The 140038-nt window shown below is 45.5% G+C and overlaps 25 protein-coding genes across 25 annotated transcripts; 11 read left to right on the forward strand and 14 right to left on the reverse strand.

The window, feature by feature from the left end:
* Positions 1 to 10841: 10841 nt before the first annotated feature.
* MYCFIDRAFT_178642 (uncharacterized protein) lies at positions 10842 to 19538 on the forward strand (the record flags this gene model as incomplete). Its single annotated transcript, XM_007932679.1, has 4 exons — positions 10842 to 10856; positions 18795 to 18893; positions 18927 to 19147; positions 19175 to 19538. 4 exons carry the CDS (start codon positions 10842 to 10844, stop codon positions 19536 to 19538), a joined length of 699 nt encoding a protein of 232 aa, XP_007930870.1.
* Positions 19539 to 19573: 35 nt separating this feature from the next.
* MYCFIDRAFT_178643 (uncharacterized protein) lies at positions 19574 to 21440 on the reverse strand (the record flags this gene model as incomplete). The annotated part of the gene is made up of 16 exons (XM_007932680.1): positions 19574 to 19622; positions 19651 to 19665; positions 19706 to 19877; positions 19909 to 19929; positions 19968 to 20029; positions 20073 to 20120; positions 20164 to 20225; positions 20252 to 20459; positions 20494 to 20647; positions 20687 to 20920; positions 20965 to 21070; positions 21100 to 21195; positions 21224 to 21275; positions 21302 to 21325; positions 21371 to 21386; positions 21416 to 21440. 16 exons carry the CDS (start codon positions 21438 to 21440, stop codon positions 19574 to 19576), a joined length of 1344 nt encoding a protein of 447 aa, XP_007930871.1.
* Positions 21441 to 21547: 107 nt separating this feature from the next.
* MYCFIDRAFT_178644 (uncharacterized protein) lies at positions 21548 to 23099 on the reverse strand (the record flags this gene model as incomplete). The annotated part of the gene is made up of 10 exons (XM_007932681.1): positions 21548 to 21562; positions 21590 to 21616; positions 21671 to 21696; positions 21768 to 21898; positions 21935 to 21982; positions 22457 to 22553; positions 22583 to 22631; positions 22660 to 22882; positions 22914 to 23064; positions 23093 to 23099. The coding sequence occupies 10 exons, from the start codon at positions 23097 to 23099 to the stop codon at positions 21548 to 21550; spliced, it is 774 nt and encodes a 257-aa protein (XP_007930872.1).
* A 9234-nt stretch (positions 23100 to 32333) lies between these two features.
* On the reverse strand, positions 32334 to 41377 carry MYCFIDRAFT_190768 (glycoside hydrolase family 43 protein; the record flags this gene model as incomplete). Its single annotated transcript, XM_007932682.1, has 3 exons — positions 32334 to 33937; positions 33991 to 34281; positions 41347 to 41377. The coding sequence occupies 3 exons, from the start codon at positions 41375 to 41377 to the stop codon at positions 32334 to 32336; spliced, it is 1926 nt and encodes a 641-aa protein (XP_007930873.1).
* Positions 41378 to 54208: 12831 nt separating this feature from the next.
* MYCFIDRAFT_190769 (uncharacterized protein) lies at positions 54209 to 57506 on the forward strand (the record flags this gene model as incomplete). Its single annotated transcript, XM_007932683.1, has 5 exons — positions 54209 to 54504; positions 54557 to 54667; positions 54717 to 55480; positions 55682 to 56307; positions 57486 to 57506. The coding sequence occupies 5 exons, from the start codon at positions 54209 to 54211 to the stop codon at positions 57504 to 57506; spliced, it is 1818 nt and encodes a 605-aa protein (XP_007930874.1).
* Positions 57507 to 58289: 783 nt separating this feature from the next.
* Positions 58290 to 59869, reverse strand: MYCFIDRAFT_37377 (uncharacterized protein; the record flags this gene model as incomplete). Its single annotated transcript, XM_007932341.1, has 3 exons — positions 58290 to 59555; positions 59625 to 59691; positions 59757 to 59869. The coding sequence occupies 3 exons, from the start codon at positions 59867 to 59869 to the stop codon at positions 58290 to 58292; spliced, it is 1446 nt and encodes a 481-aa protein (XP_007930532.1).
* A 756-nt stretch (positions 59870 to 60625) lies between these two features.
* Positions 60626 to 62248, reverse strand: MYCFIDRAFT_36937 (uncharacterized protein; the record flags this gene model as incomplete). The annotated part of the gene is made up of 3 exons (XM_007932322.1): positions 60626 to 61718; positions 61768 to 61935; positions 61989 to 62248. The coding sequence occupies 3 exons, from the start codon at positions 62246 to 62248 to the stop codon at positions 60626 to 60628; spliced, it is 1521 nt and encodes a 506-aa protein (XP_007930513.1).
* An 820-nt stretch (positions 62249 to 63068) lies between these two features.
* Positions 63069 to 64087, forward strand: MYCFIDRAFT_99902 (uncharacterized protein; the record flags this gene model as incomplete). The annotated part of the gene is made up of 2 exons (XM_007932684.1): positions 63069 to 63396; positions 63444 to 64087. Coding segments are annotated over 2 exons (972 nt in total), but the record flags the coding sequence as incomplete, so codon positions are not given.
* Positions 64088 to 64413: 326 nt separating this feature from the next.
* Positions 64414 to 65336, forward strand: MYCFIDRAFT_80924 (uncharacterized protein; the record flags this gene model as incomplete). Its single annotated transcript, XM_007932685.1, has 2 exons — positions 64414 to 64838; positions 64895 to 65336. The coding sequence occupies 2 exons, from the start codon at positions 64414 to 64416 to the stop codon at positions 65334 to 65336; spliced, it is 867 nt and encodes a 288-aa protein (XP_007930876.1).
* A 215-nt stretch (positions 65337 to 65551) lies between these two features.
* On the forward strand, positions 65552 to 66910 carry MYCFIDRAFT_212405 (uncharacterized protein). Its single transcript, XM_007932686.1, has one exon. It carries the CDS (start codon positions 65598 to 65600, stop codon positions 66315 to 66317), a length of 720 nt encoding a protein of 239 aa, XP_007930877.1. The 5' UTR covers positions 65552 to 65597; the 3' UTR covers positions 66318 to 66910.
* MYCFIDRAFT_37274 (uncharacterized protein) lies at positions 66909 to 69362 on the reverse strand (the record flags this gene model as incomplete). Its single annotated transcript, XM_007932338.1, has 1 exon — positions 66909 to 69362. One exon carries the CDS (start codon positions 69360 to 69362, stop codon positions 66909 to 66911), a length of 2454 nt encoding a protein of 817 aa, XP_007930529.1.
* A 284-nt stretch (positions 69363 to 69646) lies between these two features.
* Positions 69647 to 70327, forward strand: MYCFIDRAFT_144804 (uncharacterized protein; the record flags this gene model as incomplete). Its single annotated transcript, XM_007932687.1, has 1 exon — positions 69647 to 70327. One exon carries the CDS (start codon positions 69647 to 69649, stop codon positions 70325 to 70327), a length of 681 nt encoding a protein of 226 aa, XP_007930878.1.
* A 302-nt stretch (positions 70328 to 70629) lies between these two features.
* MYCFIDRAFT_80927 (uncharacterized protein) lies at positions 70630 to 71790 on the forward strand (the record flags this gene model as incomplete). Its single annotated transcript, XM_007932688.1, has 2 exons — positions 70630 to 70681; positions 70736 to 71790. The coding sequence occupies 2 exons, from the start codon at positions 70630 to 70632 to the stop codon at positions 71788 to 71790; spliced, it is 1107 nt and encodes a 368-aa protein (XP_007930879.1).
* A 428-nt stretch (positions 71791 to 72218) lies between these two features.
* Positions 72219 to 73050, reverse strand: MYCFIDRAFT_178653 (uncharacterized protein; the record flags this gene model as incomplete). Its single annotated transcript, XM_007932689.1, has 8 exons — positions 72219 to 72237; positions 72282 to 72367; positions 72401 to 72513; positions 72548 to 72592; positions 72619 to 72652; positions 72679 to 72778; positions 72847 to 72917; positions 72979 to 73050. The coding sequence occupies 8 exons, from the start codon at positions 73048 to 73050 to the stop codon at positions 72219 to 72221; spliced, it is 540 nt and encodes a 179-aa protein (XP_007930880.1).
* Positions 73051 to 73542: 492 nt separating this feature from the next.
* MYCFIDRAFT_199707 (uncharacterized protein) lies at positions 73543 to 74673 on the reverse strand (the record flags this gene model as incomplete). Its single annotated transcript, XM_007932690.1, has 4 exons — positions 73543 to 73559; positions 73610 to 73698; positions 73812 to 74277; positions 74352 to 74673. 4 exons carry the CDS (start codon positions 74671 to 74673, stop codon positions 73543 to 73545), a joined length of 894 nt encoding a protein of 297 aa, XP_007930881.1.
* A 911-nt stretch (positions 74674 to 75584) lies between these two features.
* MYCFIDRAFT_216677 (uncharacterized protein) lies at positions 75585 to 77231 on the forward strand (the record flags this gene model as incomplete). Its single annotated transcript, XM_007932691.1, has 1 exon — positions 75585 to 77231. The coding sequence occupies one exon, from the start codon at positions 75585 to 75587 to the stop codon at positions 76905 to 76907; it is 1323 nt and encodes a 440-aa protein (XP_007930882.1). The 3' UTR covers positions 76908 to 77231.
* A 37-nt stretch (positions 77232 to 77268) lies between these two features.
* MYCFIDRAFT_178656 (uncharacterized protein) lies at positions 77269 to 87258 on the reverse strand (the record flags this gene model as incomplete). The annotated part of the gene is made up of 3 exons (XM_007932692.1): positions 77269 to 77292; positions 77327 to 78401; positions 87245 to 87258. The coding sequence occupies 3 exons, from the start codon at positions 87256 to 87258 to the stop codon at positions 77269 to 77271; spliced, it is 1113 nt and encodes a 370-aa protein (XP_007930883.1).
* A 12363-nt stretch (positions 87259 to 99621) lies between these two features.
* On the reverse strand, positions 99622 to 100379 carry MYCFIDRAFT_183911 (uncharacterized protein; the record flags this gene model as incomplete). Its single annotated transcript, XM_007932693.1, has 2 exons — positions 99789 to 100379; positions 99622 to 99730 (listed from the first exon to the last, which is right to left on the reverse strand). Coding segments are annotated over exons 1-2 (388 nt in total), but the record flags the coding sequence as incomplete, so codon positions are not given.
* Positions 100380 to 100508: 129 nt separating this feature from the next.
* Positions 100509 to 102243, forward strand: MYCFIDRAFT_36762 (uncharacterized protein; the record flags this gene model as incomplete). Its single annotated transcript, XM_007932306.1, has 5 exons — positions 100509 to 100587; positions 100635 to 100912; positions 100960 to 101734; positions 101787 to 101857; positions 101914 to 102243. The coding sequence occupies 5 exons, from the start codon at positions 100509 to 100511 to the stop codon at positions 102241 to 102243; spliced, it is 1533 nt and encodes a 510-aa protein (XP_007930497.1).
* Positions 102244 to 104040: 1797 nt separating this feature from the next.
* Positions 104041 to 109837, reverse strand: MYCFIDRAFT_87840 (uncharacterized protein; the record flags this gene model as incomplete). The annotated part of the gene is made up of 6 exons (XM_007932694.1): positions 104041 to 105188; positions 105237 to 105958; positions 106055 to 106229; positions 106290 to 107465; positions 107535 to 109675; positions 109744 to 109837. 6 exons carry the CDS (start codon positions 109835 to 109837, stop codon positions 104505 to 104507), a joined length of 4992 nt encoding a protein of 1663 aa, XP_007930885.1. The 3' UTR covers positions 104041 to 104504.
* Positions 109838 to 110403: 566 nt separating this feature from the next.
* On the forward strand, positions 110404 to 113685 carry MYCFIDRAFT_178659 (uncharacterized protein; the record flags this gene model as incomplete). Its single annotated transcript, XM_007932695.1, is given in 24 exon segments — positions 110404 to 110419; positions 110461 to 110520; positions 110549 to 110876; positions 110902 to 110985; positions 111014 to 111182; positions 111211 to 111374; positions 111394 to 111636; positions 111672 to 111759; positions 111797 to 111805; positions 111849 to 111944; positions 111981 to 112167; positions 112202 to 112235; positions 112289 to 112316; positions 112349 to 112372; positions 112419 to 112456; positions 112491 to 112518; positions 112571 to 112587; positions 112621 to 112796; positions 112831 to 112890; positions 112947 to 112981; positions 113016 to 113187; positions 113225 to 113338; positions 113374 to 113643; positions 113675 to 113685. 24 exon segments carry the CDS (start codon positions 110404 to 110406, stop codon positions 113683 to 113685), a joined length of 2451 nt encoding a protein of 816 aa, XP_007930886.1.
* Positions 113686 to 113732: 47 nt separating this feature from the next.
* On the reverse strand, positions 113733 to 114224 carry MYCFIDRAFT_178660 (uncharacterized protein; the record flags this gene model as incomplete). The annotated part of the gene is made up of 2 exons (XM_007932696.1): positions 113733 to 114019; positions 114209 to 114224. The coding sequence occupies 2 exons, from the start codon at positions 114222 to 114224 to the stop codon at positions 113733 to 113735; spliced, it is 303 nt and encodes a 100-aa protein (XP_007930887.1).
* A 2486-nt stretch (positions 114225 to 116710) lies between these two features.
* Positions 116711 to 117385, reverse strand: MYCFIDRAFT_36749 (uncharacterized protein; the record flags this gene model as incomplete). Its single annotated transcript, XM_007932305.1, has 2 exons — positions 116711 to 116765; positions 116847 to 117385. Coding segments are annotated over 2 exons (594 nt in total), but the record flags the coding sequence as incomplete, so codon positions are not given.
* A 747-nt stretch (positions 117386 to 118132) lies between these two features.
* On the reverse strand, positions 118133 to 119482 carry MYCFIDRAFT_36864 (uncharacterized protein; the record flags this gene model as incomplete). The annotated part of the gene is made up of 1 exon (XM_007932315.1): positions 118133 to 119482. The coding sequence occupies one exon, from the start codon at positions 119480 to 119482 to the stop codon at positions 118133 to 118135; it is 1350 nt and encodes a 449-aa protein (XP_007930506.1).
* A 245-nt stretch (positions 119483 to 119727) lies between these two features.
* Positions 119728 to 121311, forward strand: MYCFIDRAFT_212406 (uncharacterized protein). The gene has a single exon (XM_007932697.1). The coding sequence runs from the start codon at positions 119916 to 119918 to the stop codon at positions 121146 to 121148; it is 1233 nt and encodes a 410-aa protein (XP_007930888.1). The 5' UTR covers positions 119728 to 119915; the 3' UTR covers positions 121149 to 121311.
* Positions 121312 to 140038: the final 18727 nt, after the last annotated feature.

Raw genomic sequence — 140038 nt, forward strand, 5'->3', positions numbered from 1 at the left:
CGGCTAAAAGGTGTTTCCTATACTTAGCGGAAGCACGGTTAATTCGGGCCTAGTCCTTAGGTTTGTCGCATTGGCCTAGTAGATAGCTAGTACTATTACAATTGAAGCACTTCAACCCGGTTAGTAGACTGCCGTAGCTGTTGTTGTTAGTTAAGCGGTTAGTACTATAGGGATACGAGCCCCTTCTACGACCCCTATCGCGGCCTCCTCTATATAGCCGCCGGCTACGGCCTCTCCTACGGTCGTTGTTACTGTTCCTACTGTTAGCATTGTTATCCTAGTAGGAACCTTAGTTTCCTCCGCGGCTACGGTTGCTACGGTTAGTGCTAGTTAGTTAGATCCTTAATTCTAGTCGTTATTAGAGCTAAACAGCTCGTTCGGCTGTCTCTACTTCGACTATGAATTGAATGCGTATTAGATTGGCTTGTTCGAATATATAGCGACGGTCCAATTCGAGGATAAGCTCCTATCTAAGTTTTAGGCGTATCTCGGAGATCTATATAGAATTAGTCTTAGGCGGAAGGTCGTCTTTAAGGGTTTTTAAATAGGCCTCGAATAAGCGAGCCGATTAATTAGTCTTCTATTTAGCTCGAAGATATAGGTCCTAAGTATGTTGTTGCCTTAGTATAGGGTTTCTAAGGGTATCTAGTATAATAGTTTTGTAGGTCTGCTACTAAATAGCGGTCTAATCGTTAAGGGAGTCAAAATAGTTATCCTATATACGCTTTAGGTCGCTATTAATGTACTGTATAGCGTGTACGACTAAGGAATAGTCGTCTAGTAGCGCTCTTAGTGCGTTGCGCTAGTTAAGTTTACAGTTACGAATGTAGTCGTTATACTGCTTTCGACTGGAGCTATTAAACACGGTGCAGTCCTTAAGTTTAGCATCCTTCTTTTAGATAGGTAGTGAAGAAGGTCCTACTGTTGGCTTAGCAGTAGTTGTTAGAGATTCCTAGAGGCGGCGAATCTCGAGAAGATTATCCTTTAGCTGTTGTTCTTAACGTAAGGCAGTAAGCCTGTTTTAGGTAGCTTCTTAAAGCCTCGCTACTAGCTAGGGACTAAAGGCTAGCTAGCTATATCGTCGATTGACAATGTTGTTAAGAATGTCGTTAACGGGCAACGATAGGTCATCCCCTTCGATTATAGGTTCTTTAGTAGGCCTAGCAGCAGGCTCTTTAGTAGGTGGCACTTTAGCAGGTGCTCTAGTAGGCACTTCAGTAGGCACTTTAGTAGGCACTATGCTACTAGCATTGTCGTTGCTAGCGCTACTAGCGGTAGCACGGTTGTTGTTTCGTAATGAACCGGCTATTATTATAATAGGGGGTAATACTAATAATGTATTATTAGCCCCTAAGATGCGGATGTAGCGGAATTAGTGGATATTAGTCTAGTACGATTGACTTAGTATAATAGGCCGTATAGAAGGCCTTACTTGATGATTAGTACGGTTGTTTCGATAGAATAGTACGTATAGGTCCCGTTCTTCGGGCGTAATATAGTTAGATTAGTCTTGTTCGTAGCTATACCGCTAAAAGCTTAAAATAGGGACTATCTAGCTGCTGCCCTTAAAGGGTAGATCGAATACTGTATAAGAAGGGTTATATTAGTAGGTAGATAGGATGGTAGTAGGTAAGAGTAGTATTCGATAGAGATCTAAGAGGAGAGGGAGGAAGGCAGGCAAGTTAGCCTATTGCTAAGCGCTAAGCCCTACCTAAGGCACTAAGACCCTAGCTTTACTTAGCCTAGTTACATGCCAATTACGTATAGCCTCTTTGGCCCTAACATTATTTTAGCGCCGGTTGTAGAGTAATAGATATTATATTAAAGATAGATACGAGCCGGTCGACTATATTTCGATAAAAGTACTATTACGGCCTCTTCGGAGAGGTATTCTTAACGTCGGAGAGGTTTAAATCGAATCGTAAGAAGAAGATTACGAAGGAGATAGAAATCTACCTCCTTAAGTACTTATCGATATAGCCGGAGGTATATCTCGAGGAAATATATACTACGCTATACGATTGCTTCGAAATTAAGGTAGATCCGGCTACGGTACAGAAGTGCCTATATAGGCTCGGTTAGACTCGCAAAGTAGCGTATAAGGTCGCGAAGGAACGTAGTACGTTAGTAAGAGCCGCCTAGTATACGAAGAGCTAGAAATAGCGTATAGACAAGTTAGTATTTATCGACGAGATAGCCTCTAATAAGAAGTCTAGATACCGTAAGTTTAGATAGTCGCCGAAGGGTACAGATTGCTACAACTATTAGTATACGCAACGGCAAGAGCGAATGTTAGTACTTCTAGCACTTACAATTGTTACGGATCTGATTGGTTAGAGTCCTTATATAATCTTAGAGCGACGCTAAGACTAGTAGGCTAAGCTATCGCTCTATCTTACTAGGAGCGATAGGAGCGGTCGAGAGCGATAGCGTCGCTTACGTCGCTTACGACTATAGACAAGATATCTCCTTTGTATTTAGGAACGCCGGAATGCCCTTATAGCTTAAGGCGTTTAACTTATGTTACCTACTTACTAATTAGAATTACCTTTATACTAATTATTCTATCTCTGCCTCCCGCTTGTATTAGCCTCTCTAAAGAAGCCTCGGCTTGTTACTTATACGTAATAAGAAGTTACTTAACGACCTATCGCGAGTAACCGTAATACTTTAAACGCCCTTAGGATAAGTGCCTTATTACAAGTCGGAAGGGGAACTCCCGCCCCTAGCGAGATAGGTAGTACTCGACGTACTACCTCTAGTACTAGCAATATACTCGGAACCTATACCGGAAACGATTCTCTTAAGATCGGAAAGCTAGACTTTTATTACGGCGACCGAGACAAGTTCGATACCTAGGTTAGCTAGATAGATATATATTTCATATTTAACTAGGTTTAAGATAACTTAAAGCTAGTCTTCGCAACGACGTTTATACGAGGTAGGGCTTAGTATTAGGTTAAACTATTTCTTAGGACCTATCTAGATAGTAACGGGACCGATAATTCGGATAGAATCTTCGCAAGCTACGAAAATCTTAAGCGTGCGATAAAGAAGGTCTTTAGATCTTCTAACGAAGTTACTACCGTAGTTAGGGTTATCTAACATTTAACTTAGAAGGGGTTATATACCGATTACGCCGCTAAATTTTAGGAATACGCCTAACTTACGGATTAGGACGACGAAGCTCTTATAATAATATATCGGCGAGATCTTAAGGATAACGTTAAAGACGAGCTTATACGCGACGGTAGAAAAATAGATAATATAGGAACATTAGTTAAGGTTACGATCGATCTCGACGATAGGCTCTACAAACGAGCTTTAGAACGACGTTACGATTCTAAGACTTCTAGAAAAGCTAGTTATACTCCTAGATACGATAATAGACGAAACTATAGTACCTACGATAAACTAAAGGGGAATAACTACTACGGTACGTAACTAATAGAGCTAGACGCTACCTAGAAGGGTCGAGTAATTAAAGGAAGAAAAGGTAAGAGTTCGCCTAAGAAAGTAGGAAGATTGACTTGCTATACGTATAGTAAGGAAGGCTATATAGCACGGAACTACCGCGGCAAGAATATAGTACGACGCGAATAGTTTAATATAATACAACGAAAGGACTCGGGTAGAGAAGGCTACCGAATAGTAGTAGAGCTATACTCTATTAATAACGCGCCGAGGACCTACGTAGAGGTCGTAAAGAAAGAGCTACGACAAATCTATATAATAGTACGACGACAAGAACCCGTATATAGAACCCTTTACTAGAGATTCTATTACGACGACTAATACTAAATTCATTATTCTACTAAAGTAGAAGTAGGATTCTTCCCTTAGATTAGGCGACTCGTATAAGAAGATACGAAATCCTAGTTAGAAGAAGAAACGATTAATGAATCTTACTTAGATACCGACGATAAAGAAAACCGAGATCCGGAAGCTTTATTCCCTCCTAGGGAGGAGTTAGGAGCTATCCTAGAAGTACCGGAGTCCCTTTAGTAAGAGGAGGAATAGTAAGAAGATTTAGAAGGAAGTCTAGATACCGAGGAAGAAACTACGAATAAAGAAAGTAAAGACGAATTCGGGATTAACGACGATACGATCCTTACGTTTATAATAGATATACCTATAGTAGCGCGAATAATCGCCTTATATCTAGTACGCAAATACGAGGAAATGTTTCTAAAGGTTAACGGACAACGGAAGGTCGATCCTATCTAATTTAATTATTTCTAGATAAGCTTACGGGCAAAATTCTAGAATTACCCTTGGATACCTATAGACTATACGTACTATAACTTTATTACGGAGCGAGTACCGATAGGAAGTATAATTACGCCCTACGGATACGTCCTACCCGACGAAAGGACGATTATTACTTAAGATATACGTTAGACGGTCTAGCGATTAAATTAGCAATACCGAAAGGCTATAGCAGCGTAGGGACGGGATATATACAACGATACCCTTAAGGAAAAATTATATACCGAAGAAGCACGAACGGTAGGACTACGGATCCGTAACTAGTTAGAACAACGTTAGGCTACTAATTAGTCGGGAAACGGACTAACTCTCTAGATTAGAGCGTTCTAAGAGAGTTCCTTAATACCGAAAGCGCTTAAGCATTAATAGTAGTCTTCTGTACGAAAGTTATCGTTAACGGGTACCCGACGAGTGTATTAATAGATTCCGGAGCGAGCGGGAACTTTGCCTCCGAATTATTCGTTAAAAGCCGAGGGATCGCAACCCGAAGTAGAAGAGAAGGAGCGTATAAACTTATAGTAGTAGATAGGTTACCGCTACCTAGTATAGAACGAGAAACGATACCGTTACTACTAGCTATCTAACAGTACTACGAAGAGATTGTCTTAGATATTACTAATATAGCTAGTTATAACATTGTATTAGGTATACCTTAGTTAAGAAAGTATAACCTAGTCGTAGACTAGAGAAAAGGAGTACTTATATTTAAGGAATGCGACTATATAATCGGTATTTAACCTATATAGCGGTAGCGTTCGCAGGTAGATAAGATTAACAAACGTAGGGCGACTCGTAAGACGTTTACGTCGATAGGAATTACGGAGAACCGTATTCAACCCGGATCGATACTACCGTTAGGTTAGGAGGGTTATAATAATAATTACGGGAAGGATAGAAGTTATACGCTATCGAAGAATAAAACTAGAATCTCGGACCTAGATATTCCTAAAGAGTATAGTAAGTAGAAGCGACTCTTTAAAGAGGAGAGAGGCAAAGTAGCCTTACCTAAATACTAACTATAGGATTATAAGATACACTTATAGCCTAGGAAAGAGCCTCTATAGGGACCCTTATACGCAATATCTAAGAAAGAGCTTAAAACCCTAGACAAGTAGCTAAAAGAGAAATTAGAAAAAGGCTAGATACGGAAGTCGATATCCTCGGTAGCCTTACTAGTAATATTCGTTCCGAAAGCCGGATTAGACGAAGGACGGCTAGTAGTCGATTTTAGACGACTTAACGATATTACAATTAAGAATCGGTACCTACTACCGAATATCGAAGAAATGCAAGACCGATTAACTAGATTAGACTAGTATACGAAGATTGACCTACGCGATACGTTTTACGTAATACGTATAGCAGCTAGATACGAATAGATAATAGCATTCCGAACAAGATATAGGCTTTACGAATTCTTAGTTATACCTATAGGACTTACAAATGCCCTAGCGTTATATTAAGACCTTATAAACGAAGTCCTCCGAGACCTTCTAGACGTATACGTTATCGTATATATAGACGATATCTTAGTCTATACTAAGGGAGCTCTCGCGGACTATATACGAATAGTGTAGGACGTCTTTGAACGATTTACTTAAGTAGGATTTAAGACTATACCTAAGAAATGCGAATTCTATAAGAAGGAAGTTAAATTCCTAGGATTTATTATTAGTACTATAGGAATTAGGATCGATCTAGAAAAAACTAAGTTAATATAGGAATAGCTAACGCCTATATACGTTAAAGACGTACAATTATTCCTAGGATTAGCTAACTATAATAGAAAATTCATCGAGGGCTACTCTAAGATAGCGGCACCCCTTACGGAGCTTATAAAGAAAGATAAGAAATAGAACTAGAGTACGAAGGAAGACGAAGCGTTTAGGTAGCTAAAGAAGTAATACGTTTCTACGCTAACGCTACGATTATTCGATAGGAGTAAGGCGGTCTAGATAGAAATAGACGCGTCGGATAGGGCTATAGGAGTATACCTTATATAGGAGTATAACGGGAAGCGATACCCGATAGCCTATTACTCGAGAAAGATGTTACCTACGGAATAGAACTACGATATCTATAATAAGGAGCTACTTACAATAGTTATATTACTATAATACTAGCGAGTATACGCGGAAGGAGTACTAAGTCTTACGATTCTTTCTAATTATAAGAATCTAACTTACTTTACTACGACTAAAGTACTAACCCGAAGATAGGCCCGCTAGTCGGAGCTACTAGGATAGTATAAGTTCGAAATCCGCTATACCCTAGGACGCGAGAACGGACGAGCCGACGCACTAAGCCGCCGTAGCGACTATATAGAGGGTTACGAACTAGTATAGTAGCAGATATTAAAAGCAAACTAAGACGGAAGCCTTAGTACTAATACAAAAGAATTTAACTATATTATACGAGTCCTTTAGAATATAGAAGAACAATTTCCAATCGAATATAGGAAATACTAAGTACCTAAGGAACGAGTTATAGAGTATATACGACAATACTACGACGGACTAGAAAATAGATACCCTAGAGTTTCAAAAACAATAGAACTAGTTAAGCGAAGCTTCGGATTCCTATATATACGACAACGAGTTCTAGAATATATTAAGAAATGCCTATAATATTAGCGTAATAAGGCTAATAGACACGCTAGATATAGACATATCTAATTTAGGACGCTACTAGATAAGCTATAGGACGAAGTTATAATAAACTTTATTACGAAACTACCGAAGTCTAAGGATCCGGTTATAGGATATAGCTACGACATAATACTTATTATAGTCGATAGGCTTACGAAATATATACACTTCATTCCTACTAACGAAGCAAGTACGGTAGAGTAACTCGGATACCTCGTACTAGATAGACTTGTACGATACTACGGATTTCTAAAGACCTATATTACGGATAGAGACAAGCTCTTTATATTAAACTACTAGAAGACGCTTATAGCGATACTTAGAATTAAGTACAAGCTATTAACGGTATACTATCTATAGATAGACGGCTAAACGGAAGTTAAGAATTAGGCCTTAGAGGTATACTTACGGTACTACGTTAATTACGTATAAAACAATTAGGCATCGCTATTGCCTATAGTATAACTTGCACTAAACAACTAATAATCTAAGACTACGAAAGAGACACTATTCTTCGCTAATTTTAGGAAATATCCGTAGCTGTTCGGGGAACAGTATTTATAGTATCTATATACGGATAAAGCGATAGTCGCTTTAGAAGACTTAAAGTAGGTATATAAAGAATTGCAAAGGGTAATTACCGAGTCTTAAGAAAAGATTACGGGACTATATAATACTAAACGAAAAATAGTACTTTAGCTAAAAAAGGGGGATAAGGTCTACCTCCTAATAAAGAATCTAAAAACCCGGAGATCGACTAAAAAACTAGACTACGTTAAAGTCGGGCTATTTTTAATTAATAAGCCTAAAGGACTAGTTAATTACCGACTCAAACTACCGGACGACGCGAAAATCTACCTAGTATTCTATATCTCTATACTAGAACCTATAGACGCCGAAACACCGTATTAAGAAACATTTTACTTCTAACCTAAGGAAGAAAATAAGTTTAAAGTCGAGGAAATCCTAGATTAGCAAGGTTAGAAATACCTTATTAAATAGAAAGGATACCTATATTTAGAAAACACCTAAGAACTAAAAGAAAACCTATAGAACTATTAGTAGATAATTAAAAAATATTAAAACCGGACAAAAAAGAAATAATTAGTATAGGAATTAAACCTACGACCTCTTAGACCCTATCGATTATAGCGCCTTAGAGTTCTTAACGACCTAAGGCAGTATAGCTCGAGGAGCGGGGATTCTAATAGCGTACCTAGCAACTATGTCTTTTATAGCTAAGAATTATACTACTAAACTAACTAGCTAGAAGATAAAATAGATAGGAAACATTAAAAATATATACTTTTAGGATACTAGACTCTCGGTACTCCTACTAGGGATTTTAGAGATAGGCTAGGATATCCTATCTAGACGACTCTAGTTATAAGGCGATATCTATAATCGGCTATCTAGGGGAAACGGCTCGTTAGTAAGTAACGAGAATATTATCGGCTCTATAGGCGAAGAGCCTAGCTCTCTTTTAAGCTCCTCCGCCTATTAAATAGAGGCTTCTTCTACCTTAAAAGCTTATATCTCCCGATCCTCCTTTATACGTAGCGACTTATATAAGCGACGGACCTTTACGCGATACTTAAAAAGCTTCCGCGTAAAGAGGTCCTCCTCCTCTTTAGCCGCTTCGAGATCTTTAGCTATCTTTAGGCGCGCCTTCCGGATTTTTTTATACTCTATATAAGTAACTTATATATTATAGGACTAGCCGTATAGGGCGTACTTAGAGTAGCGACCGGAACGAAGATCGACTTTATAGGGTTTACCGGCCTATTCGTAATAAAAGTAGCGGATCGGTATTTCGAGGTAGTCGGCGAGGATATTATTTACGATATTTTCCTTACGCTAGCGAGAAGACAAATCCTTAAATAACTTTAGTATAATAAAGAAGTTAGAATTAGAAAGTCTCGGAATAAGGGACTATTCCGCTTAAGGAGGGGGATAGTATTACGGATCTAATTAGTTAGAGTCCTTATATAATCTTAGAGCGACGCTAAGACTAGTAGGCTAAGCTATCGCTCTATCTTACTAGGAGCGATAGGAGCGGTCGAGAGCGATAGCGTCGCTTACGTCGCTTACGACTATAGATAAGATATCTCCTTTATATTTAGGAACGCCGGAATACCCTTATAGCTTAAGGCGTTCAACTTATATTACCTACTTACTAATTAGAATTACCTTTATACTAATTATTCTATCTCTACCTCCCGCTTATATTAGCCTCTCTAAAGAAGCCTCGGCTTATACGTAATAAGAAGTCACTTAACGATCTATCGCGAGTAACCGTAACAATAATCTATAGATATCTACCCTATACGCTCTATATCTAAGGCGCGGTTAATTAAGTTACATTTAACGACTAGCTAGAGAATAAAGTGCTACCTCTTCTTAGTAAGAATATAATTATTGTAATAGACAACGCTTCTATCTACTATAGTAAGAAGGTTAAGTCTATAATCTTGTTAGCTAGATATACCCTCGAGTATTTACCGCTATACTCTCCTAACTTAAATCCTATAGAATAGACCTGTTACGGTTACTCGCGACAGATCGTTAAGTAACTTCTTATTACGTATAAGCCGAGGCTTCTTTAGAGAGGCTAATATAAGCGGGAGGCAGAGATAGAATAATTAGTATAAAGGTAATTCCAATTAGTAAGTAGGTAATATAAGTTAAACGCCTCGAGCTATAAGGGTATTCCGGCGTTCCTAAATATAAAGGAGATATCTTATCTATAGTCGTAAGCGACGTAAGCGACGCTATCGCTCTCGACCGCTCCTATCGCTTCTAGTAAGATAGAGCGATAGTTTAGTCTACTAGTCTTAGCGTCGCTCTAAGATTATATAAGGACTCTAACTAATTAGATCCGTAATACTATCCCCCTCCTTAAGCGGAATAGTCCCTTATTCCGAGACTTTTTAATTCTAACTTCTTTATTATACTAAAGTTATCTAAGGATTTATCTTCTCGCTAGCGTAAGGAAAATATCGTAAATAATATCCTCGCCGACTACCTCGAAATACCGATCCGCTACTTTTATTATAAATAGGCCGGTAAACCCTATAAAGTCGATCTTCGTTCCGGTCGCTACTCCGAGTACGCCCTATACGGCTAGTCCTATAATATATAAGTTACTCGTATAAAGTATAAAAAAATCTAGAAAGCGCGCCTAAAGATAGCTAAAGATCTCGAAGCGGCTAAAGAGGAGAAGGACCTCTTTACGCGGAAGCTTTTTAAGTATTACGTAAAGGTCCGTCGCTTATATAAGTCGCTATATATAAAGGAGGATCGGGAGATATAAGCTCTTAAGGTAGAAGAAGCCTCTATTTAATAGGCGGAGGAGCTCGAAAGAGAGCTAGGCTCTTCGCCTATAGAGCCGATAATATTCTCGTTACCTACTAACGAGCCGTTTCCCCTAGATAGCCGATTATAGATATCGCCTTATAACTAGAGTCGTCTAGATAGGATATCCTAGCCTATCTCTAAAATCCCTAGTAGGAGTACCGAGAGTCTAGTATCCTAAAGGTATATATTTTTAATATTTCCTATCTATTTTATCTTCTAGCTAGTTAGTCTAGTAGTATAATTCTTAGCTATAAAAGATATAGTTACTAAGTACGCTATTAGAGTCCCCGCTCCTCGAGCTATACTACCCTAGGTCGTTAAGAACTCTAAGGCGCTATAATCGATAGGGTCTAAGAGGTCGTAGGTTTAATTCCTATACTAGTTATTTCTTTTTTATCCGGTTTTGATATTTTTTAATTATCTACTAACAGTTCTATAGGTTTTCTTTTAGTTCCTAGGTATTTTCTAAATATAGGTATCCTTTCTATTTAATAAGGTATTTCTAACCTTACTAATCTAGGATTTCCTCGACTTTAAACTTATTTTCTTCCTTAGGTTAGAAGCAAAATGTTTCTTAATACGGTGTTTCGGCGTCTATAGGTTCTAGTATAGAGATATAGAATACTAGGTAGATTTTCGCGTCGTCCGGTAGTTTAAGTCGGTAATTAACTAGTCCTTTAGGCTTATTAATCAAAAATGGCCCGACTTTAACGTAGTCTAGTTTCTTAGTCGATCTCCGGGTTTTTAGATTCTTTATTAAGAGGTAGACCTTATCCCCCTTTTTTAGCTAAGGTACTATTTTTCGTTTAGCATTATATAGTCCCGTAATCTTTTCTTAAGACTCGGTAATTGCCCTTTATAATTCTTTATATACCTGCTTTAAGTCTTCTAAAGCGACTATCGCTTTATCCGCGTATAGATACTATAAATACTATTCCCCGAATAGCTACGGATATTTCCTAAAATTAGCGAAGAATAGTGTCTCTTTCGTAGTCTTAGATTGTTAGTTGTTTAGTATAAGTTGTACTATAGGCAATAGCGATGCCTAATTGTTTTATACGTAATTGACGTAGTACCGTAAGTATACCTCTAAGGCCTAATTCTTAACTTCCGTTTAGCCGTCTATCTATAGATAGTATACCGTTAATAGCTTATACTTAATTCTAAGTATCGCTGTAAGCGTCTTCTAGTAGTTTAATATAAAGAGCTTATCTCTATCCGTAATATAGGTCTTTAGAAATCCGTAGTATCGTATAAGTCTATCTAGTACGAGGTATCCGAGTTGCTCTACCGTACTTACTTCGTTAGTAGGAATAAAGTGTATATATTTCGTAAGCCTATCGACTATAATAAGTATTATATCGTAGCTATGTCCTATAACCGGATCCTTAGACTTCGGTAGTTTCGTAATAAAGTCTATTATAACTTCGTCCTATAGCTTATCTAGTAGCGTCCTAAATTGGATATATCTATATCTAGCGTATCTATTAGCCTTGTTAAGCTAATATTATAGGCATTTCTTAATATATTCTAGAACTCGTTATCGTATATATAGGAATCCGAAGCTTCGCTTAACTAGTTCTATTATTTTTAAAACTCTAGGGTGTCTATTTTCTAGTCCGTCGTAGTATTGTCGTATATATTCCGTAACTCGTTCCTTAGGTACTTAGTATTTCCTATATTCGATTAGAAATTGTTCTTCTATATCCTAAAGGACTCGTATAATATAGTTGAATTCTTTTGTATTAGTACTAAGGCTTCCGTCTTAGTTTGCTTTTAATATCTGCTACTATACTAGTTCGTAACCCTCTATATAGTCGCTACGGCGGCTTAGTGCGTCGGCTCGTCCGTTCTCGCGTCCTAAGGTATAGCGGATTTCGAACTTATACTGTCCTAGTAGCTCCGACTAGCGGGCCTATCTTTAGGTTAGTACTTTAGTCGTAGTAAAGTAAGTTAGATTCTTATAATTAGAAAGAATCGTAAGACTTAGTACTCCTTCCGCGTATACTCGCTAGTATTATAGTAATACAACTATTATAAGTAGCTCCTTATTATAGATATCGTAGTTCTGTTCCGCGGGTAATATCTTTCTCGAGTAATAGGCTACCGGGTATCGCTTCCCGTTATACTCCTATATAAGGCATACTCCTATAGCCCTATCCGACGCGTCTGTTTCTATCTAGACCGCCTTACTCCTATCGAATAATCGTAGCGTTAGCGTAGAAACGCATTGCTTCTTTAGCTGCCTAAACGCTTCGTCTTCCTTCGTACTCTAGTTCTATTTCTTATCTTTCTTTATAAGCTCCGTAAGGGGTACCGCTATCTTAGAGTAGCCCTCGATGAATTGTCTATTATAGTTAGCTAATCCTAGGAATAATTGCACGTCTTTAACGCATATAGGCGTTAGCTATTCCTATATTAACTTGGTTTTTTCTAGATCGATCCTAATTCCTATAGTACTAATAATAAATCCTAGGAATTTAACTTCCTTCTTATAGAATTCGCATTTCTTAGGTGCAGTCTTAAATCCTACTTAAGTAAATCGTTTAAAGACGTCCTGCACTATTCGTATATAGTCCGCGAGAGCTCCCTTAGTATAGACTAAGATATCGTCTATATATACGATAACGTATACGTCTAGAAGGTCTCGGAGGACTTCGTTTATAAGGTCTTAATATAACGCTAGGGCATTTGTAAGTCCTATAGGTATAACTAAGAATTCGTAAAGCCTATATCTTATTCGGAATGCTATTATCTATTCGTATCTAGCTACTATACGTATTGCGTAAAACGCATCGCGTAGGTCAATCTTCGTATACTAGTCTAATCTAGTTAATCGGTCTTATATTTCTTCGATGTTCGGTAGTAGGTACCGATTCTTAATTATAATATCGTTAAGTCGTCTAAAATCGACTACTAGCCGTCCTTCGTCTAATCCGGCTTTCGGAACGAACATTACTAGTAAGGCTACCGAGGATATCGACTTCCGTATCTAGCCTTTTTCTAATTTCTCTTTTAGCTACTTGTCTAGGGTTTTAAGCTCTTTCTTAGATATTGCGTATAAGGGTCCCTATAGAGGCTCTTTCCTAGGCTATAAGTGTATCTTATAATCCTATAGTTAGTATTTAGGTAAGGCTGCCTTGCCTCTCTCCTCTTTAAAGAGTCGCTTCTACTTACTATACTCTTTAGGAATATCTAGGTCCGAGATTCTAGTTTTATTCTTCGATAGCGTATAACTTCTATCCTTCCCGTAATTATTATTATAACCCTCCTAACCTAACGGTAGTATCGATCTAGGTTGAATACGGTTCTCCGTAATTCCTATCGACGTAAACGTCTTACGAGTCGCCCTACGTTTATTAATCTTATCTACCTACGAACGCTACCGCTATATAGGTTAAATACCGATTATATAGTCGTATTCCTTAAATATAAGTACTCCTTTTCTCTAGTCTACGACTAGGTTATACTTTCTTAACTAAGGTATACCTAATACAATATTATAACTAGCTATATTAGTAACATCTAAGACAATCTCCTCGTAGTACTATTAGATAGCTAGTAGTAACGGTATCGTTTCTCGTTCTATACTAGGTAGCGGTAACCTATCTACTACTATAAGTTTATACGCTCCTTCTCTTCTGCTTCGGGTTACGATCCCTCGGCTTTTAACGAATAATTCGGAGGTAAAGTTCCCGCTCGCTCCGGAATCTATTAATATACTCGTCGGGTACCCGTTAACGATAACTTTCGTACGGAAGACTACTATTAATGCTTAAGCGCTTTCGGTATTAAGGAACTCTCTTAGAACGCTCTAATCTAGAGAGTTAGTCCGTTTCCCGACTAATTAGTAGCCTAACGTTATTCTAACTAGTTACGGATCCGTAGTCCTACCGTTCGTGCTTCTTCGGTATATAATTTTTCCTCGAGGGTATCGTTATATATATCCCGTCCCTACGCTACTATAGCCTTTCGGTATTGCTAATTTAATCGCTAGACCGTCTAACGTATATCTTAAGTAATAATCGTCCTTTCGTCGGGTAGGACGTATCCGTAGGGCGTAATTATACTTCCTATCGGTACTCGCTCCGTAATAAAGTTATAGTACGTATAGTCTATAGGTATCCGGGGGTAATTCTAGAATTTTGCCCGTAAGCTTATCTAGAAATAATTAAATTGGATAGGATCGACCTTCCGTTGTCCGTTAACCTTTAGAAACATTTCCTCGTATTTGCGTACTAGATATAAGGCGATTATTCGCGCTACTATAGGTATATCTATTGTAAACGTAAGGATCGTATCGTCGTTAATCCCGAATTCGTCTTTACTTTCTTTATTCGTAGTTTCTTCCTCGGTATCTAGACTTCCTTCTAAATCTTCTTACTATTCCTCCTCTTACTAAGGGGACTCCGGTACTTCTAGGATAGCTCCTAACTCCTCTTCGGGAGGGAATAAAGCTTCCGGATCTCGGTTTTCTTTATCGTCGGTATCTAAGCAAGATTTATTAATCGTTTCTTCTTCTAACTAGGATTTCGTATCTTCTCGTACGAGTCGCCTAATTTAAGGGAAGAATCCTACTTCTACTTTAGTAGAATAATAAATTTAGCATTAGTCGTCGTAACAGAATCTCTAGTAAAGGGTTCTATATATAGGTTCTTATCGTCGTACTATTATACAGATTTGTCGTAGCTCTTTCTTTACGACCTCTACGTAGGTCCTCGGCGCGTTATTAATAGAGTATAGCTCTACTACTATTCGGTAGCCTTCTCTACCTAAGTCCTTTCGTTGTATTATATTAAACTGTTCGCGTCGTACTATATTCTTACCGCGGTAGTTCCGTACTATATAGCCTTCCTTGCTATACGTATAGTAAGTTAATCTTCCTACTTTCTTAGGCGAACTCTTGCCTTTTCTTCCTTTAATTGCTCGACCCTTCTAGGTAGCGTCTAGCTCTATTAGTTACGTACTATAGTAGTTGTTCCCCTTTAGTTTATCGTAGGTACTATAGTTTCGTCTATTATCGTATCTAGGAGTATAACTAGCTTTTCTAGAAGTCTTAGAATCGTAACGTCGTTCTAAAGCTCGTTCGTAGAGCTTATCGTCGAGATCGATCGTAATCTTAACTAATATTCCTATATTATCCATTTTTCTACCGTCGCGTATAAGCTCGTCTTTAACGTTATCCTTAAGACCTCGCCGATATATTATTATAAGAGCTTCGTCGTCCTAATCCGTAAGTTAGGCGTATTCCTAAAATTTAGCGGCGTAATCGGTATATAACCCCTTCTAAGTTAAATGTTAGATAACCTTAACTGCGGTAGCAACTTCGTTAGAAGATCTAAAGACCTTCTTTTTCGCACGCTTAAGATTTTCGTAGCTTGCGAAGATTCTATCCGAATTGTCGGTCCCGTTGCTATCTAGATAGGTCCTAAGAAATAGTTTAACCTAATACTAAGTCCTACCTCGTATAAACGTCGTTGCGAAGACTAGCTTTAAGTTATCTTAAACCTAGTTAAATATGAAATATATATCTATCTAGCTAACCTAGGTATCGAACTTGTCTCGGTCGCCGTAATAAAAGTCTAGCTTTCCGATCTTAAGAGAATCGTTTCCGGTATAGGTTCCGAGTATATTGCTAGTACTAGAGGTAGTACGTCGAGTACTACCTATCTCGCTAGAGGCGGGAGTTCCCCTTCCGACTTGTAATAAGGCACTTATCCTAAGGGCGTTTAAAGTGTTACGGTTACTCGCGATAGATCGTTAAGTGACTTCTTATTACGTGCAAGCCGAGGCTTCTTTAGAGAGGCTAATACAAGCGGGAGGCAGAGACAGAATAATTAGTACAAAGGTAATTCTAATTAGTAAGTAGGTAACATAAGTTGAACGCCTCGAGCTATAAGGGCATTCCGGCGTTCCTAAATACAAAGGAGATATCTTGTCTATAGTCGTAAGCGACGTAAGCGACGCTGTCGCTCTCGACCGCTCCTATCGCTCCTAGTAAGATAGAGCGACAGCTTAGCCTACTAGTCTTAGCGTCGCTCTAAGATTATGTAAGGACTCTAACTAATCAGATCCGTAACAAGACCTTCGTACTACTTAAGAAATAGCTTGGGAAGAATAAAGATCTTATAGCAGACTTCGAATGCTTTAAAGACTTCCTTATATAGGCTCTTAATTATATTAGAAAGATAGATATAATAGGGTTGTTCAAATATACCAGATATAATATACAAGGCTTTAAATCTAAAGCTAAAGCCGAGATTAAGTCGGAGGAAAGCTAGCTTACTAGCAATTTCTAGTCGCTTTAGATCTAACTAATATAACATTAATAATATACTCTAGTATTTGTAGGTTAGCAAGATAATATATATCCGAAGCTCCGCTACGAATTTTACATACACAACTAGCGTAGTATTAGCACAACAAAATTAATAAGGTACTAGCACGCACCACCAAGCTTTATATATCTCCTCCGCTTTTACCTCCGAGAGACTCCGAGAATACCCCCGGAAAGCACTCTCGAAGCAACGACGATAATAGAGACACACGTAACGGAGCGAATAGTAAGCTCTTAAATTCTCAATCTATATATAAACGCCTAACTAATCTAAACTAACGAGATCGGCCGTTGCTCCGTTATAAATATCGTTATTATATTAATCTCTCTAAGCTAGCTTTTCCTTCTAAAAGCGCTTTAAACAGTTACGCAACGCACCTAAGTTACCCTTATAGAAGCTAAGCTCCTTCTACTCTCGTATAGGAAGTTAATATAACTAATTATAGTTATAGCGTTTAGTTATAAAGTACGCTTCTATCTTTAAGAGCTATTCCTTATCCTTAGTATCCTTCTATTCGTACTATATCGCTGCCTATTAAAAGAACTGTCTTAGTAGACTTCTCGGTAGTATATTAAGTGCCTTAGTAATATACCTTAGAATAGGAGACTCTTGTTATATAGGCTAAGCTTCTTAGACCTAAGCTACAGTTACAACGCCTAGCTTCTAATTAACTAGATTAAATATAGTCTAGATTAGATTAGTATAGTCTATAGCTAGCGGCGGCGGTAGATAAACTGCTAGCGTAGAGCGTACCCTTACTAGAGTCTATAACTAGAAGGGCTCCTTTATAGCGGCAAGTAGACTGTTTAGTTTACGAGATTATATCTTCTCTTTATACTACTATATCTTAGCGAAGATACTATACGGCGGTTGCTTAAGAGTAGCTCCTTCTTGCTTTATAGTAAGTGCGTAAGACTATAGCTTTATTACCTCGCTATAGAACCAGTAATAATTGCGAGGGATGTCTAGAAGGCCTTTAGGTCTACAGCAGTAAGCGCTATAGTTCTCGTAGCTAGGGAGGGTACATATATAGTTAGTAAGTAGCTTAGTCGTATAATTGCCCTCCTTCCGCTCTTTAGCAATAAAGGCAATACTAGCGACATTCTGCTAATCGTTTAGCTTTAGTTTACTAAATTTAAGAATAGCTAAAGATCTAGCGTCCTTAGTAGTAGTCTTAAACTTAATATTAATCTTAATCTTGTCTCTAGTATCGTTTATTAACTCTACGGCGTAGTCGAGAGCCTTATTATAATCTCCCGCTATAGAAGAAATTAGTATACTCGTAACTCGAGCTAAGCGGATATAGCCGCTAGATAGGTGCGAGTAATAGTAAGAATATCGTTACCTTACCTTTCTTCTAACTCTACTTAAACTAGTTACTCTTCGGCACTTTAAACGCGGATACGATTAATATATAGTTACTAATATAGAGCTGCTTCTTCTACGCTTCTTCGTTAGCCTAATAGTACGCATCTTCGGCATACTAAGTACTAGCGCTAGTGCGGTTACAGTTCTCGAAAGCTAACTTATTATTGCTAGTAAGAAGGCGCTAGGTTTGCTTATATTCTAGGTCCTTACGAGGGTTATAAGATAGCGTAGATATATCTTCCTTATTTACCTACTAACTCTTTACTAGGCGCCGCGCCTAGATACCTCTTATAGGCGAGATATTAGCTAAACGCGTTAACTCGCCGACCTTAACTTCGCTAGTAATATTAACTTCTATAGTAGTCGCGGTATCGTTAACCTAATAATCCTTCTACGCCGCGGCCTTAAACGCCGGTATATTATTAAACTTCTACTACTACGCCGTCTTCTTCTACTTTCTACTAACTACCTTCTTTTTATCTTTTATAAGCGACTTCGCCTCGCGCCGCCGCTCGGCTTCCTTATACGCTAGTAGGTCCTTCGAAGTTACCGTACGCGATCGAGACGCGCGTACCTCCGCTATAGCGTAGTATTTAAGATATAGGCGCTATAGATTAGTCGCTATCGATATAGCGACGAGAATAGCGAGCTCTAGCGGTAGTAACGTATAATAAGATATCGTAAGAGGCTAGATTTAATAGCGGTAAGACCTTGTATAGGCATTATCGTACTTAAAGGTATAAAGAAGTCTAATCTCGAAGATCTACGAGGGTTACAAACCCGGGTTCTTGGCAGTCTCAACCTTCCGGCAAAGCACAGTAAGCACGTGACAGACTCGAGCACGGACGTTCCGAAACGCGCGTTCCTAACAGCAACACAACCTCATACTCTGAACATGTGGTCTTACAAGATCGTGAACACTATAGTTGCCACCATGTCTGTCGAGGAAAGGATACAGCGACTCCCACAAGAGCTCGCAGATATCGTCTTCGAGTTCTACGTCGTCACCGTCCCAGCTGAGCAGACCGTCGACATCACTACTGCATATCGGCCTCCCAAGCAACTCCAAACTAACCGCGCAAGCAGACGCGTTGCAGCGGAGCGCTATTACTCGACCAACACCTTTGTTATCGATGGCTTCGACGAGACTTCCGATGTTCCTAGGTAGTGGATAGATATTCCCACCGATCGCAGCTGGAACAATGCCTCCGCCACTATCAGATGGCTAAGGAGTCTTCCTGTCGACCACAGCTTCATGATCGAGACACTCTCTTACCCGGACCCATTCGAGTACATGGAAGGATTCGCCCTCGAGTCTAACCTTCGATGGAGGTACGACCTGCTTATGCAAGGTCTCAAGGATTCAAGCAGCATAGCATTGCGAGATGACTGCTTGAGAATGGGATATTATATCGGGGAAGTGAATGGGAAGGCGGTGACGCTCAATGGAAAGCGTGGAGAGCTTGCTGAAAAGCTTGCTAAATTGCTGATCGCAAGCTCTCCTCGAGACGCATTGAAGGCTTTGGTAAATGGCAGGAGAAATTGGATTGAGTTGTGAAGAGAAATGGAGCTTTTTTAAGCCGGCGAGAGGGCCTAAGGCGTTCGTGGAGGAAGGTGCGAAAGAGACTTGGGTGTGGTGTTACTAGGAACGGATTGGATTCATGTATCACGGCGATACCTTGACACTGAAGGAGACCCAGCTTCTAGCGATTCTAGACTCGAAACTAGCTTTGATGCGTTGGGAAATTGAGGGCAGATTTTCGGAATTTCTGAGCGCGAAGGTAGACTCCAAGATGGGCCATGAGACGATGCTGCGGATGGATTGGAAGAAGCTGCATGAAATTTACTATGACCTTTGAGAGTTGAGGATGTGGTGAAAGAGAGTGGTGATATGGAGCTAGGCAATGGATTGAGAAATAGAGGAACACGCGACGGTAGGGAGACGAAGACTGGACCCCTGTGCGCAAATAAGCAAAGCAATTCAAACGACTCCATTCTCCATTGAACCGCGCCAAAACCGAGCGAATGTATTGCAAGCCCAGCAAGATCCTCCCAAAACCAACCGGCAAATACGCCGACTTAGAACTACCACTGCCGCCATCTACTCCCACCCAACCCAGCACTCAGCAGAAAGCTTCTTCTGGTGACACTTGCCCCATTTAGCGCCTTTGCTAGCAGCGGACAAAAGAAAGTAAGCGCATTTGTCGCCGATGCAGTCCTTGGGGCTCTCCCAATGTCCGTTGCCCTTGAGGTAGAAGCGGTGATTGCCACATTCGTAACCGCCGCCTTCCCATCGTGCTGCGCGAAAAGTCTAGTGAGCGAGTAGGGATCGATCAATCGGGCGAAGTGCTTACGGCTATCGTGCAGCTCGTCAACGCATTGTACTAGTTTCGCGGCATCTGCTTCTGCGGTCAAGGGACCGTTGGATGTCTCGAGGCCGGCGACGAAGGAGGCCAGAATGGCAGTAATGAGGGTGGTGCTGAAATGCATGGCTGTTGGAGTGTTTGATCGACTGTGGTGAGTTTTGTGGTTGCTGAGTGGCTGTGACGGCGTCGTTGGACGATGTTGGTAAGAATGGGATATTGCTGATAGAATCTATGCTCTTATATGTTCGCGCTGGCTCTCCTCGTCCATAATTCGAAGTAGCGCCGAGCAGGATTTCTGCTACTCAAGTCCAGCTCCTCCTCCTTCCTGCAAGGTTTCGACTCAGCTGGCACTCATCGTGTGGAGGTGCGCTGTTATGGCGACGTCCTCTGCATAAAGATGGACTCGATCTGGTCCGGGTCACGTTGAACGTTGATGTCACGATACGAGGAATTGGATGGTTGCTCTGCCTCTCTAGGCGGTTTCGCGATTCCTTGCACGACCGACCTGTAGCTTTGCTGGTAGCAATGTCGAACACAGCCTCCGCAACGGTCATACAGCTATGAGGCTGAACCACTGGCATGTGGAGTTCGGTAGTATAGCTGAAAAGCTTTTGTAACATATCAGAGCACGGTGAGGCTGATCCGACACTGCCAGGATATCAGCCTTGCTGTTCCATGATCGGCCTTTCTCATGAAGTACCGAAGTCGCCTTTGCCATATCGGACTATGGCAGCATTTTCGTGTGCAATGCACTCTCGATATTAGTATAGCAATGCGTCGCGATTTGAGATATCTAGTCAGGAGCTGAGGACCAGCATCTGTCGGTGGTCTCGTTATATAGTGTGCTTTCTACAATCAAGTCGTTGCCAGACTACACTCTTCGTATACGCCGTGAAGTGCGAGTGGTCTTGGTGTCCTGAGAGATAAGGCTTTGTTGAGTGTATGTCGAACGCACTTGCGCTCAGCGTGGCATGTTGCTCTATCGTTGATTGACTACAACGAGCTTTAGCTAGAGATTGTTGACTTCCAACTGTTCTTGACTTGACACATCGACGCGGCAGATCGCGACGCTGGTGAAGACCTAGAAGAGGCATTGTCAGCGTACGAGAGAGCTTAGGAACTCGATTGTCTAACTAAGGATCGTGGTGGAGTTTAAGGCCGTAATAGCGTCAAGCGGGCGAAGTAGGGTATATCAAGTGTTTCAGGAGGAAAGTGTCTGAAGTTGTGTAACAATCTCTGCAACGTGAGTTGTGATATTCAATACGTCGCGCTATACGCTTGGACACCCCAAACCTCTTATTCTAGGTCGGTTATGGCTTGAAACCATACGATCTCGGTATGCGACGAATCCTTAGCGTACGGGCATCTCTATAATACAGGTCCCGAGTCGTTCTCTTCTTAGCAAAACCTAGAATGGAAACGAAGGTTGCTATCGTTCAGCATCTGTTCTACCTCGAGGAGAATCAGATGGAACGCCTGAATCCGCATAGCGCGACTTATTGAATACAGCAATACTCCGTCAGTCGCATATGTTTGAGCAACCCAGATTGTCCTGACCACCACCGATTGATGGTCGGCAATATGCCACTCCATTATGCGTGTGACAGTGTCCAATGAAAGGTCCCTCTTCGTGGTCCTGAGAACAGTTCAATTAGTAGGGGCTCGCAGAGTGACGGAATACAGCTCTATTTAAAGACGAGGTCCTTACATTCCCCGAACAGCAATCGCAAACTTTCGTACATTCCGAGGGATATTCTCCGAGTGTAAGCCCGACGAGGCAGAGTAGTATAGCAAAAATTCTAGACAGCATTGTAGCTAGACGTTGGCAGTAGCAGGCGTTTCAGGCACCAGGCGTTTCAGGTAGTAGGCGTTTTAGGCAGTAGCTAGTAGCCGGCGTACTAATATTGAATAAAGGGAATTAGAAACGCTAGAGAAGGCGAGGGCTAATATTGAATATATATATACCTTCGAAGACGGCTTATCTAAGCAAAGCGAAGTAAGCAGGCATAAGCCGGAGTATTCGAGGAGCTTGCGACGAGGGTACGAAGGTGTAATCTATTTACGAGCTAGGTAGAAGAATAGTCGGAACTTGTATACTTAATGCTATCACGTGGAAAAGAATTTACCGGGGTTTAGTCTTAAGATACGCTTAGTTCCTGCTAGGCCTCTGGTTGGGAAGGGGAAGAAGGATCCAATGGCCTGAATGCCTGTAAGACAAGCAATGCCTGATCAGAACGGCAGGCAGGAGGAACGGCAGACAGGCACTGGATTCTGACTCGGCTACCCTCCAAGGCAGCAGTAGTGCCGCAGCACCTGCCTGAGTGCGACCTGCCGATGGATACCTTGCCTTAGATAGAGTTCCGGCAGAGAGATGGAACGCAGAATTGCAACGTACAAGGGGGCCTCGTTCGACAACAGCTGGCCTATCGATGCCTTGTCGGCTGTCGACTTCAGCAGCATTATGTCCGCTTCAGCTGTCCTCATCGAGCGGGTCAAGAACAAGCTCATCAACCGCAACCGGGACAACCAGCACTCTCTTGTCTAGAGAAAGCCCTCTCGGGACTGACAACTCGACATCAGTGGCATATTCATTCAACGATTCTCCATCAGCGGTAGTCGCCAGTAGTTCCAGATCGATATCGTCTTCCTTGGACATGATTATGGCGACCTCGTCGATGGGCAGTATGGCGAACGTTTGACGGCCTTGCCGTTGGATTCCTGTTGTGAATCGTGCTAAGGATGCAACTAATCATCGGATTGACAACTATATAACTATACAAAGAAGAATTAGGAGCCTGCTATAGAAACTGTAGTTAATATACCTATTGTGTATCCTTCCTCTTAGTATAGGTTAGCTAATAGTATTAGCTAACCAGTATATTACCTGACTGAACTACAATACTCCCCCTTAGGTAGAGATAATATGCTATTCAGATTAGATACTTCAAATCTAGACTTAGAGTTTCACTTTATCTTCTAACTGCCTTCAGATATTAGACTATATCTGCTTTATATACAGCCTTGCTATACCACTTATACGTGCTTATGTTACATTGTTTGCTAATTAGTTTGCTTTAGAGTAATGTCCTTAGTCGTAATTGCAGAGTTAGTAGGCGCCTATAAAAGACACTTAAACTTGACTAGATAACTTAAACTTTTACAATCTACTCTTTAGCAATCCCCTAAGTACTAGCAGCCTCTACTAGATTTCAAATTCTTACTAAGACCTTTTAAGTCTAATAGCTAGTCGAGACTTTATTATAGCGATAATTCTTTACCCTAGCCTAGGGAGTATAGCGAGTAGTATAGGTAGTAGTAGCAGCGGCGGCGGTAGTAATAATCTAAACAAGAATCGGTACCCTTCGCGTTATAATAAGCTCTAGCTTATAGAGACTAGTAAGTGTTGCTATTAGAGTTTCCCCTTTTCTAACAATTTGCTAACTAGGCGCAGTCCTTAAGGAAGTTTAGTTAACTGTCGCGATTCTCTAGAGAATCATCTAGTACTTAACTAATATTAGTCTAGAGTAGACTCCGCCTTAGCTACGTAACGTTGATATTAGGCATTTTATTATAAGCTAGGATAATGCTCGGCTATTTCTAAGTATGCCTCCGCGTCTACGTAAGGCGGCTAAGGCATTCAATTTAGGCTTAAAATCGAATGTTAACTACTTGCCTACCGCGCTTGTATATACGGCTGCTACTAGACGCGTATATACTAGTAATAGCTAGTGCGGTCCTTATAAGCAGTTAAAGGGTCCGTACTTAGAGTATATAACTCTAAGTTATCGAATTAACGGTTAGGATATCGCTTTCCTAAAGGGCGCTTATACTAACTATACTAGCCTAAATTATTATAGTTAATGCGAGTTCTCTAGTAAGTTAAATCTAGTCTTATACATTTTTTTAAAGCAAAAACACTAATTCTTTTGTTAGGTTACGTCTCTCGGCTACGCTCTAATACGAATCGTTAGACGCCTATAGCGCCTCTGCCGCCTCGCAATCCGGGGAGTAGAGCAGGTACTAATTAGCGTCGTCTATACGTGCTAGTCCCGTCTAGTATCGATTAGAGTACTCCTTAGGGCGCTTAGGCAGTAGCAAATTTGCTACTATAGCAGGCAAATGCTTATGCCTAGGCTGCTACTTAGGGACGTAGTCGCGGTCTAGGTTCTAGGTTGTCTACTAGTCCTAGCTCGACTCGTAATTCTAGTAGTCCTTAGAGGGGTTTCTCTAATTACGAAGACAGTAATACTAAGATAGGTAGCTAATTAGGGAGATTCGGTTTTTTTCTAGTAGACAGAGAGCTATAATGTATATTTTCGATTTTGAAATAGGCTAGGCAGTCTATATTAGTAAAAGCCTTATAGCATTCGAGAGTTTCTAACTCTTAAGGGCTAGGGTATTTCTTCCTACTTAGTCTTAATATTGTTATTGCGAGCGAAGCTCGCCTTATAATAACAAGGGTACTATAGTAGCCGAATCCCCTAAGAAATTACTACGTAACTCCCCGGATTTTAGAAGCTAAAGCTCTAATTGGCTATATTCTACACGAACTAGTAGGACGGACAAACTCGGCCTCCGAACCTTTTACGCGATATCCTTTTACGTTACTTCCTTTAAAGCGCGACAATAACAATGCGCCAACACTACTACTAGTAGCACGCGCCTAAGGCTAGTATTCCGTCCGTTAAAAGGCTAGTATTACGCCCGTAAAAAGACTAGTACTAGCACTGCTAGGACGGTACGGTAGAACTGAGCCTCCGGAAAATTACGTGCTAACTATAACAAAACCTGCAACGACTACGACTAGCGACCTGCAACGACTACGACCAGCGACCTGCAACGACCACGACTAGCGACCTGCAACGACTAGCGACCTATAACGACTAGCGACCTGCAACGACTAGCGACCTACGACCTATAGCGACTACGACTAGCGACCTACAACGACTAGCGACCTACAACGACTAGCGACCTACAACGACTAGCGACCTGTAACGACTAGCGACCTGCAAGGGTATATAAGGCGGAAGCTTCGCTCGCACTTTGTAGGTACGCGGAGCCGCCTACAAGCACATATTAAAAGAAATTTTGTAGCTTAGACTGCATAGTATAGCCAGGCTGTTTCCAGAAATTAGAATAAAATTCAATAAGTATATAAAGCTTGTTTTCTAATCCTATAAATAAGATTTTTCTTTCTAAAGGAGTAACTTAGGAGTTTGTCCTAGAGACGCTGTATTATTAGAGAATTTTGTTTAGAGATTTGGGCTTAGTAAAACAGTCCGCTAGCTGTTTGTTAGTAGTAACGAATTCGATACTAATCTTTCTTTAGGTATACTGTTCTCTATAGTAGTAGTTCCTAAGGGAAACGTGCCTTAACCTCTTAGAATTAGTGTAGTCCTTAATAAGGGAAATGGCTAACTAGTTGTCTATCTAGACATAAATCCTGTTAACTTCTTCCCTAGTAAGTAGTTGAAGCTTAGTTATTAAATTTCGGAGCTAGCAGATTTCTCTATATACTTCTGTTAGAGCAATATACTCTGCTTTAGTACTAGAGAGTACGACTTCCTTCTAGAGCTATAATCTCTATATAATTGGAGTATTATTAAGAAGCATAAGGGCGCCTAATATTAATCTTGATAATAAAGGGTTACTAGCAAAGTCTACGTTAGAGTATGCCTAAAATTCTAAAGTTTTCTTCTTTCTAAAGACAAGTCCTTTATCAACTATACTAGCAATATACCTCTAGAGATGTTTAGCAGCTATAACATGCTTAGGTCCGGGATTCTAAAGGAACCTAGCAAGGTAGTTAACGGCGTAGCTAATGTCTAGTCTAGTCTAGTTAGCTAGAAACTATATTTCACCAATTATAGTATTAAATAGCTAGTAGTCCTAACGGTTATAGGGGGTTATAAGAGGCTCGTAAAGCTTCTTAAGTAGATGCTTTATTAGCTTATACTAGTCTAAGCTATACTTCTAAAGCTTCTCTTTAGTATAGTATATCTAGGAGACAGTAAGGTTTCCCTCCTTGTCTTCCTTTAGATAAAGGCCTAGAAACAGGTTAGACGTAACAATCTTAATTGTATACTTCTTGCGAAGACCTTCAATTAGAGCATCGATCTTTACCTTAGAGGTTCTAAAGATTTAGAAGTTATCTATATAAAGGAGGACAAGAATACTATTACCTTGCTATAGGCAATAGTTACTCTTTATCCTACTTAGGCTAAGTTAACGAAGAGTGTCTAAAGCATTATAGTACTAGAGATTAGCAGCCTACTTGAGGCTATACAATCCTTTTCTAATACGGATAATCTACTTTAGAGGGTGCTTCTTAAACAGGTGCGCGCCTTCTAGGGGCCTAATGAAAATCTCTTTATCTAGAGGGGGATTTAAGAAAGCAGTCTCGATATTAACCTATCTTCGCTTCTAGTTTTTGTTTACTAAAAGCCTAAGGACAAGTCTAGTAGTAGCTGCTCTTAGTATAGGAGCATAGGTGTTAACATAGTTAAGACCTTGCTTCTATATAAAGCCTCTAGCTGTCTATCTTGCCTTGTATTTGTTAATAGAGCCGTCTAGCAGGTATTTGATCTTGAAAACCTATTTTCCTATTAGAGGTGTTCTACCTTTTAGTAGGGATTCGGCTAGAATCCACTCGATTGTACTAGACTTTTTAAGAGACCTTATCTCTTTTATAACGGCTTTTCTCTATTTATCCTAGTTAGGCCTTTTTAGGGCTTTAGCTAGGGTTATTAGGTCAGCTAGCTTCTAAGCATCTTTTATAGTAGCAGCTATAGCAATCTTAGTGATCTTGCTATAGTCGTACTTAGCTACAGCCCTACTAGACCTAAGTCGTACTTCGGCTTAAGGAGGGTTTAGTTAAGGTAGGTTAGGAGCCCTCTTTCTCTTGCTAGTAGTCTTAGGGACTTAGAAGGGAGTGATTAGGGTGTCTTCTAGTTTAGCAGTATCTGTTTCTTAAGTGTGCTAATCTTTCTTAGGAGCAGCTTCCTACTAGGCAACTAGTAGTTCTAGTTAGTGATTTTAGAGTGTTAGCTTATCAGCTATAAGTATTAGCTAAGGTAGTATTCCTTGCTTAAGTGTACCTTGCTCCCCCTAAGCTATAAGGGAGTCTTCCTAATCTTCCTAATTATAAGCCTACTAAGGCTAAGGGATGCTACCTCTAAATAGCTCCCCCTAAGGTTCTAAAGAGTACTAAGGTGTTTGGTTATTACTAGGGAATAGTGCTAGGATTCCTAACTTAAATAAGAGGTTAGACTGGGTTTCAAGTACCTAAATAGTCTCCTAAGGGACAGCTAGTCTTAAATACTCCCCCTAAGCTTAAAGGGTACTTAGAAGCTTAGTGAAATTGTCTTTATAGACAAAGTCCTCGTTAAAGGTAACGTATAGAGAGAATCTAATATTATACTGCTATACGCCATTCTTCTAGTACGGGTTCTAAAGTAGATAGTTTATTAATGAATTTTCTTAGAATCTAATAAACTAGTAAACGAAAGCTCTTAGTACAAATTTCTAGGAGTTAAGTCGTTCAACCCCGGATTCGAGGTATTTGAATACCTTATAGCTAAATCGTCTCGTCTTAGACAGGTCAATGTCTGTACTGCCGATATTTAAGTCTGATTCGAAAGCCTTAAGTAGAACTTCCTTAGTTCTTAAGTTTACTAGTCTATTAGTTAGGTAAATCGAATACATTACTATAAAGTACTAGCAGTATATTAGTAGGCTAGAGTTAATTATTATTGCTCTTGCCTTAAGCAGAATCGTCTTGTTTAACGACTCTGTAATGCTATTCTGCTCCGGTATATATAGTGTAGACACATCCTATCTAATGCCAACTTCCTCTATAAAATATACTAGATCGTTGTTAGTAAACTCTCCCCCGCTATTACTAAAGATAATCTTAGGGATTTTGTTGTATTACCTCTTAATTCTAGTTATCTAGTTAGTTAGCTTGTTACTACTTGTTACCTTGTCTTTATTTCGAAGTAATAGACCCTACCTAAGCCTAGTTTTAGCATTAGTTAGGATTATAATATACCTGTTTCCAAACAGATTAAATAGTTGTACGCTAACAAGGTTAATATAGACTTCGTTAAGGGCTTTTTCTAGTCTGGTTCTGTATTCTCTTAATACAACTCTTTAAGCTCTCGAGAGCTTGTAGGTCTTATAGTGCTCGAGTTTAGATATATTAACTTCTTCTAGGCCTAGAATGGCTTCCTTAGTAGCTATTAGGATCTTGTTGCCGACGTAGCCAAGTCTCTAATGCTATCTTAATGTGTCCGCTCGTAGTCTAGCGATAGCTAGGGCTAATAGCTACCCTTTCTAACTCGATTCTAAGTTTAGTTTTGAAGCTAAGCCTAGCATTTTAACTCTAGTATCTTTAAGGGCAAGTACTCCTTATACTTCCTTAACCTTTCTAATTAGCTTGCCTTTAAGCATTAAAGTGCCTAAAGGTCTATTTAAGTGAATGCTACATTTCTTCTAAAGACGCTCTACTAAAATTAGGTTATAATCTAAGTTCGGGGAGTAGAGGACGTCTATTAGAGTAATTAGGGTTTTCTTTCCTTTATAGGTTAGGAAGATATTAACAGTTCCTAATCGTAATACACTTAATTTTCCTACTGCTTAGGAGAACTGAATAGGCTTAGTTAGGTGCTTGAGATCGCTAAACTAGCTCTTATTCCCTATAATGTGTAGTAATGTACCTATATCCCAAACTTTTGTGTTAGCTATTAGGTTCTTAGAGCTTGCTATAGCTAGTCCCGGCTTTGCAATAGCTCCCCTAATTAGGCCCCTACTAAGGCCGTCTAGCTAATAGTCTCCCTTATCTTCCGAGTTAGAGGAGGAGTCTGATTTATCTTTGTTATTGTTAATAGCACTACCAGATTTGCCCTTTCCTTTGCCTTTACCCTTCTTGCCTTTGTCTTTGTCTTTGTCTTTGCTCTTGTCTTTCTTTCCCTAACTAGGTAGTACTATATTAGGGTATTGCTTGTAGCACTTAGCGTTAGTATGCTTATACTTGCACTAAGTGCACTAGTCGTCATTATTGCTAATAGCCCCTCTAACAAGCTTTAAGCCGCTAGATGACTGTCTAGGAGGCTTTTCTCTCCTTAGGGACGTTATTATTGCTTTAAGGGAGGAGTCCTTAGCTTTAGGCTTGTTATTATACTTCTAGGATCTGAGCTATTCGTAACTAGAAAGGCCCTAAATAAACAGCATCCTAACAAGTATATTAGGCATCTTAATGTCTAATAACTTTACAGGCGCTTCTATTGTTATAACTGAGCTAGCAAATTGTTCTGTCGATGTTTAGAATCTATTGAACTACTACTAGAAAGATTCGTAGTACTGCTAGGTATTCGGATTAGTAAGGGGCATCCTAATATGCCTAATGAGTTTAATAGTATTAAATATATCTACGGTTACAATAGGCTTGTATAGAGCCTTAATATGGTCGTATGTATCCTTAGCTAACTTAGGTGTATTACCGAAGTCTAGTCTAAGGGCAGGGTCGAGTCTAGTAATAAGTATGCCTAGGGCTTAGATGTCTTTCTTCTTCTAGTCCCTAAACATATCTCTATACTACTAATCGGCTGAGTCCCCTATAAATATGCTTTTTAGAGGTAGTTTTATTTCATTAGCCTAGTTAAGTCTATAGAATACTATACCAACTAGGTCCTTTTCTAGAAGGGCCGCCTAGAATATAAGCTTCTAGTCTTAGAAGTTGATCCCCTTCCTAAGAACTTGATTCTCCTTTGCTGTCTTTGTCTGATTAGTATCTATCGTTCCTAGCTGCCTTTTAGTATAGTGCTAGGCAGGGCTTATAAGGGACACTTGCTAGGTTTTAGTCCGAACTAGAGCTCTTAACTAGGTACCTAATAGGTCTAGATAGCTAGCTCTATTTAGTAGACTCTAGAAACAGTTCTTTTATAGTTGAACTGGATAGGTGAGCGTATACGCCGGGCTTATAACCTATTGTAAATCGTACTAAGGATGCAACTAATTATCGGATTAACAACTATATAACTATACAAAGAAGAATCAGGAGCCTGCTACAGAAACTGCAGTTAATATACCTATTGTATGTCCTTCCTCTTGGTACAGGTTAGCTAATAGTATCAGCTAACTAGCATATCACCTGACTGAACCACAACAATTCCTCCGCTATAAGTGCTATAATAGAGAACACTGCGAGCGTCCCTAGTGCGTCTCAATCATTGAAGAGCAGTTCGTCCGACCTGTATACGACAGATGTAGATTCACCCTCGACAAGCTCAGAGGTTGAGTCGTCTACTGTATCTATCAGCGCCTCTCTAAGACAATTGGCTCTGAATCCACATCTGGGCTTGCTTCTACCAAATCCGATACAACGATTCTCGGGCCTTCTACATCACTCCATCAGACTCAGGCGCTTAGAATTCCTAGTTGATATCACCACAACTACACCGGTGTCATCTTGTCCGATGGTCTTCGAAACCTCGTGTAGAATATCAGGACAGACCTGTACTTAGTCCGGTGGACAGACTTACGCTATTACCTGTAGAGGTGGCTATTTCGGCAGTACAATTTCAGACGACCAGGTCTCGCCTAGTGATGTTTTGGCAGACCGGGAGGCTGGCAACTTTGCCGCTTGTGGAGCAGCTTGCGATACCACGAGGATCTTTATTGGTGTCACTCGCATTTACCCTCTCCTGGGTGCCGTACGTGCAATCTTGGTCAGCGAGCTGCCTTCCACAGAGCCAAATTCTTCATCAACACAGTCGGTATTCACAGCTCCGACTTCAACGAGCCTAGCAGTACTTCCAAGTTCTAGTGACCTCCGATCTTCCAATTCAGTTTTGCCTACGACACCTCCAAGTATTGGATTATTGCTCTCATCTCGCCCGATGACGCCCGCTCCATGATCCCTCACTACTGAAGGCGATGATTCTCTTTCGGACACAAGCCTGGCGACTCTCACAAAAAGACCCACAAACATCACCTTGTGCGCAGAAAGCACAGCACTCGGATATATAACAGATAATCTTTCGCTCAACCCATCAACCTCAAGCGCAAGCTTGAGCGAGTCCACCAACACTTCTCAGATGAGCAATCCAACGGCCATGGCAGGTCTGGAAACCTCTATCACACCGTCTATTCATAGCAGCGTCGTAAGCTCCACTATGATATCGGCCGCCAATTGTCCTCGCATCATTTCTGGCACAGGATATGTTACAGTTTACGCCACATACACGTATACGAAGACATCTTGAGTAGTTTGTGGCTGGACCGACGATGGAAACAGACTTTGTCACTCTTCCTTGATACAAGGACAACTCTTTTGGTCAAACGAGAGGGCTAAAGGCTGCAAGGCCGAAACGCAGCTCCATATGAGCACTCGTGTTCCCTTGAGGCAAATGAAGCGATCAAGGATTCCTCCTTGCGGGAATCGCCGACTAATGATGATCAGCATAGAGCATCAAAGCAACTCCCATACTTCGCAACTCATAGATCATCAAAGCAACTCCCATACTTCGCAACTCCCATACTTCGCAACGTGTTGTGTTGAAAACCATATCACAACCGAACAAAATTTCCAAACCAGAGCTTGAGTTTACACATACCTCAACTTTCATCGAACCCGAATCGACAGGCTCGGTTACCCAAGCATTGTACCACGACCTGGACACCGAGGACAAGACTATACTCCTCGCACATGCATGCAGCAGGAAGCGGATGGGGCGATCAGTACTGTACTCACGAATGCCGGGAGGAAGTGTACATAATTTCTAGGCGAATGTTTGATAAGACTTCGAAGCAGTGGTTCGGTGAGGTACCATGCTGTTGTAGACCACCTGGGATGATTCATGGTCCGTTTTTGGCAGATGATGTTGCGGGATGCAAGGAGATATGTTGGTTGAGGTTTCCGAGGGAAAGTGAGAAGGTCATGAAAAAGAAGGAATGAAGGGCTACGAATTCGTATTTATTGGCCTCTGTCAGTGATAATCACCGCAAATGTGAATGGTTTCCGGACCTGGACCGTTCAGCGTTGGCTTCACAGTCTTGATCAATCCATCTGCGTCGAAATACAGCCTGTCAATTGTTGTCTCGCGGTGCGTGCCATTCCCATCTGGAATGTGGAAACGATGGTAAGCGATATACCAGTCATCCGTGCCTGGGACCTGAACAATGGAATTGTGACCCGTAGCGAGGATGCCCTGCGATGGGTCCTTCTGCAAGATAACTCCGCGATACGTCCAAGGTCCTGTTGCCGATGGACCAGTAGCGTAGCCTACGCTATAGTTCGCACTGCCGGTATCATCGATTGAGTACGTAAAATGGTAATAAGGCTCGCGGTAGACAACGAAGCTACCCTCTCGAAAGTCCGTCAGACCTGTATTGTTTTGAAGAGTGTCTTTTTTGAGCGAGATCATGTCATCGGCAAGCTCGGCCATGACGGCATTTCCATTGCCCCAATAGAGGTAATACTTTCTGGTCTTTGGATCGAAAAATGTGGCAGAATCGATTGCTTGGCCGGAGGTGACTGCTTCGTTATTCAGAATCATGGCTTCAGGTTGAGCAGTGAATGGACCGTCAGGAGAATCTGCGATCGCAACACCTATCGTCTTACGGTCGTACTTCGGGTTCTGACCGGAAAAGTAAAAGTAGTATTTGCCGTGTCTCTCGATGATTGTAGGCGCCCATGCATTACCAGTAGCCCACGGAACATTGCCAGCGGTGCCGTTGAGCGTGAGGATTGGTTCCTTTGACCTCTGCCAGTCCACAAGGTTGGAAGATTTCCAGACAAAGAATTGTTGACCTCCCCATCCAGCGAAGCCGTCCGTGGTCGGGTAGATATAGTACTCACAGTTGAAGATGGCCATGTTTGGGTCAGCGTAGAGACCCGGAATCAAAGCATCTTCTCGCTTCTTCAGAGTATGGGAAGTCAAGCGCTGGAGCTCGGTGGCGGTGACAGGCAGGACAGTGCCGTGACGTGGGCTTGTAGGCAGCTTATAAGAAGCTGAAACTTTCCAGCTAGGCTTGGCTATGTCTGCAGTCTCGAGAGGGATGTAGCCACGGTCGCCATATTCATCGACGAAAAGATAGAACTTGTCGCCATTCACATCCCCAGCATTAGCTCGGAAAGCCGTAGGTCCCTCAATGGCTTTTGTGCCTGCATTCTTGCCAATGCAGGAAGCTACCATTTGCCAGCCGCTCAGTTGCGCGAGCAAGTCGGTGGACTTCTCTTGGATAATGTCAGTACATCCCGTCGCAGCGCCTTCGTCCTTAGTGAAACGGTAGTATGTGTCGCCAGACTTGAGCACTGTTGCGTCAATTCGAGAAGTACCAGCATCCTGCCAGATCTGTGGTTCGCTGAAAGTCACGAAATCCTGTGTGGTTGCATATAGCATTCGGTGATAAGTGGTCCCTGTATGGTTGGTGTCTGACTCGTTATATAAAGAGCTCGCCCAGTACACCACATATTTAGAAAGGTCGGTGTCGTAGTATGCTTCAGGAGCCCACGTATTGCCAGCAGTCTCGGGAGACACAAGTACATGTCGCTGCTCGGACCAATTTACAAGATCGTGGCTTTCCCATACTTGAGGGTCTTGTCAGTGTCATAATTCTTTTGTGCAAAACGCAAGTCAGTACCTTCGAGATATCGACTACCCGTGCGGACAGACTCTCCCCATGATGTGCCAGAGCCAATCGATAGATCCGTAGCGAGGAGATAGAAGGTTCCTCCATCAGGTGAACGGATGATGAACGGGTCTCTCAGGCCTTTTGTGCCCTTGGTCGATGCAAGGACAGGCTGACCACCGTTCAGCTCGCTCCAGTCTAAAGCATTGTTGCCATTGCTGGCCGCGAAGTATATCTTCTCGCCCTCAAGTGTATTTCCCGTAAAATATGCAAACATGTAGCCTTGATATTGGGTGCTGGCCCCTGTGGCAGAGTGTTCAGAGACACCGCGGAGCGAGCTGCATGCTGTGAGACTTGCCAGGCAAGCTGCCGACAGAAGCTGATACGCACGCATAGCGAACCGTCGTGTGCAATGTCACGCAGCCCCCGTGTTGCACGACCAGGTCCGTTCAACTTATGTGTGTGTGAGAGCACAGGACCGCATGCCGAGATGCATCGGCAATATAGATGTGCCGGCACGGACAATTGGAGATCTGCGACTTCTCCTCTCTCGTATAGAATAGCCGTTGAAGGGGCAACAGTAACAGGGGCTCTTTGGGCTGGGCATGTGGATTGTGGAGCAATTCGTGAGGACGGACATGTTCCTGGGGAAGTGCTTGTTCCTGAGTTGCTTGCTTATGGCTAAATACACATCATTTGCATGCTCAGATTGGTGGAAGCAGCACTTTCGCTGTCTCGGGATCGATCGGACCGAGGCCGCTCACCGAGTGAACAACTTGCATGTGGGCTTCAGACATCAACGTCGACGACGATCAGCAATATCAAGTTATACCGCAATATGGCACGAACCATCATTGTCGCCCAAGCAATCGGATTTTAGAACACCACCCTTCAGTTCTGTCTTGTTGCGCAATCAGGCACGCGACGTTACCAGAGTGTCAAACATGGCTCACACCCTAGACGTGTGCGCTGCGTTTCCACAACCGAGCGTGCAGTTCCACAGCAAGAGGATGACAACGCAATGTCACGTTATCTGGTCTAGTACCTACGGCTGCATCACTCCTGCGATCTAGGTGATGATAGAGCCTCGGGCGTGTCGACTGTTGACAGAGCTGGCGGCCTTGTCTTTACCCTCACCCTGCAAAGGAACTCAGGTCATGATCTCACGGAATATGGCGAATGATTGGGCCATCTGCAGTTCAGTAGGCAATTGTCGATTTTATTGACCGTGGACTCGGCCCCGGCTTCTCTTGAGCTGGGCTTCAATACGCAGCTATCCAGACTCGAAGTCCAGCTCTTGCGATGGACAAGGCTCACTGAGGATCCGGATGCCGTTGGCTTTTGTACTTGGTAGCCACCTCATAATCAGCTCCGCGAAGGCAGATCTACTTCAGAAACAGCACTGTGCGGCCGAGACACTCGTACGAGCGGATATAACACCTCCCTATACACGTTGTACGACAAACAGCGGATAGGGCTGTCTGTTCACGTACAAGGTTGTCTTGCATGTCAGGAAATTTAGCGTACCACTGTTGTAAACAGTGGTTTACTTCCGGAGGGCGTTATCTATTAACTCAGTATAGTTTGCCTAGTATTTGACGGTGCTTTTCCTCTTCTAGTACCGTAATAACCTTCTCGGTTATACTTCTAGTTCTAACCTTATCTCTATAGCTCTTTCTTATATATAGATCTAGCTCTTTCTACAAAGGCGCAAATAGCACCTTCTTATTATTATATTATTGTTACTGTTGTTCTTATCGCTATACTACCTGTCTTATCTAAACTAGTGCCGCCGTTTAGGCCGGATCGTATACTATATAATATAATCGAGATTCGAGAATAGCTATTTAATGTGCTAGAGTATAGATTAACGTACGATCCGGACCGTTTCGAGGTGTTAAAGGCCTACGTAAGTAACGTATATAAGGAGTCGAGGTCGGCGAGAACGAAGGATAGCTTAGAGTAGCGGTCGCACTAGTATTGTCGTTATAGGCGCGATTAGTAGCGAAATATGTGCTTATAGGCGGCTGCGCGTGCCTACTAAGTACGAGCGAAGCTTTCGCCTTATAGTTAGCCAATTAAAAGCTACGGTCGTTATCGCGTTAATTACTTTTGCTAGCGTGCTTTTCGTAGAAATGCGCTCAATCGACTTAATTTAGATAAAGGTAAAGCCTTTATCTCGTATATCTACGTACGCTTTGCTATTTATCTTCTATATCGATATCGGCATCGCTATTACCTCTCTCGAAAAGGAATTGATCTAAAGGCACTATAGCTTCTAAACTCGACGCCCTATAGCCGGCCGCCTCTATAGCCTCCTTTACTAGATACTCCCGTATCTGTCTCTCCGCATCCGCTCTGCGCTCCGCCTAAAGACGCCGCTCTTTAATCTTATCGAGAATCTACTAATAGTAGGCTATACCGAATTCATTTAGCTAAATAGAAGGGACGATAGGGATGCTCGGCTAAAGCACTTGCGGTTAGAAGCTCTAATCTATAGCGTTATATAACGTATCTAAGTGCTGCATTTGAATAGTAAGAGCGTAGGCTCTAAGATACGTCTTATCGCCGAAGACCTATTTAGGAAGTTAACCTTATATAAGAACAATAGCGTTGTTAACCGCAAGAGCACTACAATTATATATATTAGCCTATCGAGTAACCCGATCGATCTCTTAGTATATCTACTAATAACCGGATAGCCAACTAGCAGCTATTGCTACTAGGAAGAGAGATAGCAGTCGGGCGAAGCATAGGACAATGCGTATACCGACAGGGCTAATTAACCTACGTCTATCGGTATACACATCTAGCTACGAGTTCTAGGTCTGTACTATAGCCGTCCGGGGGTCAAAGAGAGCCGTTACTAGGTGCTTATTAGATAAGTAAATAAAGACTATAGGGCGTAGCTTATCATCCGGTAAGAAGTTCAAAGAACTAAGCGCACTAAGCAGGTTATTAGAAGTAAGCCAATACTGATTAATGCCTTCAACAGTAGCTTCTATCTACTACTAATAATCGAAAACAATCGAATTTGCGGCAGAGGGCTATCCGAATTCGTAAATAGCCTTAATAGCGATGTTAAGCATATTAACCACTTTGGTCTCGCCGGCTTCCGAGAGAAATAGGAAAGGATAAGCGTCCTCGGGAGTAATTAGATCCCTGCCTCGAATAAAAGACTCTTTATATAGGCGTAGGAGGTCGCTTATTAGCACCTTATTATACTAAGACTTTAGCATCTCATCTAATATAGACTTAGAAGCAAGATCTCGTAGAAGGTAGGCTACTTTGTTAAAGAAAGTCAGATCGCGTAGCCTAATACTAGTATTAGACTTTATCTAGATGCGTGCCTTCCCTAGATCGACCTATATACGACGTCCCTTTCTAGTAGCGAGGTTCTAGTATTCGAAGGCTAGGTCGATAAGGCCTACTATTTAAGGGCAAGGACATCTACTATTAGGCAGATACTCTTGCTTCTTAGCGTTCTAAAGAAGACGAGAATGTATAGCAGCGGCCTCGGCTAGGGTAAGGAATATACGGCGGAATACCTCCTAGAATACTCTCTCGCCTTCGAAGTTATTAACAAAGCGCTTCTAGTATGCCTTCTAGAGTAGACGTGCGGCGTCTATTAGCTCTTGTTTATAGTACTAGAAAGTTAGAGGGAGTACTAGCTCAACCTTAACCTGCTATCGGAATCTGCGCTCTAAGTCGCTATCGTTAAGGCGGACTAGGGCCGGCGGAGGAGGTAGATAGAAGAGCGCTTTAGTGTTTGCTTTAATAGGTGCTTTAACAGGTGCTTTAGCAGGTGCTTTAGCAGGTGCTTTAGCAGGTGCTTTAGCAGGTACGGCTTGCTTAATAGGGTCTATTAGCGAACTCGCCGAAGTAGACGTTAATGTCGTAGAAGAGATAGTTATAGCGCGAGCAGGTCGAGTACTAGATAGTCTATCGCGTACTTGCTAACGTAGTGCCTCCTAAGCTTTACGCTCTACGTGTTAAACTTCTTTAATAAATAGTAGTCGATCTATATCCGTATCGACCTCGATAATAGGTACGCGGCGACGTAGCGCTATTTTTATAGAATTGTAGACCTAGCTAGAGGCCAATAGAAAGCCTTCGCTCGTAATCTCTATACCCTACGGCTTACTATTATTAGGCTCATCCTCCGAGTCCGGGTCTTCGATATCTATAGGGTCGTCGTTAGATTCCTAACCTAGCAGAGGCAATTCTAAAGGAGTTTCGAATTGGTCGTCGTTATCGTCTTAGTAGTCCGAAGGTAGAAGTTGCCATTAAAGTACTGTCTTAAAGTTATTAGACAAGAGTGCTAAGGCACTAGAAATACTACTAAATGTACGAGAGGAAGGAAGAGGTATTGCTAGTAGATCCGGTAGATACTACAAACGCCTACGCTGCTTATTAAGGATGCGCATTCGCTATACACTTCCTACGAGGTTGCGGATACGCTAAAGATCGAAGGGCTCTTTAAGCATAAGACCCGCAAAACTCTTAACCCGGGAGAGGGCAATATAAGTTAGCCTAGCGGAAAAGTCCTTAGGGCTAAGTTTAATAACAGCCTTCTCTAAGGTTATACCCTATGCCTTGTGTACCGTAAGAGCGTACGAAACAGTTAAAGGAAACTATTCACGCTAGTTATTATCCTATCTATCTACGCTTCGCCGAATGCGGAAGATAGGGACGATTTTTCGAGGGCTAATATCGAAGAGGGCCGGAGCATCGTCTTTAAGGCCCTTAAAGGCAACTAATAGATAGAGAGGGGGTACTTCTCGAAGATCCTTGTCCCGAGCATCTTTAGACTAGATAATATCGTAAAGAATGCCCTGTCTGCCGTTAACTATACTAAACTCTGTCTAAAGGTTAGTAAGAAGCATAACCTTACAGCCAATAGATATCTTAAGAACCGGGTCAAGATTGTGAACGTTCTTAGAGCTAACTGTAGCGGTGTCTAGTCGATTATAAGAGGCCTTTACTAGGAGAACAGCATTGCTAATATTACGTAGCTTCTAATAATTGAGGTCGTTGACATTATCGTTAGTAAAATAGATACGAGTAGCATCTGCGAATTTGCGTAGGTCGGCGGGATCGGTAATGTTAGCACGACGTATAAGTGTCTACTAGTGTAGCATATCCGCCGTGCCTATACGGAGGTTAGAGAGCGCTTCTCGAAAGGCAATCTAGTCTAGATCGTCGCCTTCCTAGCGCATATTAGCTTAAAGCACTAAGGACTTATTAAAAGCATAGTACGCAGCTTAACTAGCGATATCCTTAGCTGTCTTTAGCATCGTATAAAGGAGTAGCTTCTAGAAAACAGGCGTTAACTAATAAAAGTCCCTAAAGATAATTATATTTATCCCGCTATATAGCAGCTGTTAGTCTAGACATTAACGAAGGCGCTAGTCAAGCATCTGTAGAAGAGGCTAGCTAACTATAGATTTCTCGTCGATAATAATGTAGCGGACATAGCGAAGGGAATTCTCTATACGAGTCAGTCGCGCGCCTATTAAGTCTTGTATACTAGCTTTGCCCGGTCGAACGGGAAGCTTAAAGGCTAAATAAAGTGTTAACCTATCGATATTAGTAGCGGCGGTACTAGTAGGTGCAAGCCGTATAACAGGATTGCCGGAGTAGTTACCGATCTTCGCCTAACTCTAAAGGCGTGCGTATATCATCTCGATTAGGAAGGATTTGCTAGTGCCGCCTACACCGTCGACATTTAGTAGAAGCTAAGGCGGATTACTACTAGCGAGGACGTCTTAGAAATAATTAACAACCTCGTCGAACCCTTATCGTTAGTAGCGATTAAGCTTATCGAATTAGGCCGTAGACTAGGACTATACATCTAAGTCTATAGCCCTATAGGCGACCTTCTGCTTCTGCTACTAGTCTTCCTTTGTATCGTAGATGTTAGGGTATTCCCTAATGTACTTCCTAATACGAGTCTCTTAATAGGCGGCTCTATTAATATCTCGGTCTCTAAGGTTGTTCGGGTCCTTATCTCGAATACCGGGATTTAGCGATAGACCGTAGAGGGCGTCGAAATTAGCAGGCTTACTAATATCCTATAGTTAGGGATCGACAAAGTTATTATCGTTCCTACGATCGATGTCCTATAAATAGTCGTCCGGATAAGAATGTCTCTCGCGGCAATGCTATAATGCTGCATCCTATATATAGAATGCGATATTAGGCTTACTAGGAAAGTAGTATAGGTTGTTATTAGAGCAAACTAGCAACTCACGGAATAGGTAGTATACCTAAATCTTTATCCGCTAATACTCGGTATACTTAGGCTTATTAGGGGTTAACGGATAGCGAGGGAAATAGTTAATAAGGCGGGCATCTCTCTTAGGGTTTCTTAACTAGCGTAGAGTTCGGCTAGCCTATAGATTCTACCGAGTTAAGTACTAGAAAAGAGACACATCCTTAGCAGCTTCTAGGCGAGTAAGGTATTTCTGCATTATAGTCTTGCCTAGTACACGGCGCGGCTAACCTTTATCCTAACTATTACTATTACTATTAGCACTAGCACTAGCATCCAAGTCGGTATTAGGATTCGTATCGGGATTGGCGTTAGGGTCTGCGGGTTTAGTCTCCTTATCCGGCGGTAGATTTACTAGTACTGTTTGCTTAGTCTAAGGTCGGCAATCGAGGGTAACTACGGTACGACTACCCTTCTAGAGTAGTATATAGAGGTTCAAATGAGCAACCTCTTATACTAGCTAATCCCGCTCCGTAATTAGGATATTAAGCAACTTAGCGACTATAGATAGGAGCGGCTTATTATAGTTAATTAAAGGCAGTAAGCCCTTTATAATATCGTCGTAGGAGCGGCTCTTAATCTCGGTTTTGCTACAGTACTTAAGGATATACTGCATAACAGCGTATAGTGTAGTGTAAGGTATAATGTCGCAATTCGCTCGCTAGGATATAGACATAAGCCGATTAAAGTAGTTAAGGAATGAATCGTTACAAGTAGTAGTAAAGCTAAGATACCGGTTATTATGCTCGTAATTAACGTCTGCCTCCTCTCGATGCTTCCGTAGAAAGTGGAAACGACAGTAGGGCTTACTATTAGGATCGTCCTTACGCTTAGCCTAATAGTAATTATTATAGACATACCGCTATACCCGATTGATAATGTCTACAAGGTCCTCCTAGTTGTTTCTAAGCTCTTTAGTATCGGCCTAGATCGTAGCACCCTGTCTAAGGTCCCTACCTAGCTCTAGGTTCAATGCAGTAATATAGATTCCCTATTACCGAGCAAACTCTTGTCGTGCCTTAAGCGTATTAACACCGGGCTTTAGAAGGTCGCACTATAGGAAGAAGTAAACGTAGCAACTACTACGATTCTACTATTCGAAGCGATACTAATAATCGACGACATTGAACTTTGGCTTAAGGACCTTTTCTAGAAGATGCTAGAACCGGCGTACAACGTAGGCGTTAGCGATATATAGGAATTTACGGAGGCTTTCTCGTACTATTTTTACACGCTCGTAAGGTCCTAGTCGCTTCTACCGCTCGTATCTAGGTATAAGTCTAGCAAGAGAGTCCTACTATAGATCAGTAGCGCTAACCGTATAGAAAAGGTTAGGCTTACTAAGCGCGCGAACGTAGGTCTCGAGATTAACGCGTCGGCTATTCTAGTATAGTCGCGTACTACGGATTTAGCTACTAACGCGGACGATTAAATTTAGCAATCGCCCGGCCTCCTTGTCTGCTTTCGGGTTAGTAGCTAAGGCCGCCTCGATAGTCTCCGTACTAACTTCTATCCTATCCTTCTAGTACTTATTTGTAAAGAACGCTGCGGCCTTTAGAACGTAATGTCTTATGCCTTTATTAAAGACGAAGTAAGGCTAACGCTCGTAACTAGCAAATCGACTATCCTCGTATCGTATATAGTATTCGATAGCCTACTAAAAAGAGACAGTACGAGGGCGTAGCTAATTAGGGTCACCCTTCCCCTAAGGCAATAGGGCAGGGAAAGCTATAGCTATTAGGGGATAGGAACGGTTAAGTTCGTTAATAGGGATCTTGTTATAATCTAGCTAAGTAATATGCGATAACTGCGGAGGCTACTAAGGGACAATAGGATTATCTAATAGCCCTATAATAGTCCCTCTAGTACGGCGACGACGAAGCCGATCTCGTAACTAATTAAGTGTACGGTACTATAGATAAAGATTCGGAACCGCGGCGTAGTCGTAACTAAGGTCTTTATCTAGGTTAGGTTGACTAGTACCCTAAGTTAGACCGATATCAAAGCTAGGAAGGAATAGAGGGGCGGGAGGTAAGGGAGTTAGCGGAGGTGCGATCGCTACGGTACGCTAGATTAGCTATATAGGCATCTAGATATGCTGAATGCATTCTGCTTTATTCGAAAGACTAGGATTGTACTAATTAATAGGGACGAGAATACTAAGTGTAGTATATAAGAACTGATTACGAGTAGTCTTATAATTTCTAGCAATATACTACTTTAGCTTAGCCTTATACTTCGAGTCGACAATGCTATAAACGCACTATATGCATTCGTGCTAGATACGCTAGTATAGGGGAAGGTTGGCGTCGTAGTAAGAACGCTACTATATACTACGAGGAAAGCTATAACTAGAGCACGAGAACTACGGTGCTAAGGGAGGACCGCTTGCGATATAAATGCCTCGTATCGGTAGACTAGAAAGGTTATCGATAGGCGGATCTTAAGGTAGATAGTCTCGAGCGACTAGATAATACTCGTTATATTTAGCAGATTTAAGCAGGTCCTCGATAGTGTTGTCTTCTAGGAGCTAACTAAGAGCCTTATTATCGATTAGGATGCTGCGATAGTACTAGTTATAATCCTTAAGCTAGCGAAGGGCACTTAAAACACGACTACGACGTACGCGGAAGTTTTCTCGGAATTGAAGGCGCTTCCGCTATCGATTATAAGCCTCTATAGCACTATCTTCTGCTTCGGCGCCCTAACCTAAAGGCTCTAACTCTAGCTAGAGCTTCTAGCGCGGTCGTAGTACTACTAAATCAAGCTCCTATAGAATGCGAGGCAGCTTATAGTAGACCGTAACGACGTTCTTAAGAAAGTTGCAGATATAGCTACGATACTTCTACTACTGTCCTCGTACGCAGAACACTAACATCTGTATATATACTCGCGCGATAAGAAGCTCCTTAGCCGTAGAAAGACTAAGAAGCTCCTCGGGTATAGGTCTAGGATCTATATTATTGCTATTACTAAACAGAAATAGGTCGCCTGCCTGCATCTTACTCGGATAATTACGATTAATATAGCGACTGCAAATGCCGTTGTTCTTTGCTAAGTTTATACTAAACTAGCGCTCGTAATATCGATTGTAGCTCTCGAGGGCATCTTTATCGATCGTATTATAGAAGTTAGCTAATAGACCCTCGTTAAAGACATCGATTGCAGGTATAGTTTGCTATTAATATACGGGTACTAATAGAGGGTCCTAGTAGGCGAGAAAGCGATTACGCCGCTCCCTACGCTTACGTAGTAGGCGCGAGCGGGCAGGTCGAGGTAGCGGCTAAGATGCCTACTAAGATGCCTACTAAGATGCTTGCTAAGATACCTACTACGACTAAGCACCTAGTTAAGAGGAGCTACTTATTAGAGTAGATAGAGGGGCTTTAGATAGCTAATAATAAGAGCTTTCTTATTGCCCTAGAGTTAATAGAAAGGACTAACTAGAGGGAGGTCCGGTGCGATCGGTAGTAGTACCGCTAGAAGTACCTTAAATGCTAGAAGATATATTGAACCGCGGCTAGTAAGCATAGCAGCATTCAGTTAATTCCGGAGCGTTAGGTCGTATAAAGCTTTAACGATTGCTATTGTAGTTCTTAAAGATACACTACTTGTTCTTAGTTTCTAGGTTATTATCGAGTTGCATTATATCGCAGTATATATATTAATCCTTAATCTCGCCTCCTTAATCTTACTAGGGTCGCGGATAGCTACAATCAACGCACTAAAACTATAACTTACTATCCTATTGCTAGGCTTAACTCTACTACTAAGGGGTCGACAATATAGTAGGAGTATAAGGAGTTAGCGGTAGTAGACTTAGAGGACTCTGCCGAGTATCGTATCTAGCTTAGCGAGCAGCTACTATCTAAGCTTGCTATAGAGTATAGGTAGCGGGAGATAGTTAGCTTAAAGGATAGTATAGTCGGACGCTAATGTTAGAGTATATAGTTATAGAAAGGGCAGAAGGTCTAGGGGTAGGAAGGATAGTACGCGGCACTCGCGAAAGTAGCGGGTTAGGCAAACCCGCGGTGCTTGCTATACGCTTCGTAACCTTAGTAATGTCCTAATTGCTAAATCGATTGACTTGTATAGTATAGCCTCGATATACGGCGCAACGGTTAATAGGCGGTCTATTCTTCTTCTTAACACCTATATACTAGATAGTGTCCTTATTAAGAAAGTAGTAGTTATAACGCTAAGTCGGCGGCTATTTACGATCGGGCGGAAAAGGCTATAGAGGCTGCTACGAAGGCTCTAGCGGTAGCGGCGGCGGCAGCGGCGGTATATTAGTTAGAAGGCATACTTAGCTCGACGATAGGTTCGCCTAAGGCTAGTGCGATGTAGGGGTATTGTTGTCTCCTAGCGCTATTGCTACAGATGTGCGCGTAGCGTGTTAGAAGTAGGTAGTGTCTTCTAATTTAAAGGGTAGCAGAAGCGACGTAAAAAGAAGGAGAAGCGACGTAGGTAAAGAAGCGGAAGCGACGTAGGTATAGAAGCAGAAGAGGAAGAGGCGGAAGCGGCAGGGGGCTTATAAGAGGAAGTAGCGACGTAACGTAAGAACGGAGCCTACCGTAGGTTGAAAGTGAATAAGCCTACTTTTATATACAAGGTCCCGTCGGTTACCGGCATCTACGCGTTTATATATAGCACTAAAGGATAATAATTGTATCTGTTCGTTGCAAGCGTTATTTAGATCTATAGGCTTTTGCTAACGTTACATTCCGGACAAGTTAAATACTCGCTAAGGCTCGGTATTAACTTGCCCTCTACTTTAGTACCCTTATTCGTCCGACGCTGCCGTTCCGGACAAGTTAAACACTCGCTAAGGCTCGGTATCAACTTGCCCTCTACTTTAGTACCCTTGTTCGTCCGACGCTACTATTCCGGACAAGTTAAACACTCGCTAAGGCTCGATATCAACTTGCCCTCCACTTTAGTACCCTCCTTACTCGCTAGGCACGCGCAGGTCCTAGTTTAAGCGAGCTAGGTGCTATCGATATCGTATATAGAGATTATACGCGGAGGCTACGATAGGAAGGGAAGAGGAGTATAGGTAAGGAAAGGTATATAGGCGAGCAAAAGGTATATAGACATAGAATTATTAGAGCCTAAGGCCGCCGTCGTTATCGTGTTAATCACTTTTGCTAGCGTAGTTTTGCTATAAATACGCTTAATCGACTTAACTCGGTCGGCGTAGGAGGGGGCGAATTTGGGTGCTAGTTTAGGTACTAGTTTAGTGTATACTATCGACACTAACTTAATGTTAATATTATAGCTTCTAGATAGGGGATTGAACACTCAACTAGTATACTGTTTAAACTTCACTTATGCCTGCCTTCCCCTTCTAACTGAGCTATACCTGTCTAAGTCATTCTAGGCAGCAGTAATGGGGGTATATAATAGCACTACAATTCACGACCTTTAACTAATAATAATCGACTAAAACGAAGCGACGCCTAGCTGCAACTAGGTAAGGAGTTGCAGTAATCCTTTGCGCCTAGTTATTAAGTTACGTAGGGAACCTAAGGGATTTAGGCCATTTAATAGTATTTTCTAAGGCAGCTAGCAGCCTAATAAACTAGTAGAGGTGACTGCCTATTATCTAACCCTAAAGAAATCAGTCCGCCTAGTTTTCTATAGCGGCACTTCTTCGGAAGTATATAAGGTCGAAGTCTAGTAGGCATGTTTACTTAGTTGATTCGTAACGTATCTTAAAGGGTCGTATACTCGAGGTCTATATCGTGTCCGCAAGAGTGACTCCGGATATTGCCCGTCTATAGTTTTTTGCTTCCGGTCCGTCTAGTAGTCTATTGCTTTTTTTTAGCCTTAGTCGGCACTATATTTTATAGATCGAGTAGACTGTCTTTGTCTTTGTCCTTTTACGAGAGGCTTTCTGCTTGATTGTTCTTAAGTTCTTTTACTGCGGAAGGTCGCTATTCTATACTGCGGAAGGTCGCTGTTCTAATAGTTTTACTAAGGGTGCGATTTGCTAAGGTCTACGGAGGTTTGCGGAGGTTTGCGGAGGTCGCTATAGGGTACGCAATATACTAGTGCGGAAGGTCGCTGTTCTATACTACGGAAGGTCGCTGTTCTAATGGTTTTGCTAAGGGTGCGATTTGCTAAGGTCTACGGAGGTTTGCGGAGGTTTGCGGAGGTCGCTATAGGGTACGCAATATACTAGTAACAGGTAGGGGTACTAGCGTATCGTCGTAATATTATCGCATTATATAGATAGTAGGTAGTCGCTCGTAATTGGCGCATTATTAGTATTGTTATTGTCGCGCTTTGTAGGAAGTGACGTAAAAGTATAGCCTAAGGCTTCGAGGTCTCTACCTTGTAGGATTTAGCTAATTAGGTTGCGGGGATTCCAAAATCCGGGGTTGCCTTAGCGTTACGTAGATGCACGAACGACGATTCCTATACTAGAGTACAGTCCTTGCTATATAAGGCGAGCTTCGCTCGCAAATAGGGTGCTTCTAGATAGTATTCGCAAGGCTAAATATAATAAAGAGCCTTGTAATACTACAGTAGTCGTTATATCGCATTATCGGAAGAGGGCGACTAAACTATACGAAATTAGTGTCCGCCGCTATCGAGTCGACCCTTCCGCGGTTAGTAAGGACCTATATTGCTATAACCTAAGATACATAGATATTAGGTCGTTAAACAACGCTCTAAGGGTGTTTCTCGAGGAGCTAATAGAACAGCGCAAATTCAATATAGCCGAGGTACTAGATTTCGTTAGAAATAGTCCTTCGAAGGACGAGTTTAGCAAGATAGGTAGGCAATATATAAAGGCAGGCACTATTGCGTAGTCGAAGGTTAGGCCTAATCTAAGGAAGGTGCGTAGTAACGACCGTAGAAATGCGAGTATCTAGCTAGACGACCTTCCTATCGCCCTCTAAGGCCTCTATAACGACCTAGATAGCAGGCCGCTCTAGTATTAGATAATAGAGAAGAAAATGAAGGGCAAGGTAGAGCGTAGTATTGTCTTCTAGACTAAGTAGCAGCGATAGTTATTAAATACCGAGGTAGGGGATGTGAGTGTAGGTATTGTTATTACTATAGAAGGCGTATAACTAAGCTTCTAAGGCTTGCGTTCTACAGTTCCTATAACTAACTTCAAAAATTCAAAACATTACTAACTTACATGCTATATAGTTGTTCTTACTAGACGCAACTTATAAGACTACCGACCTTAGCTAGAACCTTTTTGCTGTCTATGTTCGTGACTGGTTAGGGTGTTAGTTACTAGCAGGACACTTATTGCTAGAATCTTAGAAAGCTAAGCTAGTAGAAGCCGGTCTTCGAGTTATTAAGAATTGGTTACTATACTAGAATGCTATAGCCGCTATAATCGACGACTCGGCCTCTAAGTAGGCGGCAATTAACCTATTATAGAAGGATGAGAAACAGGTGCTTATTTACCTCTGCTAGCGGCACGTTAAAGAGACCTTCCTTCGGTTATTTCTAGAGGCCTAATTTCTAGAGATTGTTAAGCGCTTTTACTACTCGATCTACTACGCTCGAAGCTCCGCCGACGTCGGTAACGATATAGTATAGATATAGGACTAGTTAAAAGAGAATAAGCCTATAGAATAGCAAAGCAAGGTAGAATACATACGGCACAATTAGGCTAGTTACACGTTACGGAAATAGGCTACTTAGGCAAGGCTTTATAGCCTATTATTAATGCAAATAAGGACTACTTCGCCTCTCGAGGGTTATTACTACGCTATTAAGTTTGAGCGTAAGCGTAGCCTCGTACGCTACAACCTCTATAGCACTATCCTCGAGGTTCTTAAGGTAGACGATAGGTAGGCTTACAAGGCATAACTAGCTAGCTATAGGATCGGCAAACGCACACAATATTAGTATAAAAAGCGACTTCTAGGCTTCGAGAGTCTGTAGCTACTAGCGGCTTAAGATCGCCTTCGAGAATAGGTAGATATTGCTATTAAGATGGAGGCTAAGGCGGCACCTATATATAAGGGCATACTATGCAGTTATAACGGTGTAACACCTTCTCGTTATAACTGCCTCGCCTAGTTTTAAATACGCCTTCCTTGCTACTACATTCTTCGTAACTACCTGTTTAATAGACTAGAAATTAGTAATATACAACAGCGACAATATGTCTAGCTATTTGCAGGCCTTAACGTTGTCTTAGCTTACGAATACTGGCGCGCTCTCGATACTTAACAACTCGTTATCGAAGGCTATTAAGAAGACGCTGTTACCTTAGTACAAACACTACAATTAAGAGACCTTCGAGGCTACTTTAAGGAAGCGGTAGAAACACTAAATTTGAAGTATTAGCGGATAGCAGATAATCCTTCTATTAACCCTTCTATTAAGGACTTATTCTATGCCTTCTACGTACGGAAGGTCAAGGACTTCTCGGACAGTTGTTACGCACTAAATATTAACTATTTTATCGCTAATCTATAGGAGGTCTAATTTACAGGCGAGACCGAGCGCTAATAGACGACTTAACTACCTTCTAAACCTACTATACCAACTCGATTGCTACCGCTAGGCACGCCGGAAACTCATTACGTCTATGCTAATATAACCCTCCGACCGTTACTATCAAAACGGCGCGTTTAATCGTTACCTATTCGCTAACCTGTATTCTTATTACCTCCGCCGCTAGGTGACCTTACTCCGAGGCTAATTCCGCGCCGCAAGACAGTGCTAGAAACACAGTCCTTATAACCGCTCAATTTGGATAATATAGAAGAGGTGGATTTAATAGGAGATACAATACCGCTAGTGCGAGGTCCACCTGCGCCGCTAGGTACTTACTATTTAACTAACTACTAGCATTAGGGTAAGCTATTATAGGTCTTTATACACGGTATTCGCGAGATTAATAGTATTACTATAGACGACCGTTGCTTTACCGATTCCGGCCTCTCGTCCTTTAAGGAGCTTCTTATCTTCTATAACGTAGACTAGGATACTATAGATACGACAATAAGCTATATAAGAGACGAGGATTACGAACGAGCGGCTAGGCGACTAACTAGCTAGATAACAGACGACTTAGAAGGGGCCCGTATTTAATACCGCATATACGGTCTTTTTACCCCTACGCTCGTTACGAAGGGCAACCTACTATAGAATACGGAGGTAGGAAGACAGAAATTAGACGAGAAATTAGACGAGAATTTAGACGAGTATAGACGACGTTTATTCGCGACGTTTTTAAAAAGAAAGATACTAATAGCCTCCGGCGGAAGAGGTAGTGTCTTACGTAGAATAGTACCCCTACGCCTCGAGTATACCTTACGGACGGGTCCCCCCTTCCTACGGTCGCAGGCTCCCTTCGGAGGGTCCCCGCCGTCCGACGGTCTTAGCTAGCGGGGGCCCCTACTATTCTTTGCCCCGGGGCGGAGCGGGATCCTAAGGTAGAGGGAGGGGGGGGCGATAGCGAGGTCGAATTTCCGGCTAAAATGCCGGAAAGGGACCTCTACGCGAAATATATATACCGCGTCTACGCGATATATATCGTCCTACGCGTTAAAATTAGCGATAAACAGGGAGGGATAGTACTTACGGTAGCGATAGCGAGGTTAATATAAGAAAGAGGAAGAACGCGATAGGAAGATATATATATATATACCGAGAAGTAAACAAATATCCTATTTAGGAACGTAGGGGCATGCGGTATTAAATTCGCCTCCCTTAGAAGACGACGCCGCTAATAACTTGCCTAGTAACGAGCGAATTGGACGAGAATTAAGAGGCGTAAGGACATATAGTAACCGCTAGTCAACCGCTAGTAGTAGTAGTAAGTTAACAACAACTCGTAGACTACGTACTAAGTAATAACAATAACGAGGTCGAAGAGATAGCAATTAGCGAGGGCAAGCCTTCCGCTATAGTCGTAGAAGGCGGTAATTCTATAGCAATTCTATAACAACAACTCTTAGTCTATATAATAGTCTCGTCTACTGCAAAATTGCCGCTTCTATAATAGTTAACCGATAGGCTCGAGAGAGGCGCCCTTCTTAACCTAAATCGTTACTACGCCGAGTAGTTCTAAACGCTACTAAACTAGAGGATTGCGGGTGGCTTATTGCCTAGTAAACGCTAGTAAAAGACTGTGCCCCTAACTCCGCTCTAGGTTTAGCATGCTTGAACGATTCGTACGACGACTACGGCTAAAGGTGCTATAAAAGTCTATTAGGCAGATTTGCGTAGGGAAGTGTTAACAAAGAAAGTAAGCCCTTGCTTAAACGAATTAGGGAGTTAGTTAGGCGAATACATAGCGCTCGAATTATAAGCAGTTGTTAGAAGATTTTAGTGCCTGGCCGATTAGCCCTATATATAATTTCCGAGGCATTCCTTCGTAGATAACCGGATCTGAGAAGTGTTGATATTGCTAGCTAAAACAGGCATTCCGCGGATGCTAGGGTCTCTAACCTCATGTCGTCGAAACCTAATAGTATAGGGCCCATTTTCTATATAGGAGGTGTTGCTAAAGTCGCTATAGCTGTCTATTGTTACTATAATACTTATTAACTCATTTAATCTAGCTCTTTAATTTAGCTCTTTAATCTAGCTCTTTAATATAGCTTATCTTATCCCTATTTCTATAACCTATTAACTGCGCTATTCGCTGTTTAGTCCGTTAACCTAAGGCTCCTTTATGCCGAAGGAATAGTTTAAATAGGTGTGGCCCTTTGTAACCAACTTCTAGGAGAAACATAAGGGCGCTCGTTATAAGGATAGGTTGTTGTAGCGGACGATATACTACTGTCGTTATCGGCGTAACTTCAATCGCAATCGAGAGCTAGGTATTAGTATCTATAAGGTAGAGTTTTATAAGGACCTATACGACGCGTCGATAGCTATAATCGCGGTATTCGATCGGAAGGCGGATAAGGAGCCTCGTAGCTATAAGATCGCTCGAGGAGGCCGCGATTCGGCGTATAGTAATAACAATATCTATAGTTACACGATAGACTATATAGTAAGGTTAATATAGTGGATTAAGTCATATTACGAAGCTGACTGGACTAGCTATAGGATGTGAGGGCTTCTAGTGATAGCCTCCGGGTTGTTATCGAACACCTAATAGATTAGTACAACTATAAAACGGCTTATGTATTCCACCTACTAAAGGAGGGTACTAATACAGGTCGTCTTGCCATTATTGGAGCGTACCGTACAAAGAAAGGTATTGTAAAGTGGTCTGCAAAGAAGAATGTAAAGAGGGTGTCCCTAACTAAGAAGGGCAATATTCGATTATAGCTAGACAACCTTAATCGTTATCTCGGCCCTCTTATAGACGATATTACAGACGCAGGACTCTCCTATAAGGCTCTCTCTATCCGTATAGAGGCATTCTAGTATAAGGGTGTTATATAGCAGGCCGACTAGCAGCGTAAGTTGCTAAATAGTAGTGTTGCTAGTAATGTAGGTTCCTATTTCTTCGGAGCTAGTAGTGCCTTAGGCATTAGCTTTCCGGCTCTCTTCCTAATACACAAATTTCGATAGCAACGACTAACCGTCTATATATAGTTATTTCTCTTCGATGCGACCTACAAAACGTCCGACAATAACTTCTACCTATTTACAGTCTATATCCGCAATGCCTTCGGCTCCTAGATGCTAGGGGGGCATATGTTGCTACAGAGCTAGCGAGCAAAGCTAATTAAGGCTAGGCTTCAAGTATTAAAGAAATGGGCACCCGGCTAGAAGCCTATAGTAGCTATAACTAACGACTCGGCTTAAGAACAACGCGCTATTCGACTAGCATTTAAAGAGGAGGCTATAACTATGTATCTCTATTAACGACACGCTAAAGAGACCTTCCTACGACACTTCCCTAAGAAGTAGTATCTATAGGTTTAGCGGCTGTTTTCCTATGCGATTTACTACGCCCGTAGCGACGTAGAAGTTATCGATACTATCGATAGAATCGTATAGGAATTGAGAGACAAATACGCCTCGGATAAACAGGTGCAATACCTCCTTAATAACTAGCGTAAGAAGTCGTATCTATAGGCGACTTAGGCACGGCTAGGAAGCCCTCTTTTAATGCAGGTCCGGACAACATCGCCTCTCGAGGGCTATTATAACGCTATCAAATACGATAAGAGGAAAGAGATGGTCTAGCTGTCTATATATAGCACTATAGTCGAGCTAATAACAATCGACGCTCGATTATTATAGAAGGCAGACCTTTAACTATACCGGGTTAGAAAATCTACTAACTTCTAGAAGGTTAAAGAGATGCTATTCTTCGAGCGGCTTTAACCTCTAGCGGCTTAGGACCTTGTTAGAAAGCAGCTATTAATCGCAGAAGAGTGTAAGGTAAAGGGCCTACCGACCTACTATAGCCTTATACTATATAATAGACAGGAGCCGGCTCCGGCTTACTACAACTGCCTTCCGTAGTTTCAAACCTACCTACCTTGTTACTATATCCTTAGGTTCCACCTGTTTGTTACGCTATTAATACTCTAGCAACAATAGGTATACGTTAATTAGTATACTAGCTTCAATTCTATAAAGATAAGCCTATATTAGAAGCAGCGAGACAGCGATTAGTTATAGCTAGAAGGCTACGAAGACACGCGGAAGCTATAGACTATAGGAGATCTATATCTTCGTAATTTGAGGTCGCACTATAACGAGGCCGCCGAGGGCCTGTCTTAATACTTCTATCGTATTCGCGACGATAAGACCGTTAATCTAGTAGTGCGCGACAGCTATATACGCGGCTTCCTTCGCAAGGTTAAGGACACGCTATATAGCCTTGCTAACTACTCGATTACTAATTACTACGAGAGCGGCGCCCCTAAGGTTACTTTTATAGGTAAGCGGCCGCGGTAGTAGACCTTATACCTTCTAGCGTAGCCGACGACTCTAACTCGGTCGATAACCTTAACCTTCCGAGCGCTAGCTATAGCGCGGCCGCCGCGATAGCGATAACAACAGCGTATTAATTAGGCTCTATTATCGTTACCTACGCGCCCTTACTTCGAGCCGCTACGTCGCGAGTCGCTACTAGATATATAGTCGGTATAGCCTATAGATATCGACTTAGTTAAAGAGGTAGATTTAATAGGCGACACGCCTCGAGCGTCGAATACGTCCTTTATCGACCTTATAACGCCTTAGCGGCCGTTACGAGTTATAAACCTTAGATTAGAGGTATTAGTAGCTTCTTAATACGACTAGATAGACAACGACGACGCGATGCGTAAGATAAAGGGCAAGAGAAGGACTTCTAATCGATACGGCGACAGCAATAAGAGGCTAAGATAATATAGCGATAGCAATAAAAAACAGCTTCTATATATAGGCCTATAGTACTAGCAATACGTATTAATATTGGAGTCAACCCCTGTCTATCTAGTCAACTAATTAGGCAAGCCGTCGTACCAAGAACACCCTCCTTCTTAACCCTAATCGTCACCTCAGCCAAGGCCATTCTAATCCGGAACAGGTTATACCACCATATCGGGACTCTGTTAGCAAACTTTGGTGGCTACAGCCCAGAAGAGTGGTACACTAAAATCTTTGGACAATCGCCTCCATCTGGCGCTCGTCTCTATACTATGGCTTGCAAATCGTTGATCAACTTCGATTGATGCTACCGAAGTGTACGAACACAAATAGTGTGACTCGATTGTTGTTTCAAGCCAAGAAAAACTGCGAAATCCGTGTCACGGTTCAAGAGGCTTTCGGCGCCGGGTCATACGGTGAAAGACGACTGGCAAATCCATGAATACTTTGTCCAGGAGAGGAAGAAGATCTTGGCCCGCCTGCCCCAAGAACCTGAACGGCCTGTGGCTACGGTAGGCTACCGGACCATGCCTGTGATGCTACAGCCAACCTGCAGCGAACATCGACATTCACGTATATGAAGCTATGCGACCTCATCAGCGCTTTTGGTCTCGGTAGTAGCTGCTGAGAGTTCGTACAAAGTCCACGATGTTGTCCGCTTCATCCGTCCTCGCCTGCGCTCTGGCCCTTTGTTCATACACCAGTGCGAAGACTGTTTACTTCGCCATTGAAGTCGCTTGGGGTCAAGTGGCGCCTGATGGATACAGTCGAGCTGGCATTTTGGTGAATGGCACTTCGCCAGGTCCAGCTTTGATTGTCGATCAGGATGATGACGTCCAGGTGTGTATGATATTCCCGGCCATGAATTTTGCATTAACCCTCTGGCAGTTCTATGTTCGCAACAGGTTGAACATGAACACTACTGTCCACTTCCATGGTATCGAGTATGTGCAGCGTCTCTCGCAAAATCGATTCAACCTGACACCGACCTCGTAGACAGCTGAACACACCTTGGTCAGATGGAGTGCCTGGTTTGTCGCAGAGGCCAATACCAGTGGGGGGAGACTGGTTATACCAATGGAAGGCCACGGAGTATGGCACGTACTGGTATCATAATCCTTGGCCCCCTCACAGCAGAGTGTGCTGACAAGATCAGGTACCATGCGCACTATCAATCTCAGATTAGCGACGGATTCTTTGGTGCCATTCACATTCGCACGCGAGCGAATGAGCCAAGACCGTTCAGCGAGATGCCCGGTAATAATCATCAGCAGCAGATTCTGGCTGCTGAAGCCAACCCGCAATTCGTAATCTTCTCCGACTGGCTGCACGTGACGTCCGACCAGCATTTCGCTCTTCAGCAACGCAGTAACATGAGTCTCTACTGCGTACAGAGCATTCTCTTCAATGGGCAAGGCCGTGTCAACTGCCTCACGCCAGAGCAGCAACTGGCGGCTCTGGCACCTTCATTTCGAGCCTTGTACCAGCTGGCGAATATTTCTGCGCCCCTGCCGAATGGCTGTCTTCCCTTCACGCACCACACGCAAACAGTACATGGCCAACCAGCTCTGATCCGTCCAGACCAGGTGCCGCCTGAGATCACGGGCTGCAACGCTACGAACGCACCTCTGTACAACTTTCAAGTCGATGCAAGCAAGAGATGGGTCAGTTTCAATATAATAGGGGCGGCATCTATCGTCGCGCCCGTCGTAAGCCTCGATCAGCACGATCTGTGGGTTTATGCTATTGATGGCAGATACATCAAGCCATATAAGGCTCAAGGCATTCTGGTCAATAACGGAGATCGATACGCTGTCATGGTTGAACTCAATCAACCGGCGGGAACGTACACATGGAGGGCCAGCAACACCGCGCTGAACCAGCTCATCAGCGGATTTGCAACTGTTACCTATGCCAGTGGTAGCAACAGTGGAGGCGGGTCCTCTCCTCAAAACCATGGGGACTTTTCGTTCGATATCTCCTTCAAAGAGAAACGCAAAGCCGAGCCCAATAATGTTGAATGGCGCCGACCAAGCAAGCTTTCGCAACAAATCGATACAAGGCAACAAAGTCCTCCTCAGTCCACGTCTCGACCATATTTCACCGATGGCGGCGTTCCAGTACAGCCAGGACCCGACACCATTCTGCTCAACCAGACCAGTCCAGGAATCGTGCCATTTCCGAATATACCTCCTTCACAAAACGTCCAGCAGACTCGCATCTTTTACATGTCCAGCACCCGAGCGCCATACCTCTGGACCGTCGACGCCGACCAATCTTATCCCGACTATCCGACAGTCTATGCTCAAGACCAGCCATTGCTATACTATCCCAACGGTCACGACGCGAACAACAGCAATCTTGTCGTCAAGACGCAGAATGGAACCTGGGTCGACCTTGTATTTGTCGTCCTTGATCACTACGGCCCACCACATCCCATGCACAAGCACAGCAATAAAGCATATATCGTCGGGGAAGGTCTCGGCAATTGGACGTGGAATAGTGTTGCAGAGGCCGCGGCTGCACAACCGCAGAATTTCAACTTCGATACTCCCATTTTGCGAGATGGATTCGGTACGCCGCCAAACTTTGGCACTCCGGCGTGGTTGGTCGTCAGGTATTACAGCCAGAATCCTGGTGCTTGGATGTTGCATTGCCATATTCAGACACATTTGACTGGCGGCATGGCGGTTGCATTGCTTGACGGCGTTGATGCCTTTCCTGCAAGCTTTCCCACGGAGTATCAGGTGAACGGGAACGGTATTTGTAGGAGGCGACGCAGCATCGAATCGTAGGACACTGAATAGTGGCGGGCAGCATTTTCGTGAATTGTCATTTCGTATTGCATCCTGTTTATTTGTTTGGCGCTTTGTTCCGGACGACAGAACTGCAACCAGAATTCACCTTGATTCGGATTGAGATCTAACTGTCCTTTCGCGACAACCTCAGTCAAATGCTCCTGCACTCGCGCAATGGATGAAACTGAAGTAACATCGTTATTCGTTGTTGTAAAGCAGGTCCGTGAAGCGCTTTCGTGCCGTGTAGGAGCAAAACCGATTGCTGCACGACGACCACGACGAGAGATGAGGTCGACTTAAACGATCGAGGAACAGCAGACGTGCAGTAGGTCGAGAGTAAGCCACGTCAATATATCTGTGCCGGAAGGATTGTGGATGTCTGTGCGAGTGCATCGGAACCCCAGCCCGGGCAGATTATATGTAAGTCAGACACCAAAAACCTGCTCAAAAGTGCTCATTCATGAGTCGTGCTTGCATTAAAATGTTTCTGGCTGATCTGCTTATTAATCTATTCGATTTTGATAGCGACCTTCCCGAAGTGCTCTATGCCTCTGGCACTTGGAAGACTTGGAGTGTGTCCTATGATGGTTCATTGCAACTGCTGCGCACTTCATCTTCCGGACTTTGAGTAGATGGTCCTTCCTAATATAAACAACGCTACCAAGGAATCTAATAATAGAAATGAACCCCGTCCATGGCGGCTGTTTCATCCAGTAGGAGAAGCAGATTATGCCTGTATTGAATTGCAATATAACGCTAGCATTCAGTTCTTGTTGAAAGTTATCTCCTAATAGACCTAGAGATATAGATCTACCGTCCGCAAAATCCGTAGAGCTGGTGGACCAACGTGTTCACTGCGGCTATTATTGATTCCGCAATAGACCATACTACTTGGCAAGACGCTATGACTCTAGCGGTAGCGACGATGAGGTTGGTCTAGTCTGCGAGCGTTCTGCGAGCGTACTGCGGACACTGCGGAAGTTCTACTTTCCGTACGGACCAACATCTCCCATCAGACCCTTGCTAGCTAGCGCACGGCCAATGGTTCGAGCGGAGCGACAGACTAACAACAGGCACCAGGCACCTGGAGCAACTTGAGAAGCGGAGCTTGTAGCGTAGAAATCGAGAACAAAGAATCAGATCAGTAGTGCCAATAGGCTAAATTTCAAAGATGCCCCCGCGTGTTCTCGAATCTCGCCGTCGCTCCGATCGATTAGGACAAGCACTATAGGGCAACGATACTTTATTTATTTATAAACCCCTTGCGTAGCCCTGAGGTAAATATATACTGTATGGATAGCACGTGGATCAGATTTATCTGAAAAGCAGATGCATAGAACTAGGTCGATGAAAGAGGGTATAGTAGTAGTTACGAGAGCTCCGTCTGCCGGAAACAAGGTGGTTGCCCTGTATGTAAGTCATGGTGAGACCTGTCTACCCCAGTCGTGACAACAGAATACCACTGAATCCGGAACAGTCAAGACAGCAATCCACTCGCGATGTTTCTACGAAGCTTTGGTAATTCGGTGGTGACCAGTGGCCTGTGTGTGGTGACCACTGCCCTCAAAACGCCGGCAAAAGGTCTCCATTGAATCGACTTCGATCAATGCCACAGCTGCGCCCTTGCTAGGGAGAGCTTTCGTCAGAAGCGAGAAAGACCCAAGCCTTCAGTGGGCTTCGAACCTTCAAGTCACCGCCTGTCTGTGCACAGGAAGCTGCCTGCGGACATGCCAGCTTGCCTGGTACGGCGGCGTGCGAGGAGGTGAGTGCAAAGCCATCGGCAATTTAACACATGAACGGCATTTAACACATGAAACTCGCGGCCTGAGCCTAGAAATCCAGACACCAGCCCGTCGATGGATGATGTCAGTCCACAATCGATGTTGCCCAGGCCTGGTACGCATCTCTTACAGTTCGAGGTTCTAGACTCTTCATTGTGCTATCTCATGTTGACCAAGTAGAGGTAGTCCAGCAGTAGCCAGATCGGCATTGATCTCAGCTAGATGATCCAGGAAATGGCCCTGCACATTATCCCACCGCGTTGCATCTGATCTGTGCAGACAACCGGATTTCTCGAGCGCGTACCTCGTCAGCAGTAATGGCGCCGATAGATGCCACATCCAGGCCAAGGTTCCCTCTGCTACTCTTTCGGGAACTAGCTCTTTTGTCGTTGACTCCTTCCACGTCTGGTAGCTCTCGCCATGCGGCATGTACGAAGCTTCGTATGAAAGGCCTCCTGGCTCGAGAACATGGCTAGATCCACCATACTGGCCATATATGAGACCCATCACTTCTGTCGACATATTACGATGATAGTATGGCGGCCGGAAGGTATTTGTCGTCGTGCTCCACCTTGGCGTGAAAGCGAGAAAGTCAGTGAGCGTGACGCCTGGAACTTTGGATCTGGCAGTCAGGACCGTGTATATCGTTGGATCTGCCAGATCCTTCTCGACGTTGGCCATATTCACGAACTTCTCGATCGCATACTTGAAGGGAGCATAGTTTCCATGCCACGCAACCACATCGAATGGCGTATGAGACTGCTCGCAAGTGTGCAATCGACCCCCCAGCTTGTATACGATATTCCATGCTGAGGAATCAATGTCGAAACTCGCTACCGGGATGTCGAAGTCTCTGGGATATGCCATGCCATTCGAACCCATCGGTCCCAGCTCTGGCAGCTCATAATGGCTTCCGAAGATTTCCTGGACGTAGCCTCTAGATGGTCCAAATGGCAACGACACTCGAAACTTTATGCCGGCTTGGATCACGACTAGCTCGCCAGGTCTCACCATTATGCGACCCAGCTCGGTCTGAATATCAAGGAGACCCACTTGCGGCAGTATGAGGAAGTCGCCATCGTTATTGCAGAAGGCCGATCGATCCATTGAAGTGGATGCCGTATAGATGTGGATTGCCATGCCTTCTCTCAAAGTCGGATCCCCATTGCCGCCAATAGTCTTGAGCCCATGCACAAAGTCAACGTGTTCTGAAGCTGTCGGCATCGGAAATGGATCCCATGCCAGCTGCGAGGCGACTTGCTCGACATTGTCATTCATAGGCAGGAAACATGATTCGATTAGGAAGTCGTTCTTCGGTATTTTCTGCAACTGTCGATGGGCGACAGACGGTCGTATTCGGTACAGCCAGACATTTTGGATGTTGGTTCGGGATGAGACAATTGGTGATCCGTTCAGCTGTCGCTCAGTTCTTCAGCAAGCAGAGCAAGATGCAATACGTTGATGAAACGATGAAGATTGACCTACCTGCTCTGAATAAAGGTCGTACTTGACCCGCTGTGGAGCATTTCTGGCCTGCGGCAACACGCCAGGTCTGACAAGCAGTCAGCATGAGCCCTCGCAGTGCAACATCGGTACCTGGTTGACGTTGTCACCTACATTGCTTCTGACGCTATCCGGTTGCCGAAACCTTGATGATACCTGTATGGATCCTGAGGTGTTGCCTCACTCAGATATGCAGCTTGCGCTGTAGCACCCGAACACTTTGTCATGCCCGTGCCGCTGCTACGTGTGGGCACAGAAGAAGTTGGCCTCATTGAAAGAAATATGAGGAGCGTTTGATCATCAGAGTGGTGTCTTCTGCCTGTGCAATCAAAGCCCAGATCCTGATTTCGGAGCGTATCATCGTCACAACAGAATCGCTGCTAGCTGGAACGTTCTTCGCCTATAAACTTGCCCGCGGCCTGGGTGAACCTTGTCAGTGACTCGCAGATCGAGCAGGGATGCTGAGTCGGCCCAACTGAGCCGACTGCAGGTCTATCGTCGGTATTACGACAACCGACATTCGGTGAAGTCGAGAACTCGAGATATTGGTTGTACGATGGGATACAATGCTTCGCATTCGTATACACGGGTCATATCCCAGAAGTATGCTTTGTCCTCTCACAGCTCACGACTTCCCGATCAAGATCAAAGCAGTACGACACCATTTCGGCATGAACCAACATGGCGTTGGGCAGCATTCTTGTCTTTCGTAATGCTGTCGATCGTCGTAAACACCGCTGTTAGCATACGAGCTTGACACAGCTCAAGATTACCACCGCCTCCAGGACCGTCAGCAGAGCCGATCCTCGGACACCGTCGCATTGTACCGACAGATAACCCAGAGTATGCCTCCGCAGAATGGTCGAAAGCGTAAAACCCGCATGTCATATCCGTACACATCCTCGGACAGACTGTCATCGTGCTCAACAGCGTGCAGGCAGCTGTCGATGTTCTGAACAAAAGAGGATAGATTCCGACCCTCGCTATCTCCCAACGAGCCTACGTTCGGCAAAGCGAAACGGTACATAAAGTGTTGCTGTCACTACGAAGGCCATCTCAAACCCAAGATCACCCGTCTTAGCTCCAATCGGGCCGGTATACCATACTTGTTTCATGCACGGCACAATCAGCGCAACAGAGCATGCTGCAGCGGCCACGGCAGCGACGCCAGCGGGCAGTGCTTTCGGCACATTCCAGTACTCATGGTCACAAGAAGAGCTGCTACTGCCTCGAAAGAGTATATGCTCGACGCCGACCACGGCGACAAATGCCGCTGACCAATATCCAATGACGCCTATGAAATTCTCCAGGTTTACGAAGAAGTCCTTGGCCGCCTGAACGGAGAGTGGTATCACTATGACTGTGATGACAATGGCAAACAGAGATCTTGGAATGTTGACCAGCCAGGGCAGAAGCAGTTGAAAATTCAAAGTGATCGCATACATGGTCGCTGCGATGTTGCCCAATAATGTAAGCGACAGGACGACAACGAGGAATTCGCCGAAGCCACCAGCAGGCTTCAGCATTGCGGCCAGAACTCCGCCAACGGATTTTGAATCGTATCCAGCTTCCCATGACGGTACGTTTGGTACTGCCCCTCCAATTGCAGCTCCTAGGACCATGAGCGGTACAGTCGGTAGGAAGAGTCCTCCATAAGTGTACGCAAAGACCTTGATTGCTGGAGTCCAAGGGGGCATATATGTAGCAAAGTCGGATGCCAAAGCAGCCCACGGTACCAGAAAGCCTGCTACTAGAGCTCCAAACGACAGGACAGTTGATGCTGAGGGCGCCTCGGTTTCAACTTGCTTGTGCAAATGCTTTCCACCACATCCAGTCGCAACGATAATGGCGATCATGGCAGGGATCCAAGCGTAGCGCTCATAGTAATGTAGGACCTTGAAGCCGCAGAACGACACCAAAAGCCCCAAAAGCCCGATGACCACAATACCAACGGTCGGCGTCAGCTTTCCGCTATCGACAGAAGATAAAGCAAGGCCTCCGACAACACTATCGATGACACAAAAGCCAGTAAGCGTAGCCAAATTGAGAAGGACCGGAAGCGAGACCAGATAGTATCTGCCTCCATCAGCTTTACCTTCATTTGACACGAAGAACGACCACTCACCCAAAGCTGAACCTGGCCTGAATCATTTGTCTCATGCCGGTCTTCGGTCCAAGAATTGCTAAGTATGCAGTCGGAGTCGTACACAGTAGACTGAAGAGCAGGATGATCAGGGATGCGTTTCGCAGGCTGAGGCCATAGCTAAGCGTTCCAACCATTCCAGTAACGATACTATCATCAAGTGAGCAAGTGTTCCACCGCAAAGACATGTATGTTGGACTTACGGGAGCAGATTTGTTGACAGCGTGAACCACAGCGTAAAGATGCCAACGACTCTGGTGTTCGTGCGTTCCGAGACTGGTACAGGTCGGACGCCCTCCTGTTCGATAGCCTCGAGAGATACCAGCTTATTCCATATTCGTCGTGGCAAAGACGTGGCTTGGTTTCTGTGCTGGCGATATTGAGTTTCGCGATCAACGGAATGATGATCGAGACGCTTCTCTGAGTCGCCGAGGACAACAACTGCTTCCTTGGCATTATCCATCCTTGGCTTGATGCCTTTGATCAAGCTGAAGCGACGAGGCTTCAACGCTTCGATGTCCATGTCGCCCATGGTGCCCATGCTATCGACCGGCCAAGAAGCCTCTCTATCTGTGACCAGAAGATTTCCAGTGCATGACCAGACCTGCACAAGCTCGGTCGAAAGATAGGTCAATGTCTTGTGTGGCTCATCAAAGTGCAGAAACTGCTATGTGAGACAGGGTTCTTGTGACTTGCCGAAAGGCGGCCCGTGATGCCGAAGAGGTCTGATTGGCTTCGTCGACGACAAAGCACTTCATACAGCCAGAGAATATACAGCCATACTGTAACCACCGCCTCTTTGCAGACCCCGTGTGTGTATGTATACTGCTTCTAAAGCTTACGTCAAACGGGCTGAAGCTTCATAGCGCAACTTCCGCATCATCTGTTTCCCCCCAGTAATGATGATACCTTGGTTGGCTAATTGGTTTCAATCCAGTGAAGTCGTCTAATGGTGATAGCGCAGAACTAGGTCTAAAGTCATTGGTAGTAGTGACGGAAGTGCGTGAAATCGCACATGTGATCAGCAGGTGAGACGGCATACCATCGGCTGAGACCCCGGCTTCATTTTATGACCCCAGCCGAACATGCATCCGATAATCGGCCATTGCGGGACCACAGTTTTCATAATTCCAGCATGAGCAGGGATTGAACGGAGAATCCAGCGTTATCCGACTGCCGCAATGGCCTCAACGCATTTGCCTCATTTGAACTGAATGACATGAGATGGACCAATGGCACCATTTCAAGGCAGCCGTTCGCCAGTGGACCAACTGGTGGCCCACCAGCCTCTTCATCCGAACCTTCGATCACTCCTGGACCCGGAATACGTCGCTTTCCATGACCAATTCATGCAGTATGTCATTCCGGATGATCAGAAGGAGTGGGATGGATCAGCAAGGACACAAGCGTCTCTGACGCCTGGCGGATCTATGCCATTGAGGGTTAGTCTCATACGAGATGTCCCACTGGAGAACTGTAGTGTACGGGTGTTTGTGCCTGATTCAAGTCAGCCGGTCTCCAAGTATCCTGTGCTGCTGTGGTTCCACGGTGGGGGCTGGGCCATTGGTGGGCTGGATAGCGAGAACGACTTCTGCACGTATATCTGCCAAAGTACGCACGATTGCAAATGATTGAAGATCACCGCTGATCTGTACCAGCATCTCAGTGCATTGTCTTGTCTGTCGACTACCGGCTCGCCCCAGAGTTTCCATATCCCGCTGCAGCAGAAGACGCGATCGAAGCTTTCCAGTGGCTATTTCGAGAGGCGCACAAGTACTATAATGTCGATACCACGAGAGTGGCTATCGGAGGGACCTGCGCAGGCGGCAATCTCGCGGCAGTACTTGCGCTCGAGGCAGCATGCCTCTTCAAGCAGTTCAAGCCAATATTTCTTCTGCTGATCGTGCCTGTGATCGACAACACCGCAACGCCAGGTAACGGGTGGTACAACCTACACGCACCTTGGCTCACTCCACAACGCATGTTGTGGTATCGAAGAATGTATCTGCCGAACGGACATGGCCGAGACGCGCTGTTCGGCAGAGAAGATTGGCAAGTCAGTCCACATCTGGCGCCCGGCAAGCTGCTCAGTAAGTGTCCTCCGACATGGATAGCTGTGGCTGAGCACGATCTGCTCGCTACGGAGGCTCTAGCGTTCTCGAGCCGGCTTCGAGCAGCGGGAGTTCAGGCGTCGGTGAGCGTGTACCAAGGATCGACCCACTCAATCCTGGCCTTGAATGGCGTTTTGAGCAAAGGCAGAGAATTGATGCTCGATGCGGCAATGCAGCTGAATGGCGCGTTTTGGCCGATACTTCTAGATCCGCTGAATGGATGGTCATTGTGCAGCTAGGGACTGAAAGTGGAATGGCAGCCTGAGGCTCGCAACTTCTCGTGTCACTTCGTGTCGTCTCCGCTTTCTGCCGGCTACATTCAACCGAACAACGACGCCGAGGGCAAGATACCTAGGCACATGATAGTGACTACAGCAATGCAGGTCGACTCTCTCCACACTCCTTTAACTCTGCGCTATACATGATCACAGAGCTTCAAGCCCTCAGCCTTACCCGACTGCATATCTCTGTGAATTGACGCCAAATCCTGTGTATTCTACTCATCCAAGCAGCAGCCATGGCCGACAAGCTCGTCACCCAGCCGCCTCCCACGCCGACCTACAAGATCACGTATCCCGCTCCATATGTCATGCTGATGACAATCGATCGCCCGAAGCAAATGAACTCGATCCCGTATGCGGCTCATTGGGAAGCAGATGCTTTGCTTCAGTGGTTCGACCAAGAGCCGTCCTTGCGAGTAGCTGTGATCACAGGCAATGGCAAGGCTTTCTGTGCCGGGCAAGACCTGATTGAGCAGAACAAGCTTGCTCAACTGCGACAAGCTGTTTCAAGAGGAGAAAAGGTTGAGATGCCTGATAGACGACTGCTCACACATCCAGTTTCGGGATTTTTGGGTGTGAGCAGAAGAGCTGGTAAGAAGCCCGTGATAGCGGCTGTCAATGGCTGGGCAATGGGAGGTGGATTTGAGATATGCTTGGGCTGGTAAGTGCAGCTCGACAGGGGAGATGTGGTCGACCTCCTGCTGACCTCATCTTTAGCGACATGATTGTCGCTTCACCGAACGCTACCTTCGGTCTTCCGGAGGCAATGCGCGGACTGTACGCGGGCGCCGGCGGTCTCAGCAGATTGGTTCGCCTGGCTGGCATGACCATTGCATCCGAGGTTGCGATGGCTGGACGCTTCCTTTCTGCACAAGAAGCAGCTCAATACAACATCGTGAATCGTGTCTCCCAGACGCACGAGTCCGTCGTAAATGAAGCTGTGGATCTAGCAGCAAAGGTCGCATCGCTGAGCCCCGATGCGATCATCGTCACGAGACACGGCCTTCGTGAGAGCTGGGAGCAGGCGAGTGTTGAGAGGGCAAGCCAAGAGACCGAGCTGAGGTACGGAGCCGCGCTTAGGGATGCACCAAACATCGCGATCGGTTTGAAGGCTTTTGCGGAAAAGAAGCAGCCTCAGTGGGTACCAAGCAAGTTGTAGAGGTGGTAGTAGTACTGTAGTAGTAGTATTATTAGGTGCACCTTAGTGCCGGAATCATAAGCAGGCTGATAATAGGCGGCTCTGGGTCCGTTTCCGGCACTTCACAAGAAGCACGCCTGCGGCACTTGACTGCGATTGCTCATATGATCAATCCGCCGCGCCTCCCTGGTCGTCCATTCATATCTCCCGTCCCTCTCTGCGCCGGTTCCAGTCATGTTTGTCACCCAATAACCAGCAAGTGCAGGCTGAAGTCGCGCATCAATGGACAACGTGCTGTTCTATGGCCAGGGAGACGAAGCCTCGCGGAGACAAGTCCGTTCTGCTGCGGCGCAGTACAGCCACCGTGTGGGCCCGAGAAAGCCAAAGAAGTCCCTGCGCGAGAACGGGCGGGAAGGCGGCGGAGGCGTGAGGAGAAGGACAGCACATCAGAAGACTGCGTCGACGGCGAGCAGCTCGACCAGCAGCCCCGACGACGCTGGCGACGCTGGCGACGCCCCTCCCGCGCAGAGTGCGACGGCTTCTGTTGCCCCTTCGGTCCCCACGGCATGCCGAGCAGAAGCAGCGGCCGGGGATGCGGCCTTCGCGATGGCGAACCAGGGCCATGATGAGGGCATACAGACGCGCGGCGGACAGGCGCGAAACGCAATCTCATCATCGCAAAGCTTCCATCCATCTTACGGCCGCCCCCCGTCTCCGCAAAGTCGCTATTGCGCGCCCTACCAGCGCTCAGGACAGTCAGCATATCCCGATCGAAGACTCCCGCAATACTCGTGGACGGAATATCCGCGATATGGATTGAGCTCGGGCCAGCCGCAGTCTTTACAGATGCTCGCGCAACTTGCTTCTGCATCTCAACAGTACGCAGGAAGAACGACAGTAGACAGACCACAGCTTCCGCCACCGCATTCTTCCCGGTCGTTGTTCTTGCACTCCCGGGCATGTCGTCGAAGCGATGGCGCGGATGCCGTCCAAGAAGAGTAGTTCTACGGCGCCTCTCAGGCTCGCCATCCGATCGATACGTCTGTTGGATGGACATAGAAAGATGCCCGCCGTGCAGTCGAGGCGAACAGCCTCAATCTCGGCACGAATCGTGCACTCGTCCCTACCTTCGAACATCACCTCTCGGTGACTCTTTCATCGCTTCAGTGCTCCTTGTCGCGCTCAACAGCCACTGTCACTGAGAGCGATCTCGCCTCGGGTGAGAATGGGGAGTGCCACCGTCGTACGAAGGCACTCAAACAGTCAGGCCTGCTTCAACGCTGCAAGCATTTCGCCATGTAAGCACGAAACACGTGTGCGGCATGGCAAAGGGCGAGTGAGAGGGCTTTACAGGAGAGACAATTCGGTGCTGCTGGCGGCTCCCAGATCGACGAGCTTCCAGGAGCCATCATCTTCTCTTATAACCATTAGCAGGCAGAAAGTCCAGATCACTTCTGCGGACAGCCCGGACTTTTTCCCCGTGCGAGCAGGGCAGAGCCTTCTCAGTTCACCAGAGCAAGCTATTTTGACATCCGTACATTCGGCTGTACATTCGAAATACTTTTACTACTACAATTCAGAACCGTCATCCCCTCAGCCAAGTAACTTCGCAGCCTCAGCCTCAAGATCATCAAACGTCTCGATCTCTTTGTTTTCAGCCTCACGTCTCCTCTTTCCATCTTGCTGAAACCACTTCGCCTTCTTCCTGGGCTGCTCTTCCTCCTCACTCTCCTCGTCTTCAGGCCCACGAACGCTGCCAGCATCCTGCAAAAAGTCATCAAATGCACTCCTGGCCGCGCCTCCCAATTGAGCTCCTCCGTCGTCCTCATCTTCCTCATCCTTACTGCCCATCTCCTCGGCTCGCTCCCTCTCCTTCCTCTTCTCTCGTTTAGCTCTCCTCTTCTCCTTAGCCAAAACCTTATCCTCCAAATCAGCCTGTTGTGTTCTCTTCGCTTCCTCCTCCAAGAATTTCTTCCTCTGCTCCTCAGCCTCGCCGCGGGCGCGGAAGTCATTTTCGTCTTCAAGTTCGTAAATTTCGTGAGCGTTGCCATCGTCGTCGAAGACCAGTTTTGAGCCTTTGTCTTTGAGTTTCGCGAGCTTCTTTTTGGATTTGAGGAGCTTTTCTCGACGGTTGGAGTCAATGATGAGGGGATTCTTGGCACCTGGGATGGTAACGGTCTTGGTGCCTGCGTCTTGTGCGACTTTCGCGTCCAGTGGCATTTCTCCTTCCGAGTCCATCTCCAAGTCTGAGGTTGGGTCGGCGGGGATGCGGCGTTTGACGTCGAAGAGGTCTTCATCAGAAGCCTGCTCGCCATCCAGTCGATTGAGATCTCCGTCGTCTTTGATGATCTTGCGATTGTGATCGGCAAGAATGTCTTGATTCTGGCGCTCAAACATGCGGTCGTATTTGGTTCGCACTTTATCTTTCCTCTTAGCTTTCGTATCGCCATCTTCGTCGTCATCCTCGTCTTCAGAATCCTCGTCCGATAACATCGCCTTCCTAGACAAGTTCTTCTTCCGCCTGGCTTCTTCCGCATCGGCCTTGAGATATTTGATTCTTGGTGCTCCTGGCAGACCCATGCTTGACGCGAACTCCTCCAGCTTGTACTTTTCGAGATTGAATATTTCCTTGTCTTTTTGATAGTGCAATGCTTTTACGTAGCTGATGAATGCTTTGCGCCCCAGCTCCTTCAACTGCACATCTTCGAAACATTGTTTCTGAAGCTGGTTCTTGATACTGCTCTTCTTTTTGTTGCGAATATTGATGCGCTCGATTGGCACTTTCTTCTGCTCTAGTCTCGTAAGCATGCCCTCCTCCTCACTAGGGTCTAGAAACATGACCGCTCGACCCTCTCGTTCGTAGCGAGCAGTTCTTCCCACACGATGGATATATGTGTCAGCATCCTCTGGACAGTCGACTTGCACGACCCAATCGACAGCAGGAAAATCAATACCACGCGCAACAACGTCTGTAGTGAATAGACAGCTGTACTTGGCCTTGGAGAATTTCTCAGTGGTCTCTAGTCGCGCCGTCTGCTTCTTGCGGCCGAAAAGCTGCAGCAGTGGAATACCAGGCTGCATGTGGCGGAAAGACTCGTACACGAAGCGAACCTGTTTTGTGGTGGAGAAGAATACGACAATCTTTGACTTCTTCGCAGATTGGATGAAGGACCATAAAGCATCAAGCTTTTCCGGTAGAGGCGTGATGACATAGTTCTGCTGCAGACCTTTGGGTGTTGCTGCCTGGGCGGTTTCATGAACAGCAATGTACTCTGGATCTTGCAAGGACAGTCGCGCCAGATCCGAGACTCGCTTGCTTTGAGTGGCACTGAAGAGCAATGTCTGCCGCTGCTTGGGCAGGTACTCAATGATGGCGTCCAGAGTCTGCTTGAAGCCCATGTCCAGCACGCGATCTGCCTCGTCCAAAACCAGCATGTGCAGGCCGTCGACATTGAACGTGGGCGTCTCCGAAAGATGCTGCAGTATTCGTCCTGGTGTACACACGACGATATTCATTCTCGGCAGCGCATCCTGTTCTTCCCGCAAATGCTTGCCTCCAATGACCAAGCCTGCAGCGAAGAAGTGTCCATGCCCGCCAACCAGTCGCAGAACGTCAAATATTTGGATGGCGAGTTCTCTAGTCGGCGTGACGATCAATGCGCCCAGCCCAGCATCCCCGCCAATACACTGCGCGCGGTATAAGTTCTCGAGGATTGGTATGAGGAAAGCCAAGGTCTTGCCGCTGCCCGTCTTTGCGGCTCCCAGAATGTCTTTCCCTTTCAAAGCCAGAGGTATGGCCTTGGCTTGGATGTCTGTAAGACTGCTGAAATGTGCCTTCTTCAACCCAGCCTTCGTCGGCTCGGAGAGAGGCAGCTCGGTGAAGGAGGAGTATTTCGTGGAATGGACGTCGAGCTCTCGCACCAGTTGTTCCAGCTTTTCCACCTCCACCTCTTCTCGCTTTCTCTTTTGCCCACGATGGTCATTCTGTTGCTTCTTCGCCTTCTTGGTCGGCCGCAGCCTCGTCCGTCCCGAGATCTGAGGTGCCATTGCTCCTCTATGCGTGCATGCGCAGAGAAAGAACGATCGCGAGGATACACTTCGCCTTGAACTTTTCGCGACGGCCACGGCGATAGACGGCGTTACCGTTAGCTCAAGGTTCACGCTAGAACTATTAGCGAGCAGGGATTCGATTCACGAGCTTGCACTCTGGGCACCCAAGGCTGCTGCATCTTCAACACTCCGACTCGAAATCAACAACCACAACATGATGGCCGACGCGAAAGAGCCAGAGAAGGACTGGGCAAAGCTCGAAAAGGAGCAAGCTCTGGAAGATGCGGCGTTCCTGGACAATCTTGAGAAAGAGTCCAAGGAATTCAACAAGGCATGCGAAGCCTCCATTTTCCGAAGCATTAGCATTACTGACACTGGCACAGGATGAGGAGATCGATCGCATCATGAAGGCCTTCCGCGCCAACGCTTACGATGTCATGGATCTGCAGCCTGGTGTGCCTGACGAGGACATCAAGAAGATCTATCGCAAGAAATCACTTCTGATACATCCCGACAAGACCAAGAACCCCAACGCGCAGGACGCCTTCGATCGGCTTGCAAAGGCACACCAAATGCTGCTGGACGAGAAAGAGCGTGCGAAGCTGGACGAAGCGATCGGAGATGCGCGCATGCTCCTGATCCGGGAGAAGAAGTTGACCACCGACAGCGAAGAAGTCAAGGACCCCGATGTCGACTTTATCAAAGAGTGGAAGAACAAGGTCAAATACGTGCTGGCAGACAATGAGGCTCGCAGGCAGCGTCAGATGAAAGCTCAGATGCAGGAGGAAGGCAGGCAGAAGAAGAAGGAAGACGAGGAGATCGAGGCAAGGAAGCGGAAGAGAGAGCACGAGCAGGATTGGGAGAAGACTCGTGAACATCGCATTGGACGCTGGCGCGAGTTCACCAAGAAACACAGCGCAGAGAAATCGGGCAAGAAAAAGAAGATGAAGACATTAGGTTGAGAGGTCACCGTTACCGACTGCGAGGCAGGTCCTTGCCGCGAGCTGGAGCCATAGTACAGCAGCATTGTTACCTTAGCGAGGAGTTTTGGAGCATGCGATACCCGGAAGCCGAAGAATTGATGTTTTGAGACCAGTAGCAACTGCTTTTTGTGATGTGTACGTTGCCTTTGCTCCGATCGGCTTCGTGCACATGATGTGGAGTGTGTTGCTGCACCAAACATGCACTTCACTCTGACTCTCACACTCGCACTCGCACTCGCACTCGCACTCACACTCCTCAATACATCTCAGCACCACCGAAAATGCTCCGCAAAGCGCTGAAAGAGTCGAAGCAAGCTGTTGCTGGGCAAAGATGTGAGTGTTGCCGTGCTAACACTCCGCACCTGCCAAAATGTTAATAGCCCGCAGCACCTTCGCCGGTCGATGAAGACTCGCCACGCAGGAAGTCGTACTACTGGCATGGTCATAGGTACGAGGTCGACGAGAACACCAGACCAGAATGGATCGATGCCGGCAGACGAAAAGCATCCCGACCCTCGACACCCAGAACTGCACCTTCCGACATCATGCCTGCTCCAATCGTGGCTATGATGTCCTCGGCGCCTCCTGGACAAATGACACTCTCGACTGCACCTATAATAGCGACTCCGCCCCCGCGTCCCGCTCCATCAGTGGCGCAAGTAGTCAAGTCCTTCGCAGCATCAGGTCTGGCGCCCCCCTCGCAACCAAGCATTCTGCTGCCAAGCACCAGGATCCCGTGGAAGAATTTTTGGAGCTTTGAGCGTGAAGCCAGAGACAGCATTTACCGACACTCCATGGCGACAGACTCAGTTATTCAGCTGAACTGGGAGGACGGCCCACCGCATATATCATCCGCACCCGTCTTCGCATCGCTCGGAAGTCCGCTGATCGCACGCGAATGTCTGGAAATCTTCTTCGCAGAAAATACCTTTCAGTGCCCGTTTCACACAGCGTTGTACAAGTTTTTGAAACAATTGCCGGATTTCGTGCTTCCGCACGTGCAGGCCGTGCGATTGTCACATCCGATATCACATGCCGGATATGTGAGGACGTTGTTAGAGAAGTTGAATGAGAGGACTGTGGATGGGCTGAGGGCTGGAGTTGTGAAGGTGGCAATGACTGTGGAAGGAGAGGGAGATCTCATGTTTGTTGGACTTGAGGATCTTAAGGATTTCATTGGCATCGAGGGAGGATCGAGTGGCCTTAAGGTGGCAAGAAGAAAGGGTGTCATCAGTCGACAAACAACCAATGCCATGGACCAAGATGCAAAGGGCCCGACAATCAGTCTTGTCAAGCGCCAACGGAAGAAAAGCAAGAAAGTCCAGGATGCAGAAGATGACGAGTGGACAAGTGGCAGGAATGTGAAGCCGATGGTGTCTATTAGTGACGAGGACGACGACGAGCCACTACTTACGGCGATGCGAAAGCGTAAAAAGACGTAGAAGGTCATTGAGGACGAAGATGACGAGTGAGACAATGCGGCCGGCTTAGACAAACAAGGTATCCACATACTTCCGCATCAGATGCTCGCACATGCTCGCACATGCCGGAGAAATGCCGGAGAAAAGCTTTGGCTCCAATCTGTCTTATTTCATAAATGTCGCTAGATGGGAAGACATCGAGACCGGGTATGGACGACAAGCCATTATCCCGAAGCAATTGGAAGGCGTCCTCGAGCGGGTCAATATGGTGCAGAGCCAGGATGAGAAGCTTACTGAGTCTCTTCTCTATATGGCGAGACACTACAAGTATTTGAAGCCCTTCGCTCGAGAGGAGTGAGGGATTTCTGAACGAACGATCTTTGGTTAGTTACTTCTTTGTTTTCGATTTAGGCAACTCCGCTGACTTTCGTAGATTCGAATGCACATACTCAGCGATGGAACGATTCCCTCTTTTGAGCATCGGAGCATATACCTATATGCGCTACCCACACTTTTCTTTGAACCTCAGTGCAGCCTGGAGCGAGTTCAAGCGACGGACCAGCATCTTTTTAAGATTGAATTGGAGGGAGTGAACGAGCTAGGAGCGCATGTGCTCCTTCGAAATCTTCACTAGCGTTCGATAACCAAAGAATTCCAAGGTTTTCGTACATCTATCCGATCTTAGACGTCGTGAGTACGCTTTTTTTCTCTCTCGGCCACTGATTTTGAATCCCTTGATGTAATCTCATATCCTTTTCACTGCCAACCCTGGTTCCACGTGTGATCGCTTCGTGAGTGGATAGCACGACAGGCAAGGGAGCGCCTGACTGACGTGAGGTAAGACCTCACAAATCTTCCGTTCAGTCCTGGATTTTGCTCGCTCCTCGGATTGCGTTGAGTTGACATCACGAAAGCGCGTGGCACGAGGCTTTGTTCCGGTGTTGTCGATGCAGTGGACCATGTTTGGGTTGTTGTGTCATGGAGATACATGAGTCCATTCGTCAGTTCGCTGTCGGAAGGCGAATCGTCTCGTTCGTCCGCTTAATGCGCCTGGATATATATAGGTTGCGAATGTACTTCTCCGGCCGTAAATATGATGTGATATGTGTTGTGGTTCGTTCGAAACCGGTCATTGGCGAGCACTTCACCTACGTACATGATGCGGTGCGATAATGTGGGGCCAGTTAGCAAGCCGATTAGACTGCTCACGAGATAGGAGGCCTGGCGGATTGTGTCGTTGCCTGTAGCGACCTTCCCTGGCATGGTATTCCAACTCTTCATTGATTTATGACCTTTGAACTCTGAAACTCCCAGACAAGCGCAGATTGGGAGAGTCTGTTGGCGTCAAATGTAGTCGCAGTGTGTTATTTGGGAGGCAGCGAGATCAATAGCGCTTTCAAATCCTGCTCGTTGCTTGCATCTTGTGAGCTTATATATGACATTTCTTGGCATTCATTTGCATTTACGGAGAAGCACGATTCGGTCCACCTCCAAATGTACCTTTGGCAAGAATTCTCAAGCTATCAGTAACCAGAGTGTAGACTCCTCTGCACACTTCCAATTGCATGATTTGTACAGCCGTCATCTCCCATTCATGGGTTGCCGCCAGCGTCCTCTTCGTGCTCACCATCCCTATTGAGCATGTCGATGATTCGCAGGTCCTTATTTATTGGTCTTGCGCTTCTTCGAGGACGACGCTCCTTCCTCTGGGACTATTTCACAAGATCAGCAAAGACATCTTTCGATCGGAGTTATAACTTATGATGCCATCGCTTACGCCGATGAGATGCCTTGGAAACTCCAGCAAGCAAGTCGCTCACTGCTTTTCCACTCCACTTACGCTTCGCGCACGTGGTAGCGATATCTTCGATGTTGAGCTCGCGACCAGGGTTGGGAATTACGCATGTGATCATAAAGGCCTTGGGCACCCTTGAAGAACTGGTCCATGGAGCTACTGTTGCCGTTACAATAGCAGCATCTCAGCTCCACCCACTTGCCCTTGACCTTGATGATGTGTTTCGTGCCCCCGCAGGGACTCGTACTCATCCGCTTCGCGGGCGCCAATCTGCGGCACATGCTGAGCGCCAGCAGTCCCAGCGTCGAGTATCCGCTGGACCTCATCATCTGGTACGACGCGGTACTTGCAGCGGTTCATAGCGTCTTCGGCCTTCAGACCAAGGATCTTGTGGGTGCGCGAGAGATGCTTTACAAATCCTACAGCACCGCCCAGATGGCACTTTTGGGCGACTGAGATATTGGTTCCGCATTCGGAACAGCGCAGTTCGACCCAGTCGTTACTGTCCTGGTTGAAGACGATTACCGGGCAGTACTTCAGGTGGTCGCGATGGGAGAGTTTCTGACCATTTCGAAATGCAATGGGAGGCGGTTGCTGAGTCGATGCGTTTGGTTGCGAATCGGCGGGATTGCCAGTCGGCAAGGCAGTGCCTGTTGACTTGGGCGCAGCGACTTCTTCGCCTGCCGGAGCACCTGTAGTGGGGCCTTGCTGCTCTATAGTATTGTGAGTACCTGAATTGCTGCTCTCGGATATGAATGCCCGCGGCTTTGGTAGACGCCAGACTTACCATATTTTTGCAGGGTCTCTTCGATAGACTCGTCATTCCTATCGCCAGCATCTACCAAGAGGTAACTTCCCAGGACTTGGCGCTCGGTATGAGCGTCGGCGATCATGGGCGCGTATTTTGCCTCGACCTCCTTGTGGTCGGCTTGCACCTGGACATGAGCTGCTGCAGCCTGCCGAAATGCTACTTCCGCTGCTTCTCGAGCCTCGTCGGCGGCCTGAAGGCGCTGTGTGGAAGCGGTAAGCTCAGCGCGACTAGCCTCCTCTTGCCGATTGAGGATGGCGATGGCCGCAATGAGGCGATTGCTCAGCGCGAGATCCGCCATGTCGTGTCGAAGGCGCTGATGTCGTGTCGATGCAGCGAGCGCGATTGCTGGAATGACATGTGTGTGCGAGCCGTTAGTTTCGACTACTCTAGTGGCTTGGCAGAGAAGTGAAGCTGTCGCACGCGTCAGGTGCCCAAGTCTGCCTGGCAAAGCATGTGAAAGCTTGGCAAATCAAAGCATTAAATTCCAACTTCAATCGAGCCCTGCCAGCCAACCACAGCACTCAAATAAGGCCGCGAGTTCAACTCTATGGACTACTTCTCAGCATACTCGCTTTGAAATGTCGTTCGACACGATTCAAACCGAAATGTGAAGTACTCAAAGCAGAACGGCTTCATTTCGTCCTTGTGCTGCTCCCCGTCTTTGCTGATCGCGTTTATGGGTTGGTGAAACATGGCCGTTCCTTTTTTTTTTCTCTCTTTTCGCTTCAGGCCTCTTTGTGACGCATGAGGAGTGCGACATCTCCTGACACGGCCTTCTCAAATGTAGCAAAAGTTATCCTGTGAACGTGCTGAATGAGCAACCTCCGTGACCAGCCTTTATAAATCGTTACGCGAAGAAGGCAATTTTGCCTGAGGCTTCATAAGATGATTTTCTTCGGCCTTCGCCAGTGAGGCGCCGACAATAGGCGAGTGGGGCTCTATTGTTTTCCGCCAGCCTCCCAAACTTCAACCCTTTTCTTCCCACTTCCATCTTACGAGCTTCTTCCTCAGACATCCTCACACGCTTGACCTCGCCATTGGCATACCACAGCAAAGCACAAAAGCGCCACCAAATCTTCATTGCACGCAGCATCCAAGCTCCGCGACACAGCATTTGCCACGCGCCTCGAGCAAATTCTCGAAGCTTTCCAACATCTCGACAGACTCGGGTCGCCTCTTTCAGACCCTTACACCATCATCTCCGCCACAATGAAGGGCAAGAATGCTATGATTACCGCCAACGGTGCGCAGTCTGTCGCCTCTCCCTCAAAGAAGCGCAAGCAGGAGTTGGATACCACAGCGGCCAGCATCCTCATTCCCAAGAAATTGAAGGTCGCCGCTCCAACTGGCGGCAGTTCCGAGGACGACATCACCACAGCCTTCGCGGCGCCGCCCACGCAGTTCGCGTCCACTGCCAACATCTCTCAGCCATTACAAGGCCAGAAGCGCAAGGCTAGTGAGGAGGAAGACATTGCACCCCAGCCAAAGAAAGGCAAGCTGAGTGGTTCCGCCATCAAGATGCCGACCAAGGCCTCGAGCTCTACTCCAGCGGCATCAAAGCAGCCAATCGTTAAGAAGTACGTGGGCGGTGAGCTCGTCAGCACCTCTCTCCTAAAAAAGGGCGCCAAGATAGGCGCTTCCCTGGGGAAGGCCCCAGCCAAGGGCTCGATTTCTGTCCCCACGCCGCCACAGCCAGTGCCCAGCAAGAAGGGCAAGCCTCAAAAGAAGGCTCCACTCGGCCCAATACTGGCGGCCGCGAAGCACCTCATCTCTCCTCCATCTCGGGTCGTCGAGCAATCCTGCGACCTCCTCCACAAGATTCCGCTTGAGATTCGGGATCGCATCTGGGAGCTAGTTGTCGCGAATGAAGATAACATCAAGCTTCTAGGAAAGGAGGCAGATACTGGTGCCGTTAAGCTGCCGCGTCCAGCACTCTTCCGCGTTTGTCGCCAGACCCGCTTCGAGGTTTGGGACACATATCATAAGACCAACAGCTTCGAAACCGATAGCACCAATGTTGCCAACGCATTCTTGAAGCAGGTCGGCGTCACTCACTATACCGACGAGAACAAGGACAAGCACTACCCAGGTCTCGTCCTTCTCAAGAACCTGTACATCACCGACCCATTCAAGGTCAAGAAGGACCAAGTCGACCTCTATATCCAAGAAAATGGGCCGCGCGGTCGGAGCGCTACTCGCTTGCCCTCATTCGAAACAGACCAAACAGCCCGCTCTCTGCGCGACGTCCGCCGCTGCATGATGGCCATCAAGTACGCTCTGAGCCGCAAGGGTTTGCGCAAGGACGTCGTCAAGATGCAAATGCTTGTGCACGATCAGAATGATGTTCTGAGTTTCGTTCAGACCCACATTTTTGAATCGGATCGGTTCATTGAGATCCCAGCTGTCTGGACCTGGGTCACTTTGGAGGATGTCGATGCCCATCAGTATCGGACTTTGACTGCTGATCGCCGTGACATCAAATTCACTGCTGTTCAGCCGCCCAGCAATGGCGCATTGACCACTCAGGCTTAAGTGGGCATGCTGAGGCGCCGATGAGGAGATTGGACCAATCTGGAAGGACATGAACTCTGGAGCTTGATGTGCGAATTAGAAACAGGATATGCTGAAGCGAAGGATTGCAAGGTCTCATGTGCTATCGTCCGCTCAGGCTTGAGTGGGCCTTTCAAGGTGTTGGCGAGGAAACTGGATCATTTTGGAGAGCCTTGGATTTCGGAGTTTGGAATCGGGAATCGGATTGCAAACAGAATTTTTCGCTGAAGCGTGCGACTGCGGCGTCCTTATGGATTTTTAGTTCTCACATAATCCGCGCCCTTATGGGTTGGTTGGCGATGCTTCGGTAGTCGTCTGCACAGTAATACCAGACGAATGTTGGTCAATCACCTTTAAATCCCTTCTTCTCATCAACGCGTTCCACGATTTCTCGGCAGCACCGCAATATCAAGCACACAGTGCATAACCCCAGGCGCATAATTCTTCAGCCGACTGATGTACTCCAGCTCAACATCCATCCCGCATCCCAACCCCTTCAATATCTTCTCCAACTCCGCCCTCGTCTCCTCGGCCTTCTTCTCAATCTCCTCGACCAGAAAATTCTCATGCACATGCACCCATCCTGCCATGGCAGGCTCCAAAATCTTAGCGGCAAGTTCCAAACTCGCCCTAGAACTCGGCAGCATACCACAATTAACATGTCTGATCGGCGGCAGTCCATTTCTCATCCTCTCCACCCTCCCCGGAGCCAGCTCATTCGTCTCATTAAAAACCAGAAATTCCGCCTCATTCCCCCCAAGCATTGCCTCTTCATTCCCCATAAAAGTCTCTGTCGTCCATTTATTCCCTCTAGCCCCCTTCCTCAAACCCTCACAACTCCAAGGATTTAAATCCCAGCATAGCACTTTGCTGAACCCGGCTTTGACATATGAGAATGCGAAATATCCAATTCCGGCATATAAGTCCACCGCTGCACAAGCTTTGCCACTTTCTCGACCTTCTTCCACGGCATTTAGAAGCGATGGGAGGGTAAGTAGTCGTGCTTTCTCTGAAATATTTCCTCGAGAAAACATGGTCCATCTCGGTGCCCACGTCTGAAGAATTCCATTTTGTTTCGCTGTCACCCAGAATGCAGCGTCCAGATCATGCTGGGTGGGAGGCTGACTGCATGTCGTGGGACCGAAGTCGCCATGCAGAGGTGTGAAATTCTGTGGACTTCGGAGGATGTTTTGCTCAGCTGGTTCCGTGCTGTTGTTGAGGGGTATAGGCTTGTTGAAAGCTATATGGGTGACGTTCATATGTTTGCAGACTTGGAGGTAGAGTGATTCCTGGAGATGATGGTTGGGATGGGAGTGGATGGCTTCCCATTCTGGACCTGAGAATGCTGTGGGTGGCAGTAGGAGCATGCGACCGTACACTGTGTAGGATTTGTTTAGTTTCTTGATGATTGAGGCGCCGTCTATGGGCAGGCTAGTCTCTGCGAGCCATGCTGATACGGCTCTATCCATTGCAGTTCTTTCATGCATAGTGTGCTGCATAAGGAGACGAGGTCGAAGGGCTTGGCAACCTAATCCTTAAGTTGATTAATGATTCAATTGATTGGTTGTCTAATTGATTGAATACTGCTAAATCGATTGATTACTAACAATGACTAGCTCTTCACGCCTGGCTTATAGTAGCCCTATCTCTACTTAGACTAGTAACAAAGGATGTTATATAGTATATCTATACTTAGCTACTATAAGCTACTATAGAAATAAACTCCCGTATAGACTATATAATACCCTTTATTACTAGTCTAATCCGCTTCTATCGGGGTTTTAGTACGTATTACGGCAGGGACGGTACGCTAGCTAAGCCCGGTATATACTTTCCGTAGAACCGTAGATACTTACCCTAATACTATACTATAGCTAACCTACTAATCGTCCCTCGCGTAACAATTAGTAGCTTCGCTTTAGTTAGATCTAGATCCGTTTAAACAGTATCCGAGTACTAGACGAACGGGTACCTTAAAAAACTAAAAAACGCGACCGCGAGGTCCCGTACTAGCGGCACCGACCTACCTACCTAACTATAATAACTACCTACGCTCGATATAGATACGATTACGACAGTCCTCTAAATTCCGTATATTATCTTCCGTATATATATAGCTATAGACCGATAGTCCTCTAATCGACGGCGCCTTATAGCCCTCTAATCGCTAGACTAGGCGGCCCGCCTTCCTTATCTAGGTTTGTTTACTCTATACTAGTACCTGCCGAAGCGGGCACCGGTCGAGGCAAGAGCCTATAAGTACCCTAACAGTTTCCCGACTTTAGTCTAGTTCCTTAACTCTATACTTATCCTATATTTTTATAAGATTACCGAGCCTACGCTTATTCTATAAATACGCTAGCTTCCGCACGCCCCGATTTAGACGCCTACTCGTTAAACATCGCTTTTTGCTTTAAGGAGTTCTTAGCCAACGCCGGTTACGCTAAGTTAGTATACTAGAAGTAAAGAGACCCGCTTATAGCAATCGTTACGAAAATTACTACGTATTATTAGCCCCTAGAAGAATATATACTACGAAAACTCTCGGATACTAGAGGCGGTACTACCCTCGGTTTCCCTTAGAATTAGGCAGTTAACCGCTCTTTAGTTACGGTAGTAGCGAAGACGCTACTTACTCTCTGTAACGAACTTGCAGTTTTAGATACGATAGGACCTAACGACTTAGCAGCTCCTACTCCGGAACTAGTACTACCCTTACTAGATATAGTAGTACCTACAAGTCTAAGTCTAGACACTAGCCCGTAGCTACGTCGCCGTCGGACTATTTTAGTAGCTAGTATACAACGAGTTACGTATATACGTTATAGGTCCTTACCGATTGTATTCCTCCTAGGCCTACGAGAACTTAGTGCCTTAGAGCTGTCGGTCCCGAGCAGTCCTAATCTGTCCTCGCCGGTTTTAGTCGGCCCTAAGCAGTAGAGTCCTAAATAGTAGGGTCCTAAGCAATACGGTCCTAAGCCCGAGCACTAGGATACGGAGTAGCAGAGTCCTAATTAGCACGCTCCGGAGCAATAGAGCCCTAAGCCCGAGCAGTAGGAGCTTCCGGCTACGAGTAGTCTAGAGTCCCTTTTATTAGGTACTAAGCCTTACTAAGAGTCCTCTCTATTAGGTCCTAAGCTTTAGTATCGAGGTCCCGAGATATAGTAGCAAGGACCCCGATAATAAGAGCCGTTAATCCTACCCGCTTCTACTAAAGATATAGCCGATATGTCTTAAAATATAGACCTAGAATTCTAGCGTACGGACTTAGTATACGTAGAACCTAGTATCGAGCGAGACCTACCTTCTCGATAGTAGATATAGCGCCGTAATAGGTTAGTCGACGCTTTCCTAGGTACGGAGGCTAGGCGTCTAGTCGCGGACCGCTAGCGTATACGCAATACTAGCGCGGGACTATCCTCCTAAAACTAGCGAAACGGCAAGTAGCTAGCTTACGACAACCCCTAGCCTTAACGCCTACGAGAAGGCGCGCTACGCGAAGTTCTAGTACGCGAGAACTAGAACGCCGCTAGCGCTAACGCGGCCGCTAAAGACGCTAACGGCGAAATCCTAAATGCCGCTAATCTAGCCGTCCTACGTAACGAGATACGCTAGCTATTTAGACAACTATTAAATTAATAAGTTATATAGACCTAATAGCTTAGGGACGAGATCCGGGATAAGATCGACTAATTACGCTAGAGCATCCCTTCGAGCTAGGTATAAGACAGGCTAGACACTAGAAGAGCTAAGCGCCTCGCGCGTACAGGTTTAAATAAACAGGTTCTATATAAACAAGTTCTATTAGCCCTACTGCCTAATCTAGTCGAGGCCTAGCCTTATTAGTTACGCTGTAACGTAACACGCAACGCCGAGGCTAGACAACGCCGCTATAGCTAAGGCGGTACGGCCGGCGGAGGGCCTCTAAGCCCGAGCCTAGGTAATTCTAGTACTTAAAGCGGGAACTTTAGCCCTCGAGGTTACCGCTTTAACCCGCACTATATCGATAACTTTTAGTTTAGCCGCTTACCCTATTATAGCCCGTAGCGTTCTTAGCGCTTAGAGAGGTTCGACCCGATAGACATCGGGTACTTCTACCCCGACGCCCTATACGCGGACTTAGATAGCTAGGATATCTATACGTACGGTAATAAGGTTACATTTACCTTAGTATACCTGTTCTTAGACGTAGCTTGCGACTACGCGGCGGTTAATTACGCCCGTATAGTACGTACTTAGCTTACGAAGTGCCTACGTAGAGCCGTATAGTAATAGTTTATCTACGAGCTAACAAGTAATAACCGCGACACTATCCGCGGAGGAGAGGGCATTAAGCGCTAGTATAAGGCACTAAGGGACAAGTTTAGTAGATCTATCGTCGAGGCCTAGGATAAGCTATACGCCGAATCCTATACGGTATAGAACGTACGCAACCGTAGAGCACCCTAGCAATTTATTATAAACTGCATCCGCTACGTATATAAGGTAGGTCTCGAGACAGACCCTAATAGACCGTACGCCCTTCTCTACTAGGTATAGTTACGATTCGAGCCCCGCCTATAGGACAAGCTCGACAAGCCTTTACTAAGCGATACGATTTACACTTTTATACGAGCCGTTAAAGACAAGTATAAAGTATAGTACCGTAGATATATATAGTCCGATAGCTACGGCATAGTACGAGGCCGCAATAGATATAACGGTAAGTTACAATACCGAAACGCTCGTAATAGCGACCGGTACGCCGATTCTTTAGGCGCATATCGCGATACTTCTAGTCGCGGTTACGCTAGTAGGTTCGACGATCGGTACGCCGTAGTAGCACGCGGATATCGCGACAATTTAGGTCGCGGTTACGCCGGCGGCTACGGCAATAAGCGCCCTAGAAATAGTAGCTATACTAATTAAAACTAGTATTAGCGCCGGGATTAAGGAAACGATAGGCAAGCCCTAGCGGGGGAGGGACGCTAAAAAGAGTACATTTCTAACTATAACAATCGGGCAGAGCTACGTAATAATAATCGGGGCTATAAAGTACGCGGTAGCAAGAATGCTAATTATAGACGACGATAAGATAGGGATACGCGAAACGACGTACGCGATACCTAGGGTTAGCAAGAACGCGGCCGCTAAGGCAATAAGGCCCCGCGCAACTATTACGCCGATAAGTAGGTACCGGAGCCTCTAGTCGACGAGCCTATATCTATCCTATAGCCGCGTTCGCACTTACGCCTACGATCTAGCTTACGCTACTTAGCGAGGCTAGTAAGCCCGCACTCCGTACTAGTATATTTTAACGACTAGGTAGACATCTACTATAGATTAGACGACGTAGATAATAACGCCTCTTCTTAGGACTCCGTATTAGTATACTATAGCGAAGTTCCGCTACTATCGCCCTTTTCCCTATATATCGGTAAGTACCTTCCTCTAGCTATAGAACCCTTCGCTACGATACGGCCTTTAAAGTTCTTATACTTAAATTGTAGCGCGAAGTTCGATAGCAACAATCTCTTATAGGACTATAGGCGTACTAAGCACGCTACGGAGCTAACGCCTAAGAAGGATAGCGTAAAGGAGGACGCTAGGCTTATTAAGTCCGCTATATTGCCTAAGGTTAAGGGAGGATACGCGTTCCGAAGCTATTATTATCTGCGTATAGTCGTGCGCCTATAGAAGGACGGTACGGAATACGCGGTTTGCCTAGATATAGGCGCTACTATATTACTTATCGATAAGGCTTTCCTACGCTAGATACGCCCGGACATCGAGCGCAAGCGTTTAGTAGCTCTACTAAAGGCTAAGGGCGTAGGTTCGACGGATATTAGCGAGTACGTAGATCTCGATTTTTAGGTACCGGGAATCGTTAAGGGCTCTAAGGTTATCGCCTATATACGTTATAAGGTACACGTCGTTAAGGAGCTTAGCGCTAAGTTTCTTATAGCAATAGACATTATCGGCCTAGAGGGTATTAAGATTGATATACTATACCGTACCGTAACGATTAATTCCTATAAAAAGGCGAAGATTCCCCTACTAGTAGGCCGTAAAGATTAGGTTAAGTTCCGTATAGTAGTATACTCGGGCGATAAGAACGTCGTTCTAGCACCGCAGACTATAACTTTAGTGCCTATCTAGTTTAGAATACACCTTCCTATAGATCGAGACGTAGCCTTCTACCCGCAAAACTAGGAACTTAAGAACAAAGCCCTAACTATCTACGCCGCTGTCGTAGACGCCGTAGTAAATTTCGTATAGGTCCGTAACGATACGGATTAGCTATAGACTCTACTACGACATATAAAAATAGGGTATATACGCGAGTGTAACTACTACGGCTGCTACTATATCGCGCCCGAAGATTACGGCGTAGCCGGCCTTCCGCTACCGGACCTGCCGAACCCTATAAAAGAGACCTAGCTTTTTAATAGCGTAACGGCCTATAGTACTAAAGAGTAGGTACAACTTATCGAGGCCGTAGTAAAGAAGCACGAGGACCTATAGAAGGACAAGGGCACTACGGTAGACATTCCTAAGTCTAACTACCTAGAAGTTACGCTAAAGCTAGGCTATAAGAACGATAAAGTTCCTATAGTAGCGTACCTACTCTACGCCCCCGATAAAGAAGTCGTAAACAAGACGTTCGACCCGCTATACGTATAAGGAAAGATGTCCTTTACTACTAAGCCTACCTAATTTAGGTTCCTAGTCTTCGTAGTCTAGAAAACAACGATAGTAGACGGCAAGCTAGTCCGCAAAGGACGTATAGTCGTAGACATTAGAGGCCTAAACAAAATCACAGTTAAGGATTCTTACCCGCTCCCTAGATAAGAGGACATTATTAAGGCACTACGCGGCTCGACTTATATTATAACGGTAGACGCGGTATCGTTTTTCTATTAATAGGTAGTAGCCGAGAAGGACTGTAGCAAATTCGCGATTAATAGCTACCGCGGCTAGAAATAGATATATATAGCTATTATAGGTTTCTCGAATAGCGTATAACATATCTAGCGCTAGCTTAACAAGATCCTTAAGCGATATAAATCCTACTACTGTACTTATATCGACGACATTGTTATCTATTCCTGCACCTTCGACGAGTACCTATAGCATCTAAACGCCGTATTCGAGTACCTAGTAGGTAAGAACATTAGTATCGTACCGTATAAGTTATTCCTCGCGTATCTATCTACGAAGCTTTTAGGCTAACGAGTGTTAGGACTAGGATACACTACTTATAAGGAAAAGGTCTAGGCTATCCTAGACTTAAAATTCCCTACGACGCTAAAGGACATCGAATTTTACTTAGGGCTTACCGGATAGCAACGACAGTATATTCTATACTACTCTACGATTACGATACTATTCGAGAACCGCAAGAAAGAGCTCTTGCGCTTTAGCCTAGCTAATAAGGGCAATAAGCGAAAGCGCTACGTAGCTAGGACCCTAGCCTTCGACGTAGACGAGGCACTAGAAACCGAGTACAAGGCCTTTAATATCCTAAGGCAGATGTACCGCGATGTTAAGTTCTCCTATTACGCGGACCCTAATCGCCCTATATATATCGACCTAGACGCCTATATAGGAGGATTCGTAGCAGTAGTGTACTACGTTAAGGGAGATCTAGAGCCGACTATCGAGAATAGCAAGGCCGTACGCTTCCCGGTAGATTAGGTATAAGTTATTATATACCTTAGCAAAGCCCTTACGGACGTAGAAAAGCGGTACCTAGCTACCGAGCTTAAGGTTAGCGGACTAGTCTAGATAGTACGCAAGGCACGGATAATCCTATAAGCGGCACGTAAGCCGGTATATATATTTTCCGACTATATTGCGGCCCTAGGCATTACTACGGTAGCGAGCCTAGCGACGACTATATCTACGGACAAGCTTAACTTCCGTCTAGTGCGAGCCGGTTAGTACCTCTCTTAGTACCCTAAGCTTAAGGTACACTACCGCCTAGGACGCCTTTATAGAATACCGGACGCCTTAAGCAGGCTCGTAGCGGATCTTAACCGAGTAGCAGATTAAGCATACGATATACTAGATCCCCTAGTATACGACGATCTAGCGCCTACGAATAATATAATCGACGCGTACTATATATACCTATACGAAAGCGAAGGTACGATATGCTTTTACGCTACTATAATCGACAAGCACTCCGGCCGAACGTATACCTCTAACGAGCCTATAGTTTTCTACTCCGTACTCGTAGAACTCGCTACCGAATTTAAGGACGACTTAAAGGCGGGATATACTAAGGACCCCTATTAGTCCGTAATCCTAGCTTAGCTAAACGCTATAGAAGATCGCCGCCTACGAGCCGCCGCTAAGAGGACCTTAGACGCTAACGACAACCCTAATCGTAAGGAAGCTAATATTATAGGCGAGGCCGAGTCGAGCCTATTAGGACTTTGTTTTTTCTTACGCGACGACCTTATCTATTTTAAGGACGATACCGACGGTAGAGAGAGACTATATATCCCCCGCTCCCTATATAAGGAGGTCTTCTAGATAGCCTATAATTATTATTACTACGTAGGTTATTACCGCACTTACGCTCGCTTATACGCTAGTTTCTATATACGCCGGCTCGGGCGCGAGGTCTCTAAGTATATCGCTTATTGCTCCGAGTGCATCCTAAACTAGACACTACGCTATCCTCTATACGGTAAATTGTAGCCGATTAAATGCTAGCCTATTCTATAGTACGCTGTTACTACGGACTAGGTTTACGGCCTGCTACCTAATAAAGACGGCTATAATAGTTTCCTTACTAAGACGTATAAGTACTCTAAGCGCGTTATACTGCGCAAGTGCAAATTAACGTAGACGGCGTAGCAGTACGGTAGCGATTGGATCTAAGGATATATCGAAATAGAGCGCAACCTTCTAGCTATTATAATCGGCGACCGGGACCCTATTTAGCTTAGTAACTTTATAAAAGCAGCCTTTAAGAAGTTAGGTACGAGGTTCTTCGTAACGACGGCGTACTACCCTTAGTCGGACGGCTAGTCTAAGCGAACTAATTAGACTATAGAAATCGCACTACGATTCTTTACCTCTAATTATCCGGACGCTAATTAGACGGACGCACTTCCGTATATCTAGGCCGAGCTTAATAACGCTAGAAATGTGTAAGAAGGGTTATATTAGCAGGTAGATAGGGTAGTAGTAGGTATAGGTAGTATTCGATAGAGATCTTAGAAGAGAGGGAGGAAGGCAGGCTAGTTAGCCTAACGCCAAGCGCTAAGCCCTGCCTAAGGCATTAAGACCCTAGCTTCACTCGAGCCTAGTTATATACTAATTACGTGTAACCTCTTTAGTCCTAATATACGCTTCCCTTCCAAAGGCCGCGCCCTCGTAGCCGGTCTATATTCTATTCTTAACCTCTATCGCTACTAACTTAGTAGATCTAGTAAGCTTCTTAGTCCGCGCTAAATTAAATACTTAACTACCTAATTATATAACTATACTAAACCTCACTTTCTAATACAACGTCTAACTCTAACTGCGCTATCCTTATATATAATAAAGTAAAGGGATATAAAGCTATAAGAATTGAGGGCTATCGACTAATTACAATACGAGCGCGCCTTCCCTACTATAATAGGTAGGCGTAAGAGGTATTGCAGCACTGCCTCCGTTCTAAGTAATATCGTTCCGAGTTCTCTACGTCTACTCTAAAAGACCTAGAAATATCCGCTCCGAGGGTTTGTTCTTATTATTACGAGGGTTATTATTGTTCGTAGTTTCGCTAGCCCTAATTAGTTAGGTTTGGTAGCCTTCAATTGTTAATCTTATCTTATCTTTTCAAAAAAACACAGCTCGTCTAGTTTCTATAGGTAAAGGCTATTATAAGTGCAGTAGTAGAGGTTCGCCTCGCTTAAAGGGTTAGATAGATCGAGGAGTAACCTATTATCCGCAAGATCGACCCCGGCTAGCTTAGCTCTATAGTTTTAACCTTAGTTAGTCTATTAGTCGCTCAATCTTTTAACTTAGTTAAAGTTTTAACTTAGCCTTAAAGTTTTAATTAAAGGTGCCTTAGGCTCGTAGTATAGGTAAGATTGTATCTATAGGCGCAGCGATAATAGCAAGTAATGTTAATAATAGAAGCGCTAGTCGTCTTAGCGCTAACTTTACCTTCTTTAACTAATAGTAACTCGGCAATACCGTTACTAATATAGCGGTATCCTTCCTTTCTTAAATAGCAACACACCCCGTAATACTATTACTAATATAGCCGCGCCGGCCGCGCCGTCCTTCGCTAGCTCGTAGCGCGACGCTATTATCTTTATTACCGTTATTCGCACGCGCGCGCGCGCATCGCCCTTGTCGATCGCTTAGGCCTTAGGGCCTCGATAGAATAAAGGAACAAGAGGGGCGTTAAGAGAAGGGTCTTACAGGGTGCGCTAGTAAGGTGCGCTAGTAAAGAGGTAGATTCTATAGTAGTATAGTCTTATTGTCCTTTATTGCTAACAATTGCTTGCTTCTAATTAGTTAGCTAATAACACCCCGGGGGTAGCATTGTTCCTAGGCCTTAATAGTAACATTATAAGCTTTTAGCCTTCTTCTTGTTCTTTACGCTAGTCTAATACTTATCTAATAACTTAGTTATGTCCTTAAAGGAGTCTTTAGCTTCCTATAAGTCCTATTCTAGTAAATAGCCTTGCTATCTTAATAGGTACTCCTTCTTGCCCTTCCTAGTCCGGTACTATAGGATACGTTCTATAGACTACAGCTCTTTACTATCCGCTAGTATGTCTTCGTGTTTAGTAGGGGCTTCATCCCCCTCGCGTAGGTAATATAGCTTAAGGAGGGATATATAGAAGGTATTATAGATAGTATAATAAGGAGGAAGCTACAACTAATAGGCCTATACGGAGGAGCCCTTAACTTCTCGAATGCGGAACGGACTAATGTACCTTAGTGCTAGTTTGGGGCGTATTTTGCTATTAGGTGATAGGTGTTTGCGGATGCGGAGGTTCTTCGTACTAAGTATAACTATATCGCCTTGTTTAAAGGTTATTAGCGTATAGTGTTTGTTATAGTAGGCCTTCTAATAGGCCTAAGCCTTTGCTAGTTTGTTAGCTATTATAGCGTGAATTTCTCGCATCTTTTGAACCCTCTTAATAGCCGCTAGCGTCTTAGGTATTAGTACTTGACGCGCTTCCCTTTCCTTGCGCTCGGCCTCGAGCGAGGTAAATAGGTCTTATAGTAAGGCGGCGTTCTAGCCTATTATAGCTATGTATAGTGAAACCTTAGTAGATAAGTATACACTATTGTTGTATACGAATTCTGTAGGCTATAGGAGGTTAACCTAGTCGTTAGGGTTCTCGTTAATGTAACTACGTAGGTACTACTATAGCGTAGCATTCTACCTTTCGGTTTGACTATCTATTTATAGATAGAATGCTATAGATAGGCGATGCTTGAGTCTTAGCTGTAGGCAAATCTTACTCTAATAATAAGATATAAATATCGAGCCTCGGTTAGAGACTATCCCTTTAGGGGTCCCCTAATAGGTATAGAAGATATTGTTCTATAGCGCTTCTGCTATATTAATAGCAGTCTAATCTTTCCGCGCCGGGATATATCGAGCGCCCTTAGTAAACCGGTCTATAACGACTAGGATAGCGTTAAAGATGTCTTTGCTTCCTCTTCGCTTAGTAGAGGGAAGACCTATAATAAAATCTATTATAAGCTCTATAAATAGCTTATAAGGGATTAGTAATAAGGACAACTCGCTAAAAGGCTAATGTTTTAGTGCCTTAATACGTTAACATACGGCGTACGTGTTTACGTAGTCCTTTATGTCCCGCTTACTATTTAGCTAGTAGTATATATGCGATAGTAGCTCGTGCGACCTCTCTATGCTATAGTAACCGGCAAGCTTACTATTATAGTGTCGCTTAAGAAGTTCTTATCGGATCGAATGTTTAGCGGGGACATAGTATCTGCCCTTAAACTTTAAATAACCTTTGTTATCGATCGACTAGTTACTCTTACTAGATCGAGTCGTTCGCCTACTTACAAGCTTGTCGATACGTTTAGTAGCAAAGGCGTCCCTCTGCTAAGCCTATAATAGCTTATCTATAAACGATTGACTATCCCTATTTATAAGGTTATTTAATAGTACCCTCGCTATTAAACGAGGTACGCATTATATACATCTAATAGCACTAGTAGCCGGATTAACTGTATTAGTGCTTTAATCGCTGTTACTATATATAGCGATATCGACTAAGGAGTTATTATAACTTCTCCTGTCTGTGTCCTTAGCTCTTGCCTTAACACGCACTATTAATATAGCAAGAGCATTAACATGCTTTAAGCCGTCGCGGAGTCCGGTAAGCCGCTTATCCTACGCGTGCTTATTAACAATACGGGCTATAGCAATCTTATGCTATAGGGTTAGAAACAAAGAATTGATGTATTCGGTCTCGCTATCGTAATTAGGTCGCCTCGATAGGCTATCGGTAGGGTTACTTACGCCTAGCCGGTATAACACATTAAAATTAAACCTAGCGAGGTAGACGGCCTATCTAGCCTGTCGACCTATAACCCTAGTAACCTTAGTAATGCTACGGAGGTTGTTATAGTCTATATAGACCTGTATTGTATGTTAAGCCCTATCGAGGTAGTGCCTCTAGTACTTAAAGGCCTCGATAATAGCTAGGAGCTCTTGCTCGTAGGTCTCGTAGCGACGCTTAGCATTAATTATCTTCCTCGAGAAGAAGGCAATTAGGTGCTAGTAATTGTTATTAGCCTGTTGTAACATAATAGCTGATATAGCAAACTGTAAAGCGTTAGTCTTAATGCGGATCTGTTTGCTTAGTACAAAATAGTGCAATAAGGGGACTTTAGTAAAGCGCTTCTTTAAACCGTCAAAAGCGGCTTGTGCTCTGTTAGTCTATTTGAACTCCCTAGTTAGGTTGGCCTTAGTTTTAGTAAGCTTAGTTAGTAGCATTACATGCCTCGAATAGCCTTTAATAAATCGGCGATAGAAGTTAGCAAAACCGAGGAACGACTGCAGCTCCTTAATTAACGTAGGAACAGGCTATTTAGTAATAGTTTTAATCCGATTAGAATTAGCCTTAATACCCTTAGTTAATACGAGGAAGCCAAGGAAAGACACCTCCTTAGCAGCAAAGGTGCATTTAGAAGGCTTGCAATATAGGCTATAGGCCCGTAGGCGGTCGAGGACCTTTCGTACTATAGCCTAGTGTTCTATAATGTTAGGTAAGTGTGTGTAAACTAGGATGTTATCTAGGTAAACTATATAGAGGTAATCTAATAGGCCTAAAAGGGCCTAATTGATATAGGACTAGAATGTAGTAGGGGTATTGGCTAGCCTAAATAGTATAACTAAGTACTCGAAATAGCTATAGCGAGTACGAAAGGCTGTCTTCTATTTATCGCCCTTGCGAATACAGATGCGGTAATAGGCGTCCTTAATGTCTAATATAGTATAGTAGTAGGTACTAGAAAGGCGATCGAGAGTCTCGTTAATAAGCGGAAGTAGACAGCGGTCTTTAATAGTAACAGTATTGAGTCCGCGGTAATTAACACATAGGCGTAGGCTACTATCCTTCTTTAGTACGAATAGGATAGGGGCGCTAGCAGGGCTGTTACTATACCGTATCCGGCTATTAGCTAGGTTTTCCTCTAGATACTTACGTAATATAGCAAGCTCCCTTTCACTAAGGTTGTAGAGTAGCCTAAAGGGGACCTCTTTGCCCTCTATAATGTTAATCTTATAATCCGTCTCTTTGAACATAGGCAATGTCGATGCTAGGTAGTATTTAAACATATTAATATAGGTCTCTCGGATAGGCTCTAGTATACGAGCAAGCTAATTAGGATTATTAGGGGGTATAGGTTCATCGTTATTACTACCGAGTAGGTCGGCCGTCGGATCGGCTAGGGTTAGGTTGCTAATAAACAGGACCCTAATATTATTAGGGCACTCGCTAATATTAATATGTTTAATGTCCTCTTTCCTAGCGATTCCAAATCGCTATTATTAACTGCCTAAGTCTATAACCATAGCATAGTACTTAAGAACGGGGTTGCTAATAACAATCTCGGATAGGAGGCTGTCTATATCTACCGCGTAGGCAGTAAAGTTTAGTAGGCGCTTATTGCCGAGGTCGTCCTTTAGGGCTATATAGACATAGTAGGCCCTATAGGTCAAGTGCCGAGCGTTATTAAACTAAGCAAGGGTTAGTAGGTTAGTCCTAGGCAGTTGTCGAAGGTCTAATTGCTTAGCTAGGCGATAGCTAATAAGGGCACTAACTAAATTTCCGAGGTCTAGCATAACCTTTGCCTTATAGTTAGTATTAGGCCTAGATATAAGACAGGTACGTGTAATAGCTAGCACAATGTCGATAGTCTTACGCCGTACGAGGCTAACAGTTAGTGCGGCGCTTACTCTTTTTTCGAAGGTTGGCCTATAGGGGTAGCATTAGCTGCTAAGAGGTACTTTCGGTGCTTAGCGGCAGCACGGTCGATTCGGGCCTAGTCCTTAGGTTTGTCGCATTAGCCTAGTAGATAGCTAGTGCTATTACAATTAAAGCACTTCAGTCCGGTTAGGGGGTTACTATAGCTATTGCCGCTATTGTTAGCCGAGCGATTAGTACTATAGGGATACGAGCCCCTTCTACGGCCCCTATTACGGCCTCCTCTATATAGCCGCTAGCTACGGCTTCTTCTACGGTCGTTGTTACTATTCCTATAGTTAGTATTATTGTCTTAGTAGGAACCTTAGTTTCCTCCGCGGCTACGGTTGCTACGGTTGCTAGTAGGTCGAATCCTTAATTCTAGTCGTTGCTAGAGCTAGACAGCTCGTTTAGCAGTTTCGACTTCGACTATGAATTAAATGCGTATAAGATTGGCCTATTCAAACACACGGCGGCGGTCTAATTCAAGGACTAATTCCTATCTCAATTTAGGGCGTATTTCGGAGATCTAGATAGAATTAGTTTTAGTCGGGAGGTCGTCTTCGAGGGTCTTTAAATAGGCCTTAAATAAGCGAGCCGATTAATTAGTCTTTTGTTTAGCTCGAAGGTACTAGTCCTAAGCGTGTTATTGCCTTAGTATAGGGTTTCTAAGGGTATCTAGTATAATGGTTTTGTAGGTCTGCTACTAAACAGTAGTCTAGTTATTAAGGGAGTCAAAATAGTTATCCTAGGTGCGTTTTAGGTCGCCGTTAATGTACTATATAGTATAGACGACTAGTAAATAGTCATTTAGTAGAGCCCTTAGTGCGTTTCGTTAGTTAAGCTTATAGTTACGAATGTAGTCGTTATATTGCTTTCGACTAGAGCTATTAAACACGGTGTAGTCCTTAAGTTTAGCATCCTTCTTCTAGACTAGGACTGATAGTAAGGAAGGTCCTACTGTCGACTTAGTGTTAGTTGTTAGGGCCTCCTAAAGGCGGCGAATTTCGAGGAGGTTATCCTTTAGCTATTGTTCTTAACGCAGGGTAGTAAGCCTGTTTTAGGTGGCTTCTTAGAGTCTCCCTACTAGTTAGGGGCTAAAGGCTAGCTAGCTATATCGTCGATTAACAATGTTGTTAAGAATGTCGTTAACAGGCAATTCTAGATTATTACCTAGAATTATAGGTTCTTCTTTAATAGGCTCTCCGGTAGGCTCTTTAGCAGGAGGCACTTTAGTAGGCACTTTAGCGGGAACTGTGCTACTAGCGTTGTTATTGCTAGCGCTGCTAGCGGCAGCACGGTTGTTGTTTCGTAATAAACCGGCTATTATAAGGGGCGACACTAATAATGTATTATTAGCCCCTAAGATACGGATATAGCGGAATTAGTAGATATCGGCTTAGTATGCTTAACTTAGTGTAATAGGCCGTATAGAAGGCCTTGCTTAATAATTGGTACGGTTATTTCGATAGAATAGTACGTATAGGTCCCGTTCTTTAGGCGCAATATAGTTAGATTAGTCTTGTTCGTAGCTATACCGCTAAAAGCTTGAAATAAGGACTATCTAGCTGCTACCCTTAAAGGGTAGATCGAATACTGTATAAGAAGGGTTATATTAGCAGGTAGATAGGGTGGTAGTAGGTACAGGTAGTATTCGATAAAGATCTTAAAGAAGAGGGAGGAAGGCAGGCTAGTTAGCCTAACGCTAAGCGCTAAGCCCTGCCTAAGGCATCAAGACCCTAGCTTCACTCGAGCCTAGTTATATACTAATTATGTATAACCTCTTTAGTCCTAACAAAATGCCTCGACTAGAGAGGTACCTAATATTCTAATTTAAGGATTTAAGACGAACCTAGACGCGCTAAACCCCCTTACCGAGCTCCCTACTAAGGACTACTTAGTATTAAGATAGGAGGTACGCGACTAGGTAGTAGACTCTCTTACGTAGGCGGCAGCGATAATAAAGGACCGATACGACCGCAAGCATCGCCCTATTTCCTTTAAGATAGGCTAAAAGGTACTACTTAAATTATATAAGGGATACCGCCTACTAGGGAACCCTAATCGCAAGCTCTCCGTATAGCGTACTAGACTATTTAAGGTACTACGCCTAGTTAGCAACCTCGCGTACGAGCTCGACCTCCCCCTAGTAATGCGCATCTATCCTATAATCTTAGTTTCGCAGCTAGAACTATACCCTAAGGGCCGTAACCTATACGACCGAGAGATACTAGAGCCGGGCCTAGTAGACGAAGCACCCTTCGAGGACGACTATCTATACCTAAAAGCGCTATATTACGAGGTCGAAAAGCTCCTCGGACGTAGGATCTTAAGAGGCAAAACACAGTACCTAGTTAAGTAGCGTAGCTATAGCTACGCGTATAACGTTTAGTACGATATCGATAACCTCCGCGACTTAGCGGAACTTGTCTAGGAGTACGACCGCCTCTACCTACAACAAACGTTACGATAGTAAGCTCTACGTTAGCAAGCGCTATAGTAGTAGGCACCGATAGCGCTGTCCCTAAGCGCGCCGTAGTTAATAGTAGGAGAACTGTAGGCTCGGCCTTCTCGGAGGCCTAGCTTGCGTAACTCCTAAAGAACGGCTATATAGAAGGTTAACTAAGTAGCACTATACGCAATAATAGGCATCTCTATCGCGGTATATTACGTTATAGCATTATTGTCTATAATTGAATCGTACCCTACTTTACTTCGTTTTAAAACGTAAATAGTTCACTTTATTATTCCCCCCCTATTATCGCTCTAAAGCCCGCGGCGACGCGTCTTATTATTGTTATTAACGTAGGACGCGTCCTATTGTCGGATAGGCCGTACCGTATATATAAACGGCGCGGCGCAAGCGAGGTAAAGTTTGCGTTATAATAAGCGTAGAACGCCCTAGCAACGCTGCAAATTCTTAGTTACTATGTATACGCAATATACTAAATTCTCTCCGCTTATTTATTACTATTACTAACATCCTTACTAAGTATACGCCGCCTTAACGACTAGCCCCGACAATACTATCTATTCCTAAAATAGAGCGTACCGAGCGCTACTATCCGCTAGCGGGCGAGCGCGGCCCTCCTATATAATAGCAATACGCCTATAAAGAAGACGAGCTCTTAGAACTAAGCTAGTAGTAGCTACCTTAGCGTCGCAAGGTTAGCGGCCTACTATTTGCCGTAGCACTACTATAAATCGAGCACTACGAGGACTACGTTAGCTCGCCTAAAAACATCGTATAGGCGAACCTTAATAACATCCCTTATAATAAGGTCCCGGTAGAGTTATACCGCGAGCTCGACCGGCCGCTACTAGAAAATATTAGTAACTTCGTTAACGCTACGGTATAGGCACGAATCTATCGTACGCTAGTGCCGCGCCCGCTATTGCGTAGAAGAACTATACGGGTAAACCCTATTACCTTCGAGGACTTCTTCCTAAAGCACTACGGCTCCGATAGGATATATATTATACGAATTCACTTAGTCGACCTCTCCGAACTTAGCTACCTGCCCCTACTACTACTCGACCCTAAAGCTAATCTAAAGGACCGTAATACCTTACGCTGCATCGCTATCTTATTATAGTAGGGCGCTAGCGTTAATAGCTACGAGATAGGTAACTACGCTAGCTAGGCTACGTTTTTCGGCCTACCGCAGTTCTGTTAGTTCCTAGACGCTAAGCTAGACGTCGCTTAGGACGGCTAGCGATACCGCGTTATTGTCCCCGATCCTTAGTACGCTAAATTGTTCTACGACCTAGTAGAGATCCTAGACTAGGTCCGCAACTACGATATCTACTACGCGATCCGGACGCTCGCTAAGCTCGACCTTACTCTAACGTCTTATAAGGAGAACAGTATACCCTTCGCGGTACCCTATACCTAGACCGCCTTTTAACTTATAAGCGCCTTAGCTAGCTACGGCTTCGCAAAGAACGCCCTTAATAAGCTATACGAGATCCTTACCGGTATACTAGGCTAGAACGAGACCGAACTAAACCTTATATCCGTATACGCATAGATTATACAGATTATAGCACGTACGGTAGATAGACTAGAAGACGAAACGCTAGAGCAGGCCGACGAGCGCCTTAATTAGACTACTAATTGCTATAACTTACTAGGCTAGTTCGAGGAGGAATAGGACGTTACCGTAGAAGCGATAGTCTAGTAGTAGACAGCCGCGATATACGTAAAAGTATAAGAAAAGATTATTATACTCGAGCCCGTCGACCTAGTTACGTTCGATAGTACCGAGTTACTAGAAGCCTACCCTAAGTAGTACGCTGCCTCCGCGCGGTTTTAGACAGAATGCCGTTACTAGAAAGAGCGTACCGTAACTATAGTACTCGGCCCTACTAAGATTGTTAAGATGCTTAAGCCTAACGCTCTGTAGATAGATTATAGGAATAATTAAGGATAGGTATAGAGCGATAAGGACCTCCCTTACTATCTCGGAGAAGCCGCAAATTAGTACTAATATGCCTCGGACGCCGTAGTAGTACGCGACGCTACTACGCTTAACGCCGACACTAGCGCCGTAGAGTTAGCTACTAAGCGCTCTAAGGGAAAGGCGGCCCTACGCCCTAAGGGATTACCTATGCTCTAGCGATATAAGAAGGAGCTTAAGAACCCTAACGACGCGACGTATTAGGATACTATTATAGTAGAAGAGTAGGAACTAAGAAAGGTAATCGTAGGTAAAAAGTAGAACGTAGAAAAGATAGACGTCGATAGCGAGAACGTAGTAGAGAAAGAAGAGTAGGAAGTAGGAAAAGTAAGCGTAGATAAGAAATAGGACGTAGAAAAGAGGGACGTCGATAGCGAGAACGTAACGGAGAAAGAGTAGTAGGAGGGATAGAAAGAGAAGGCTACGGGAAAGGATATCGGTATAAGTAACGCTAGAGCTAAGGACGGCGATAGCCCCGCTCCGCTAGATAATAAAGGTAAGGACGAACTTTAGAGTAAGGCGATAAACGCTATCCTTATCTACGCCGACGCCCTAATAACCGCACGCTAGGTCGTAGACGCCGTTTAGTTAGCCTTCCCGAACCTCTATACTACTAAGAGCGCGGAAGATACTAAGGAATTCCTTAACGCCGATAGTGCCGACGTAGGCTTAGATCCGGACTTAATCCGCAATTCTAACTTAATCCGTAAATAAGACAGTAACGGTATATACGTCTATAAGCTTAGTATCTTTAGCCGTAGAGCCGCACTCTTACGTAATACTAAGCCCGCCTTTAGTCCTATATACGAATACGATATTACCGTATACCTAGTAGAGAACTCTACCGCTAGGGACTCCGCTCGAGATAAGGTAGTACCTCCGTAACAATACCCTACTAAGTAATAGTAAGGCAAGACGCAACCGACTACGCGAGGTAAGGTAAAGTAGCGCGACGGAGGTAAGTAGAACGACGAAGGCGAATAGAATAGCTCCGATAGAGACGATAACGACGACGCTCTACTAAAGCCTCGTCGTAAGCACCTCCCTATAGCTTCCCTCGATATTAGCTAAGAGGTACGCAATGCGGTTACTGCGTTAGGCGTACGTTAGCGCGCGGCAAGCTGCGCCTTTATAGTAGCTATAGCGGCAATTATTAACGCTGTACGTAAGGACGACTTAGCCGTAGACCGCCTTGTTTAGGTTAACGATACGGTACGCTAGACCTATACCGTCTTAAACCCGGTATAAGAACTTAGCTTTACGAGACGTATCTATAAGGAAGACGCTACGTAATAGCGATACGAGAACTTCCTAGCAAAGTATACCGATTCTCTAATAGGCTCTAACCTACGTAGCTCGCTTATAGCAATGTTTTATCGAGTATAGACTATAAATAAGGGCGATATAGAAGAGGGCGCCCTACTGCCTTTTATCGGACAGAACGCTACGCTATAGCTATTACGCGAGGCAACCCCCGACGTAGGCACTAGAGACGCTAGTCTATTACGCCGAGAGGAAGTTCTAGAAGAGATAGCTACGGACTTCGAGATTCTAGAAGAGCCTACGCGCGTTACGACTATCGAGATCCTAACCGCTACGCCGACGAGCGCCTAAATCGCTATACCGATAAGCGTACGTACTCCGATAGATAAGAAGGTCCGTTAAGGCGCTACTAATATAGACAAGGATACCTACCTATAGCGCTCCGAAATACTATACTCCGACGTCGAGCAATAGCTTAAGTCTAGCTACTAGGCCGATACTACGGTACTAATCTATAACGTATTAGGCTTTATTACGATCGATTGTATACCGCCTACGGGTACGCGACTCTTAGACGTTAAACTTAGTAATATATTTTAAATAATCGACGACGCTACAATTACCTTAAAGGAGCTCGGTACCTAGCACACCTATATAGTAGAGGCGTACGGCTTCCTACGTACTAAACGCAAGCTAATCGGCCCTCTATATCTATACTATACGGCAAGCACTAACGGCAAGTACAAGATCGCCTTAATCTATAGCCGGTATATCCTTATAGGTAGTATAGTCTTCCGGCGTAAGGTAGCGTACTAAGTCTAGCTTACCTCTATCGACAACGCCCTAGATTAGGCGATAATCTCGTAGGTCCTAATAGACATCCCCGGCGAGACGGAGCCGCTAATAGCCGCGCGCGACTAGCAGAAGCGATAGAAGAAATACCGCGAGGACCTAGTATACCTACTCTACGGCAAATAGCTAAAGACTATTACGGCCGGTTAGCTAACCTTTAAAGAAGACTAGGTAGAGTAGCCGACGGAGATTAATATCGTCGCGGTACCGGACTACGTCTTAGAAAACATAAAAGCAGCCCTTAATCGTAAGGCAGCCGCCGGCGTTATAGACGCAGCCCTCGACTACTTCCTTCGCACTACGTACCTCTAACTATAAATAGGCCGTATACTACGAAAGGACCGAGACTAGACGCTAAGATCGGCCTATAAGAAGGACACGACGCTACGTAGCCGCTATAGAAGACGCGCGCCCTACTAGCTTAGGTACTAGCACCGTAGGCACTAGTACCGCAACTACCGACGCTAGGTTAGTTACGCCGCAAGTCTAAGTACGTAGCCGTACCCGCAAACAAGCTCGCCTTGCTAGTAAAGCTACCTACTCTATAGGTACTAAGCGAGCCTAAGGCCCTCTCGCCGCTAAAGATTGCTACCTAGCGCCTAGCTACGCGCGCGTCCGCGCGCGCTATTACGGTAGGCCCTTCCGATAGTCTAGCTATACGCGCGTCTACGCGTACGTCTACGTATACCCTAAACTCTCTAGCTACGCGTACGCTAACTAAGCGTAAGGTAGCCGACGGCGATTCGTCTATAAAGAAAAAGATACAGAAACTGTAGAGCTTTACGGAGGGCAAGGTAACTAAAGCTAAGGCTACCGGCTCTAAGACGGAACCGGAATTAATTAACTCTAATAAGTAAGACTATAGCTAGTAGACGCGACATAATACGAATATATACTCGAGACGTATAAGAACGTATAATACGAATACGAGCAGTAAGGAAAACGAGCAAAAGCGGAAGGAGTATATAAGAAGGGGTTTAGCTAATATAGTACGCTAGCCTTCGTTCTATCGGACGGGGGTGCTATTACGGCAGGGACGGTACGCTAGCTAAGCCCGGTATATACTTTCCGTAGAACCGTAGATACTTACCCTAATACTATACTATAGCTAACCTACTAATCGTCCCTCGCGTAATAGTACGCGTATATAAATAAAGCGACCCGAATTTTTTTTCGAGGAAAGAATACGTAATACCTAGACCGAAATTCGAAAATCCGCTATAGTAGCGACCTAGATAAATACTTTATATATACTAATTACTATTTTTTATTCTGTATACGATAGCCCCGGTTTAGGAAAATCGAATGTAATCTAAAAACCGAATACGCTCGGCTATATAGAAGGCTACTCTATACCGCGACGATAAGAATATATACTATTTAGACCGTAATTCGAAAAAGTACTACCGGGCGGGCCTAGATAATTATATTATCTAGGGCCTCTACTATATATTATATATTAATTTATATTCCTCGACGAGTGCTTCCTTAAGAGGGGAAAATCTATACAAACAGCTAAATTGCGACAGAAACGGCCTAGACTAGAGATACTATCGGATCTCTGTTATCTAAACGCTAATTGGCTATACGCCACACCTTAGCCACATACTATGCCACTATGCCACACATACACACACATATACCAAAATACTACACCCTCAAATAATCCTATCTCTAGTCTGGTCTCGAGATAGATGGTGGCCTAAGAATGTGACCCTCAACACTCTCGACATCTTAATTCAGCGATCCGATGACACTTCTCTCTATCTTGATGAAACTCCTCAGGCGAGAAGCATACCTACCGGGCAAGAATGGGATGTGTCGACTAACACACTCGTCGTAGGCAAGAGTACTGGTACTGCTGCAGCTGCAACCGATACGGCACCCAAGATACTTGAACAACTTCATGAAATTCATTCGCCGTCCTGATTCTCTCAAGAGCAGACAAGCTGGGTCTAAACTCTCCATACATACACGATTGCACGAGGCGGGTGCAGAGCTGATCGCACACGACCTGCAGTGGACTGCGTAAAGTGCTATGCTGATCAAGCAAGAAATCTCGTATCTGCGTAGCAGAAAACGGTGCGAGGACTTGAGAGTCTGCCAGTCCAGAGGCTGCCGAGCTGGAGAGGCTGCATAGTGCAGCATTTGCGTGGTGCTTGAAGCTCGAGAGACGCAGTGCCATCGATGGCGAGATAGTGACTTGGGTCGCCAGGGAGAAGTAGACGTCGAGCGATTGGCCCGAGATCAGCCTGAGTTGGGGCCACACGATGTTGTTTCGTACCGTAAATGCCGAAAACGGTGTGGTTATTACCGATTCGAGAAAGAATTGACTTCACCTCTCGGGTTGACGCAGCCCCATGGGGGCTTCGTACGAGGTTCTTGTGGGGCAAACGAGGAGAAGCTTTTGTGATCAACGGACAAGGATACTATAGCACATGGCTTCTTCATCAAACATCCATTAGGTTGGTCTCTTTGCAAAACCATCAGTAGAGACTAGAACTTCAACCTGCTCTTCTCCTGATCAGACTTCGAAAGACCGCTGACAGAGTTCCGCAGAGATGCCATACCTAGGTATGCAAGGCAATACCTTGCTGGCAGCAATTACTTGCACGTCTGGCATGGGCTTCATACTATTCGGTAAGTTACACCAGAATCTGCAGCGATCGCCGCTGACAATCATTCAGGCTACGATGATGGGGTGATGGGTGGCGTTCTCACAGCGCCATCATTTGAGAGTCAATTCAACATGGGCTCGACGATGCAAGGCACTGTTACCTCAATTTTCCTGGTCGGTGCCTTCTTCGGATGTATGGCCTCAGCTCTCCTGAATGGAAAATGGGGAAGAAAGACAGTGTCGCACGCTGGATCTCTTGTGCTTAGCCTAGGTGCTGTGCTTCAGTCATCGAGCTACAGTGTAGCGCAGCTTCTAGTCGGCAGGATTGTCGCAGGTGTGGGCTTGGGTGTAAGTGTGCCTTCCTTCTGCGCCACTCAAGACTGATATGCTCGCAGCTGATTGTCTCCAATATCATAATGTGGCAGACCGAGCTCAGTCCAGGCCATCTCCGCGGTCTTCTTGTTGCATCAGCTCTCAGCTTTCTCATTCTCGGACAACTAATTGCATACTGGCTGGAGTATGGAATTAGCGACGTACCTAGCAGCTTTTCATGGCGCTTTCCAATGGCTTTCCAGGCTGCCTTGGGTATCGCTACCAGCGTGATGCTACTTTTCGTTCCCGAGAGCCCACGATATCTGTATCAAAAAGAGCTTCATCATGAAGCAAAGGAGGTCTTGACTCTATTGAACACTCACCGCGATGGCGTCAATGAAGAGGCATTACGACATACCATCACAGAGATCACGGAAGCCATTGCGATTGAGTTAAGTCAAGCTACCTGGAGCGATCTGCTGAAGGATGACAATGTTCGGTCCCGGCGGCGAGTAGCTCTTGCTTGCATTTTAAATGCTTGTCAAGCTTGGTCTGGTAGCACACCGATTAGCTATTACACCACTTACATCTTCGAAAACTCAGTCGGCTTGTCGTACCACACATCACTTCTATTGTCTGGTATCCTGCAAGTCTGGTTTCTGGTAGCTTCTTTCGGCACTTGGTATACCATCGAAAAGCTTGGACGTCGCATCTCCTTTATGGTCACGGCTGTTGGAATGACATGCTGTATGGCCGTGCTTGCCGCAATGATTGCTATCGACACCAAGAAGTCTGGAATCGCTGGATCTGCTATGATCTTCCTTTACCAAGCATTTTACACATGGGGTTTTATGGGCGGTAGGGCCGACTCTCCTCTGGAAGCTCGCTCGAAATTGCTGATGATTACCAGGAATCTGGGTCTACGGTCCAGAGATCATGCCGTTGACACATCGTGCGAAAGGCGAAGGTCTGGCGACAGCTGTAAGTCCTGACTCTACAGTATCGACCCATGCACTGATTGTATGTCTCCATCGTAGTCTCTCTGGCTAAGCGCATTCGTCGTGACCAAAATCGTCCCAACAGCCATCACAAATATCGGCTGGCGCGTCTACATCATCTTCGCCTGCTTCAATCTTGCCTTTGTTCCATTCGTGTACTTCTTCCTCCCCGAGACTGCCGGTCTGACATTGGAGTCAATCGACCTCTGCTTCATGGACCGATCTACTTCGCCTGTGAAGAAGGCGAACGAGATGAGGAAGCAGTTGCGGAGCGGTGTGGCTGCCGTACTTGAACATGGAATTGAGGCAGGGAAAGAGAAAGAGAAGGAGAAGGATGTTGTGCATGTGGAGTGTTCTGCGAAAGACTAAGCGATACGATTCCAGAGGACTATTTCTACACTCTTTGCTTGGTTCCCGACTCCGCCATCAGTTCTCGAGCGCAAATCAGCCGCATGTGGTCCGTACAAGAAGAATATCGTCGAGTTGGCCAAAACGACTACGAGGAGGACGCGTCTCTGCAACCACGACCTCGGCTTTCTGGACGCCTCGCTCCTTTCACGGACCGCTATATAGTACGCAGACTCCGACAGTAGGAGGCGGTACAAACTTCTTCACAATACAGTAACAGAATCTCTGGTTTGGATTCAATGCTAGTGCATCTAGAATCGCCCTAGTCAACCTAATGCGGCGATATAGGAAGTCACGCCATGTGTTTTGACACCGTCTACGGCGCGCTTGAATCTCGTAAGTATGATTCCTGCTGGGTTTACGTGGCTCTTTTATTGCTCGATTTGCAGAACAGAACCTTGCACTGTTCGCTGTAGTGAGGGATAGTCCGCCTGGGACATGCACTGGAAGTCCTCGACACGTTACGAGGCCTTGAACACAGCAGCAAGTCGTTCAACATAGCTTACACCGACACCACAACATCCACCGATGATACAGGCACCATTCTTAACCCAAGCCTGCGCGTCCATCGCATACGCATCCGCATCAAGGCTAGCATCCAGAGCAGAAATGTCCCCGTTGGCAGCAGATTCGGTGGCGCGCGGGACGAAAGTGTTCGCGTAGATTCCCAGAGACAGCGTACTGGAAGAATGATGCAGATGCAGCGAAATCCGGCCTACAGCAGTTGTAAAGCAAGCGAGGAGAGGAGAGATGGGCAGATGCGGAGTCGTCAGGACAGAAAGAAATCCACAAAGGCTTGCCGAGAGATGCGATTGCGGATCTCACAGATTCAGCCTCGTTGATCACACTAAGCGTCTCTCCCAACCAAATGTCCACGTATGGACAAAGCGCCTGGACCAGGATGTCAAGGTACTCGTGTACACTCCGATCATCGAACATGTCGGGTTCGTATGAACCGAAGATGGGCGGCAGATTTCCAGCGACACGAATTTCCCGCCCAGATTCTTTGGCAACCTCCTCTGCTGCTTCGCGTGCTGGCAGGCCGCCAGCTCTGTGCCACGCTTGCGGAAGCGTTCGTCGACAAGATGGAATGGGACCAATGCGTATGAATTAGTGGTGATGACATCGGCGCCAGCGCGTGCAAACTCCAGATGTCAATGAGCGCAAGAGCAGACCTTTCTGGTTGATGGAATGGTGCACCGAGACGAATGAGCTCTCTCGACATGCCGCCATCGAGGATGGTAACATGATTGGGGAGTAGACATTGTAGACTCCGAATCCTTGCGAGGAGAACTGTTGCAGGGAATATGACTAAGCGAATAAACCGATGGACGAGTTGATCAAAAAGATCGGAGGTAGGGAAGTGAAATTTGGAGCGATTGTTGTCGGGCATGATGCTGGGAAGATTGCCGTGGAGAGGATACATGCCAGTGCTAGTACGGGACGTTTGGGGAGGGTTGTCAGGCAGAAATTTTCCTTGATGAGGAAGGAGACAAGGTCGTCTTCGTAATTGCATTGTTTCCTTGAGATCAGGGATGGAAATGGATGACGCATCATGAACGATGAAATGAAAGTCGTAAGTCTCGATCGCTATCGTGTAACGTTGGTGATCCGCACAAGAGAAGCTCACGAGAATACCGGATGAAATTCAAGAAATCCTTGATCCTTCCTATACGAGCTTCAACTTGATTGATGAATGTGTCAAGACTTTACAAGAGAGTCTCGTCTCCACAATATCAGGAAAACGGGAGGGCTTGTGCGGCAGTCAGTGCTTCGAACGGGGTATTATACAAATCCAAAGCAAACAGAGAAGAACAAAACTTGGCGACCCAAATCCCATGTTTTCATCTTCCGGAGAAGCAAGAGAGTTTCTTTGCCGGCCGGATGGGATAATGCCATGTTCCTGCTCTTTGCGCCTCAAAATGCGCTCGCTCGCTCGCTCGCTCGCTCTGATATAGACGTGAAACTCGTATCTGCCTGCTATTGCCTGAAAACAAAACAAAAATTGTGTGTTATGGTCGTGAGTGGACGTGGTCTTCTTCAAAGACGGCCGTCGGTTGTGCGCCGCCCATTCGCTCGCACGGTATAAGGACAATTTGTGAATGGCACTAATGATACAAGAACGCATATTGCTGCGTGAGGCCGTGTTTGTCGTGATTGTTGTGCTGTGACGTATGTCGGTGTCGATGTACATGAAGGAGATGATGACGGACGTGCTTTTCCTAGAAGCAATTGAGCCCGCTCTTCTTCTTTTTCTTGTTCGCGTTGAGTTCGGCCATGCGCTGTTCCAGCGCTTGACGGGCACGTTCGGCGCGTACACGCATTTCGCGTTCTTCTTCGACAGCCTGCAGACTGGCTCGAGAGTTACTGCGCTCCTTACGCAAGCTGACCAGCTCGTCTTCCAGGCTTTGGCACTTCTTCCGCCAGTTCTCCATTTCTGACTTGGTTCGATTGGCGGAGGTCTCGAGGTCGACCAGGGCCTCCTCAAGGGTGGCTGTGAGCTGCTTCTCCGCAAAGAGATGCTTCTCGATGGTCCTAATGCGAGCCTCTTGGTCTTCAATGAGCTGCGAGACGGCCGGACTTGGGCTGACCTCGTGCGAAGCGTGGCGCGAGGTAGGTGGCGACGTTGTTGGAACAGGTGACGTTCCACGCGGTGTGGGCGATGTCGTGCGATCCAAAGCACTCTGAGGCGGCGTGCCAGTGACCGGAGAGCCAGGAAGTGGTGGGAGGGGAATAGACGGCGGAGGTGTAGGAAGTGCTGTCGGTCCAGATTTGCGGGCATTTGAAGATGATGAGGAGTTTCGGCCAAGTGCAGTGGTCGCGGCTTCTGGCGATAGCGAGTCGCGGTTGTAGTGCGACGAGGTGTTCGAGTTCAGAGACAAGTGCTTGAAAGCATTGATTTGTTGCTGCCCATGGTTAGCTCGGTTCGTCGTCAAATCCTGGTTGCTGCTCACCTCAAGCTGCGAATTGCGCGCCTTGGCCTCCTCAAGCTCCTTCTCAAGTTCAGCACGAGATGGGGCCTCAGACTCCATGCTAATCGCTAGTTGCTGATCGTAAGAGTTGCTCAGTTGCTCCTCGAGCTGTTCGACAAGTGCAGCGCTCTTCTGGTACTTGTCTGTCATTTGCGCCAGCTTGGCTTCCGTCTCCTCGGTGTGAGTCTTGAGCTCGTTGATTTCGTTCTCCATCTCCACTGATCGGTTGATGGCATTCTGCAGCTCCTCTTGCACGGCCTTGAGCTCATTCGTGGTCTTGAGATGTCTTCCATGCAGCTCCTTTCCTTCTTCGACCAAGCCCGAGATCTGGTGGTGCAGACTACCCTTGTCGGTCTCGTATCCAAGCGCAGAAGAAGCGCTCTTGAGCAAGGTCGCGATCTCGCCATTGGCAGATGACAATTGTTGCTCGTAATCGGCGACAGTCTGCTCGTGCTTCTTTTGGAGCTCGGTATATCTCGTGGTGTACTCTTCGATCTCCTTGGTGTGGGAAGCTTGCAACTGCTCCAAGCTCTCTTGATGGAGCTGAATTGTAGATCGATGCACCTCAAGCTGATTCTCGAGGTTCGCGAGTGCCTGGCGATGAAGCTCCTTCGTGCTCCCGCGTTTCTGTTCATCCTCGGCCACTTGCTGGAGGACATCCGCATATTGCTGCTGCAGGGTCTCAAGCCTCGTCATACGTTGCTCTGCAACATGCTTGTGCTCTTGGACTTGAGCATTGAGGATCTCGATGATCTCTCGGTGCTTGGCTCTCTCCATCTCAAGCAGGTCGTCGTCTTCACGATCGACATCGGCGGATGGTTCTTTGGCAGCCATACCTGTCTGAGCTTGATACAGTGAGGCTTGAAGCTCAGCAATGGTGTTGACCAGGTTCTGCTGGGATCCTGACAGGGAATCCATGGCCTCACGATGCTTGTTTTCCCAAGCGCTGACCTCCTTTTGCAGACGGTTCACCTCCTCGTGGTGTGCAGAGCGCTGGGCCGTCAATGCTGCCTCCTGCTCAGCCTTTTCGACTACAGCTGGGGTCTCGGGGAACTCGCCAGGCATTTGCGATGTTGCTTGATCGTCGCTTGGTGTCGGCAACGAGTCCGCGCCGTAGGCCTTGTGATGTTCGGCAAGCGCCTCCTTGAGACTTTCAATCTGCTCCTGAAGCTCCCTCTCGCGCTCGGCATGCTGCTCGTGAAGCATACGAATCTGGTTCTCGCTCTCCATGAGCTGATCTCGCATCTGTCCGACAAGGGAGAAGTCTACACCGCCTGCGCTAGCAGCAGCCATGCTAGATCGTTCACGAGTCAGTCCTGCAATGATCGTCTGCTTCTGCTCCATGTCCTTCCTAAGTGACGCGAGCTCGCTCTCGAGAGCTTGCACTCTTTCGGAGCGTAGGTTGAGCTCTGTCATGACCGTGCTGAGATGCTGCTCAAAGTTATGACGAACATCAGCCTGCTCCTCAAAGTTATTGAGAACCATGGTTCGAAGGGAAATGTAGGATCTAGATGAGCGATCCGATGAGCTGCCCAAAAGCTCGTCCGACTTTCGTCGCCAAGTGCCCTTTGGCAAGCCGGATGGCAGGTTTGGTGATGACGGGAAAGCTGGAGAAGCTGCTCGTTGCACCTGTTGCAATTCTTGTTTGAGCTCTTCGACCTGACTTAGGGTTGCTTCGTGGCGTTGCGCGAGACTCATGTAGTTCTTGGTGAGCTCTGTAACCGACACCGCTTTCTCTGCGTGAAGCTTCTTCAGGGTTTCCATTTCTTGCAGCACCTCTTCGTGCGATGCTGCTGAGATGGGTGAGTGTGCCGCGCTGGCATCGTTTCGCGCAGCAATCTCGTCAATTGCTGGACTCATCGGTGCGCTCTCTCCTTCGGCGCCACCACTCTGTTGCTGCAGCGAGGACAACTCCGCCAACGAGGAACGCGAGGATGAAAGCGGTCCGTCTGTAGCCGCCTTTTCTTCTTCGTCTTTCGTCCCCGCTTCCACTAAAAAAGAGCTTCGGCTGCTCGCCACAGGGGTGTCTGCAGAGCGTGGTGTTGGCATGCTCTTCTCGAACTCCCGCTGCTCGATTTTGGCCAAAGTCTGCAGAGCAGTCTGGTACTTCTGCTGAAGGTTGTCATAATCGCTGAGCACAGTCTCATGCTCGGAGCGGAGGTCGAAGAACTCCTGCGTGAGATTCTCGAGCTTGTTGGCCATGAATTCATTCTGGGCGGGACTGCGTTGAACACCTGTGCCATTTGCCTCTGTCGGCTCTGCGGATTCTGCACGCTCCACCTTCTCAAAGCCCTCGTCGGATGCGGTTGACTCTCGAAATGGATCGTACTGGTCGTCATCGGCGTGGCCATTGGGCTTCGCAGCTGGTGAGGGCGTTCGTGATGCGGAGTGTCCATTTGTCTGGTGCTGATCACCACCACGAATCGCATCGAGTTCGCCGAGCAGGTTATCAAGTCTGCCGATGCTTCTCTGCCGCTCCACAACGTGCTCGAGACGCTCGATCTCACGCTGCATGATCTCTTGATCCTGCTCGGCTTCTGCCAAACGCTCCTCCAAGGTCGAAATGTAATCCTCAGCATTCGACTCGCTATCCCGAACACGTTGAATTTCCCTTCGTAGCTCATCAATCATGGTCTCTTTACGTTCTTCTTCCGTGGTGGCGCCTTCCATCTTACTTTCCAAATCGCGGGTATAAGAGTCGTTATTCGCTTCTCGTTCCATGTACTTCGAGATCCGCGCCTGGAGTTGCTTCTGAATAGTATCCAGGTATGCAATTTTCGTCTCCTTTTCCATGAGCGTGCTTTCTGTACTTGCAAGTGAGGATCTTGTCTGCGAAAGCGAACTTTCCAGAGTCTGGATCGTCTTCTCGTACTCCAACACCACCTGTTCCACAGCTTCTGCGAATGAGTTTGACCGCTTGATCCGATCACTCGCGTTCTCACCAATTGCCTCGTTAAGCAACGGGGTCTCCGCATCTTCGCTGTCCCTGCTCTTTGAAATCTCGGCGATCAATTTGGCGTGGCGCTGGCTGAGGGCATTATAGTTCTCCTGCATGTCCATCAGTTGGGACTGGAGCTCATACTCGCGTCCGCGGCCCCTGTTGTCACGCGCATCCTTGCCCATCATGTCTCTTGCAGCACCGGTATCAGTGTGGCGGATTTGATCGCGAAGGAAGCTGACTTCCGCACGTAGTCGATCGATCGCGGCTTGCTTGTCGCTGTCCTCGTGGGTCTGTTGTATTTCGGGCCGACTCTGGATTGCACGCGCGCGCTGTGCGTAGGTGACGGTGTTCAGAGTCTCGCTCAGGTGAAATACTGCCGGGGTTACACATGCTACCATGAACGTTATGGCATTGCCACCAAGCGAGTCTTGCAGCAGGCGAGTAAGTCGAGAGTCACGATAGGAAATGTGGCCATTCCCGTGCTTGGACAGCTGTGAGATGACCTTGCCAAGGCTGGCAAGTCCAGCATTGATCGAAATACCTTCTTTGGCTCGATCTCCCGTGGCTCCGGTATTCTTCAAACGTTCGCTACCAGCCAGATCGACGAAGTGGAGCTTACTGTCGAGCGTCATCACGCTCTCGGCGCCCGTCACATGTTCGATTGGCATGGACATGCGCTTCTCCGCCTTGCCAGTGGTGGTGGCATGCGCGTCGGTCTTCTTCTGCACGAGGTTCAGACTGAACACTGCGTGTGAGCGCGATGAACGTGCGTTAATGGCAGTGGCGTCGGTTTGTCGGATCGCGGAGCCGAAATTGAGGGCATTGAGCACATCTTCCACCGAGGTGATCGGTACCTGGGTCAGTCCCGTAAGCATAATACGGCCTTTGGTGTCTTCACGAATGGCCACCTGGGCGCGGTCTGCGGGGGGCACATTTTCGGATATTAGCAGATCGCGGAGCTGTTCATTGTAGATTTCCACGTAGGTGGCCTTGAGCTCCCAGTTCTTCGTCGTCGTCGTGGCGCCGTATTTCTGGATTGCGTTGTAGGCCGGCAATGCTTGGGTGGAATATCGTTTGGGTGTCTGAAGGCCGCTGGGTTTGGCGGAGGTACCATTGAGCTTGTCAAACAGGGCCTGAGCAGCTCGCGGCACGATGCCTCTCACGTCTGCGTCGCTCTGGTCTTCGGGGCCCGACGTGCCCATGGTGTAGGACTTGCCTGCGCCCGACTGCCCATATGCCAAGATGGAGACATTGTAGCCCTTTACGAAGGAAGTCACGCTGTCGCTCACGTACTCCCACACGCCGTCCTGCGTGGTGTGCTCGTCAAAGACGCGGTCGAAGACGAAGAGCTTCTTGCCCTGCGGTGACTGCACGGAAAGAGAGGTCGGCGTGGGTACCTCACAGGTGCTCTCGCGAAAGCGCTGGGGGATCAAGTCGAAGCCGGGGTCAGTGGGGTGGAGCGGCGGTCGTACTCGCACAGCTGCGCGTGGCACGTTAGCATTTGCACGTGTGCCATGTTTGGTTCTTTGTATACTGATGGCTACTTACCCACTTTGACGGCAGTGCGGGCGCCATCGTCGTCGCTGGTTCGGGAATGGGCTTCCGTCATGCGCGAGGTGCTGCGGTTGTGCGTCGGCCGCATAATGGCGGTGCTCGGTCGACTGCCAGTGCCAGTGCCAGTGCGGGTGCCAGTGCCAGTGCCAGTGCCAGTGCCGTTGCTCGTCGCATGGAGCGGGGAGGTAGGAATAGTGGTGGGCGGCGTGGGCCAGGCGGAGGGAATCGTCGTCACCGCCGCGGTCGATGTCGATGCAGCTCCAGGAAGGGCACTCGCAGTCGCCGCAGCAGCATTGTGAGGAGCGTCGGCGGACATGGACAGGGCCATGATTACTTTGCTGGATTCTATGCAGGGGCTCGCTTCACTCACGCGAGACCAGGATAGTAGTGCCAAGTAGCCAAGTAGCAGGCCGAATTGTCGACCGGCAGCGACGCGATCCCAGTATGCCGCTGGATTAATCGGCGGGGATGTCAATGTCACGGTGACACGGTCGCGGCCAGGTCACCACCACCACTGCACTGCACTGCACTGCACTGCCACTGCACTGCGCTGCACGTTTGTTGCTATTTGCAAGTGCGGGCTACTGCTTCGATGGCAGCATAAGAATGGCCATCGGCGAGCTTGACGAGCGGGCTGACGCTGGCTGAATGTCGATGTCGGACAGGCGAAGTGCTACTATTATCGGACTGAGCTGCGGGTGCACTGCCCAGTGCTGTTGGTATATTCGATCGATGGCCGGCCAGACACGAGTGTAGGGCGGACGGCGGACGGTGGAGGGTAGGGTGTAGTTGCACACAGACGACAGACGGCGACGATGGACACAGGCGGAGAAGAGTCAATCGCACATATGGATGCAAACGAAACGCACGCACGCACGCACGCACACGGCTGCAAGCCTCACCTTCATCGATCACTCACTACTTCACTTTGCGCATCTCAGGGAGTCAGGGGAACGTTCGTTCGTCGCCGTCGCCGTCGCCGCCGCCCGAAAAGCCGGGCTGCATCTGCCATGTGCATTGTTTGATTTCTATTCTGGCTTCCTTCCAATACATATGTGCCACTGCAATGATTCCGAACACTGCTATTCCTGCCAGTACAGCACCGCTGACGAGAACTTCTCAAGCCCGTCTGCACAAACACAAACCGTGCAGTCCCTACGATCTTGTCCTCGGCTCCCTTGTTCGCTACCAGCAAACCTTGAAATCGTTCACTCGCCCGATACTGAGTAGTAGCCCGTCTACCCGCAGCCCAGCGCAAAGTCAGTCCTCGACTTGAAACACCCCCCGACACGAAAATTCCAAACACCCTCTTGGAACTTTGCAGACGTCGAATTCGCAATCGAATCATAACTATCGTGATTCGCTGCTACAGTGTACATTATTGGTACGGAGGCGCTTCCTGCTTTCTGGTTGGACAACCTGCTGTATTCTTGGTGCATCTCACTGCATCTCCGATTTCAGCGAAGTCTGTCCCCAGCCACTACTAGAATAGCTCCACAGCACATCTTGATCACCTCGGCGTCGATCATGACCTTTCCACATTGGGAATGTACATTCATCCTTCAGCCTTCAGCGAACTACTCCTTCCACCACTTTTTTCTCTCTTCTCCAGCTCGGCAGATGAGGTCCTGTAGATAACTTAAGAGAACATCACTTCATCTATGTACAACAGGATGACTCGTGGCAACTCCGGACGCAAGATTGCTTCCGCCCCGGGATCTTGGTCTCGCTGCGCAACTCCCATGCACCGAAAGCATGTGCCGTAACTCCACGCCCACTGAACCCAATCTGCTCATTGGGCCAGAAAGGCCGAAAACCTTTGCAATCTGCGCTGCGATGTGGGTGTGACAAGAAAAAAAAAGCCGCCACGTCTGACGACAGCCTTGCGTGATCGACAAGGACGATGATAGTGCAAGATCAAGTTTGAAGAAAGCGCAGATCTTCACATCACCTTCGCACAAGATCGTGTGCCATACGGAAGCAGATGGAGCCGTCGCTGCCCTCCTTGCTGTTTCATCGTGTTCATAGCAATTACCGTGCCGGCCAGGCAATCCATGTGATGCCGGCACGGGTAGAACCTGACGGGTTGCGCAAATCAGCGGACTCGTGGCGATGAGCCTCGCGGTACAGGCCTGAGGCGAGACGAGATGCCTGTCTGTCCAGGTGGCTTCGACAACCACAGCTCGACTTCAGCTGTATACGGTTACTAACTTGCTCTGCATGGAATCAAGCATTCTGCTCCGGATCGACGAGAACGACACGCGCAGGCTTCATGGGAGGCACCATTTCTCCATTATTTCCATTTCCCAAGGCTGCAGCAGTGTGCCTCCGAACATCACGACATGTGGCTTCCATTCTTCGCCCCGTCGCCACTGCTTCTATTTCAGGCTGACGCGCGCAAAGGCTTGCTTCCGACTCGTTCTTAGCAAATCCTCATGATTCAGTGATGAAGGGTCTGTAGCGCACAGCTTTCCACATCCATCATTGTCTCGGAGCTTGCCGCTATATCCTAGTGTACTTGGCGGAGAGATGTTGCAAGAACAAAGGTAGAAGGTGGGAGGCAGAAGGTGGAAGGTAGAAGGTGGAAGGTGGGAGGCAGAAGGTGGAAGGTAGAAGGTGGAAGGTGGAAGGTAGAAGGTAGAAGGTGGACGGTGGAAGGTGGAAGGTAGAAGGTGAAAGGTGGAAGGTGGAAGGTGGAAGGTGGAAGGTGGAAGGTGGAAGGTGCATCCAAGCCGACAAAGCGGGGCGCCTGAATGGCTTTTAATATCCGTGCGAAGACTAAACAGGCCCTCTTCCGCTGATAGCACTCCAACTCTCCCAGGATCTAGAGAGGCCTAAGTAATCCCTTCGGCAGGTGGGCAACTTCGCCAGCCGGTGTGCAATTGAAAATTTTGGTATTCGTCATAACAGCTCACAGATTAGCTTCCAGCAGTTCAGCCATACCAAGGCCCAACAAGCTGTGCCTACATCCGCAAAGGTCGTCTTGGCTAAGGCGGTAGGCATCAGAACTACTTGGCGCGATTTTCGATATGTCACGCATGGCGGGTGTCATTGCCATCCTAACATGCATTCAGCACAAAGCTCTGAATGACTGGAAAGTGGCCCAAACATCACTTCTGCTTATTGAAGCAGAAGGCATCAGTCAAGCTGAAATGGAATGCGTCGAAAACAACCTACGCCTGACTGACTTTTGACAGATTATTATGTCCACGTGAACATGACGACCGCTGCAGTCATGGGGATATCCAACGCGAAGGCACTAGTAGGACTCCAATGCTCCAGCGGCAACTGCACCTCTCCGGAATCTAAGAGCGTCGGGATCTGTTGTGACTGCAAGGATGAGACGACGACGATTTTGCCACAATTTCAAAAACCAGAAGTGCTTATACTCACCGAGCCCAGAGCTGAACCCGACAGCCTTCTTCAAGAATGAACCCGGTGGCAGGCCTCGCACACCTAGCAACCGACAATGCAGAACTCAATACCACAGTCTGGGCACCAGAAGAAAGCGAGTTCGACCCCAATCTCGGGAAAATCCTGTCTCATGTCCTTCGTCATGTCTCACTTCTAGAACACCAAGGGATGGTAGGTCTCGAGTAGGAAGCTTGCAGGAAACGACGGCAGCATGTCTTAGCTTCATGCATCAAACGGTAGCTTATAGCAAACACTCAGCGACTCAAGAGAAGCCCATTCTTTCCAATCTCGTTCAATTCCAACAACAATACCAATACCAACAACAACAACCAGCAAATCAAGGGCATCAAACCAATCACATAATTCACATCTCAACACAAGCACCAGCCCCAGTCAATCCGATCCCAGGCATCATGATCACCGCATTCATCCTTGCTCCATTCTTGTCCTGGGCAGGCTTTCTCGGAGGACTTCAAGCAGGTAAGCAAGCAATCCCATATTTCAATCCAAGTCAAGACGTGATTAAACATGAAGATAGGCGGTTGGGCAGCTTGGTTCCAAGGATTAGTTTATGGGGGTTTTGTTCCCGCTGGTGGTCTCTTCGCTTGGTTCACTTCTATGGGTGCGAAGTTGGGAGCTTGGTTGTAGTTCTTGTGAGCAAGGTCATTTATCAGACAGGCAATATCGATGAAGATGAACGAAAGATGGAGAAGGATTGCATTTAGGCGAAGCTTGTCGCATTCGTGGACGTGAGGTAGGTATTGCCCTTGATGGCTGAATTCAATGTTGTTCTCATTATCATTATGATGGGTGCGAACTGCGATCACCGAACTCTCGTACGCCATTAGACAGACATCTATCTTTCAGAACGATAGCAAGGACTTCTCGAGAGATACAGAAGGGTATTACAGCTAGTATTCCGTCTCAAGGCTGATTATTACGCCTAGCAATCCGAAGTCGAGGGCTCTAAATAGCGAGAGCTTTACGAAAACGCAGTAGTTAATGTCCTCGCAAACGACATTCTACCCGTACTCTAATCCCTCACTCACCTCGATGAGCATTCACACAGCTCGCATAGTTCTATCCTCAGCCTAGGTTCCATTCCCTAACAAGATCGAAGAAGAATCGTCGAGACTGCAACTTGTCCTAAGAAAGACCTGCATCAGACATAAATTTCCTTCGTAGCCGCTTCTTCAATTCGTCCAGCTTTTCCGAAACTTCCCCAAACGTGAAGCCAAGAGGCGAAACAGACGAGAGAGGACCCAGCTTACCTTATTGTCTATACCATCCTCCTCGCCTTCGTCCACGGTAGGTAACACAACACCACGGAACCTCACAAACCATCTCAACGTCAAACCTAATAAGCTGCTAACGACCAACATCGCCTGAACCCGTGACCCAAATTTCGTTGCTCCACGGTCCCAGTGTTCGATTTTGAGCTTACTGTAATAATGCCCTTCTTACTCGTCCCATTGAGATCGTCAGAAAATCCCCAGCCCTCAAATCCATCGTCATCTCCCGTTGACGGCTGGAACCGTTCCAAGAATGCCGAATAGTAGGACTTACATGTATTGCCCTTCTCGCACGGAATAAGTCCTAGCAATCGCTTCAACCTAACTGAGCCAAGCAACGTGTCGCTGAACTGCCATAACTCTCGGCTTTTGAGGCGTGGGCAGATACCTATCGAGAAGCAGTCGATGATGAACAAGGGATTTGACGGTGTTCCAGCGTGCTGACGGTTAAGGGCCTAGTATCAATGTGCCGCATCGCCACGCTCAAGCTCTTGTTGATGGCGTCTTGATCCTCTTGCAGCAGCTGGATGTCCAGTTGGTCCATTGTGTAGAATCTCATCGGCCGCATGACTTGAAATTGTGGTGCTACGCTTTTGTGTTGAAGCGATATGGAGTTTTGTTGGTCCGTGCTTGAAGTCGGCTTCGAAGTGAAGTATTTCGAGCTCTCAGATAAATATTCGAGGAAAAACAGTCCGTGTCTTCACAGACATGCAGTAGTATTGGAATACGCTATCAACGTCGTTAGCAAATAAATAGCCGATTCGCTATGCAAGTGGTATATCGCAGCAACACCTGCTCCCTCTGAGAAGCGAAATCGCGCCAACAAAATGCGCGCTGAACGCTCGCTGCAGAATAATGCAAAGAGAATCGAAGTGAAAAATGAAACACATTAGTCATATCACATGCCCTGCCCTTGCCGTCCCATGCCATCCTCCTTTTCATCTGATTTTGAACCATACCGTCTGACTGTTGAGTCTTCCTTGACTTCTCAGCGTCCGAACATGGTAACCATCCATAAGGTCCTCAACGAAAGCATCGCCCACGAAATAATAAAAATGATTGTTAGGCCTGAGCACAAAAGGCACACTGCCTCCAAAGAGCACGACAAGCGCATCTCCTTCCTTCACATTGTCCGTGCACAGACAAACGTACCCTCTTTCGGTGATGCAGATCGTACGATGATGACCACCTTTCATCATGGCGTCCATAGCATACGTTGCATCAGGATTCTCGGTCTCTAATAATAGATTTTCGGAAGAGCCTAGTGAGCGCATACTGTGCAGAGAGTGAGTGGTGGAACGAGAGGAGATTGAAGTGGTGGATTTCGAGGATCTGAGGGACTCTGTATCGCTGACGTCTGCAGCTGGATCAGGATCTGGTGCCGTGGCGGTATGGAGGAATCCTTCATGAAGGCGTTGCGCATGCTCTGTGCTCTCGAGCAGATTGCGACCAGTAGAATCTTGGCCGGCTGCAACTGTGATTGCGAATTTGCGAGACAAGACATTGGTCGGCCAGGCTGGGAGTTGATTGCAAGTCCAGGAGTATGTGCTGTACAAGACTGCTGCAGCAGTGATCGTGTCTGAGAAGCGTTCTCCATACAGTTTCCACGACATGACGGGTGAGATGTCGGTGATTCGGTCGATCAAGATCCCTTCGACTTTGAGGACACGGCTGGAATCATTGGGCCAGATCTTGAGAGGCATATCATCGTGCGCATTGAATCGAAAGTTGCGGTATGATATGGGATTAATGTGGTAGCCACCACGAAGGTCCATGCGAAGCGCCCAGGAGGGAAACTCGCCATTCTCAGCTTTTGATTGAGGCACAGGTCGCAGACTGTGGGCATGCTTGAGTAAACCCAAACTTTCCAGTTCAATGATAGCAGCTTTCGTAGCTTTGGCGTAGGTCTCAACGACAGGTTCCTCGTATATTGGGACGATTCGTGAAGTAGAGCCCGGCTTCTGTGCAGTCCTGCTCCTCAATCCAAGCACAGCATAAACCATATCGCGGGGATCGTGGGTCTCAAAGCTGTATACAAGACGAAGAAGCGTGCCGAGCTTTTGAGACTTGCGAAGCTTGAACATACCAATCAATGCTACATTCTCCAGCCCAGTGATGCAGCCTTTGCTCGGGATTCGTGGTAGTCTTTGCCGTCGCTCATACAGCCAAACAGCGACACTAGATAGCTCGGTCCAGTCCAAGGCATGCCTGCCAATGTAAACAACCGGCTGCTTGGCTAGCGCAACTTCCTGGATGATCCAAGCCCGCGTGAACCACTTTCTCGAAAATAAGGAGTAGATAGAGTTCCAGCTGATTTGCTTTGAAGCGAAGCGTTGGGCGTTTGGATTCATTACTAGGTCCTTCGCAGAACCAGAGTCCGGAGTCTGATACTGTGCAGGTAACTTCTGCTCGATACCCTCAAGCAGCTTGCGTATCGATCGTATTGCAGGATCGGTATCGCCACGATCCTCTCCGAGCCAGATCAAAACACGTCGTGCTTTAGAATAGATTTCTCCCATCATGGCAACCTGGAGGCTTTTCTCGCGAGCTTCTTCTTGATCGATGCATACAGCATCAAGCCAGAGCCTGGGATGACCATGCTCCAAACAGACTGCGCGCAGAGCCTGCTCTGCTTTGGTTGGAATCCAGAAAGGCAGCCCATCGAGAACGACCTGCGTGCGATCTTCCTTGTCACCGCCCCAGCTGTAGGATACGGCATCGTAGAAAGGCACGACGTGGTCCGTCAGTCGTATGTGTTCCAGTCGGAACGCGAGCGAACCTTGAGTGTGGCCATTCGAGCATGTTTGCCCAGCAAGAGATAATGGTCGTGTGTCTTGCTGCCCACCATCAACCACCAAGACCCTGATTTCTTTGCGTTCGGGGTTCAGCGGTCTATACAAAAGCTGCCGCACTCGATCTCTGCTGGTCATCGTAGTTTAATCGCTACAACGACTACTGGAAAGCTCAAAGGTTTGGCATAAGTAACAACGTGATAATTGTGACATGTGCTTGTTGGCTGTAACTATGTATCGCAGGAGCTCAAGAATCGAAGGAGTGGCGGGCGCCAGAGTAGACGACACTGCAGTGCTTGCAGGATTCTGGTGCTTGCAGGGTGCTGGAGGAGGGTGGCCTGAAGGAGCTGTCTTCGGAACGAGGGAGCTGCGTGGAGGCCGGCACGGCGAGGTCCAGCCCGGAAGTTTCATCTCGCTTTACTGGTTGACAGGCGCCCGAACGGAGCGACGGTCACATCACATGCTTCGCGGCGCGTATATGAATCTTGTTGGTTGATTCTGCCAATGTGCAACATTCGGACAAGGCACATCGTCTTGTCGACGCAGGAGTTGTTCCTGAGGGTTTCCAGGCTGCTGGCGTCGAGCGGCAGGCCAAGGCGAGGCGCCCAGGAGTCTCCATGCGCAATTCTGGCACTTTCAGCGCCCATGTGCTCGAACAGGGCTTTTTTGGGCGATAGAAGAATCAAGTGAAGTATGCTTAAAAGCAGACCTGCAATCAAATCATGCGTTAGGGTGCTGCGCCGCGCTTAGACTGCCCCACGCAGTGAAGTGAACCTGGAGAATCGGGCGGCAGTGATGACTATTATGCACAGGTAGGCATTGCAAGACGAGCAAAACTCATGAGTAGCGCTCAACATGATGCGACAGCTCAGTCATTGGCAACCACTATGCGCCGAAGTCATGCTTGCACCAGCACCCGTCCCAATTGAATCTCAGGCACTCACTGCCCCAACTCCACCAGCCAGCGACCAGATGCCGTGCGAAGACTTCTAACGCTCTATAGTTCTCGAGATCGGTCATGAATGGCTCTATCAGCTGCTTTAGACATGGCTTCCGCGAATGCAAGTCTGGCACGCTGATAAGGACTCTTCGTTCGCATAGCTGGTTAGAAAGGGTCACTGTCGCATGGTCTACCATGCCACGCCGCTGCTTTCGTCCGAGGAGCAGGACCTCGTATGGTTTGCGCCAAACCGACTCCAGCGGTGTAATGGGTTCGCCAGAAATGGACGTCTTTAGCCAGAGCCACTCCTCTTCAAGTTTGATACCCCAGGTCGCAAATAGGCCATACTCTTCATTGAGGACCAGATCACGAATGGAGGCCTTGTTCGTGATCCATATGCCCACCAGGCAGTCATCCGCCATCAGCATATCGAGGTCCATGCTCGCTAGTAGATTACATACCTCATCGAGAGTTGAACAGGTGCGGTAAGTAGTGCCAGGAGTCTTTCGGGAACGCTTGACAGACCGATTGGGCCAGGGTGGATCGAGCAAGATGAAGTCGAAATGCCTTCGAGTATCATTCTCATGGGCTTGATTTCGGAGCTCATTGTGAAAGAGTCTGGCTTCCGAGCAGTCTCCCAGGAACGCTGTCGAGCCTGGGGGGATCCGAAAATTGCGCGTGTCGTCGTCCAAGGTAATCTCCAGTTCAGCTGGCGAAGGAGAAGTCCAGCAAAATGCACGCTCCCCATGGCGGTGACTGACTACCTGCGTGCAAAGTCCAGACTCAGCGCACACACGAGAAGCAAAATTGCCAGCTTTCAGATTCGTGATGCTTGCCAGGAAAGCAGGAAGCAGATGGGCATTCGCGGAATTGGCAAGGACTGCATTATTGGAGACAACAGAATCACCAACTCCGCTGCTGAGTTTGCGCTTCTTCGTAGGTCTAGAATGGTCGTTATCGTGTACAAAGGGCCTTGGATGGCACCAGGCGTGCTTGTGGTGCTCACGAACTTGCATTAACGCGTGATGGAGAAGGTGTTGGTACTCTGCATGCAGGGTCTCATCAACAGTGTTACCACACAGCTTCGCCCTCGCTTTCTCCGAGCCTGGCTCATGCGTCCCGAATGGCGTCTCCGGCGGCTGAGATGAGCGTAGGATGCGTGTGAAGGGGTATGCAGAATCTCCCTGAGCGGCGGAGATTGAGCGTGGGAGGTCCAAAACCGTCACGTCCTGCTCATTGTTCTGCCAGATGATGGCGGAGGCGGAGGCAGAGGCAGACACAGACACAGAGCCCATGGTTCGCGATCCATTGTGAGGCTCCAGTCGTCTTTGTGATCTAGAGAAGAGTATGGTCGTGACTGTGACTAGTTATGCCTCGTGCCTTGTGGGGAGTGGCCAATATTTTGGAAAATCCTTTGGTCCCGATGCTGGCCGTTGGCCCTCGGCTGCGCATCATCCTGCGTCCAACATTATTGCCGACAACCAAGAAACTCTTCTTTGTCTCTGCTGTACCAAAACACACTCTTCAGTGCACACTTTGAGTTGCATTCACCGTATACTGGCAAACGATCTGTCCGACGCTTCTCGCTCTCCACACTCTGCATCCGACGGTCGACACGACCCGAACATCTACAATCACAAGCCGGGAATAGCCAGTTCTCTCCCGATGTCGCATATCAGCCATTAGGAGCGAGAGCAGAAGGCGCACGCACGCGACCACACACAATCCATGAGCAGCTTTGCCTCTGGGCATGGCAGCCATGTCACGACCGACAGCCCTTCGACCCACGAACCACATGAGATGACGCCCGACTCACGCTCCGCCAGCGCTGGCAATCAGCCGGCAATATGTCCGACCGATCATGGCTACATACATCCGCAGCCCGATCAGAAGCGGCCGAGGATCCCACAGCAGAGCATGGAGTATGCTGTACGTAGTGGCGTTGCAGGCGGATTAGCAGCATGTGCTGCGAAGACCGTAGTCGCTCCCCTCGACCGGGTCAAGATATTGTTTCAGGCGAACAACCCACGGTTCCAGAAGTACACTGGATCATGGACGGGAGCTTTGCGAGCAATCAGAGACATCTACGGAGCCAATGGAGTGCCAGGGCTATTCCGCGGCCATAGTGCGACTTTGTTGCGAATCTTTCCGTATGGAGGCATCAAGTTTCTGGCGTACGAGCAAATAAGAGCAGTAGTCATACCCGACAAGCAGTCGGAAACACATGCGAGGAGATTCGCTACAGGAAGTTTGGCAGGCATAGCATCCGTGTTTTGTACGTATCCTCTGGAAGTGATACGCGTGCGGTTGGCGTGGGAAACGAAGTCTAGTAAGCGGGTTACAGTACGCGACATCTGCCGCAAGATATACAGAGAGCTACCACCTGAGCCCGCGAACGGCTCGAATGGAGGAGGCGCGGCAGCGGTAATGCCAAAGACTTTTGCAGCGCCAATCGAAGCCACGCAAGCTGCAGTAAAGCAGCTCACACCTTCAACAGGATTGGCAAACTTCTACCGCGGCTTTACACCCACACTATGGGGCATGATTCCATATGCAGGAGCCTCATTCTTGACCCACGACGCAGCAGGTGACTTTATGCGACAGCCCGAATTGGCACCATATACTGTCTTACCAATGTCAGAACGATCACAAAAACAGCTCGCACCCGGCAAGCCAGCACCGCTGCGAGCATGGGCCGAGCTTACGACGGGAGCCATAGCAGGCTTCGTCAGTCAAACAGTCAGCTACCCACTCGAAGTCATCCGACGAAGAATGCAGGTGGGAGGTGTGGTTGGTGATGGACATCGCTTACGCATGTCGGAAGTCGCACGGGACATTGCGAAAGAGAGAGGCTTCCGAGGTTTCTTTGTCGGACTCAGCATTGGATACGTCAAGGTCATCCCGATGGCCGCGACAAGTTTCTACGTTTACGAGCGCATGAAGGTCGTCTTTGGAATATGACCGAGGTGCGGAGATTTATGACCTCTTTTTTGTACATACGCATTCTGGTTGGAAGCGATGGCGTTTGTGGTGCATGGGGAGCAATAGGCCTTACGAGAGCCTTAGAGGTAGCAATAGCAGTGCCAGGTAGTAGCAAGTACAGCCGAATGAACCAACTCTTGCGAAGTGACGGACACGCACTTTCATCGACGCACCATTTTCTTATTCCCGTGCCAAGCCCAGCCTGTGTCTAGTCTATATATTCATCCCAAATCTCACGTGATCTCAGCTGTAATGGCCTAGTCGAAATCACTTCGTCTGCATCAACACCCTTTCCATCCAGCGATGTGGCTCTGGTTTGAGTTCTGTGATGGTTCTTCACTCAAGCGAGTAATCCTTGATGCTGAGAGGACCCTAAGTTTGAGGAACTGTTCAGGCTGGAAACAGCGCAAACACCCTCAATTCATGGAGCGGCAGTACCAGGATAGCCGATTGTTGGCGGGTGTGAGTGTGGGATATGGGGTGTGTGACGACTTTTTGCTGTTTTGTGGTTCTGTTGGTTCTTTTTGGGAGGGATGCATGGATAGCTGATGTATCTTTGGTGACATGATGTGATGGTTGCGAGTTCGAATTTTGGTTTGTGATCTAGAAAAGTTTTGACTCGTACGTACTGTATCTTTTGCCAAGATTCTTCACAGCTTGTAGGAGGCCGCGGAAGGAACAACGACCAGCCAGGAAAGAAAAATCACTCAAGGACCTGCTGGACTTTGCGTAATCCAATGCAACAGTGGAAACAGCATGCAATTCGGTCATCATTATTAGTGAGTCTTGCCAAAAAGCATGTGGAAAAATTTCTACCGACTCTTGACCAGATCATTCAACTACCTCAATCATCACTGAGTCCTGACATCGACAAAGCACCGGGAAGTGGAGCACGAAGCACATGAAAAAAAAAAGTAAAAAGTCCACCTTCACATGCTACACCGTAGAGGAATCCCCGAACCCCATTCTCCAGGACCATTTTCGGCCCTTCCCTTCCCTTCCAAACAAGCGGGTCGGGTCTTTCCCAAAATCTCACGCCAGCATATGCCAGACCCACCAAAAACAACCACGCGGCCACGCCCGCCTGATCTCGAAATCGTTTCGGGTGACAGGTTCCTGGTGCCTGACGAGTTGGAGATGGATTTCGCTGTCCGACTGTTGAATACGTGCGAGTCTTGATGTGAGTCTCGAAGATTAAGCAATGGAACGAGACTACTGACGTCACCATGCTTGTCTTGAGCGCCATCGGCCAGACATGTCACATGTTGAATGTGTTGGCTAGTTTTGTTTTCGGCGTCATCTTTCGAGAAGCATTCTTCGTGTGTTCTGGAATTAGAGATCCATGTTCATTCATACAATGGCATGATCTCATTGTCGTCTGGCGGCGGCGGCGGCCCTATTTCGTCGGTCGGTGTGTTATTACATCGCGACCGGTGTTCATACCCAGCTATGTAGATTCGGTGAGCTTAAACCGAGACATCGGATGTGTTCTGACGTTTTTGCAAATCTCGTGGTCGATGGGTTGAGACTTGAGACTGATCCTAGCCATTGAGACGTCATATCGACCAGGTTACTATCTCTTGCATGGGACAAGTCGGCACTGTCTCTTTAGGAAAGCCATGGTTGACAACAACATTCTCGAGATACCACCGATCGTCCGAGGCCCCATGCTCGTCCTCGCCTCGAGCATACTGTACACCAAAAATCTGGTTCCGATATGTTTTCGCGTATTTAGAAAGAGGAGGTACGAGTCTTGTTGCGACTGAGATTTGCCGTGATTGCCAATTTCGCTCGGAAGGAGATCAGGCGAGGTACTAACCGAAATATTCTGTGAGTGGTACCTCCTTGCTCTGGCAAGGAAGAGTCTCAAAGGAGCGAGTCGAGCGCATGTCAAAGCCTCCCTCACACGATGCCGCATGAATAAATTTTTGGTTCACTCTCTGAGGCCACCGGCATTTCCAGGTTGGGCAGTGCAAGCGTGTTGGCCAGTAGTGAATGTTCCGTAGTCATACCGCTACGCTAGAATCGCTACTGCTGTAGGCTCCTTTTGCTCGGACCAGCAGTTTGAAGAAGCAAAGCAGGGTGGCCGTCCAGCGCCCGCCCGACTGCACTTGGCATTCGACATATTGTCCGAAATTCAAGCCATGCGAAGGGGAGGTCAACCGAGGACTACGCAGAGGGTGACAGTCTACTGCAAGTCGTGCCATCCAGAAATCGACGAGCAGATTTCGCGTCACTCGACACAGCGGGTAGGTGTAAGTCTACGTCAGAAATTGATTTCGATCTGTATGCCGGTGCTAGAAGAATACATCCACATGTTGTAGATCGACAGAATCTTTTTGTGATACGCGTCATCATCTCCTTCGGTTGAATTGACGATGGAGGCAAGTCTAATCGCGAGGTCTCGACCAGATACGCAGATTTGCCGGCAACGTTGTGGACGTTTCGAGGCCGGTCCCTCGTCACCTGGAATCTGAAGCGCATCTGGCGTTGATATTGCTTCACGAGGCTACACCGTGATCTCGATGCCCGCCCAGTTCACGTGGAAGACGTCATGTGCGGATGAACGAATCTGGTTTGTGGAACAAGGGGGCCCTTGAGATGATCGGCTCCAAGCCCCGCCCCGCCCCCGCGTGTACCGTGCACCGCGTTACTGCAGAGCAGGCGATTCATTCATTCATTCAGCTAGGGTTGCAGAAAGGATTCGTGGTGCTGTTGCTCAGTTGCCGACACACCACTTTTTAACACCGTCGTCCGGAGGAATGGTAGACGGAGAAACAGGCCCGTTGTTTGCGATGTCTCTGCATCAGCGATGCGGGAATTCAGCACGGTACCAACTCCGAGCATGCAAGCCACGAAAGCGGTTGTTTCGGGAAAGACACGACTTGTTTCGGCTTCTGACTTGTTGGAATCCTCGCTCGCATGAAGTCATCGCCTGGGCGCGGCGCAGAAGCTCGCGCTGTCATCCCGATCTATCAATATTACGGCCGTGTAGTCATCCGCAGTCCCACGGCCATCCGCGTTGCCCAAGAAAGTAATTGTGAAGCAGGCAGGCAGGGAAAGGGGTGCGGCGGAGAGAGCGGTTGACTGCTCATCATCAGCCTTTGTACAACTGATTCTCAGCGTGGAGAAGGAGCGCCCGATACCGATGCCCTTATCCGAGACCATTGGGAAGGCGCGGAGGCGTTTACAGCGAGAAGCCTATTGCGTCCTCGGCAGTGGTCATGAATAAGCAGGCGAATCCAACTTCCACGCAACGCCTCACCAATACACTTTCCTGAACTCGCCGATGCGGCAGGCTCGGTGGGATCGGTATGGCAAATAGCAAACCCATTTGCTGACCACGCCTATACATAGCGACGTGGCATGTCAGCTGTCCAGGTGTGGCATCAGCGACAACAGGATTGTATCGAGGCGTGGGTGAGCAGTGCGCTGGCTGTGGGTGACAGTGCCTTGTCTGAGTGATTTGCAGAGTCGTGGAGCGAGGCGGTGTCTCACCGACCCCGAGAAATACGCAAGTGACATGGCAGAGCTTCGGAAAGCGGGAGTTGCATGAGTCTTGTTGATGCTGCAAATCTGCCCGCGACAGGCCTTTTTCTGCGAGGTACCTCGCTTCTACGTATCTTTCAGGTATTCTTGTATGTGAGGAAATTTAGCGTACTACTGTTTGTAACAGTGGTTTACTTCCGGAGGCCGTTATCTACTAAGTTAGTATCATTTGCCTAGTAATCGACGGTGCTTTTCCTACTCTAGTACTATATTAACCTTCTTAGTTATTCTTTTAGTTCTAATCTTATCTCTATATCTCTTTATTATATATAGATCTAGCTCTTTCTATAATAGTTTAAATAGCACCTTCTACTTGTTATTATTATTACTATACCGCCTATCTTATCTAAACTAGAGCCGCCGTTTAGGCCTAATTATATACTATATAGTATTATCGATATTCGAGAATAGCTATTTACTTAGGTTACTATCGAGATAAATTAGATATAGGAGTAGTTAGAAGAGAAGAAGCCTATAGACTAGTAGAACAAGGTCTAATATATACGCTATAGGTAGAGTAGTAAGACGTTACGGGAATAGGCTACCTAGGTATAGCTCTATAGTCTATTATTACTATAAATAAGGATAACTTTACCTCTCTAGGGTTATTATTATTCTATTAAGTATAACTATAATAAGCGAAATCTCGTATTCTATCCTATATAGCATAATTCTTAAGGTTCTTAAGGTAGATAGTAGGCGAGCTTATAAGGTATAACTAGCTAGCTATAGGGTTAGCAAAGGTATATAATATTAGTACTAAAAGGGCCTTATAAGCTTCGAGTCTCTATAACTACGGGCCGCTTAAGATCGCCTTTAAGAATAGGTAGATATTATAGTTATTACTACTAAACTAGAAGCTAAGATAGCGCCTATATATAAGGGTATACTAAGTAGTTATAACTATATAACTCCGGCTTGCTATAACTACCTCGTATAGTTTTAAGCCCGCCTACCTTACTATTATATTCTACGAGACTATTTGTTTAATAGACTAGAAGTTAGTAAGTTATAATAGCGACGATATAGTAAGCTATTTCTAGGTCTTAACGTTATATTTATATACGAGTACTAGCGCGTTCTCGATACTTAATAACTCGTAATCGAAGGTTACGAAAAACACGCTATTTTCTTAGTATAAATACCTTAATTAGGAGACTTTTAAGGCTACTCTAAGGAGGTATTAGAATCGCTAAATTTAAAGTATAAGCGGATAAAGGACGACCCTTCTATTAACCCTTCTAATATATGCTTGTAGGCGGCTCCGCGTGCCTACAAAGTGCGAGCGAAGCTTCCGCCTTATATACCCTTACAGGTCGCTAGTCGTTGTAGGTCGCTAGTCGTTATAGGTCGCTAGTCGTTGCAGGTCGCTAGTCGTAGTCGTTGCAGGTCGCAGGTCGCTAGTCGTTATAGGTCGCTTGTCGTTGTAGGTCGCTAGTCGTTGTAGGTCGCTAGTCGTAGTCGTTGTAGGTCGCTAGTCGTAGTCGTTGCAGGTCGCTAGTCGTAGTCGTTGCAGGTCGCTAGTCGCTAGTCGTTGCAGGTCGCTAGTCGTTATAGGTCGCTAGTCGTTGCAGGTCGCTAGTCGTTATAGGTCGCTAGTCGTTATAGGTCGCTAGTCGTAGTCGTTGCAGGTCGCTAGTCGTAGTCGTTGCAGGTCGCTAGTCGTTATAGGTCGCTAGTCGTTGCAGGTCGCTAGTCGTAGTCGTTACAGGTCGCTAGTCGTAGTCGTTGCAGGTTTTGTTATAGTTAGCATTAGGCACGTGATTTTCCGGAGGCTTAGTTCTGCCGTGCCGTCCTAGCAGTTCTTATAGAATTCAGCTAATCAGAGCTTTAGCTTTTAGAATCCGGGGAATTACGTGCTAATCAAATAGGAAATTGAGCCACTATTTAGGACCTGCTATAGTAGTGCGAGCTTCGCTCGCAATTAAGGACTTATTCTATGCCTTCTATATACGGAAGGTAAAGGACTTCTCGGATAGTTACTATATACTAAATACTAGCCTTTAACTATATAGATAACCTAACGTCGCGGGAAAAAGAGATAGTAGCGAACAATTAGAGACGAAGGGAAGACAGTTAAGAAGGAAGGGAGGACGAATAGAAAGCACTATATACTAGGGCAGAGGAGGTGCTAAAGGTAGAAGATAGAAGAACCCCTAAGAGGGCATATAGGATAATAATTTTAGAACTCCTTAGAGGACTAAAAGCAATCTATAACTAGGTAAGCTACGTAATTACAAAGGTAGCTAATATAGTCGTAGGCTCGTAGCAAAGATTACGAAGAAACAATAGGAGACAAGCCTAAACTACCGCACCTAGGTAGTAGTAGCTAGTTAGGAGGCGCTAAAACCCCCGAAGACAGTAGTTCGAGTCTATATTACGGACCTACAAGAGCAAAAGGAAATCTAAGGACTTATAGGGAAAGAGATTATAGAAAGAATTGCAGTTAAAGAGGTAATTAGGGCTAGGAACGAAGGTAAAGGGGTAATCAAGCTATTTATAGTATAAGAGCAAGACAAAAAGAAGCTAGAAACACAAAAAGAATAGACAACCAAGATAGGGAAAACAGCAAAGGTCTCCTAATAGCAATTCATAATTATAGCCTATAGTATAATAAGAAGCTTTAAAGAAGAACAGGATATTAAGAGCCTATAGAGACAAAACCAAGCTATATACCTAGGCCTAAAGATTACAAAAGTAGCATAGATTAAAAGGAAAATCGAAGAGACTAAGAAGCAGTCTTCCCTAATTATCTAGGTAGGGAGTATAGAGTAGGCTAATATAGTACTAGACTAGGGGTTGTTCTAGGACTTTAAAAGATTAGAAACAGAGATACATAGAAGCAACTATAGGATAATATAGTACTTCAAATGTCAACACTATAGATACTTAGTAGCTAAATACATAAAGATAACTAATACCTACTCCTATTATATAGGGGAGTACTAGGTTAAAGAATGCAAAGCATATAAGGGAGAAGCAAGATATATATACTACACTAAAAGACACCCCTCTTAGGCGAAGGAATGCCTAGTAAGAATATAGGCAGCTAGGAAAGCGAAGGAAGCTAGAATCAATATACTAAAAAGATATACAACAAGCTAGGGCAGCTAGGTATAGAAGCAACCTAGCTAAGTGCTACAAAAGAGGTCTAGGCAAGATAATAGGTTCATATTCAGGGCCTTACTAGCATAAGAGAGCTACTAGCAACTAGGGAGACTAAGATACCTTAATATTATAGGAAAGGAAGTAGGGTAGACAAAGCTTAGTTAAATGTTAGTCTAAAGTAAGGGAAGACTAAAGAAAAACTTATAGGGAAATAATATAGATAAAACCTAATAAACATTGCAACATTACTAAATATTATATAGTACAATATCAACAAGAGCAAAGATAAGGTATAGAGGAGCTTCCTTTAAGCACTAAACCTAAAAGAACATTACATTATTGCAATCTAAGAGCCCTAGCTTAACCTATACACAAAGAGACTAGCAATAGTCAAAGACCTAAGATACTACCTAATTATCTATAACTAGGGAGCCCTAAGGATATACATCTATATTAGCAAGGAGATAGATATAGAAACCTAGCAGGCTATACTATAGGAGGATAGGGACCTAACATTAGTTTAAGTAGAGACATCCTAAGGTACACTCCGAGTCTACTATATATATAACCCACTACTAGACTTAAGAAGCAGTACCTAACTAAAAACCCTAGAAAGACTACTTAGAGTTATCTAGGGGAACACCTACCAAATCCTACTTAGGGATTTCAACCTCTACTACCCCCTCTAGGGCTTAGACTTTACCCTAGCTTACTACTTCCTAGTAGGAAGACTGATCGATATATTAGAGAGGGAAGGAATAGAAATTGTTACCCTAAAGGGACTAATTACTTAGGAGGCAAGAGGAAGTAGCAGTATACTAGACCTATACTTTGTATTATATTAGATTAGAAACAGGATTATAAGATACAGGGTTAACTAGGAACTAGAAGAATTATTAGACCACTTCCCGGTACAGATTGAGCTAAATGTCTAAGCTAATTAGGAAAGGGAACTAGAGGAGAAGCTTAACTAGAAAGGTGCCTAATAGGGCAGGATTAAGGAGGAACTAGAAAGGGACCTAAAACTAGAGGAACTCTTAATAAAGTACCTACTAAAGCTAGAGGATATTAACAAGGTAGTAGAAGAACTAATAGGAATCCTAAAATAGGTAGCTAGAAAGCATACCCTAGCAAAGAAACATTCACTATACTAGCAACTATACTAAACTAGTAAGTATACAAGGAAGGTTAAAGTAGCAAAGAAGGCTAGGAGATAGTAGATACAAACCTATACCTAGGAAGTATAGGACAACTATAACAAAGCCTACTAGGAAAAGAAGATCTAGATTAAGAAAGATAAGATACAAGAATAGAGATCTATAATAGGAATAATTACAAAGAAACTAGAGGAGATATAGAGGATAGCTAAATAGGTAAGGAGACCTAAACAGGACAAGGATATACTACTACAATTCCCGGACATAATAGACTAATAAGGACAAATACAGACTATAATAGAAGGGAAAGCAAGAGCCCTAGGCTACTACTTCTTCTATAGAGAAGTACAAGCAGACCTATTAGACATAAAGGAGAAAGAACAAGAGACTCTACTACTAGGCATACTAAGAGACACCTAGGTCAAACCCGAAACTATTGAAAGGATCCTAAAGAAAATTCTAGGCAATAAGGCACTAGGAGAAGACAAGATCTATAACAAACTCCTAAAAGTATATAGGAAGGGGCTAGCCCTAGTACTAGCTAATATCTTTTTATAAAGCCTAGTACTAGGACACTACCTAAGACTATTTAGGAAGTCCCTAACAGTAGTGCTAAGGAAGCCCTAGAAGGAAGACTATATACAGCTTAAGGCCTATAGACTAATAGCCCTACTTAATATAATAGGCAAGGTACTAGAAAAAATTGTCGCTAAAAGGCTAACAATCTTTGCCGAGGAAAGGAACATCCTTCCTAAAGGCTAGATAGGAGGAAGAAAGAAGAGGTTAATACTAACAGCTATAGAACTAATTATAGAACAGATCAATTATATCTAGTACTATAGTTAAAACTAGGTAGCAACCCTCCTCTCCCTTAATATCTTAGGAGCCTTTAACAATGTCTCCTATAAAAGGCTCCTATATATACTTAAATAGAAAGCTATACCAAACTGGATAGTCTAATTTATCTAGTCCTTCCTATAGGAAAGATTAATATAGCTTATTCTAGGCAAATTCAAATCAGACCCAATACTAACTAAAAAGGGAATCCCCTAAGGATTAATACTCTCCCTAATCCTCTTCCTTATCTTTATAGCAGACCTACTCCCACTCCTAGAATTAAACAATACATTAGCATTAGGGTTTATAGACGACACAAACATCCTTGCCTAGTCTAAGATAATAGAAACTAACTGCAAGATCCTAGAAGAGAAGCACTAAGAGTGTAAAAAATAGGTAAGGAGGTATAGAGCAAAATTCGCCCTAAAAAAGTACTAGCTCATCCACTTTAGTAAGGCTAAATTAACCTATAATATAAAGCAATCAATCACTATCTAAGGCTTTGAAACCCAACTATTAGCAGAGCTTAGGGTACTAGGGATCTAGCTAGATCCAAAACTGAATTAGGGACTACAAGTAAAGAAGGCAAAGTAGAGGGCAGATACTAACATACAATCCATTAATAGGCTTACAGCCTCTATATAGGGGGCTATATTCGAGAAAGCTAAAGTTATATACAAAGCAATTGTTAAGCTAGCAATGCTATATAGAGCATAGATATAGACAGCCTAGGAGAAAACACTAAAGAGGATTAAGTAACTAGTTAATAGGTCCCAAACCTAAAGCCTAAAGAAAATCCTAGGAGTATACAAAACTATACTAACAAGGGTAGTGGAAATAGAATCAGGGATCCTACTAGTCAAACAATACTTTAAGGGACTAAGACACTAATATATAGTAAAGACAATAGAATACCTAGCCTAATAGACTATTTAAAAGGCACTAGATAAGATAAAAGCCTAATGTATTAGGACTAGGAGGCGAGACAGACTACAAATAACTCCCTAGAAAGCTAAAGACCTAGAGTAATATAGAGTCTTAATAAGAGAAATGCTAGAGAAAGAGCTTTAGGGACTAAATATAAGGCTAAAGGAAGACAAACCAAAGGGAGAGAAACAAAGCCTAGTAGAATCAATTGCTAGATACCTATAGGAGCAGGAATAGAACAAAACACAAGTCAGACTAGGAACCCTAAAGGCACTAATCAAATTTGGTTAATACAACTACTAGTTCTATAAGGACCTAAATAGGGCCGAGGCAAGCCTAGCTATCCAAATCAGATCTAAACACATTAGACTCAGATCTTACCTATTTAGAAGAAACGTCCTAGGAATTGAAAGCAGAGCTTGCTAATATAGCTACTAATCTCAGAACCCTAAGTATATACTACTAGTCTACCCTTAATAGTTAGAAGGCAGAAGTAATTAGAGACTAAAAGCAATAGAAAGGGAATACGACAAGCTAATCTAGAGCAAAGAAGACCTAAAGAGGATAGTAAAGTAGATTATTAAACAGGGATTTATACAACAATTCGCACTAGCAAGGGAAACTAAGGAGTAGATAAGAAGGAGGGAAGAAGAGGGGGAAAGAAGGGCAGGGCAGCAGGCAAGGTAGTTAGAGGGTAACAACTATAACACTAGTATACCCTAGAGGAAGGAAAACAGGGAAACGAGGAAGAGCAACACTTATAAATAGGACAGGAGGGAGGTTTTTACTAACTAAGTTGGTTTCCTACCCAAAACAATACATAGAAACAGACCTGCATAGGCCGAAAGGCACTACAACAGGCAAATAAAATATCTATCTATCTATATACTAAATACTAACTAGTTTATCGCTATTCTATAAGAGGTTGACTCTATAGATAAGACCGAGCGATAGTAGACAAATTAGCTACCTTCTAAACTAGCGATACTAACTCGCCCTCGACTACTACTAGTAGTACTAGAAAACTATTACGCCTACGCTAATATAACTCTCCGACTACTATCTTTAAAATAGCGTATTTAGCTATTATCTATTCGATAACTTTTATTCTTATTACCTCTACTAGGCAACCTTACTCTAAGGCTATTTCTACGCCTTCTACCGCTTACGCCGCGCTATAAGATAATATTAGAAATATAGTCTTTTATAAGAAGGGTTATATTAGTAGGTAGATAGGGTAGTAGTAGGTATAGGTAGTATTCGATAAGGATCTAGGAGGAGAAGGAGGAAGGCAGGCTAGTTAGCCTAACGCTAAGCGCTAAGCCCTGCCTAAGGTACTAAGACCCTAGCTTTACTCGGTCTAGTTACATACTAATTACGTATAGCCTCTTTAGCCCTAATATACGCTTCCCTTCTAAAGGCCGCGCCCTCGTAGCTTGTCTATATTCTAACCTCGACCTCTATTGCCGCTAACTTAGCAAGTCTAATAAGCTGCTTAGCCGCGCTAAATTAAACACTTAACTACCTAATTATATAACTATATCAAACTTTACCTTCTAACATAATGTCTAACTCTAACTGCGCTATTCTTATATATAATAAAGTAATATATATCTACGAGAATTAAGGACTATCGACTAATTATAATATAAGCGCGTCTTCCCTACTATAATAGGTAGGCGTACGAGGTATTATAGCACTGCCTCCGTTCTAAGTAATATCGTACCGAGTTCTTTACGTCTACTCTTAAAAGACTTAGAAATGTCCGCTTCCGAGAGTTTGTCCGCTTCCGAGGGATTATTCTTATTATTACGAGGACTATTATTTACTATCGTAGTTTTACTAGCCCTAATTAGTTAGGTTTAGCAGCCTTTAATTGTTAATTAATCTTATCTTTTTAAAAACGCAGTTCGTCTAGTTTCTATAGGTAAAGGCTATTATAAGTATAATAGTTAAGGTTCGCCTCGCTTAAAGGGTTAGAAAGATCGAGAAGTAACCTATTATCCGCAAGATCGACTCCGGCTAGCTTAGCTCTATATTTTTGCTCTTAGTTAGTCTATTAGTCGCTTAATCTTTTAACTTAGTTAGCGTAGTACGTTCTAGCCTTAGACTATAGCGTAGGTAAGGTTGTTTTTATAGATATAGCGACGATAATAAGTAAGGTTAGTAATAGTAGCAAGTAGGTAATATTAATAATAGTAGCGCTAGTCGTTTTAGCGCTAACTTTACCTTACTCCTAATTTCCTTCTTTAACTAATAACGCTTTAACTAGCAACACACTCTATAATACTGTTACTAATATAGCCGTACGCCGTCTTCTAACTATTGCTAGCTTGTACTGCGACGCTATTATTACTATTACTAGCGCTATTCGCTACGCGCGCCCTTGTCGACTATATAGCCTCGATTTAGATATTAAAAGAAGGGCCTCGTATAGACCCCGTAGTGGTTCGGGTTGGTTTGGTTTGGTTTGCTAAGCCGAAACTCTAGTTTGGTTTAGGTTGGTTTGCTAAGCAACTATATAAGTAGCTAGTTCGAACCATATAATTTATCGGTTTTTAAGAAGTGTACGAATGTATACGTAGCTTTAAGCAAGCCCTTTGTAAGACTTAGCAGTGTAGCCGGTAGCGTAGCCGGCATTTTTAGTCCTTAGTACTTATAGAATTTTCGAATCCTACTTAGGCTACGTAGTTGTATAAAGGTACTTATATGACCTCAAATCTATAGACAATTAGCTAAGGGCACTAACCAATCAAAAGCATATATATATATATATATAAGGTATTATAGTTTAGTTCGGAAACTATACTCCTTAGGTATAAATTTCATCCTTTCGTTTACGGTTCAATTCCCTAACTGCTTAGTAGAATGTCTTTATCTAGATCTAGGTAGAACTTATCGATTTCCCTAGAAGTCCTCCTCCTTAAGAAGTTTATGCACTTTCCTACCGAACTATTCGATAATATCAAGTACTAGGATAGCTCCTCCCTCGGTATCGGCATAGTATATAAAAGAGCTATAAGGTAGCTCTATAGAACGTTCCACTAGTTACTCGCTATACTAAGGCCGAATACTAGTTCGTTCCTTAGAACTCTTAGTTATTTAGGAGATATAAAGGGTAGGGCAGGTAGTGACTTCGTATTGTATAAGGAGGTAGAGGCTGCTATAGAAGAGGCCTTCAACCTATAGAAGATAGTGAAAGATATAGAGGCAGCTATAGGTCTAGGTACCTAGTTGAATTTTTAGTAGGTAGAGTATAAGGATATTTAGAGGGAGTATTAGGTAGAGTTGCGAAGGTAGGTGTATAATATGCTCTAGAAAACAGGGATAGTGCCTATAACTATAACTATTAGGCTCTTCAACCTTCCTTATTTTTTCCTATTTTCTTTTTATAAAAATCTAAACTAATACAAATCAACCGGAATGTCTATCTTCTTTTAGTTCTTTAAAAAACCTAGCAGCGTAGCTAGTAGCGTGGCCGGCAGCGTAGCCGGTAGCGTAGCCGGCCTTTTTACTCCTTAGTACTAACGGGATTTTAGGAGACTTCTATTCCGTACGGCTAATAAAGTATACTATACTATATACATATGCTTAGAGAGTATTTAGAGCGCAGTATATAGCGCCGTATAATAGCGGCTTATTTCGCATATAGAAAAGCTTATAGATAACACTACGAACATCCTTTCTACTAGAATATCTATCCTATCTAGCACCGTCTCGAATATAGATATTCTAGCCTTTTAGAATCTGATCGAGTGCTTTAAAATCCTTGTCTATAATCGTTATACGCTTCGCGTAGATAGCTATAAGGTTAACCGCTAAAATAGTATTAGTATAGTCCGAAAAGAGGTAGAAGAGAAATATACATTCGAAGATACGAACTAGGTAGGCTTCTATAGCCTCTTAAAGGGCGCCTATCGCGGAGGCTTAGAAGCGAAGGTCCGTTCTATAATCCTAGGCAATTTCGCGAACAAGTCGTTAGAAAGGAGTTTTGCGGATTAGGAGCTAAGAACTCTTCTAATACTGCCGAATCTTACGGAGGGCTACGGCTAAAGAAGGATTAGTAAAAAGACAGTAAGAATACCGGCTACGCTGCCGGCTACGCTGCCGGCTACGCTGCCGGCTATAAATAGGACTTACTTCCTAGGCGCTATCGACGCTTCGCACGATTGCTACTAGTAGTAGAAGCGCTAGTTGTCGTTTTGCGTAGAGCCTTACCCGCCGTTGTCTTACGCGGAGCCTTGCCCGCCGTTGTCTTACGCGGAGCCTTACTCGCGACGCCCTTTCTAGCACCGGAGCTAGCGGCAGCAGTAGTAGCTATCTTACGTTAATATACTATACTCGTTCTACTATTTCCGATCTTGTTACGACCCGTAGAAGCAGTAGGTCCCTTTTTGCGAGGCATCGTAACTTAGTTAAGTAGACTCGCTATTATAAAAGTCGTCGAATTAAGGAAAAAAGTGCGTTACGAAGGTATACGAAGGCGCGCGCGGAGCGAGGGTATTACGGAGGTAGTAGATATAGAGCGTAGAGGTATAGGTATCGATACGAAGGTTGAATATAGCGGTAGTGTCGCGGTATCGCTAGGCAATAGAGTAAGCTTCGCGCAAGCCTATATTATAGTAACGTTAGAGCAAGGAAAGAAGGCAGGTACGGCTAAAAAAGGCAGGCACGGCTAAAAAAGGCAGGTACGGCAGACTTTGAAATATAGCCGGCATATATAGCCGGTATAGTAATAGGCGAAAGCCTCCTTTTAATAAATAGCCGGCGTAATAATAGTATCCTACTATAGTATAGATATTCTTTAGTAATGCCTTTACTAGCTATAGTAATCTTATAAGTAACCTAGGCCTATTGCTAGTAAATATAAGAAATATCAGGTAGGCTATACTAAACAAGCTAGTTATTTAGCAGGAAAAGGCCTACTACCGTCTCTATATACCGGCTACGATAGCCGGCTACGAGTGCCGGCTATCGCTCTAAATTCAACTCCGCCCTATCTCGGAGGCTAAGGTACCGAGCGGAAACCCTATAGCTTATATTTACTCGGTTATCGCGGAGCGCTTATAGGTGAGGTATTAGAAAAGAGTATAAAAAGTACGAGAAGAGTATCCTAGGATATAGGTCGTAAGTAAATAAGAGTAGCACGCCTAGTTATTTATATAGTACGTTACTCTATACGACTAAGAGCCTATATTATCTCGTGCTTCGCTTATAAGACCTCGACTCTACTAATATACTATTATTCTCCTACTCGGTCGCTGTCTCAAATCTTCTTCGAGTTGCCGGACTTAGTACGCATCTATAGCTATACAATAGCGCTACGTACTATAGAGAATCAACTCCGCCGTATCTCGAAGGCTAAGGTACCGAGCGGAAATCCTATAGCTTATATTTACTCGGTTGTCGTAGAGCGATTATAGGTAAGGTATTAGAAAAGAGTATAAAAAGTACGATAAGAGCATCCTAGGATATAGGTCGTAAGTGAATAAGAGTAGCACGCCTAGTTATTTATATAGTACGTTACTCTATACGACTAAGAGCCTATATTATCTTATACTTCGCTTATAAGACCTCGACTCTACTAGTATACTATCGATCTCCTCCTCGGTCGCTAATACGCTATCTTAATTCTTCTTCGAGTTGCCGGACTTAGTACGTATCTATAGCTATACAATAGCGCTACGCATTATAGAGAATTTCTCGTTAAAGTTTCTCTCTCGTAGGCTTGCTATCTGCCTCGTAGTATAGAGGATCAAAGTACTAATACTAAAGAATCTCCTTATAGTTAGGATGCTAGGGCTCCTTAGGACCTTTGTATTTTAGGTCTAAATAGAGACGTATTATAAACGTTCTATCGCCCTTTCGCTTACTACCCGCTAGGTCGCGATATACGAAGAAACTAATCTAAATATAGCTCGTCTCTATAAGAGCCGGGTAAATATAGAGCGCTAGGTTTCTACTTCGTACCTTAGATTTAGGGACGGCGCGGAGATAAAATCAGAAATATAGCCGGTACCTATAGCCGGCAAAAGGATGCGAAAATAGGCCTCCTCCTAGGTTAATCTAACGACTAAATACAATTTCTAACTAATCCGCTATAAACCGACGCCGAATTTTAGCTAAAAGCTATATATCTTTATTTTAAAGAGTAACCCGCTTCGTATAGATAGTAAGGAGGTTTAAAAGCTTAAGCTCGGTTACGAGAAATGCCTCCGTAGCTTCCTAAAGAGTACTAATCGCCTTAGCCGTAAATCGTATACTAGACCGAAAATCTAATATAATTTCTCGGACGAGTCGCTAGAAGGGAGTCTTAGGGATTAAAAGCTCGGTCCCTCTTTTGTTTTAGAAAAGCCGGATCTAGCGAAGGGTAATAGTACCTAGTTTAAAGCGCCGCTTCTTTATCGTCGAGTCCTGCCTTGTTCCCTTTCTTTTAATAGAAAGATAACTTTTCTTTGCGATAGTCTTCGTCCGCCTACTCTTTTTAGCCTTCTCCTATCTACCTATAGCCTTCTTATTTTTCGGTACTATTTTCCGAGGAACCCCCTTCCTTCGTATATACTACGGAGAGCCTTACTCTTCCGATATCTCGTTCTCGCTACGGTCTCCCTATACTTAGCTTACTTTACCTTTGCCCTTTAGCCTCTAAAGATATTTATCTGCGCGTTTAAGCGACGAGGGTATATCGGTAGGACCTAGAAAATTAATAAGTATATAATCGTAGGGAGATATTAATGCTTCTTACCTTTTAGAACAAATAGTCTTCTATTAAACCGCCTTATTAGGTTATCGTTAGATTCGAATAAAGGATAGTAGCTTAAGGAAGGGGAGGTAGCCGGCTTAGGAAGGCCCGAAGAGCCGAATCCTTAAGGTATATTTATCTTTAAGAATATAGGGAAAGGGAAGAAGGAGAGGAAGAGCGAATAGAGAATTAGAAATAGTCCGTAGGTAAGCGGGGTCGGTTGCTATAGCAACTAGTCTATTTAGGTCCTAGGAATTCGAAACACATTTCGGATATATACCGGCTATATACGCCGGCTATATTACCTTATACGTAAACGCTTCGTCTCCTTAAAGCTACTCTAAGCCTATATACGTTTCCGCTTCTTAACCCGGTATCGCCTTCTACCTCCGCTCTCCTCCTCTTCGTTATCGCTAATTAGGGTTTCGCTTAGACTAAATTTCGCATTCTCTTCGCGCTCCTAGGTTTCTTCGATCTTAAGGTTTTCTAATTCCTCGATTAACTCCTTTAGTATAATCTTTAGTAACCTACCTTAGCGATTCTAGTAGAAGAGATAGTATCGGAATACTATAATAGATTTGAAGGTAATAGGCGAGTATATTCGATTAAAGCGGCCCTAGTAACGAGCGATACTAAAAGACCTCTTATAGCCTATACCTACGCTCGGGATAGCGAGGACGTCCCGAGCGACCGACGCTATCGTTAGAAACTTAGGCTCTAACCGCTACTATATAGCGAGAATATCGTCTCCGAATTCGTCTAGAAGACCGGTAAGATCTAGAGATTATTAGCCCTCTTTCCGAGCCTATAGGTTTGTACTTACTCGCGCGCCGATAGAGATCGAACTCTTCCTTATTTACTTTAGTAGTTGCTTCCTCTTCTGCCTCTACTTCCTACCTACGAAATAGGTATAATATCGGAGCCTTCTAAACCTTCTTTTTCTTTATAGGAGCTGTATTTAGACTAGTTTCTTTCCGACGCTCGTAGAATATCTTTTCTAGAATAGTCTAGTAATGCTTCGGCTATACCTCGTCCGCCTTCTATTCCGGCCTCTACTAGTATATATCCTTTTCTACCGGGTTAAGTAAGCACGTAACGCTATAGATATCCCCGAACGAGTTAAAGGTAGTACTATAATATTTATGCAACTTAGTATAGGAGGTGTCTATAGCTTTCGTTATAGCTACTTTCTAGGGAACGCTCTTCTTAGCTAGCTTAGCTACGGTTTCCTCGAGCTCGTTAAAGAGCTAGTTATAGTACGTAAAGATAAGGTAGATCGTCGGTCCTTAGGTTCTTCTAATCGTAGTAGTAACCTTCGCGTAATGCTTACTAATATCGACGAGATACTCTGCTTAGCGCTATTCGGCGGCGGTAAGGCCGAGCTACTTAATACTCTCGGAACTCTAATAGATCTCGAGAGCGGTACGTAAAGTATATCCCTTCGTAACTATATAGAAAGTCGAATCGAACCGGGTTTTAACGTCTTAGGTAAAACGGAGTAGGCGCTAAGGAGGCCGCTTTTGCTATCGCTTATTCTATACGATATTCTAGGCATCGGTTTTAGGGCGCTCGATTAGGTTCTTTTAAATAGCCTCGAATTGGTTATATCTCTATAAGCTCGAGTTCGTATATATTGCTAGACGACGAAGCTAGAGAAAAAGAGTTAGAACTATACTAGGTTGCCGGCTATAGGTACCGGCTACGGATAAAAGTTATACCTTATATAAAACGAGAGCGAGGCTCTCTACCTTATCCCGTCTTATTACTATAATAAGTTTCTCGACTTTCGACTTTGCTTTATCCTTATCTAGGATCTTCTATTAGTCGTCGTTTAATAGTGCAATTTTAAGCGTCTTAAAGAGGGCTCGGATCGCGATTTGAACTATATAAGCGAGGTAGGGAAACTTCTATAGAGATACAACTAGCAACGACGTCGGCTCCGATTTAATAGGGCTAGGGCTATTAATAGGCTCCTCTTTATCGTTATTATCGTGCGTATTGTCGTGCGTATCCGGAATCGTAGCGAGCTTAATATTCGGAAGATTAAGCTAGATTATAGACCTTATAATCTCCTCTACGCACTCGACCCTATCGATACAATTAGTAATTTCAAAGACATATACGAGTAAATTGTATATATAACGCCTTATATAATATTCGATTATTACTAGCGTTATCCGTAGTAATCGAGATTAGTTTCGTTATTACGCTAACCCTATCTATTGCCGTATAGATAAGCTTCGCTATATCCTTACTAGTATAGGAACCTAGAATTTTAGGGAATCCGATTATAAGTTCCTAGAGTTTCTAATCCGAATTAATAAAGTATAGTATAATCGAGAGGAAGGAGGCTCTTATAGTCCGGCTTAACTAGCTATCGATAGCAATAGCTACTCGGCGAGTATTACGGAGGATCTCCCGAATATCGTCTAACGCAGCCTCTTTATTCTTTTCGAATATAATACGCTAGGTTGTCGCGCCGAGAAATAGGGGAGGGTAGTTTATAAGATATAGGTATATCTTCTATATAGACTCCCTTTCGTAGAAGT

The sequence above is a fragment of the Pseudocercospora fijiensis genome, assembly GCF_000340215.1.
Source record: "Pseudocercospora fijiensis CIRAD86 unplaced genomic scaffold MYCFIscaffold_9, whole genome shotgun sequence".
NCBI classification, from domain to species: domain Eukaryota; kingdom Fungi; phylum Ascomycota; class Dothideomycetes; order Mycosphaerellales; family Mycosphaerellaceae; genus Pseudocercospora; species Pseudocercospora fijiensis.

Coding starts and splice junctions, on each gene's coding strand:
- MYCFIDRAFT_212405 (XM_007932686.1), top strand. CDS start 65,598: ATGGACAACGTGCTGTTCTATGGCCAGGGAGACGAAGCCTCGCGGAGA.
- MYCFIDRAFT_212406 (XM_007932697.1), top strand. CDS start 119,916: ATGAGCAGCTTTGCCTCTGGGCATGGCAGCCATGTCACGACCGACAGC.